Source organism: Copadichromis virginalis, linkage group LG23 (assembly GCF_057382275.1).
Source record: "Copadichromis virginalis isolate Kocher_CV1m ecotype Utaka linkage group LG23, C_Virginalis_male_GT1.1, whole genome shotgun sequence".
Classification (NCBI taxonomy): domain Eukaryota; kingdom Metazoa; phylum Chordata; class Actinopteri; order Cichliformes; family Cichlidae; genus Copadichromis; species Copadichromis virginalis.
Genome location: NC_140639.1, coordinates 39091607 through 39235785, shown reverse-complemented (window position 1 = coordinate 39235785; position 144179 = coordinate 39091607). Strand labels below are relative to the sequence as shown.

Genomic DNA, 144179 nt, shown 5'->3' with positions numbered 1-144179 from the left:
ATGAATCAGTGTGGCATTGATAGAGGATTCGATTTCACAGGTTTAATGTTTTATGTCGCATGTCACTTCCTCATATATAAGGTCACACAGTTTCCTCTCTTCTGAGTGAGCTCTGTCTGGAGCTTTCAAATACAGATCTAAAAGTCACAGGGAAGTAAATGAAAACAGCAGAAAGGAACATTAACTGTATCACGTCTTAACGTGTCTGATTCCTAGAAACCCTTAAGGTCAGCCGGTGGCATCCGTAGCGTTAACTTGAACTTTAACTCCGCACTTGAACCCAAGTAGACAGCTTACAGCTGAGTTAAAAGTGAAGAGCAGAAGCACTGTTAACAGGCTGAACAGGCTCATAGGCTAAGGAGGTGGTGGATAATCAGCTTTATGATAAGGTTTGTGTGAAGCCAGGCGAGCCAATGAGAGTCGAGCTAAGTTGAACTTGTTCGTAGCACTCCCTGATGACAGTCGCTGATCTCTACCTGCACAGCTGTCGAATCTCTTTGGTGACTGTGCTCGTCAGCCTTCCTCGTGTCTAATTGATGAGCTGCTGCTGAGATGTACCCTCGCTGATACCTCTGCTTCTTCTCGCAAAGTGCATCTAAAATTAGTGTTTCTAAGCAAATGGATCAGAGGACACGGCGACAGAGGATATGCTGCACTTCTCCCCTCTGTAATTTTTTTTTTTCATTTTTATTTTTCAAGCTTTTATCTCAGTTGTCACCATAGTGACAGTTAACGCATCATGTGCTTTAAAATTGCTCATTGCTCCAGCGTCTTTGTTTAGCTAATTGTATTGTTGAGAGTTAGATTCTTACCATCTTGCACTTGCACAGCCCTTCTCTTTTGCATTCCAGTTAATTTGGTGACTTATTTGAGTCCCACTGACCAAATTATGCCATTAAAGCAGGGCCTTGGCACATGTCACGTTATCTGAGGGTTTTTAGTTAGGAACGCCTGAGAGGGAAATCATTGAGAGTGAGATGGATACAGAGAATAACAGAAACCACATATAACATAAACCAGATGTCTTCAATCCAGTTCTGGAGTTGTCAAATGTCAGATTACCTCATGGACTTGGACAAACACACATACACACTGGGACAGGGAATGGAAGAAAAACCCTCTGTGTGTGTTTGTGTGTAATATCACATATTGTTCAGAGATGATGCTATTTAAGGGCTCTCAGATGGCCAACACTGTGTGCTGGGAGCTGGCTAATGGTGACCTCAGTGCTGTGAGCTCTTGTGTATCTTATGCAAGTTGGAGTGATCTCATCTGTTTTCTTCCTCTGGTTCTCTGTATTTTTATTATTGTGAGAAAAAATCTAGATCGAATAAATCCTTTTTGGGATTCATTTTCACTACAAAGGGTACAAAAGTGTAACCTTTCTTTTGGCCTGACACACCCACCATTTCCTGCAAGGTTTAGCCAATCAGAAGAAAGCAGGCTTGGTTGGGAGGTATAGTCTTGTATGGGGGCGGAGTTAAAACTGCTGTCTATGAAATAAGGAATATTTTTGAACTGTGAATCATGCAAAGCAACTCTAGTAGAGTCTCTGTATAAAGAAAGGAGGTGAAAATGTACATAATATGCTCACGTTCAAGAAATTTTATTAACATTATACATAATTATGTTATGAATGACCAGAATACTTGATGACAGCTTTAACTGACTTTTTCTGGTTAACTCATGAACTATTTACATATCTAACATACCACTTTTATTTTAAAAGCAAAAGTAAAAATGATAGTATGTTTGTTTTTTAGTTTCTAGCAGTTCTACCATCAGCTCTCTGTTTGTATAGCCATCCCTCACAGGGTTGCTTGTTTCTGTTAGAAATAAGCCAGGTTGTTTCCTAGAAACAGCTTTGTGGGTTGTTCTTGGAATACTCTTTAAAGGAGTTTGTTGTTTTAAGCTCCATGCATGGTTTCCTCTTCCCTGCCTCTGTTTTGTGTACACTAGACTGAGGTGTGGTTTGCTGCTTGGCTTTTCACCTCAAATTGCCGCTTATAGACGTCAATCATGCTTCACATCATCTGATTCAGCATCAAGCTGCATGACAGCTAGGAACTGTGAGGCTTATTTCTACATGAGAATTTCTTTATTTCTTTTCTGGTCAGTAAAGGCCCTGCTGATGCACCTTGACACCATGCTGGGCGGGGTTGTTTCGGCCATGCTTTTCCCAGCTTTAATGTGCAGCAGTAGATGATTTGTGCTGAAAATGATCGTGGTTCTCTGTGAAGCAGGTCATTTTGTCCGACCTAAACATCCCTGGCGTAGCAGAGGTGAATAACTATGAAATTGCTCCTTTTGAGGCAGCACCACCTCTTCTACGTTTGATCATGAAAGGAACTATATTTAGGTCGTCTTTGGAAACTGCTTCTTCCACTTCATTACAGCTAGGAGAGAAGATTTGCCTGGTGGCGTTGGCGCTTGCTGACCAACTGGCTGAATGACAGGCTGCCTCTTTGGCTGTTTGCTTGGTTGGTCTGTTGGGTTGGTTGGCAGACTGACTGGGTGGATGGAATGACAGGAACTTGCACAGAGCGAGTTCCTGTCATTCCACCCATCCATCTTGTGTGCTGCACAAGATGGCCCCGTCACCAAATAGCAAATCACAAGTCACATTTGTTTAGCTTATTCAATACACACAGTCAGCAGACTGTGATTTACAAAAGAGCAGGGAACTCAAAGGAAATAAAGAAGAACGATGAAAAGAACAAGATACATTTCAAACATAGCCCAGATGTTTTCACACAAGTGTGATCCTCCCCATGGGTTTGAGAGCTACAGCTCTCTTATTTTTCATTTTTCTCTTATTTGCTTTCCTCATGTTTTGCTTTGCTTTCATAAGATGTCATTAAGTTGTAACTCTGGTATGTGAAATAGTAAGGGGAATTAGTTTATAGTGACTGCATATTTTAACAAAAGTTATTTTTTTAAAAATAGAAATTTAGCTTCATTGTAAGGGCAAGCGCATCGCTATAGGACATGATGTAATATTAGCATTTGTTCCAGCCTTGAGATTTAAGTACTTTAAAACCAGGACTGATATTTGGTGATTACAAAATCTGATATTCCGATGGGTCTAATGTTTAATAGTTCAGACAGGTCCGGCCTCCATTATTCGTTTATAGAAGGCCAAACCTTACTCTGGCTGTTTGTTGCTCAGCTCCTGCTGTTCTCAGAAACAAGAAGAGGTTTTGATTGTGTCCATCTTTTGTGAGATACTAGAGTGGCTCTCAGGCCTCCCACAGCTTCCCTCAGTTTTCTGCAGAGCAGTAACTTCACATGAATTGCCAAAAAAAGTCTTGTGCATTGTGCTTCAAGATTACTGTAAGAAATAATGTGTTTGGTGTAATTAGTCGGCCCAAGACAAAGAACTGTTATTCCGACTGGTTTGCTGTTGTACCTCTGTAGGAATCGTGGTAATCATTTCCTTATCGGGGGTGGTAACGGAGTCCAAACAGTGAATCTGTTTGTGTGATAATCTCTCTGACTGCTGTTTTGGTGTCTCAGCCCCACTAACTTTCTCTAGGGGCGTCTATCTTTGGGTTCTGACACGTTCTTATGGAAAGCACCCAATTTCTGTCCCGCACTTCGGGTGTGTATGAAAGAAATGTCAAATCTTATCAGCAGAATGACATTTCATAAGATCAGAAGTTGTTTTGTGGTGTATTATCATTACCAACATTACTAATGTTGACATATCACAATCAGGTAGAGCTGGGCGATATAAGATTTTTTCATATCACGATATGTTTTTTTCATTTCAGGCGATAACGATATCTATCACGATATCAGCCAAATAACTATATTTGTAAGATTTAAATGTGCCGTTGCTCACAAGTAAAATGTGAAATAATCAGCAGCTTGTTTTGATTTAAATATTTATTTCCCATAAGTCAACAGGGTAGATGTACTTAAGGAACATGAGACTTTTTCAGATAAATAAAGGCAAATATTGCAAACTACACAAAAGGCAGCCGCTAAAGCGTTTAAGTTTCAAAATAGAACAAACAAAACAGGCTACTAAATTGTCAATTCCACTTAGAAACAAAATATTAATTCTAAAAATAAATCTTAGTTTGTTTTACAGAAGAACAGACAAAACTGACTAACTTTTGTCAATATCAAATAAACTGAGAACTAAAAGGAAATTCTCAATCTCTCCTTGTATAGCTTAGCTTTTCAAACAGTTTTAACAGTTACTTTAGTCTGACAAAAGCCGAATGACGAATTAGCGCTTCCAGTCAGAGACTGAGGCTACGTCCACACGTACACGGGTATTTTTGAAAACGAAGATTTTCCGTTTTCATTTTAAAAAATAATCCCGTCCACACATAAAGGCAGAAATGAAGGGAAACGCTGCTATGAACATGCCAAAGCAGCAGGTGGCGCTAGATTCCTAACCGTGCAGAAATGTTGGCCAATCAGAAGTCTAGAAGCCTCGGTGGGAAAAAGTAAACAAAGCTGGGGCATAGAAGCAGAACCGAGTCGTATGTGTGGAGGGACAGTAACTGTGTGTATATGTAAGCATTTAAACACTGCAGAGAGTAGAATTAACAGTAACAGTATTGTAGAAATTCATTTCACCGAAACAATAACGTGGCGCACAGTGTGACGTCAAAAAATGCGCACACCTTTGACGCTGCGTTTTCTCCGTTTTTCTAGTCCACACGTAAATGCAAAAACGGAGTTTTCAAAAATCTTCGTTTTCAGTGACCAAAAACGCCGCTTACGTGTGGACGAAAGGTGCAAACGGATAGAAAAATCTGCGTTTTCAAAAATACCCGGGTACGTGTGGACGTAGCGCATGCACCAGTTTATTGGATTTCCAGACTTGCTTTCGGCACAATTTACAGTGCACGCTACTCTGTTTTTTGTCAGACTTGAAATAGCCGAAATACCTTCACACTACGGAACTTCTATGGCTCTTCCGTTCGACAATCTCTCCGGCATTGGAACCATCATCTGTTTTCTCTTCGGTCACGCTCGGTTGATTTTTCTAGTCGGCACACTCATTTCCTCCATTACCCGGGCGGTACGGTGGCTGGCTGCTTCCCAAACAAATACACATGTGCGGCTTGGCACTTGTGCTGTACGTAACAAGTCACGTGACGTGACGCTGCGGCTGTGATTGGTTCGGCTCTGCGCTACTTAATTTGGATTGGCTGCTCTTTTTTTTCTTTTTTCTTTTTTAAGAGGACAAGAGCGGCGAGGTCTATCGCGATAGTTAAATTTTTCTATCGAGAAAAAGTTATATCGCGATACATATCGTTATCGTTCTATCGCCCAGCTCTACAATCAGGTATTTCTTCTTTTAAGCTTCTTGAAGGCTGAGTGTCTGTTCTGGCAGTAAATCAAGGCTATCATTGGCTGATGATGAACTTCAACATCGATGGATGTTGAAAATGATATTTATTGTATGTGATTGTGTTGTGCTGTCCTAAACTGTGTGAGTGTTAAATCTGTTCCACTGCAAATGATTGCAGCTACTGCTACTGTACAGCATTGATCGTGTTGTTATTTTTGTGTGTGTGTAGATTACCCAAGTTAAAGTTTGACATTGATGAACCACAGTACTGAGGAGAAGGGACTTTGAGTCAAGTGACTCATCTGTGGCTTTTATTTCAAGTCAGGATTTGACAGGATAGTAAACTGGTTTGGATGCCAGAGTAATCTTGTCAGTTTTTACTTTCTATAGTTTTTCCCAGCACAACATTGCAAGAAAAGAAGCTAAAGGAAATCTGTCAATGAAAAAGGTTTATTCCATGACTGTTATGGTGAAAGTAAGACAAACATTTTGACATGAAAATATGTAGTTTCAATTTCACTTCTACCTGAGTATAGTTACTGTATATCGTTACCAGTTCAGTATTTGTCAGGGAGCGCTCTGGGTTATAATTATTATCTTTATTATAATTACTTTATACTTTATTTTAATACAGCATAACTAAGGGGGGGGACTTGAAGTTGACATCAAGCAATGATGAGCCAATTGACCCACACTAGCATCTTGCTGTGTGTCGAGGTAAAATAGCATTATTTTACTATTTATACATTCATTACTGTGACATGTTTTTACCTATGAGCGCACTTGTTATCAAATGCCACAGTCTTATTGGTCAGATCTGCTTAAGCTGGGCACACACTGCGATTTTTTTTTTTCTCAGTCCTATATTCAGCTCCTGCTCAAACTATACGGTTGAATAGCAGGGGTTAGAAGTTCGTAGGTCACGATGCAGGGTCTCACACTATACAGCCCCATGCTCTGATGCAACCTGAGAGCTCACACTGTGCGTCCACAACATGAAGTGGTATGGATGCACAGTGCAAGAGACAGATTTTATAACACAAAATCTGTCTCTTGCTCTCCCTCTCTGTCTTACACACACACACACACACACACACACACACACACACACACACACACACACACACACACACACACACACCGAAAAGGCTTGCCAAAGTTCTACCAGATGGTCCTCCATCACTTGTGTCCAGATCAAACATTGCACTTCTGTACTACTTTGTCTTTTTCATTTCCATCTTTGTGTTTGCACAAACAGGTTTGATTTTCTTGTGACCATACGATTGCTGATTGTTAACTTTTTTGAGATTTGACTTCTTTGCTGTATTTTAATAAATATTTTCCAGTATTGATATCAAGTTTAAACTCATTACGTCAGCCTGGCATGCACCTCTGAGCTTTTTATCCATTTGCCTTCCATTATTTATATCCTGGCACTAAAGGTCAGGGCGGATGACGACTCTGAATGACGATATCAGAAAAGATGATTATAAGACTGGGAGCCGTGCGGGCCATGCACGTTAATCCTGCAGGGACATTCAAATCAGTGTGGAGGAGATCTCACAGGAGCTCTCTCCTCCAACTGCAGCTTCTGGTTTTTATTCTTCTACTGTTTGCATCACTGCAGCTTCAGCTGGTGCAGCTCTTGCCCTTGTGTGGTTTTTCGTTTTTATGGAGTTAAGACTACAGAGCCGAAGGTGATGCTATCGGATGACCATCATCCCTGACCGCAGGGTAATGGCCAGTCTCCATTTGCAAATTCAAAAGACATCCAGACATAAAGTGCTGAGAGTGTTCTGCACTGGGATGATTGTGTAATTTTATTTCATTTCACACTGCGCAATAGGTCTAATGCAATTCTTGTCACATTGTCTGATGACTCATGTCATGGGCATAAATACTTGTGCAAAACTTCCAGTTTAGTTAAAGTAAAAATCAACCCTTGTGATCTCTTGTTTTATTTGGAGCAGGAGCGAGTACAACTTCATGTTGTGGCAAATTCTTTTAACGCACAGCCTCAAAGCACTTTCAGGTATTTTTCTTATTCGCTGGTCTGTCTTAATCAATTTCAAATGAAACGATGTGATGAGTTCCTACTTTGAAATTACAGACACAAAGACGAAGCTCTCGAGTCGTCAAACAGATGCTGTTGTCTTCGATTTGCAGAAAATAACTTTAAAGTACCTTTGTGGGCCCTCCTTTCCAGTTTGATGTTTACATTGGACTCTACAAAGGTACCTTTGCATAGACCATGGTTCATAATAATCCTAGTTTGTTATCCTGGGCCTTGTTGCAGACACTCAGCTTGAAACAAGCTCACTTTCAGCCATCTTTCTTCTGATTGGCCACCTTTTGTACAGAAAAGGCTTGAACAGCTGGTTACTGGCTTGTTACCACAAGCTTCACTCACAAAGTCACACACATTCTGCAGTCCTGTCTTTGTAATCACCTTAAGACGGGGCAGCTCAAGGGTTCAGCATGTTGCCCAAGGATGCTTTGACATGTAGGCTGGAGGATTCAGTGTTGTATAAATAAAATTGCCATTGCCCCTGTGTCTTCTCCCTCGCCACACCGCCAGCAGGTCGTAGCAGATGTTTGCCCCTCCCCGAGCCTGGTCCTGCTGGATGTTTCTTTCTGTTAAAAGGGAGTTTTTCACACACCCACCTCATTTTGGGCAGGTTTAATGATTGTTAACTACTGTATGTGACAGCAAATAAGGAGAAGCACAAGAGGTGACATTTAACCAAAGCAAAGCCTTTTGAATTTAAACATTGTTTGTTATTGCTTCCTTATTATATGATGCTTGCTGTCCATGGAGCATCACATCTAAACAATTCCTACACTCTTTTGTATCTTTACTGCTTTCTTTCTTGTATCACTTAGCATCCGTTTAAAGTTGTATCGTCACAGTTACCATCGTGTTCTGCAGAATAGCAGTAGCAGAAATTGTTGCATTGCCAGTTATTACAGCCTAAGGATAAGAAGTAGTGGATAAACATCAACAAGATCAAAAATAAAAACAGATTTTGTATTCACGTGTTTGCATTTAAAATTCTTTGTGTGTTGTAAAGACATCTGATAGGTCATTCAGAATGTAGGCAGTCGCACACAATAGCCCTAATGACCTACATAGTACATGTTTATTGTAAGTATTATAATGTAAACTAGTTAGCAGTCAACAGAAGGGGAAATAAAGAAGGTGTTGACAGTGTGATTGGAGCTAGAAAGATAAATGTGTGACACGGTTGTGTGTGGGCCTTGTGTACTCCACACATGCTTCATTTCCCCTCACAATTCAGACCATCAGTGTGAACTGCAGATGTTAATATTTGTGTCTCTATTATATCCACTGTAATAGTGATGTATCCAGTAAAACAAAACAAAAAAACCCCACGCAGACAGATAAAGAATTCTGGAGCTGACTGACTCGACCTTATTGATTTAGTTTCTCTCTCTTTCTCTTTATCCAGACCTCCTAAACGGAGCCCAGGAGAAGTGCGAGCTGCCGCCTTTGGATGGTTTCCCTCACTGCGAGGGCAAGCTCAAGGTGAATCAAACATGCAAACACACATTAAAAACAGGCCTCTCCATCCCACTCTCTGAGCACAGCTTTGAAAAGGAGGTTTGAAACATGTGAAAGACGAGTTACTGAAAGGAGAACTGCCTGCAGAAATTCATAGCGAACAGAAAAGAAAACAAATGACAGTGTAATCTACAAAACATAACCAGCATCTGGCTTATAGCTTTTACATGGACAGTGGACAAAAAGAGTTGATGCAAGGGCGTTAATTAGTTTATTAAATTGCATTAATATTCAAAATATAAAAATAAAAGGTGTAATTTTAGGGCCAATAAAACTCTGAGCTGCAGGTCTGAAGTTTGTTAGGTTGGACATTAATTAACATGCACACCATCATCACGCCTTATTTTCATCAGCACAAAAACTACGTAATCTTTATTAATGTTCCTGTAGTATTTTTTATTATTATTTAAAAGTAGCCTGTGGAGTATTCCTGTGAATACTCTCAGTGTTTCCTGCCAGATCATGGCCTTAAGAGGCACAGGTTACATTCTGCATACCTACCTGTGTGTTAATTTATGGGTGGCCCAGGTATTTGAGGTCAGTTAGTAATGATGCTGTTTTGATTGAAATGGTGATGCACTGAAGAACCATTTATGTAACCCACATGTCACACCGATCGCAACCGATTCCCTCAGCTTCTTTTCAGCACCACACAACATCAGTCATCTCATATATAATGAGCCTTGTAGTTTGTGCTCTACGTTTTTAATCTGTCATATGTTATAAACACGTTGCCGTTAACGAGGTAACGCTTCTGACTCGCTAACAAAAGGAGAGAAAACATACCTCAGAGCCTGTTTCTGTAAATTTGCCTGGATCACAAGATAGACTGGGATAACTGTTACTCAGGTCAACTCAGGTCTGGGAAACACTTTTGTTGCTCTGCATTTTTATTACAGGAAAAATCTGCAATGCAGCTTGAAGCTGGAAACACCCACACAGATTTAAAAGAGCACCACCGGCTCGTATTTCGAATAATTGTGAATGATTAATGAATGTTTTTTTAATAGTTGTTTGCATTAAATTACTCAGTGCATATATGTAGTCGTAATAAGATCTCTTATTACAAAAGTGCAGAGCCCCTAAAGTCCTGAAGGAGGATGCTTTTCATCTGGTGTGAACCTAATTATCTTGCCTGCACAGTCAGTGAAGCTAAAGCCTGATAAGCTGAGTTCTTTGCATTTTTTTGGTGACTGAGTGCAATTAAATCGGTTAATTAGTCAATTATCTGTTGTACACAGGACAGCTAAATATTATTTTCCAAGGCGTCCAACGACTTCAGACACATAACAAGTTTTAGTTTGAACTCAGGATGTTATGCAGTGAAGTTCATCTTTGTCTTAAATCCTTTGCACAAGCTAATTTATATGTTATCTTATATGACGTATATACAGTGTGTTTAGATACCGGGCATAACATTATGACTGACAGGTGACATGAATAACTGATTATCTCTTCATCATAGCACCTGTTCATGGGGGCGATGTATTAGGGAGTGTTAGAAGCACAAACAATGGGCAACTGTAAGCATTTGAGCCAGTTTGACAAGGAGCCAAACTGTGATGGGTAGACGACCAGGTCTCAAAATCTGCAGCTTTTGTGGGGTGTTCCCAGTAAGAAATGGTCAGTATCTATCAAAAGTGGTCCAAGGAAGGAAAAGTTGTGAAAAACTGACAGGGTCATGGTCGGATCAAGCAGACGAGTTACTGTCGCTCAAATTGCTAAAAAAAAAACCCTAACGGCGGTTCTGATAGAAGACAGTCCCTATTATGGAAACGGTAATCCATGATCTTTCAGGGGGATAATGGGCCCTGCCGCAGAGCAAAGATGGTTCATGATGGTTTTAGGAACACAACAATGTGTGAGTAAGCTGTGAGGTGTGTGAAGTCTTTTGGCTCAAACGTCACACAGTTTGACTATTTTTGTTCACTCTTGACTCTGTATGACAACACCAAGAGATGATATCCCTAATATGGTCATCTCAGACACTCAGCCCGACCTGAGCACATTTACCCCCACCCACCTGCTGTTCAGACCTGTTTGCAAGTGGCAACCAATCAGAAGAAAGTTTGTTTAAATGACTTGTTTTAAACAGTGGATGAAATGAGGGGGCTGGACCAAAGTCCATCATAAAGCAAAAAAGGATTATTTCGAAGCAGAACTCATGCATAGCTACTCTAGTACAGTCTGAGATTGAAGAGATGGAGCTGGGAATAAGAAAGTGCTTTCTATCTAGTTAATTCAGTCTGTGATGGCACACTGCTGCCTTCACTTTTAAACAACTAACACATCACTGTTGTTGTGAATGCATACTTCCCAAAACTCCTACATGACACTGCTGTACAGTACCTGCAGGCCGGATGAGCAGATGACAGCCAGGTTTAATTCTGGGGCAGACGGGTACTGGCAGACACAGGTGCATACACCCAAATAAAACACATAACACATGCTGTGTTATGTAAAACAAGACAATGCTTGTCCATTGTCTTGTTTGGTTTTTTGTCTGTGTGTTGGCAAGTCTGTGTCCCTCAAGCTGATGGGGGACTATCATACACACCATCTGCTCAGCCACTCTTAATCTTCCATTTGTACTGTTAGAATTTCCAACTTGGCCTGAGGAAATGTTAAAGCTTTCCTTACACATACACCATCTACACGAGTGCTGCACATGAATTCCTTTTTCCTTTCAGAAAAGGGATCAAAATTCAGTAAACTGGCATTTCACATGAGTAAAACATCTGAAAAATACATTTTCTCCTACTCACAGAACTCTTTTTGGTCATTGTTTAAAGTAACGCAATCTCTATGCATTTGCCTTCCAAACGACTCCGAGCCCATCTGCCAGTTCTCCCAACTAGGAAGCGCTTTGAATAGTCGATTTTCTGTTTGCCAGTGCGCTGCTCCCTTAGGTTACTGCAAATCACCATGCATGACGTATTGGAGCCTACGAGCAGGATAGCTGTCAGTCCACATCTCAGCTCAGCAGCCCTTCCACTTCCACAGAAATGCCAGTGCCACAGAAATCTGCCCCCCGGACATCAAATTAGAAGAAGAGTTTCTCATCGCAGTCCGCATCCAGAGTCTCCATCAATCCCGGCTTTCCACACATTTTATTGAGGACATTCTACATTCTTCCATTTCAGTGAAGAATGACATTTTCACATTGAAGGATTTCCACTCAGTCACACATGAAGGTTGCCACTAGGGCTGCCACAAACGATTATTTTGATAGTCGACTAGTCACCGATTATTTTTGCGATTAGTCGACTAATCAGATCATCATCCATTGGACGTAAAACTTATTGCACCAGCATGCATCTGCTCTTATATAACTATCATTAGCTTACAGCTTTAAGTGTTTAAGGTGCTAACTAAAAATAAAGACAAGTTGATGGTTTATTAAATTTTAATGAAATTTGCAGATTGTTTCGGTGAAGTTTAATAAACTCCTTGCTATCTAAAATATAACAGGACACCGGAGAATATTCTCGAGCATCTCACACTTCTGATAATCAGTTGTCTGCTTGACGTTTATTCAGCTGTGTAAAAACTATAACTTTAATCTCAGCCAAACCGATTTACTCAGGAACAAATAAAATACTAAAAAAAAAAAGCCCAGCATAACATTTTTAAGTTATCTAAGTCACTTATATATGTTTAACCTGAGTAGCGAAAGACGGCGGTGGGTTTGAAGACGATTTGCCGGGAGTCCGGCGTTCTCACGGGCTCTAGTGAGCCTTGCCCCCGGCTAGCTATCGAGCTAGTGGGTGACAGACGTCTCTGAAAAAGTCGGAGCGCTTTTGAAAGTATTCTCGCCTGAAAATATGCTAAACGTTTATTTTGTGACCCAGAAAGAATAATAAAAGTAATATTAAGACTAACTAGCTGCCGCCATTGTTGGAAACTGAGCTGGGCTGCGCTATGAATTCTGGGACACAGCTACTTCTTCGGGGTTTAACGGCACCTGGCATCCTTGTACATGCACTGCTGCCATCTTCTGTTTCAGTCTGTTATTACACTCTTAAATCCTACTACTTATTCCTGCGTCTTTTGTGATCTTACAAAGCTTCAAACGACTCGTCAACTATTAAATCAGTCGTCGACGATTTTGATAGTCGACGTAATCGTGACTAGTCGACTAATCGTGGCAGCCCTAGTTGCCACAAAGTTAGTAAGGCTGCTCTCAAACATATCACCCTCTCATTCAGATACGATCACTGTAGTTTCAGCAGTGGAGGTCTTTTATATACAGTCTGTGGCTCTTACAATATACGTGTGACATTAAAGTTTATGTTGGGTCAGTATGCCCGTCTCACATTTATCTTCTCCTCTTTCTCAGTGGATGAAGGAGATGTGGCGCTCTGACGGCTGCTACGCCAACTACGGCGTGGATGGATCCACCTGCTCCTTCTTCATCTACCTCAGCGAGGTAAATCCTTCTTTTTTGTGTTAATAAATGTAGATAAAAAAGACTGATTGTATTACATCGTCATGATTACTTTTCATGTGGTACAAAATCAACACGGCAAAAGCAGCACTGGTGTATGAGCGCCTGACCAGCATCTTAACAAGCTGGTTACTGTTTACCATTTATATACAGGCTTTGTGTTTATTGATGGCAGATACACCATTGGACCTCAGATACGCCACTGTTCTCTGTATGCTGCTAAGTGTCCGTCTCTGTGTGTCTGCATGTTTTCTCATTAGTTGGCTTTTATATATATCTGTCTCCTTTACTGGTTTCTTTTAATCTGCCTACCTTCAGATGTAAAAAGCAGAAATGAGTAGAAATCACAATGATGTAGAGGTCTCAAAGCTCATGTATCAAATAGGATTTGCTTGGCATTGCATAAAATAAGGAAACGCATAACAGGTTCCCTTAAAAGCAGAGGAACGTTGTGATGAAACATTCTTGTTTTTTGCATATATTCGAAAAATGAAGAGTCTTACATTCTTTTCAGAAACCTGCAGTTGCTTGATCTATTTTCCCGCTGCTTGCATGGTCTCTTTCTGCGGTATATTTTTGGTTTGTGCTTTGGGTTTGTTCTCTTTGGATTCAATAAGTACGATAAGAGCTGCAAAAAACCTCAGACAACCAGTAAAAAATGGATACTGCATACCCAGAGTGGCCTGACAACATTCCTGCAAACTGAGAGTGATCACAAAAGAATGAAGTGCTAAAAATAAGTAGAGGTAAAAGGGGGATTTCATTTTTCATGAGAGCAAATTAGTGTGTTGAGGAGGACGGTGAGGGAGAACGAGGAGATGATTCAGTGGGGAGGGGGGTGATGTGGTAATGTGCGAGGCACTCCTTCAAGGGATGAGTTTGCAGCATATGAAAAGAGATTCAGAATGACTTCACTTCAGTCCCGGCAAATAGGGGGAAAAAGCCACGGTGGAGGGATTATTCATTATTGACGAGTTCCTTCAAGGGACACTTTCAGACCTTCAATTTTTTGCATGATTTATCTTTGCCCCAAACACGGACATGTACTCGTTTTGTAGCGACAGAGCTAATCTTTTCCTTAATTCTAATTAAAGTCTGCCCCCCCCCCCCCCCCCCCCCCCCAAAAAAAAAAAAACCCTAAAAAACCCCCAGCTTTGCTTCACATTAAACTTCCGCTCTGATTTCTCATTTCAAAGATCTTCCGCAGATCACAGCAGCTGATTACGTTTGATCAGCGAGCCTTTCGTTTCTCTTGGACGAGTTTTCCTTAAATTTGTCTCATCAACTAATTCTAAAGTTGGAAATTGAGCTTCAACTAGAGAGCTCTTCCATGTTTGTTTTGTTTTGAGGCGTTATATTTTTGGGAAAAGTAGGATTTCAGATTCAGAGAGGTCAGCAGCCTCTTATGAATTTTGTATATGAGCTGAAAGCGGTCGACTGGTAAAGAAGGCAGAAAGCTGGCTTGGTCGGTATGGGAATAGAAGCGAGATGGACATTAGTGGAATCCATTAGGTTTGAGAGAAACCTCGTCTTTCTATTCATGGAAGCAGGAAGCAAACAGAAATATTTGTCAGAATTTCGCCACAGGGCTGCGTGCTTAGTCCACTGCTCTACTCGCTTTATACACACGACTGCACCCCCGCCCACCAGAGCAACGCCATTGTAAAGTTCGCAGATGACACTACTGTGGTGGGGCTCATATCTGGGGGAGATGAGTCTGCCTACAGAGATGAGGTGGAGCGGCTGTCTTCATGGTGCAAGGATAACAACCTTCTCCTAAACACGAAAAAGACCAAAGAACTCATAATTGACTACAGAAGACACAAGACAGAAATCCAACCACTAATCATCAGCGACGACTGTGTGGAGAGGGTGGCAGACTTCCGCTTCTTGGGAGTCAGCATAGAGGGAAACCTATCCTGGAGTGTGAATACCTCTGAGCTACTGAAAAAGACACAACAGAGACTGTACTTTCTGAGAGTGCTTAGGAAGAACAACATCACACAGAGACTGCTGGTGTCTTTCTACAGAGCCTCCATCGAAAGCATACTAACGTACTGCATAGGCATATGGTACGCTAGCTGCACAGTGGCTCAGAGGAAAGCACTCCAGGGAGTAATCAACGCTGCCCAAAGGACAATCGGCTGCCCTCTCCTCAAACTGAAAGACCTACACAGTTTCCGCTGCCTCAAAAGAGCCCATAACATCATAAAGGACACCTCACACCCTGGACACTCCATGTTCGAACTGCTGCCTTCAGGTAAACGGTATAGAACAACATACACAAGGACTAACAGACTCAAACACAGTTTCTACCCAATTGCAATATCATGTCTCAATGCTACTAAAAGTAGATGACTTTCATTGCCCCTGTTGTCATTTGTGCCCTTGATGTTGGAATGCTTTCAGACATGTTTTGTTGGATGCGCTAACAAATTGATTGAGTGATTGATTGTTTGAGTGATATATCAACTAGGTCGTATGTTGAGTGTCTGTATGGGGCCTTAGGCCTGGATTGCTTGGGTGTATCTACGGTATGAGAATACTGTATTTTATATGTATTTCTATCTTTTATATCCTATCATTATAGTTTTTAAGTATTTAATTATAGTTTTTAAGTATTTATCTTTTGTGATGTTGCACTGACCAGAGACATCTTTCAATTTCATTGTACCTGTGACAATGACAATAAAGAATATTCATTCATTTATAAAGACTCTCTGCTAAGCTAACATCCTTCACTCTTCACCTCTAGTGTTACAGTTCTTCTTAGCTAAGAGGAAAAAAAAATTCAAGCTCAGATCATACACCCTTTACCATGTATAATTCATACGTGTCAAGCGCTGCATTAACCTTGCAAAGGGGCAGCGCATCCGGATGGATGTCAGCGGGAGAAGGTCAGGGTTTAGCTAATGGTGGTGTGTTGCTGATTGACAGTAAACACTCGCAACTTGTACAGAGCCAAATTTTGCCAAGACAAGCAAAATGCACAATTAAACTTCAAAGGAGCTTGCAAAGAAAAGCGTCTGGACTTCTTTAAGTTGCTTGAAGACGTTTCACCTCTCATCCGAGAAGCTTCTTCAGTTCTAAGGTCAAATGGTGGAGAGTCCCAGATATAAACCTAGTGGGAGTGACCCCCCACAGAGGGACAAAAGGACCCCCTGATGATCCTCTAATCGCCTGAGCCAAGGTGGGAAACTGGGCGTGGGTCCCAATCAGCCAGAGTTTCGGGTGTGTTCATTGTGAACCTGGCCCCCCCTTATCATGCGAATTCCTGAGGTCAGATGGCCCAGGATGTGAGTGGGCGTTAAGGCGTCTGGGAAGGGATCTCTCCACCATTTGACCTTAGAATTGAAGAAGCTTCTCGGATGAGAGGTGAAACGTCTTCAAGCAACTTAAAGAAGTCCAGACGCTTTTCTTTGCAAGCTCCTTTGACTACGATGACCTGGATGACTGAGAACCTTCACAGACACAATTAAACTTCACTTCTCCATAAACATCTGTATGTACAAACGGATGAAGAGGAAGGAACTGCACAAGCAATTGCTGAGAAAGAAGAAGTGATTTAAATCAGGCGTACGAACAGGATGGAATATGGAGACTGCAGTCAGAGTGGCAGTTGTTCAGCATCAGGCAAATCCTCAGCTGTGTGGCTGTGTCCCACCTTCACCTACCTACAGACCCGTGTGTTGCTCTAGCGTTAACAGTTGGGTACTTTTCCCTCGTCTATGGAGGGCAGAGACACAGCACGAAAACCAGTCCTCTTCCCCAAACAGCCACAGGGACAACTCCTTGATATGTTGATATATGTTGTGTTTGTATGAAAGTAAATTTACAAAGCTGGAGGAGTTAAAAAGGAGATTGAAGTGGGCCAAAACAACAAACAAATCAATGGTCCATAAGGGTCATATGGGACGCACACGCACCCAAAAAAACAGTCATCCAACAAGTCGTAAATCTACATGATTAAAACACAATTCTAAATTTTAGAATCTTTTCTCATAAGCTTGTGAATTTGTTCTTGGAAAACAGGGATTTTCCTTTTTAAGTTTAAGATTTTTTTCCTTATAAAGTCTTGTTTTTTGTCCTCACAAGTTTGGCCATTAGTCTTTTACATTTATGGGGTTTTTCTTGCTTTTCCCCCCCTTAATTCATTATTTTTATTAATATTTTTAAACCTTCAATGGCCCTCATATATTATCAAGTACCAAACCAAAAAACTAGAACATATCTCCCTAGCTAAAATAAACAGGAAGACATCATTAAAAGTAAACAGCGGCTCACGAACACAGCGTACAGCAAGATGTGGCTGTTTTGGATGAAGAAGACCAAATCCCTGCCCTGAGGTGTTAACATATATATGTCATCAAACAGGAGCCACTCATCTGCGAGCTAGAATTTACCACCCAGATCACACCAGCGTACCTGCATATGAAGCAGTTGTATCTGCTTCATATGTTCAGACAGTTGTTGGCGTAAACACAGAAGCCACACCCACCTGCTGTTTAACCCTTTGTTTATTGAAGGACATGCTGTTTGAATGGGTGTGAATGCACTCTGAACCTTGTGAGACGTGTGGTTTCTAACAGAAAGTCAGACAAAATAATAGTTTCTTGCATTTTTCATTTTCTTTTTGGTCCAGTGCTTTTCTTCTTGTTATTAGTTTGTTTCATGTATGAAATAAATAATTGGTGGGGACGAGGGGGAAGCTTGCTTAAATGGTTGAAGTAAAGTTTAGCACTGGTGTATAATCTGTGAAAATCCAGATGAAAGCAGTAAGTGACACAGGCAGACGGAGAATTAAGGAAAACTACTTTTGTAATGGCAGGAATGGCCATAGCTTAAATGTACAGTGGAATTTTTTTTCCCTGAAGAAGTTGAGCTTGAAGGCCAAAGCTTCTACCTCTAAAAATGGAGGAACAGTAGCACAACCGTCGTGTCGAGAATGTAAAGCAGTAATGATGCTGGAAACATACAGCCAATCCATTAAATGCTTTCTAAGTAAGAGGAGTATTTTAAATTGTCTTGAGTTGCTGTCTAATGCAAAGAGCTGAAGAAAAGTGTTATATAATCACATATATATGAACTTGAGAGGATTAAAAAAAACAAAGCTGTAAACTGAACAGGTGTTTTGGGCTTCTTCCGTAGGTGGAGAACTGGTGTCCTCGTCTGCCCTGGCGAGCCAAGACCCTGAATGAAGAAATGGACCAGAGAGGCCAGGTGAGAGAAAAACAGCACACATCTCCTGTTAACTGTAAACTGAAAACACAATGGACCGTTGAACTACTTCAGCTGCCCTTCGAGATGAACCTTTCAGAGGCTCTCACATCATGAGCTACTGCTCAGACAGGAGAGATAATAGTCTCCCCTCGCTACTAACCCCTCGTGTTGTTATAAAAATAGGCTTGTGTGAGAGTAACCAGTTGCAGTTGCTCACTATTAAAAAAAATCTACTTGGTCGGCCTATATCTATTAGGCACCGTTATGCCGGGGTTGTTCGGGTGTCGCATTACAACACAGATGCCATAGCTGTGGTCCATTTAACTGAATGGATTTCATGGATACTTGTATGCGTGATGGCAAGTTTTATCATTAGGATTAATTTTCCTTACATGTTTAGACCTACTCCATTATGCTTCATTTATAGGATATTTCATATTAAGAAATAAGGGGTTTCTGTATGCAGGTAGAGCAGGTCATCGGTTAAACAGAACGTTGGCAGTTTGATCGCTGGCTGCTCCAGCATGGTTGCCGAAGTACTCTCAGGCAAGTTACTGAACCAATACTGATGATCTGTTCCTTTTAGCTGACCTCATTTTGTCAGATAGGCTCTATTGAAATGAATGGCTAGTAAAATTAAGCACACATGTGGTCAAATGTATAAGTGTGATACATATGCAAAAAACAGGAAATCGGGAAGCAGGCAAATGCTTTTTTTCTCTTCAGCACTGTATATCAGTTGCTTAGCGTTAGCCGCAGAGCAGACAGTAATATAGATTAAAATACTAAGAACTGGTAGTCAGGTGAAAGCAAGTCTCATAACAATAAAAACTGTCCACCAATAGCTAACATTTTAAAATGTTTGCTTTTCAAGCTGCCTTTACAACCAATCAAAGTAAAATCGAGCCAGCGAATGAGCAAACGGGCTGAGCTGAACTGTAAACATACCTCGATAGCTTATGATAGCTTATGCTATCGAGGTATGTTTAGCCTCTAGAAGACGAAAGCCGGAGTGATGGAACCATGGGTCAAATCTGAAATAATGATCTTGCATCTGTGCCAATGCGGTAGCTCAGTCAAATCCCACTTACAGAGCTTGCTTGCTGGCTTGTACAAAGTCTACTGTATCTTCCCCCTCCCCCTGCCTTTTCCTCTGCTTTGGGTGAATCGATATTAAGCGCTCTTCATCCCCCTCTCTGGAAGCATCAACAGCACTGACCCATCAGTAGCGGGGACATGCCATTTGACAGGCTTTGGAGTTTTTAATTCAGGCACAGATTTTAATAGCTTCAATCCGTGCAAGCGATTTCCTGTCGTGATGAGGAATGCTAATGCCTCGCTACAACCTTGTTTCAGCCACCTTAGCAGCTAGTAATGGCACTGTGGTTTCTCCTTAGCACTCTATCTTTCTCCCACTAGTGCCGCCTCACTCACAGCTTCACTTCTTTTCCTAAAAATTATATTCAGGTTTGTTTATATCGCACCTAATTATAACAACAATCACCTGAAGGCACTTTATACTGGAAGGGAAAGACCCTTCAGCGTTCTGGAGAAAACCAGCACTTGGCGACAGTGGGAAGGAAAAACTGGCTTCTAACAGGAAGAAACTTCCTGCAGATCCAGGCTCAGGGAGGGGCAGCCATCTGCTGTAACTGGTTGAGGGTTAAGAGGGAAAAGGGAAAGAAAGACGAGAGCGGAGGGAGATGTGACAAAGCACATTACTCTGCTCAGCGTCATATTCAGATGAGACGGGGTGATATTTGAATGTGTTTACACTATTTCCCTTTCCGTGGCCGTCTGTGACCTCACGTTTATTTCCATCCTTCAGCTTGACTAGCAGTTAGTCAGCAGTCTCACAACAGAGGCAAGATTACTAACATGCAGATAGACGTTTCACAGCATGAGCCGCTTTGCTTCACAACCTTTTTATTAAACATTTAGTTGATGACGATGTCCCGTCTCTTGAAATCTGTGCCCCCAGAAAAAAAGTAGCAGTGATCCTTCTTTGTGCTTTGTATGTCTCTTCTGTGGGAATCATCAAACCCTGCACAGTTAAGCCTTCTTCCTCTTCTCCCTTTAGACATTTGTTTGTAACAGGGAGCACTTGGCGCTCCAAATGTTTCAGCACCTGATGTTCCCGTAACCATAACTACAGTATAGTGCTTTCTCAATTCACTATATGTACTTATAACTCACTGTATAAGATTTTTGTTTCTTTTAAAAAAAAAAAAAATAGGACAAATAGGGCACATTAAAGCCCAGATTCACCAGTCATTCATCCACCCCCCTATTCCGCAGACCAGCTCCGCCTTTCTGTCTCCATCCGTTTAATCCATCTGCCGATCCAAGGAGATACAATGCGAGACTCAGTCACTTTGGATAAACCTTTTAATCGTAGCTACACAGTGCTGGGGTTGAGCTGGGGATCTTGTATTAGTGGAGCTCACTCCAAGAAAACAAGCCTTTGGCAACTTGGAAGGCAATATTGCAAATTCTGAATTACATTAGATAAAATTTTAAAGATTGCTTTGGGATTTTCTTGCAGCAGGAGAACCAAGCAGCCATGAAGAAACACAAGTGAAGCAGATAACAAAGTGAACATAATCACTGTCTTGATGAGAGATTTTAAAGAAGTTGATATTCATGTTTTCTGTGGACCAACACGCGCACGTTATCAGATTACAGTCGCTGTACTTGTGTCCACGTTTCCACACAGGCGGAGATCCGGACCAGTTTCGAGGAGCTTTACCGGATGATGTCACAACGGGAGGAGTTCCGCTGGATGATGCTGAGAATCAAACGGATGGCCGAGCCGTGGGTCAGCGCCATCCGCTCGCTGGCTGCAAAGCAGAACCTGGGCAAGCGGCGGAAGAAGAAGGTGGGCATGACAGATGATGATGTAGTTTGCCGGAGCTTTTGTCCACTCAGGTTTTGTTTTCAGGGACGAAAAGAAGCTGTTTGTTTTTTGTGCTACAGTTGTTTTGTAAAGAGTAACTGCAGGCTCCGACATAAATGTGTCACTTCCTCTCTGCCAGGAAAGGCCCTCTAGACAGCGTTCAGAGTAATGGATGAAAAGCTTTTGTGAGCTCAGTGTCCTGTTTGTGTATTATATGTAGAAGATGGAGGCACAATACCAAAGTATGCAGTGAAACTCCCAAGTTTAGTCAGCTAAAAGGGAAGACTGGTGCTTTTCAGAAAAATATTCTAGCTGAATAAGTGAAATGTTAATATTTATCTACCTAAAAGTCAGCAGGATGCAGCTTTTTTTTTAGCTTTCAACCAGCCAGTTGAAATGAATGCACCACCTTTATGTATACCAATACCGATATACACCCAAACACACTTTGACACACTTGTAGACCGCCTCACTTCTGCTCAGAGAAGAGCTGATGCTGGGAAAGGACTGACACAGATATTCCATTGTGTCCCAAGCTAGAAGCTGCTCCCAGCTCTGAATAACTGCACACTTCCCTTGGCCCTTCTGAATAATTCACATCGTGCTCCCTTGATACCGTGGTGCTGAAGTGAGGCAGCGTCCCCTTCATGTGAAACTCAAGAGTACAAGAAACAAGAAATCTCACGATCTTACCCGGCCGTTGCTTTTTTCCACCCACTTTGTTGAATCTGTTCAGTCTCTAATGAGACAAAGAACAGTTTCTCGTGATAATTTCAGCTTCTGATTTGTTCAGGAATTCACGCTGTCAGCAGTGAAATGTGTGTTGGTCACTTCAAACAAAGCCTTCTATTACTTTCAGCTCCCACTGTGGAACACTATGTTCCCGCTCGGCAGCTGAAAACCATCCTGTGTGTTCATGTTTTACTTAAGTTGTGTGCGTTTTCTCAGCATGTGACACTGCTCACCTGTCAGCATAGGAAAAACTAGAACTGCTTTTACAGCAAAACCTCTTATTATAATGAGCACTGTAAACATTTTGCACTCTTAATAATCTAACCAGTTATTTTAGATAGGAAACCAGTAACGTGTCTTTTATTTGTCCACTCTTCTTGTGGGCTACGGTGGCTCAAAACAGTCAAAACAAGAAAGAAAGAAATGGCTCAGTCACTGCTGTCTAGGGCTGGGCCATATTATACCGTTCACGGTAATACCGGTATAATGTTAGGCAATGATAGGAAAATGAAATATCGCGATAGAATATGAGTAACACGCGCATGCGCAGTGCCTTTGTTTTCATACGCACATGGCCAATTGTTGAGTGAAACAGATGAACCAGAATTGGTTTGTAAAAATGGTGCAACTTCAGTGATGTGGAACTGGTTTGGTGTTTGTCCATCAGATACACGACAAAGCACATTTTTTTGCAGAACATGCAAGCGGCCGTCGTTATTGTCGTATTTGTCGGACTAAGATGCTCTTAAATCTGGGAGTAATCTGGGTCCTAAACTCCGTATGCTTCTGGTCAAACAACACTGCAGCATCACTGAGAGTTAAAAACTTCTTTCATCTTTAATAAAACGATCAGCATTGCTGCTTTACCAGGTGTAACTATGAAGTTTAACTTCCAGGCATCCATGAAAACAAAAGTTATTACATTTAACGGAGTTAGAAGTTAGCAGGAAACTAACGGAAGTTAGCTCGTTAGTTTCGCTAGTTACCTAAGCATGATATTGCATGTTCTGACTGAGAGATTTCTGAAAAAATTCAAACATACAGCTCTGCTATCACTTCCAACATAAATGAAGACAGGAAACTAAACAGCAGTGACGTTTGTAGGGTTACTGAAGTTGGGCTAGCTGGTATATAATGATGTGCTACGTGATCGCTAGCGACACAGCTATGTTAGCATAGCATAAACAGTGAAGCTGGAGGACGAACACTAACACTTTTCCACTTATAAAAGTTAACGTTAAGGTTCCTGATAGTTAGAGACAAATGCAATCGCATGGCAGGATGCTGTAAACGGACCAAACTTCAGTCAAGAGAACAACTGAGATAATCCATCCACAATATGAGGTTAGTCATTAATATACTGCAACAACATGGGAATAGAGCAGCTGCCAGAGAATTCAACATTAATGAATCAATGGCACAGAAGTGGAGGAAGCAAGAAGAATGAGTTTAATAAAGTTTGATTTATCTGACTGCTTTGTTTCGCTTAATGTGCCTTATAATCCCGTGCACCTTATGGTCCGAAAAATGCGTACTGCACACTGCAGTTTAATGTTGCAAAGCACCTCTTTTTAACTTCAGTGGATATTATACATGGTTATGCTCAGGATATGTCAGCCCATTTCTACTGGAAATGTCTTTTGGTTAAACTTTCAGCAAGGAATTTGCATTTGCACTGTTACATTTTTATAAAGCTTTAATGTACATAAAAACCAGCTTCTTGTTTAAGTGAAAATAAATGGAAGGTTGTCTTTTTGCGCTAGTAATGTTGTGGAGTTGTATTTTGTCTCGCATCAATTATATCGTCAGTTATATCGTTATCGCAAATTTTCAAATATATATCGTGATAAGTATTTTTGGCCATATCGCCCTGCTCTACTGCTGTCTTTCATAAACTTTATGATCGCCCTTTTATTCCACATTCACAAACATTAAAAAGTATTCTCATCTTCTAAATGAAAAGCTGCGCTACATTAGTTCCTGCACTTACTTTTTATTTTCCTATTTTCTCCTCCGTCAGATCCTGGTCCATCTTGGTCTGCTGACCAAGGAGTCAGGCTTCAAGATTGCAGAAAATGCTTTCAGTGGGGGCCCACTGGGGGAGCTGGTCCAGTGGAGTGACCTCATAACCACATTGTACCTGCTGGGCCACAACATTCGCATCTCTGCTTCCCTCAATGAGCTCAAAGAGTAAGATTATTATTATTATTAAACTGTCTATTTAAGGTGGACTGATGTTAAGAACACTCGTGTGGAGGATGATCGTTCATAAATAATTGAGTAAAAGGCAGCTATATGGGTATAATTCTCTGTATAGTCAAACCAACACCTTTAACATTAGTATTAATCTTATTTACAAAGTGTAAACTTATTTAAAACTCCTGTAGTAGCTCACATTATGAACTGTCAGCAGTCTGACTAAACAAAGTTGTTTGTCTTTTTCTATTATAATGATGATGATGATGATGATGGTAAGACAAAATTTCCAAACCAAATCACAATCCTTAATCCTGAGTTTGACAGATTCCTTTCTCTGTTGTATACGTGCTTGGCTTTGATCAATGGCCTGCCTAGTAAAATTAAATGCAGTGGCTGCCTGCTGACTAGTTTGACATGTGGATCAATTTGCTGAATCAGAGTTGTTGTTTTTCTTTTTTCTACAGGATCATGCGAAAGGTTATGGGAAACAAATCCAGCTGCCCCACGCAGGGCGATAAAGTGGTAGAGCTTATATACATCGACATCGTGGGTCTGACCCAGTTTAAGAAGACTCTGGGGCCTTCCTGGGTCCACTACCAGTAAGTATATTTGTATTTTACATTTGAAGGCCATTAAACTTCATTTTCTACATCACCTTGTGTTGACTGTCAGGTTTCTACATGAACGTAAACACTGTGGGATTTGGATCCAGGATTTACATCCATATGGCTCGTTCCATCCTTGGCTACAAAGGCCGAAGTGCTTTGCACCACCATGTCGCAAACATGCTTTTTAATCCAGTAAAGCTGGGCCTTTTAACCAACCTCAAGTGGACATTAGAGGAACTGCAGCAGTTTTGGGCACTTCCAAGTTAGAGGTTGCCTTTGGCGTACACCTAGGCAGATTGATAATCTTGGAGGTGCCAGAAGGAAGAAGATTATTTCCTTTTAAAATTTCTTGACTTGCTAAGCTCCAGAAGTTTAGAAGCTGCTAGCTTGCTAGCTTCCTAAGTAGTGTTTTCCAGTAATGCATTATAATTTGTAAAAAAAAAAAAAAAATCATTCCAGAGTATACATATGTGTTATATGTTGTGAATGGTAAGACTATTTCAAACACGACTAGAAATCTTGGAGAAAAACATGTATTACAGTAGAATATTTAGTGTACAAATTTAAAAGCTGCTAGCTTACTACCTTGCTAGCTTGTGTCCTTAAATAATATATTGTGATTTCTAAAAATCATTCATAAGTAGGGATGGGTATCGTTTAGGTTTTATCTGATACCGGTGCCAAACCGGTACTTTTGAAACGGTGCCGGTGCTTAAACAGTGCTCGAACCGGTGCTTAAAGAATGGAGAAGACAAACTTTGTCCAAAAACCTCTTATGTTTTTATTTTTAGCAGTCTCTTTTTTCTGCAAAATGATAACCAAGTTAGCCTTTTCTGTTGATACAACATGAAGGGAGTATCTGCCATCAAACAAGAAGACAGCCGCATGTAACTACAACAGTGTTTGCTAGTTCACCTTACATGCATTAATGTAATAACGTGGTTAGCCTACTCAACGTAAATTACACACGAACAACATTAAACTACTCGCCCAGAAAAGAACGGCTGCTGCTGCCATCATCATCCGTCATCATTTCTGCTACACTGACAGGGCTAGGGGCCAGGACTCTCCTCTTCGGGTTCTTGGGGGATGTTGCTAACTCGGGTCCGATAACAGGCAACCCACCCACAGTAGATGTCTTCGGTGTGAGGTCTTGCAGCAAGCTATCAAATACGGTGCATTTCTCGGCTTTTAAAAAAACGCTATGCGTCAGCAGGTGTTTCTTCAGATTCGAGGAGTTACCTCCTTTGCACAGTATCACTTTAAAGCACTTGTTGCAGGCTGCTGAGTTTGCATCTTTTGCTGTGAAGTACAGCCAGACTTTTGACCACTTCGCCTTGGGCATTTTTAATCTGTAGCTCTGCTCTAAAAGAACGTACATACCTGGGCCCGCTTACTATCCTTGGAAAGGTAAAATGATTGGCTAGAATCCAAAGTGTATGACTTCTCAAGAAAAAAAACACTGAAATAAAGCACCAGAATGTGCGCTGCTTTTCGGTCTGGTTACTACCGTTTATGTCAGAACCGGTGCAATTACGGCACCGAATATCGGTACCGATCCTTCATAAGTAGAGATGTCTGATGTATTACAGTTAAATATTTACTTTCAGAAGTTTAAAAGTTGCTAGCTTGCTAACTTATATTATGATTTCTAACAATCATCCCAAAGTAAGACATAAAACAGCATGCTTGTGTGTTGGCTCAGCGGGCTTAATATTAATGAGAAAATAAAATCGGTCACATTAAACAGCTAGATTTCATGTCATTTACTTTGTTATAGCTATCAGTTAAATATCATGTATAGCTATCGAGGGCTCTCATATCATTTCTCTTTCCTCATGTAAAAATCTGGACACCACTGCTGCCAACTGTGGCTGCCAGCAGCTTCCCTCACGTAGGCACATGTCGCTGGGTCGAGGTTTGTCTGGCACTCGTTGTGACAAAGAGTCTATTTTCTGCTCATACATTGCCACAATTTCCCAAAAGGCCCAAGGAGCTGTTGTTCATGATGTTGTGACCAATTCTATTCTGTCTCCCCAACTGCTCCACTGAGGACTGTAGATTAGGCCTTCCCGGTTTGTTTTGAAAAGAGCCTCCTGTCAGCGCCGACTGACAGGAAAAAAGAAGGAACAATAACTCTGGGGCAGTAATAGCTCTGTCGGTTCCTCCTGCTTGTCACCAGGTTTTGTTTGTGTGAGACTGAACACTTTAACCTGCATCCGCTCACTTTATGCCCTGAGGAAATTGGCTTAGCCTCAGGTATAATTAAGGTCCAGATGATGTTATTGGTGTTAATTCTCCCACCATTATTGAACAGTTATGTCAAAGCGCTTTGTGTCACTGTATACTTCATATGCACTTTTGTGAAAGAAGACCTGGAGTGCAGGCTGAAAAGTTATTTTCCACTAAGTGTAACCTTAGAGTCTGGGAAATAATATCTCTTCCTTTTAAGGCCTGAGAATCCCACAATCCCTTTTATTTTCTTTATATTCATGCAGGGAGGTACCCGATGTACAGAAGAAGCCAGATTTGTTTTGTTTTTTTCATTTAAGACCCCAAATTCTTAAAAGCAATAAACTCTAATAATAACACATATTTTTTTTGTGTGATGGGACAAAGCAAACAAGTCTGTCCAAGCTGTTTGTGATTGCTGTTTTGTTATTCCTGCCATCAGTCTTTATGTTTCATACTACTCTGTAATGAAAATACTCCAAGTTGTTATTTTCTTGGTAAAAACTAGAACAGGTGTTTGCCTATCGTTCAATTTAATTTAATACTTTCATCGCCTTGCTTAATCAGACACGCTTCCAGGGATCTAGTGGTTAACACGTTCGCTCCAGGTCACTGGTTTAGTTCCAGCTAGAGACATGGTTCCTCACTGGGGTTGTGTCACGAAGGGAGTCCAGCTTAAATCTCTGACAAATTAGACATGCAGAGCCACCTGCTGTAGTGAGCCCTGTGGCGAGGGAGCAGCCTGTTTATTCAAGCACAATATCTAATTCAATTTCATTTATAATGCAGCAAAACACAACAATAGTCGCTTCAAGGCACTTTATGTTGTAAGGTAAATACCTTTCAATAATAAAGAAAAAACCGCAGCGATCAGACTACCTGCTGTTAGCAAGCAGCTGGCAACAGTGCGAAGGAAAAACTCCCGTTTAACAGGAAGAAACAGCAGTCATCTGCCACAACTGTTTGGGGTTGAGGTGAAAGACATGGGACAAAAGACTCAAGTCTTGATACAAGTATTTCCTGTTTCTTCCTTTGTTCAATTTATTTTGCCGTTTCTATTGTTTTGACAACTTTTTTTTTGTAGGCAAGTTTGTTTTTTTTGTGACTCATGCTGTTGTTTACCTTCTCTACTGTGTCAGTGCAGAGGTATGACTTGCAAGTCCTTAAATAGAAACATGTAGGTAATAGACGTTGACATTTTTGTCGTGCCATCGTAGCATTGTTCACACACAGCCACTGTCAAGAATTTGTGGTATCTATGGAAACATCTAGTCTTTAAATCGAGACTTAACAGGTTTTTCACATTTACTTCAGTTAACATTTGAAATGTAGACCTTACTGAGTCAAACTAACTCAACTTTGTGTTGAGTGAGACAATAAAGGCTGAGTCTAACAAAATATACCTTACAAGAATTTACCAAGACTGGCTGCAGGTCATAATCTTATCTCAGGACTGGGTTGCTAATGTTATCCTAATCTGATAACACTGTGTAACATCGAGGGACACAATCATAGACTGGGCGACAGCGTTGCATTTTGGTTTTTCTATCCTGATATCATTTGTAATGTTGTGTGTACAGCTTCAACACAGGTAGCTAAATTAAACTAAAATCAAACTAGTTGTCTTTCTTCTTACTAGGTCAGTTTGTAGCTTGTTTAGCATGTCAGAAATGTTATAGCGATTACTTTATGGCCTAATATTTACTGGATACAGTGAACTAAAGGATGAACTGAGCCTATGTTATTATAAAGGAACATTAATGGTTCACAGCCAGTGGGACCCCAAAATAATAACAATTAGTTAAGAGTGTTACAATTTTCACGTTTTTATTAGACAAACCATTAACTCATATCTCTGTTTATCATTCAGCTCTTGTGTTTAGCTTCAGGCATGTGCAGACCTGTAACAGACCGTCAGATAGATCAGCTGAAGACCAAATGTTTCACTGACTGTGTTTGTTGGATGTGTTTGTGTCGCATCTGAGATAACCATGATATGAGAGGAAACTGACATTTACTATAGCGATCATCATAATTTATTTATTTGGCTGGTGTTTATGGGGAAATCGGACTCATACTGTAAAAAACAAAAACAATAATAGCCCAGCTTGAAATAAAGCAGCGAGTATCACCAAGTACATACTTCTTCAGCTAAACAGCCTCATCTCCTGCCACATTATGACGCCCACAACTCACGGGCCACCGTTTTACAGCTCCAGCAGCACTACCCCATCTGTTAAGGGTATATCTACCAGGGACGGATGAGGGTTGTTTTCCTCTGGAGTGACTAGAGATAGCATGTGGGCATGTTGTTGTGCTGCTTTCATTTTAAAGTTTCCTCTTGGCGAATCTGTTTCCAACCTCCTCACTCTCCCAGGGTGTTTCACAGTTCACACAGCCAGCTGCACAGCGTCTGGGTGGGCGGAGAGGCAATCAGTGACTGAATCAAAGTCTGTGTGTGTGTGTGTGTGGTTGTGTGTCTTCCATATATGCACCTGGCTTCTTGTTATCATAGTTATTAATGCTGAGTTTTGTACCATGACCAAAAAGTGAAAGTCACTTAACTTTAGTTACCTCTGAGAAAATCCACCAGAACATAGCAGTCTAAAGAGGAAGGGGGGTTTAGTCAGTGGGGACAAGATTAGCAGCTTGATATTAATTTTTATGTTTTTCAATGATTTTTTTATGCCTAACTAATGAAAAATGAACCCAAATAATAGAGGTGGAAATACCCCACAATGCAATGTTACTATAATTTTTAACATTTTGCATTATTGTTAGTATTGCGGTAACTGCGGTAACACCAGTTTGTTGCCGGGCTAACACAGATACCACTTGCACTCACATTCACACCTATGGGCAATTTAGAAATACCAATTAACCTAACCCCAGTAACTCTGTGTCTTTGGACTGTGTGAGGAAGCTAGAGTACCCAAAGAGAACACACATGGACACGGGGAGAACCGTGCTGCCCTAATATAAAGTTAAGTTCTCAGTTAAGTTGTTTTTTTCCTGCAAAATTGTCTGGCATACCAACACTGTCACTAAATGTGACATAAGTGTTCCTATAAGACAGAGTCAGTCTGCTTTCAATCTGCCGTTGAATTGCGATTAGATGCAACATGTTTCTGATAATATAACAATTAACTGTGATACATCATCAACAATCACATATCTGTTGCTGTCTGCATAGACAGAAATTCACATTTAACTCAGATTCACATGGCTATTACAATTACATCTGGACTGATAGTTACATGTTGGAATTATGTCTGCATTCATAAAAAAACGTCTCTGGAGCGATTGCAGAAAGGTTGTTTCCTTTCAGGCAACCTGTGAAATCGCAATTAAAAGTGGCGAAAGTGTGCAATGCTATCAAGCTCTGGGCAACCATGTAGTCACCACAAGTTACAATCAGTCATAGAATGTGAAAAAATTCAATACAGTCAGCATGTAGCCACCAGTTGTTGTTTTTTTAATGCTTTTGTTTTTGTTTGTTCATTTTTGTTGATACGAGGAAGCTGCTGTCCTATTTTTACTCGCGGGTTGACCCGTTAGCTTTCTCTGAATTAGCAAGTAGCTTTGTCAAGCTGAGTGCCTCCAATATGTTTATGTTTAGCTCTAAAAAAATAAATAAATAAATGACATGGCATTTGCTGAAATGCCAACTCGGGCTTAAAAACCAATGAATAACATCACATTGGCCACATCCATCTTTTCTATACAGTCTGTATCATTGACTCGATTTAGCCTCTGGGACCAATGATCGCTGTTTTGGAAACGTCTGTGTAGCTACCCGATATTGAAATAATGTATACGTGATATCTAAACCAACACTTCTTCTTTCATGTACCAGGCATTGTTTATAATGAGAACACTGAAGCAAATACATTTAAAAGAAGGTAATAAAAGCAGTGAGCCCCCCTCTTTTGCTTTCCACACAGACTGTTTACTTGCATGCAGGTGTAGTCTGCTGAGTCGTGACTCACACTACAACTGGAAACCAGAAAGCTTCTAGGGCCAAAACTGTTTCTTTCCTACAGATTCTCCATATTTATATGCAGATATCTGTTTGTGGAGATTAACTCCGTGCTGTGCATTCACTAAAGGTCAGGAAGTTCTTTACAATTCCCTCCCCTGGTTTTTGGTCTAATTAATCCCACACTGTGACCTTTAAGTCAGCCATGATGTTCCCTCACAGCCACACCTTCAGAACAAACCTCAGTATCATAGTCTGAGGATTTATATTTGTGATTTCATTTTCTTACATGGATGATATGTGTCTCAAGCGCTGACATGACAAAGACTGTTTTTAGCTTTTTAAAGCTCCAAATTTAAATATAGTGTCATTCAAAAGCTAACACAAAAACTTCAGCATTTATTTCTTGAGCTAAACTTGTGTGTTTTTGTTTTGTTTTTCCACAGGTGCATGTTGCGGGTGCTGGATTCATTTGGGACTGAGCCAGAGTTCAACCACGCTCACTATGCCCAGTCCAAGGGCCACAAGACGCCCTGGGGGAAGTGGAACCTCAACCCGCAGCAGTTCAACACCATGTTTCGTAAGTCGGCAGATTTTAAGCACACCCGCTCTCTGCAAAGCCGACTGTTAACGGTCGCTGAGAGGACTAGAAAGCTGTAGCCATTTGATTGAATGCAGGATTTATAAAATAGTTAATGTAATGAAACCCATCATCTCTGAGCCAGCAGGATAATCATGTGCATCTAAGAATGTTAGTGTTTGAGAATAACACTGGTCTTCTTTACACTAAGACATGAAAGATTTCATCACCTCTCCAAGTGACCCACACTGCTGTTTAAATAAAGTCAAGCTGCCGTAGGAGGCCGCTTGCAACATAAATCAGTTTAACTGCTCAGCACTCCTGGCTGTCATCTGTGTCTACAGGTCAGTTAGATGTTGAAGTTTCTGTAAAAAGAAGAGGCATAAAACACGCTCTGAGCATCCAGGACAGTGCGAGTTAATGGAATCTCATCAAGCAGATTAGTAAGTAAGAGGTCAGGCACTCAGCTCTCCATTTTGCTGTGATTATGAATGTAGGATGTAGTGTGTGTGTGTGTGTGTGTGTGTGTGTGTGTGTGTGTGTGTGTGTGTGTGTGTGTGTGCTCCTGCTGTGGGATCACTGTGTAATCAGCCGCATTTATTGAGACGGATGAGCGGCGGCAGGAAAGGGAGCCAGCATCCCCGGAGTACTGACCTTTTCCCCATAGCTAAGAGAAAGTGAAATGTTACCCCTACAAATCCTCCATTTGCGAGGTGAGGCCTGGAGCTATCCAGAATGCCACTGCACCTGAATAGCTTATTGTGCACTGAATAGGGTATGTCTTTCTCATAAAACACTGGAGCCTTTGCACAAAATCCAGTCGAGAGTCGCTGGGTTAGATGATATCGCTGGTGAAACAAGTGCACAGCAGTTGGGCTGAGTGTTAAAACCACAGAATTGCCTCACTTCTAGACATGAGAGACAAGAACAACAACCCCCCCCGCATTGTGCTGCGTTACACCGGCCTTCAGGCTGAAGTCTGCTGTTTGAAACTTTGAACATTTAATATTTTCACATTATGCACACATTGTTTTTGCATATGGAGCTGCTGTTGCTCATCACGTTGTTTTAGCTTTACAGTTAGTGGCGTCGTCAGCTTCACATCGTTTCAGTGAGTTTCTCAGCGTTCCTTTGGGTTATTATTTTTAGTTTATTTCTTTAAACCTTGAATTAAAATGAAGAAAGGTTCTAAAAAGTCTTATAGTTGCCCACATTTTCCTGTTGATATTAATTTCAGTTTTCCTGCATGAAAAGAAAGTAATGTAGGCTTAATACTAACTTGAAAGCCAAAACATTTGTGACCTTATTTTGACTTTTTCATTGTCTTAAAATGCTCTCTAAGAAGTACTGATTTTCACTGCTAAACATAATCTGTAACCATGGTGATTCAGATTAGCTCTTCAGAGTGTGAACACAGCTTCATAGCCCAACAGTCAGAACTCCTCTGAAATGGATTACTCGCATTTCTTGCTGTATCAAACTGTTTTTCCGTGTCACATATTGAAGGGAGATGTAACAGCGGAGTAATTGAGTTCGGCTCGATAATTTATGCTAGATTCGGATTGGTTCATTTATAAGGATAAATCATTGGCTAGGGGGGGATTGGGAGTGTGTGGCCTGTGGTCAATAAGACAAGACCAAATGAACTCATTAATCTATTTCAGAGTTGGGAAAGCAGAGAGAGTTTTCTAGTGTACAAATTGTATTCATATAGGCTGTGTATCCTAACACGAGTCATTAATAATCGGAAGATCTGAAGATTTGACGGAATAATTATGTAGATCCATGCAGCGCAAAAGAGTGACATTTGATTTGATTTCACTTTGTCAGGGAAAACTTGTGAAATTTGTCTCGCATCCCAGGATGTGCACCGTCTCACATAAATAACAAAAACACAACAGCTGCTGTGTTCAGCTAGCCAGGTAGCGGAGCAGCCTGTTATTAGGTGGGCGGGGCTTTGTCGCTCTATTAAAGAATAGAGAAAAAAGATGGAGGATGAAGCAATGAGATGAGCTGCGTTTGCTGTTTGGAAGTCTTTAGGTTTTAAAAAGACAGAGAGATGGGGAGGTTTTTTGTTTTTTCTGAAAGGCCTAACCAGCTCCTCCACAAGTAGCAACAGTGAGCCAAGTGAGGTGGTGATCCAGTGTTACGCAACGCCAACAGGTGTGTCCCCCCATGACGTATTCCCAGCTCTGCAGTGGAAAATGTAGCCAAAAGGAGTGTCATGTTTAAGTGCAGTGAGAGGAAAAAGTGGCAATACAACTTATCTGAATTCATGTTTGCAGGATTAGTGTCTTTCACGTGTAATTTATTCATGGATTCATCAGCTTAGAAATCCACATTTTTGTAAGTTACATAGGCCTGAAGTGACTGCAGATAGATTGAGTATAGCCAGGCTTTAGATCTCTTTTTTTCTGGGCTTAAATCACTTAACATTGCTGACGCTACTGGGGATTTTATTAATTGGTTAAACATTGCAAGGATAAGTAATTTGCATTGTTGAGCACATTTCTTGTTCTTGCTTAACAAAGCAAAAAGAAAGCCTTCAGATGCAGCGAGGTTCATCTATTCCTGTGTTGTGGTGATCCCTCAGATTTGCATTCACTATAATAGGTTCTTATCCACCGTATGTTCATGCCCAGTTTCCTTTGTGTTGCTCTGCTACCGAATGTTTAATCCTTCATGGAAATCATGATTAATACTGGTCAGAGGTCAAATGTAGCAGATGATAGCATTTATCTCTGAACCTCTGCCAACTACGTAATTGACCCTGATGTCTGCTTGGCCGGGAGTGCCCTGAGAGCTTTGATTGATAATGGCGCTGCCACACATGTTGTCTTAAGTATTTCTTTTAATCTATTGTTTGCTCTCTGACTTTCCCTCTCAGCACGCCTACTTTACATGGCATCAAAAGTACAAGAGCATCTGTTTACAACAATGAAACGAGAGCCCTCGGTCAAACCAGCGCACCTGCTTTTCCAGTCAGTCAGTATCAGAAGGGAGGATTATCCGGGGTTAGCTGATTGGCTCATTGGCTAACAACTTGTCAATCACAAGCCGTTAGCTGATGACGTGCAGTTTATCAGTCAAAGCCACTCCTTGCTCATTACATTCATTTTCAAAATACCAAGATGATGAGAGGAAAAACTCTCAGCTTCATAGCTGGACTCCTCTAATCAGCGGTTAGGCCATAGTGGCTGTGCAGTAAATGAATCAAATCGTCCTGTTTATGAGGGGAAGCACATCAGAAAAAAAACATTCAGTGACAAAAGCTGAACTTTTTGTGTCCCGTTACATCTGGTGTAAAACTAACCCAGGATTTCATAAATAGAACATCATACCATCATGGTGGTGGTAGTGTGATTGTCTGGGCCTGCTTAGCTGTTTTACCACCTGGACCACTTACAATGTGTCCGGCCTTCAGTTCACCGTCTGAAAATTTAAGAGCACTTGGGTTACGCAGGACGATGATGTGAAACACACCAGGCATCCACATCTGAATTGCCCAAAAAACACCAAAATGAAGGTTTTAAAGTGGACTAATCAAAGCCTGGACTTGGCACGACCTTTAACAGGCAATTCATGCTAAATTAAAACAATTCTGCAAATAAGATGTGAAAGACTCATCACCAGTTATCATAAAAACACTTGATTGCAGTTTTTGCTACCAAGGGTGGCACAACCAGTTATTAGGGTTAGGGGACAATTACTTTTCCACACAGGGCCAGGTAGATTTGGACAATTTTTTTCCCTAATTAATGAAAAAATCATTTAAAAACAGCATGATTGGAATTACTCAGGTTGTCTTTGTGTAAAATTACAATTTGTTTGGTAAAATAAAACAATAACAAACCAGGAAGAGGGCTAAATACTTTATCACACCACGTCGCTATGTCAAAATAGATTTGGATAGAACAGAATAGAATAGACCTTTATTGTCATTAGACATGTACAACGAAATTTGCATTACTTTGAAATGTTTGTCCCTGACAAGAAAATGTAATTCCTGACAAGTAGAATCCGTGTGCCTGTTTCTGTTTAGCAATGCTCGCAGTGAAGGGGACACTGAGGGTGTTATTTTGATGTAATTCAGCGCCTCACAGTGTGTTCTTACCCTGCTTCATTTGAAACCTTTACAGATGATCATTTAGATTGATTGTAGTGGATTTCTATAATATCAGTGGAGGAGAAGCTTCAGACAATATAGGAATGCTGCCGAGAAACGCAAATATGGCTATTTCGTTCTGTTCTGCCTATACTGTAAGTGGTTGGTAGTTAAAGAACACCTAACTAAGAAGCAGAGATTTACTTTGCAGACCTGCTGTATCAATTTATACTAATGGTTTCCTAATGTTATCCTTCCATTCAATCACACTAAATAGAATATGCTGAGAAAGAAAGGCTGTTAGGGACCCTTTCAGTTTTCCTCACTGAATTCAAAAAGATCCAAACTCTACTCGAGATTTAAAATCTCAAACTTGCAGATGTAGCTTGTTTATTTTCCCCCTTCAGGGCCATTCAGAGATGCTGTAAGACCCTGAAGTCTTTGATGTAGGTTTTTCAAAGCGTCTGAGATTTAAGCGCTGATGTTGCATTTTTGCAGTTCTGTCTGGCCAGCAGAATAAAAGTTTCTTGTTGGGCCAACACTAATCACACAATCCCTAGTTTATAATTTGGGATTACATTTGTCTGATATTTTTTGTGCAGGAGCCATTGTACGATGACGAATAGTCAGAATTTACTGAGATCTTACTGCTTCTTTAGGCAATAAATATCCCAGAAAGATATCTTTCTCCTCAGAGTCCTATATTGACTGCTAATCTAACAGAGTAAGTCTAGGCTTCCTTAGAAAGCAAATTTGCTCCCTCACCTCTGGCGCTCAGAGCAAGTGCTTCTCCGACAGCGCTGTCCTCCCAGGCTGTTTGTTAGCTAATAGCGAATGATGCTGTGGCAAGTTGAGTGACATTTTGAGTAGCAGCCCTTGTGGGACAAGAAGCATCTGTTACCAAGTGCATCAAGAAGGCTGAACACTAATTAATAGCCTGTCCTGTTTACACAGTTTGATGGAAGAGTGTTAGTTCAGTCTCCTCCAAGTTCTCAGGACACCTCCGCCTCTTTGGCATTAGAAAACCACCATAGTCTCTTGTTATCATCTGAGTGGGCATCTTTTTGGATCTGACTATGTAAAAATACATTTGTTACGTTTCGGTGTTGTCAGTGTGTTGTTTTTGGCGTGACTGTTATGTGTTTCCTGTTTTACTTTGAAAGTCTGTGTTATCTTAGTCTTTTCAGTTTACATTTTCCCTGTCTCGTCAGTTCTAATTTGCCCCAGCTGTGTTTCCCTCCTGTGGTCCATTCCCTAATTGCTCCTTCTATGTATTTAAGCCCTGTGTTTCTGTATGTCATGGTCGCGATCCCCCCCCCCGTTGTAAATAGTTTGACGTTTTGTGTTTTGATGTAAATAAATTCGTTTTGAGACACTTTTTGGGATTTTGGTGGAGTGCCTTAGTGTTTTTCTTCGTAGTTTTATTTTCCTTATCTTTGCTTTGCTACGTTGCACCCCGGTTGCCTAGGCCGGGGTGTAACATATGGGGGCTCGTCCGGGATCGCTGGAGGGCCCGGGGGCCGCTTCAGCCGTTCGCCGTTGCTGGAGGGTCCGAGGGAGGGACCGCTTCAGCCTCCGTCTGTCTTCGCTGGAGGGCCCGGGAACCGCTCCAGCCTTCATCAGCTTCGTCCGTCTTCGCTGGAGGGTCCGTTGGAGGGACCGCTTCAGCCTTCGTTTGTCTTCGCTGGAGGGTCCGAGGCACCGCTCCAGCCTTTGTCTGCCTTCGCTGGAGGGTCCGAGGCTCCGCTTCAGCCTTCGTTTGTCTTCGCTGGAGGGTCCGAGGCACCGCTCCAGCCTTCGTTTGTCTTCGCTGGAGGGTCCGAGGACCGCTTCAGCCTCCGTCTGTCTTCGCTGGAGGATCCGAGGGACCGCTCCAGCCTTCATCCGCCTTCGCTGGAGGATCCGAGGGACCGCTCCAGCCTTCTGCAGCTGGTGGGCTGCGTGTCCGTGTGTGCAGCTGGTGGGCTGCGTGTCCGTGTGTGCAGCTGGTGGGCTGCGTGTCCGTGTGTGCAGCTGGTGGGCTGCTCATCCGCCTTCGCTGGAGCGTCCGAGGGACCGCTCCAGCCTTCATCCGCCTCTGCTGGAGGGTCCGGGGGACCGCACCAGCCTTCGTCGTCTGCTGGAGGGTCCGTGGGACCGCTCCAGCCTCCATCAGCTTCGTCTGCCTTCATCCGCCTTCGCTGGGGGGAGGGTCCGTGGGACCGCCCCAGCCTTTGTCGTCGCTGGAGGGTCCGTGGGACCGCTCCAGCCTTCATCCGCCTTCGCTGGAGGGTCCGAGGGACCGCTCCAGCCTTCGTCGTCTGCTGGAGGGTCAGTGGGACCGCTCCAGCCTCCATCAGCTTCGTCTGCCTTCGTCTTCAGCCTTCGTTTGTCTGAATCAAACTTTTCACTTGGGGTTACATGTTTGATTTTTGGGTAGGGGGAACTGTTACGTTTCGGTGTTGTCAGTGTGTTGTTTTTGGCGTGACTGTTATGTGTTTCCTGTTTTACTTTGAAAGTCTGTGTTATCTTAGTCTTTTCAGTTTACATTTTCCCTGTCTCGTCAGTTCTAATTTGCCCCAGCTGTGTTTCCCTCCTGTGGTCCATTCCCTAATTGCTCCTTCTATGTATTTAAGCCCTGTGTTTCTGTATGTCATGGTCGCGATCCCCCCCCCGTTGTAAATAGTTTGACGTTTTGTGTTTTGATGTAAATAAATTCGTTTTGAGACACTTTTTGGGATTTTGGTGGAGTGCCTTAGTGTTTTTCTTCGTAGTTTTATTTTCCTTATCTTTGCTTTGCTACGTTGCACCCCGGTTGCCTAGGCCGGGGTGTAACACATTATATTAAAATACGTATTTAAATATAATGTTAAATATGAGATTTGTCGTCAATCAGCTCTTGGAGTAATTATGAAGACTGACCTCTGCTCCAAGGTTTTCTCCAATCTAGCTTTTACCAAGCTTTGTTATCCTTTCTACACTAACAGCTGTCAATGACTTTAAATATATGTTTCTGCTTTCTCAAAAAATCTTTTACTGTCACGACGGTAACAATGTTTGTAAAGTAGCTCCAAATACAGAGAAGATGTTCAGCAGCCAACAGGACACCAGATCACAGCCCGACTAAATATACTTTCAATTTAATTTAATTTATATTGTGCAAAATCACAACAACAGTCACTCAAGGCCCTTTGTATTGTAGGGTAAAGGCCCTACAATAGGACAAAGAAAACCTTGGGAATCAAGTCAATCCTCTATTAGCAAGCACTTGGTGACAGTGGGAAGGAAAAACTCCATTTTAACAATATGAGGCTCAAGGAGGTCTGCCACGACCAGTTGGGGATAAGGGGAGCGAGTGTATAAACAAACAGAGTGAAAAGACGTGAGTTAAGTGGCAAATCAGTTGAATTAAACACTCCAGGGACATGGATAGTAAGGCACATGTAAATTTAGTCAAAACATTACTGAGGGCAGGAAAAACACAAAGGAGGGAAGTATAAACAGAGAGAGTGAGCAGCTGACTTGCAAAAAAAAGTAGGAAGTAAAGTAAAAGAAGGATTGGAGGGACTATACAGGGTGGGCCATTTATATGGATACACCGTAATAACATGGGAATGGTTGGTGATATTAAAGTCCTGTTTGTGGCACATTAGTATATGTGAGGGGGTAAACTCCTCAAGATGGGTGGTGACCATTTAGAAGTCGGCCATCTTGGATACAACTTTTGTTTTTTCAATAGGAAGAGGGCCATGTGACACATCAAACTTATTGGTAATGTCACAAGAAAAACAATGGTGTGCTTGGTTTCAACGTAACTTTATTCTTTCATGAGTTATTTACACGTTTCTGATCACTTATAAAATGTGTTCAATGTGCTGCCCATTGTGTTGGATTGTCAATGCAACCTTCTTCTCCCACTCTTCACACACTGATAGCAACACCGCAGGAGAAATGCCCGCACAGGCATCCAGCATCCGTAGTTTCAGGTGCTGCACATCTCGTATCTTCACACCATAGACAATTGCCTTCAGATGAGCCCAAAGATAAAAGTCTAAGGGGGTCAGATCGGGAGACCTTGCGAGCCATTCAACTGGCCCACGACAACCAATCCACTTTCCAGGAAACTGTTCATCTAGGAATGCTCGGACCTGGCACCCATAATGTGGCGGTGCACCATCTTGCTGGAAAAACTCAGGGAACGTGCCAGCTTCAGTGCATAAAGAGGGAAACGCATCATCATGTAGCGATTTCAAATATCCAGTGGCCTTGAGGTTTCCATTGATGAAGAATGGACCCACTATCGTTGTACCCCACATACCACACCAAACCATCACTTTTGTTGTTCCAACAGTCTTGGAGGGATCCATCCAATGTGGGTCAGTGTCAGACCAATAGCGGTGGTTTTGTTTGTTAACTTCACCATTCACATAAAAGTTTGCCTCATCACTGAACAAAATCTTCAGCGTGAACTGAGGGTCCTGTTCCAATTTTTGTTTTGCCCATTCTGCAAATTCTGTGCGCCGATCTGGGTCATCCTCGTTGAGATGCTGCAGTAGCTGGAGTTTGTAAGGGTGCCATTTGTGAGTAGCTAATATCCGCCGAAGGGATGTTTGACTAATGCCACTCTCCAATGACATGCGGCGAGTGCTACGCTGTGGGCTCTTGCTGAATGAAGCTAGGACAGCCACTGATGTTTCTTCATTACTGACAGTTTTCTTGCGTCCGCATTTTGGCAAATCCAACACTGAACCAGTTTCACGAAACTTAGCAAGCAGTTTGCTAACTGTAGCATGGGAGATGGGTGGTCTCGTAGGGTGTCTTGCACTGAAATCTGCTGCAATGACCCGGTTACTGCGTTCACCAGATATCAACACAATTTCGATCCGCTCCTCACGTGTTAACCTCTTCGACATGTCAATGGCTGTGAACAAAGAGAAACTTGTAAATAACTCATGACAGAATAAAGTTACATTGAAACCAAGCACACCATTGTTTTTCTTGTGACATTACCAATAAGTTTGATGTGTCACATGGCCCTCTTCTTATTGAAAAAACAAAAGTTGTATCCAAGATGGCCGACTTCTAAATGGCCACCATGGTCACCACCCACCTTCAGGAGTTTACCCCCTCACATATACTAATGTGCCACAAACAGGACTTTAATATCACCAACCATTCCCATGTTATTACGGTGTATCCATATAAATGGCCCACCCTGTATATGGGCTCAAAATGTGGTCATAAATATTTTGTACTTGTAAATCAGGATTTGTATGTGTAAAAAAGATTTGTGTGTGGACTGCAAGTTACTAATGCCAAATTTTGTACGAATTTTGACCCTATTTTTCTTCCTTTCATCTGATTGTTCAATGGTCATGTCAATCACAAATGTAACAATCCAATCAGAGAACAGATGGGTTTGGCTGTCGAGGGGCGCTTTTTTTGAACTGCAGGTCTTTGAAGGGAATAAATGCCCTTTTACATGCCAACCCAGCGTTTTCCTTCATCACCACGAAGGAAAACAGTCTGTGGTCGTCCGAGGTTGGTGGTGTGTCACAGGTCTACGTGTTTAATACAGGGACTTCCACAGGCTTTTCAACAGCACTGCGGACCGCGGGGGGTCTTCATGTCTTCATTACAAAGCTTTCTTTGTTATGAATTAGCATACATGTTTTTATTGAACATTTGAAGAACTAGCAAAAAAAACCCAGAAACTCTTGTAGAGGACATAAAGTCAGAGATAGAAAAGACAAGCAGCAGGTGCATCTAGTACAGGTAGAGCTGCTGCAAAAACCCACAGAGCTCAGCAGCCAGCGCAACAAATTCTGGATCCTTTGCTTTTAGTTAGCATTAGCAGCACATCCTGCGTCCGATGTGAAAGGACTTTTATGCTGCCCACTGTGACTCACAGCCATGGTCCCGGGTCAGCCCTGACTTTGTGTTAAACTAATCCTAAAGTAATAATGGTATTTCTAACCACTGATATAACACAACGTTATCCGTTCAACAACTGCTGAAAGTTACGGGACCTAGCTTCTATCATTTACACAGAGATCCTCCAGCTTCAAACTGTCCACACAGTCCACACACAAATCTTTTTTACACACATACAAATTCTTTTTACACATACAAATCTTTTTTACACACACACAAATTCTTTTTACACATACAAAACTGATTTACAAGTACAAAATATTTATGACCACATTTTGAGCCCATAAATATAGGAGGACATTAAAAAGGAAGGGACTCAGGAAACATAAATGCAAAGGATTAAAGGATTACACCAATAAACAAGGAGCAGTACAATGACCGTAACACAGTAACGATGATCAAAAATATACATTTTATTCTCTGATTCTTTCCCTCCCACAGACGACAGTTAGCTGAGTAAAAGAGATTAAAGGGATAATCCACAGATAATGTTGACTGACTCACAAATGAACACACAAAAAGGTCACAACTGAAGTAACAGGATGTGAAATCCTGAATTTTAAGTCTTTGGGATGTGGCAGTTTCCATCTATTGTCAAATTTCCTTTAAATGTCACAGGGAAGGGCTCTCATGCTTAAAGAGATCGGTGCTTATCAGCAATTTTATGTTGACCTTACACTGTGTATTGTGGGAGTGGCGCTTGACTCCTTCCCACACTGACACCTCGTACAGACGTGGCAATATCTCCACAACAGCTACTCCCACGTTATTGCACTCTCCCACACTCCTCACACAAAGTGAATCACCTGTAATGTTGGGTCAAAGGTTCCTTTGTGTTTTCATGTTAGGAAGTGAAGAGCAATAGTTTTGACTGTAATAGACAGGAATTGAAATCGCATGATAGTGTTCTACCCTCGCCAAGCAGCACTTTGCCCAAAGAATAAGCTGCTTATCTGTGCATCTCCCCAAAGTGAAGAGTTTGACGTGTAACGGGTGAGGCGCGTGTGATGACTGTCCCAAATGAAATATTTCAGCACAGTCATGGAAACTTTGAAATCTGTATTTGCTTTATGTTCAGGCAGACCGTAACAACTGCTGTCTCCTTGCGCCCTTTTCAAGTCATTGCAGAAAAGGATGTGACTGCATATTTTTGCCATCGTTCAGGAGTTGCGTGGACTGTTGCTTTACTCTGCATAGCCATTCCCTTTTCTTTTTTTTGTTTGCCTAAACGTATTAAGCGTGAGCCAATATGTGACCTGCCCGGTGAGATGGCAAAAGCAAACACTGTCTCTTTCTTAAGCGGGATGCTGTACCAATCCACCCATCACCATGACAAAGAACACGTCAGTTTTACTTGTAGAACTGAGAAAAGTCATGCTTTCTGTATTCCTGCCATCACGTGTCAAAAGTCACAATATATTCCTTCATGTTACATAAAGTATTATTAATCCACAGTTTAATTGCAGCGCTTGAACTTGAGTTGTTTAAGTGCTGGCAGGTAGTTGAATTCCTCTCTCAATCTTTCCCTTATTTACTGCCCTGAAGCTCATTCCGTCTCCCCTGACTGACTGACCTCAGTTTGCCTTTGTAGTAATAAGCTTGCGGTAAGAACAAGCTCTGACCGCAGTGGCTCCCCGGAGCTCCAGCTCAAACCACAAATGCACAGCCAACCGCCTCCCCAACACAACCTCGCTCCGTTCGCTTCCAGAGGTGAAGGCACGGGCTGCTTTGTAGTGCTCCGTTATTTCGTTTTAAATGATGTTATTAGGCCATTTAATTCCTGACTGAGCCTTTCCTGTCCGCGCTCCAAACCCTTGTCTTCACACTTGTTTTACAAGGCAGATGCTAGTGAGGTAAAACGCTGCCAGCTTCAGGCTCCGCACTCAACGCTGAGTAGAAGTGGAATGAAAGGAACCAGGATGCAGTGTTCGCTGGTCTCTCTCCCGGCAGAGCTCACCTCTGATCAATTTAAGTGTGTTTTATTTTTAGAGAAATTAAAACATTTATCGTCCTCCTTGTTTGTTTGTTTGTTTGTTTGTTTTTCATATTCAAGCCCTGATGCAGTGACATCATCAGAGTCTTCTAAATAAAATTTATTGTTTAGTTATTGTTAGGTGCACGTGGTCTTTCAGTCAGTCAGTCTCAGGTTTTCAGGACAGTTAACAATGAAGTCTCATGGTTAATGTTGAACGATGCCACGTGGTGTGCTGACAAAGATAGATGTCACATGGCACCAAAAAAGCTTTACACGTAAATGCAAAGCTGACCTTTGTCAGGTACAAATGACACCAATTCTGTAGAATTGCTCACATATTCTTTCCCCCGTTCTGTCGCAGCTCACACCCCAGACAACAGTTTCCTGGGCTTTGTTGTGGAGCAGCACCTCAACGCCAGTGACATCAAGCACATCGATGACGTTAAGAGACAGAATCAGTCACTAGTCTATGGCAAGGTGGACAACTTCTGGAAGGTAACATCATCTTTAAATGCTCTTATATTAAACTTAAATTCATTTATATTGTTACTTATATGTGCCTTTATGTTTTTCTTTGCACATGTTTATGATCTACATTCACTGCTTGCAGTCACTGTGTCTATACACCTCCAGATTCCACCTTTTTAACAGTTACAAATGGGCACAAAGTTAGATATGTATGTCCTCCCTGTGAAGATGACAGGGACAGACTTCACTAAGCATGCCAGAGAAGCCCAATGCACCAAGGATAACCCATTGTCAGCCCTCTGAGAGCTCTGCAGTGAAACTCTTTGAACAACCTTGGGTGAAACTTTCACAGGAAACTTAATAGCAGTCTGGTTTAGGAGCTCAAATTCAGCTTATCACCTCCTTGGTGGAGGTTTTAATATATTCAAATGCATGCTCACTCTGCAGCACAGAGACCAAGGGATTACTGTATCCTAGACAAAAATGGCTTGGAGACTTTGGGGAGATTTGAACATTGTTTGGCTCGACATGGATGGCTGGATTAGTACCCAGGCCTTGATGAGCTTTCAGCTGACACCACGTATGCTTCTGAGTGGGTTGCTCCAGATCCAACTGACTCTATAGATGTCTGAACTCGATGGGATAATAATAGATGCTACAAAGAGAACTGTCCTCGTGTAGGAGGCAGTGTGATAAAGATGTGGAGGATTAAATAATAAGCCCAACCTAACCGATTAATGATCTTACTCTGGAAATAATACTGTTCTTGTGGATTGTTCCACTTGCTTTTATCTAACTTTACTTGCTGCCTTTAAGCTCATTTAAAATATGCGTACTGTTTTTTGTTTTTTTTATTCATACCTTTACTGTGTCTCGGAAAATCTGAGAGAACAGTTCTCAGCAGCTCTTACTGCGTCGGCAGACTTCAGCTTTGGAATAAAACAGAGCGCAGACAGCCTTCACTTGACAGAGAGTGACCCTGTCTGCAAGCATACACTTTGCACTGTGTGCAGAGGATATTGATGGAAAGGATTTTGTTCCTAAGAACAGCAACACGATGTGTCGTTATGCACCACAATGAAAACTGTGATTATTAATTTGAAGTTAATATTTGTGGTGAAATATTAAATCAGCTAAATTAATACTTCTTAGCTACCTAACTCATGGACAAGCTGCTGTCTAGTCCCTAAATTAACTTGCAATAATCAACTAAGTGTTGCATTAGTTAAATATTACTTTAGCTGCTCTAGCAAAGGCAGCATAATATCCCCCAAAGTTATCATCACAAATAGATTACGCACAAAATATAACACCGCAATCCAAATAAAGTACAGTAATCGGTAACTGACAGTCCTCGTTTTCCACACAGTGGTGCTCTAGCAGAGCACGCTGGCCTATTCTTGCTACACAGTCAACTGGTTAGTAATGACATGTTCACGCTGTCATGTTTTCATACGAAGAAACTTGTGTTTGTTTGAATTCGTGCTACATCCGGTGGTAGAATGTGACGTTGTTAGCATGCTCATTTCTGTTAAATGCATCTAGCTAACAATTTTAGCCGTTTGTATTGATGTAATTACCTGTTTGCACTTACAGTTTTAATTACACTTTGAGCTTCATCTTAGCACTGACGTTATCTATCTATCTAGTTATTGTTATCATTATTATTATTATTCCCTACTGGCTTGCTGAGGGTGTTAGTAGCTGACTGGCTTATTATTATGCCAACCACTGAGGTGATTCATCCTCAGAGAGGATAGTGAGAAGAAGTTCAAAAAAAAAGAGCCCTCCTAATGTAAAACATATTCAACACTTACACTTCCAAGCCACTTTATAAGTCTGTAAATCCCGAGGCGTTACAGTTTTTAATCCAGAGGTGTACTGCTGCGGTTGATGGCTTCTTCTGGTGAGTCACTACACACACAGTATTGTGCCATTCAGTCTGGCTTTAAAAGGGCAGACGGGGAAGCCCATCAGCTCCCAGCAAGGGGCATTAGCTGCTAATCAGACTCCCGAGCGCGTTCATTACCTCCTGCTTTTAATTAAAGGGCCGTTTTAGGGCTGACTGATAACGAGTTGACTGGCTTACTGCGTTTCCCTTCCTTGTTCGCTTAAACCGTGCGGTGCTGCCATCTCCTTCTATGTACTCGAGAGGTTTCATTTCAAAATGACGTATCGTCTTTTTAAAGTAGAAAGTGAGACCTGCTGTAAGAAGAGGCATAATGATTTCTGGCGTTAAATTACAATTCCCAATAAGAGCTGTCTACTTTTTGTTATCATTACGATTCCTTTCTTCAGTGTTTCTCATTATTATTATTACCTGTTATGTATGATTTATGAGTTTGAGTCAAATTAAAGGTAAATTCAACCTGTGAAAAACACGATTTTATTTAACTAACAGTGAAATAATTCAGACTGCAACTAAAGGAAAGGGTTTGATGATAAACTGTATATAAAAGATGTACTTCTTGCACTCACTATTTTCTACTTTTTAATTGTTTTTTTATTAAAAAATTATTTTGTTGCAGAATTAATTTGTAGTATAAAACAACCCATCATAATATACTGTTATAGATTACGTTGGCCCACTAAATCACTGGTGGAAAATGTTGCCATAGAAGCATAAGGAGTATAATGATGCTGTTAATGGAGACGGGAAGAGGAAGTGGTGAAATTCTGCTTCTGTTCTCGCATCCCCTTTAACCCATGTCCACACTAGTTCAGAGCTCACACTGCTTTAAAAAGAAAAGCTTCTTATGCGTCATCTGAACAGCAGCGCTTTGTACATTCACGTTTATTTTATTTATTTGTTGCTCTCAGTGAGCGTAAAGCTGATCTCTAGACAAGTCTTATCAAATGTTTTTGTTTTATTGAGCCAAAACAGCAAAGGAGCGTGAAGAAAGTGGACACTGAGGATGAAAATGTGTGGCCCAAACAGGAGCCAGCCTCCTGCACAGGCAGGTTTAATGTGGGGTTTTGGTGGGTAATAGACTTTATGTAAAACAGAGCTGTTTGAAAGTATGGTCACTTTCATCCCACAGGTGTGTGATGGGAAGCAGTGTGTGGAGTAGATCGATCACAGGGACGCACGCTCTCTCTTATATAACGTTTGTGTAGATTATTTGAATGTTATACGTACTTTTGTTTTTCTTTTGTCTTTTTTTTTTTTACATAATTTGAGCTATTTTCCAAAAAATCTTGCAAGATACACGTTATTAAACCTTTCACGTGGGCAAGAGCGATACCCATGTGCCATATTTGTACCTCCAAACGGGAATCTGGTGGGAACACGGGGTACAGAACAAAAAAATGCGGTCTTTCTGAAACCCCGCAGAGATTTAATTAGAAAAAAACACACATGCTGGGAGCTTACAGAGGGGGAGGTGTTCCATGTTCATTACATCCTTCTCCAGAGAGGATGTATACTCAGAGCCTGAACACTGGTGTCAGAAGCGATTCCCTGTGTCATGAAAAATTCATGCGTGATAAGGTCTGTCTGGCTGAAATGTTGCAAATAGAAATAACTGTGAGCTCATTAAGTGCAGACAGTGACCGAGACGGTTACAGCAAAGGTCCCTTAAAAGAAACCAATCATTATATCTCCTCATTTTCTATCTTATGTGTTCTGTTGGACATGTTGGATGTTTATATTAAGCATGGCCAACACGTTAAATAAGAAGGTCAGTTTATATACGCATATACTCCTCTAAATGCTCCATTTCACACTGTATTTTTCTACTCTTGGCTCTACGTGACATTAGTAATATCAAATACAGAAGCCCCATTCACCCACTGTTCAAACCAACTCTTTACATGTTAGAAGAAATTTGTCTCAAAGAGAGGAAAGTGAGCAAAAACGAAAAAGGTGGAGATGAACTGGAAGGGTGGCACCAAGGCATATACATATACAATTATGCTCCTATTAGCTGTTTGCCAGACGACACCCCTGGGCAACAGAAATATGAAGTCTTGTGTAAAACTAAAACATGTCACAGGTTATTTGGGAGCAGTTTAGAGTCGGGGGAGCTGTGAGTGCTGCACCTAGTGTTGACCAGGATTATGAAAACTGCGGTGGAAATGAGTAGATCTCTTTAATAAAAATCTTACTCTAGGGATCGTAGCTGATCGTATGTCTGTTAATCAACATGCATGAAACGTACTAGGTACCAGGATTATCAGCATCTGTATAGCTTTATGGATTTGTTTGATAACACTTAAATGTGTTGTTTTAACACATGAGCGAACTAAACAAGTTCTTTTATATTGCATTGAGTCCTTGGCTCTGTAACAGTGATGAGTAGCAAGCCTCTACTCATTAATAGTAAACTGGCTGTTTTTCATTTGGCTGTGTGTGACCTCTGAAAAGCACACGGTAGCAGGTGGCTCATCTGACCTCGAGGTCGAGCACGGCTGGACGTGAAACGGCGAGGGAGGTCCTGGTTTTTGAGACCTGAAATAAGATGGCTAGACTTCCTTTGAGAGAGCTGTTTCTATAGCAACCCATAGCTGGAGGAGTAGAAATGCAGACCCAAGCAGCTGAGAGTGACCAAATGCCCCCCCCCCTTAATCTTTTCCCATTCATTCACATACACACACACATTATACAATCGAGCTGTGTGTCGGTGGCTCCTGGCAGGTCAATGTTAAGAATGTAATGGCAATACAGTTTCACCAAGGGGCAATGAACAGGCAGTGATGATACCATTAATGTTCAGTAACTCAATATTAATTGTAACTGTAATAATAAAAGTAAAAATGATACATTTAGAAGATTTATAATATATTAAAGAGGAAGGATTCTTCTCTAACGCGTCTAGGTTTAATTAAAAACATCAACGAGTGATTATTGCTTTTACCTTGACTTACAGCAGCAGCGTGCTACATTAGTCGGTTTTCCTATTTCACAGCATTCAGCGTGTACGAGAGCATTTGATGAGACAGAAGGGAACATGGAGAAAGGTGAGAATGAGTGGGCTGTACAGGGAGGAGAGCTGCAGGCCCTTGGCGGCATATCAGAGGACATGGTGAAGAAAGACGAATCGCACCGCGCTGACAGGGAGAGAGACACAAACGCACACACGGAGCTCACACAAGCAGCACAGTCAGAGCACTCTAACCCTTGTAGGCTCATAAGCAGACAGCATTGTGATTCCCCTTCTATGATAATCCAGTTGAGTCGAACATTAAAGCTCAATATGAAGTTTGAGGGAAGAGATGGGCTGGGTTGGAAACATTTTTTATTGCGGTTATTAAATTGACTTCTCCTGTCACAGATGTTTTATTAAATTAGGCTCAAGACATTTCCAGAAGGTGGGAGCTGTTATTGCTTTTCTTTGTTGAATATTCAGTTTGCCATTTGTAGTATTTTGCAACTGGAAAAGCAGGACATCCTGAAAAGAAACAATACTTAGCAGCGAAATTCATGCATTTGGTGCTGAAATGTACAAAAATTCATAAAATTTTGGTACACATGATGAAATACTTTAACTAAGCCTGGGTCTGTATTTCGAAAAAACAAAAACTTAGAAATTACTCAGTTTTCTGATAAACGTTTTTTATACTTTTTATACAGTATATATAATTATATCTTAAATACAGATATAACAGATATAATAGACAACAGTGTTAGTATTAAAATACAAGTATATGATACAGTTCATGCATGAATTAACTTTAGTACCACTGCAATGAATGAAGGCTAGACTACAATTTTATTTATTTTTTTATGAACACATTTTTCCACCTCCGGCCTTCAGGCCCCATGTGTGATACTTATCTACTTATATATTGCAAAGTAAAGACCCTACAATAATATAGAGAAAACCCCAACAATCAGATGACCCTCTACATTAGGCGACAGCGAGAAGGAAAGACGTCCTTTTAACAGGTAGAAACCTCCTACAGGACGAGGGATATGGGACAAGGAAGAATACCCATTTCGGTTCAAAGTAAAAATTTAACCTGACCATCAGCTGGACGTCCTCTGTTGGTAGTGTAGCAAAGAGGCTAATAAAACCAATAAAAACCATGGGTGTGTACCTACAACGCTAGCAGAACTAACACACACACACACTGTGCATACAGTCTTATATTTGAGGAGCACACAGACAATTAGAACGCAGTCTTTAGTAATTCTTAATGTTTGTCTACCCTAGATTGAAATTTGATTTCAATCACTGAAATTGTGAAACAGTGGCAATTGATAATTCAACCAGTGAGAAGAGTTGAACTGTCATCTCTGTGATTTAAAGAGACAAGTGAAGCTGGCAGGGTCATTTGTCATTGTATGTCCTGGTTTTAAAAAAGTAAAGAGGAAACACGCATTGAATATTGACACGCTCTGCTTCCACAAACATTTACAGGAGAGGTGTTTAATTTAGACAGCACAAGGACAGAGCAGGAGAACACACAGAAACCATAAATAAATCAGTAAATTGTAGTAGCTCCATTTGATTAACAAGGAGAAATGTATTACCCAGCACCATATCCATTCTGAATGTGAGTACCTTTCTTAGCCAGGAATTAGCTTAAACTCCTCCCAGTAGCACCTATTTTGTTTCCTGCACATTTTTGTCCTTTAAATGTGTGGAAAAATGGTATTCCCCTGTGCCTTGAGCTACCATATACAAGCCTTTAATAGCACCCATTGAAGCGTGTGACAGATACAGGTGTTTCTATCACAGCAAGGATATTATAGCTGCGGTTTCTCTGTTTCTGTTTGCTTTTTATATGATTATGATTATTAGTCCTCCTCTACAGGACTTGAAATTCAACTCTTTGTCACACACCAGTCCAGGCTGAAACACTTGGATGATTAACGCAGAGCCTATACACACAGCTGGGGTGGCAGTCATGTAGCACCTCCTCTACTGTCTCACAATCAAAAACATGCTCCGTGTGGTGGAACTACCAGATTCCTCCAGTAGATTAGAGACTGCTCTGCCTAATGGGGCATTGCAGGGTATTGAAGTGTAATGACCTTTCCTGACTGCACCCCAAGCATCTCTGGATGCAGATTTATCACCAGCATTCCTGTGGCTATTCCTTCAGCATCTGTCAAGCTAGCTATTGAATTTTCCAGATTGTCCATGAAGGTAGCAGCACCAAATGAGCCAACACACTGGTGATCAAGCCTTCCGATAAAAGTGTTCCAGTATTTATAGTGTGCTTTAATATTTGTCACAGCAATGGTTTAAAAGCATTTAAAGGTTATGAAATCATCACAAGAGAAGCAGTGTTTGCAAGCTTTGCACCTGCCGTTGTTGTTAACCACACATGCATCTACAATAGGAAACAACAGCAGGCCAATTTGAAATACTAATAGAAGCAGAGGGAGCAGCAACGGTGAGCTGTTAAATTAATAACTCATCAGGGGTTTGGTATGTACACTATAAGCTAGAAGTACTCACTGGTCTGCTTTCACACTCATATGAACCTGAGTGACATCATATTCTTAATCTGTAGGGTTTAATATGATGTGGGCCCCGCCCTTTGCAACTGTAAAAGCTTCAATTCTTCAGGGAAGTGTGTTTATAGGAATGCTCCCAGAAGCACATTCGTGAGGTCAGGAAATGACATTGACATTGACATTGGACTCTGTGCAGGCCAGTCAAGTGCTTCCACACCAAACTCTCATCCATGTCTTTGTGGACCTTGCTTTTTGTACTGGTGCACAGTCATGTTGGAACCGGAAGCAGCCATACTCACAGAGCTGGAATGCTGAACCATTAGGAGTTCCTTTCAGTGGAACTAAGGCAGAGAGGTTGCGCAGGTCATCTGCTAATCGGAAGGTTGGTGGTTCAGTTCCTGGTTGCTCCCAGTCTGCATGCCAAATATCCTTTGGGAAGATATTAACCCCAAGTTCTACAAATGTTAGATAAAAAAGCACTCACTTAGAAAAAGCATAGAAAAAAGTGCTTGTGTGAATGGTACCTGGTGACTAAAGTCATTGTGTCGGCCACTACATCTGCTTTACATATCTGTGTATGTGATGTTTTCTTTTGGGATGTGTGAAAGGGAATCATTGAGCCATCAGCAGATGTGATGCTGAGCTTGACTCTGTGTCCTCCCTGAAGTGACTCCATGGTTGATTTTTAAAACATACAGCGACAGAGATAAACCTCTCTGCAGCACCGTGTACACATCACACTTAAACTGCAGCCTTTCTCCAAGGCTCAGTATATCACTGCAGTATGTGTGTTGAATGGGTCTGAGTGTTGTGGAGGGAAATGATTTTTCCCGTCTCTCTGAAGAATGGCTGAAGTGATTTTTTTTTTAACTTCATTTTATTCTTTGCTTTGATTGACAAGCTTGCAGTTTTGGGGCCCCCAGAGTCTCTCAGTTGGAAATAATTTCAGATTGGGGAGGGGGCCGATCTGAGGTGCGTTTGATGTTCGATGTTGAAGGCGGTTTGATGGTCATGTAAGTCGAAGCGCATGCATCTGTCTGCATTCTGATGAGGCTCAAGCTCCCCACACCTCTTCAGGTTACTGCTCGACTCAACAGTCTGCTCTCTTTTCTTTAACTTGAGGCCTGAGAACAAAATCAAGTTTAGGAGGACTGTATACAGTTGTGTACATGTATTTCAATGATTTTCTTTTTTAAACATGTCAGACCCCTGTATGGAGCTCAGTGTTTTACCAGTTGAAATAATCCTTCTTTTTATCCTATACCTGTCTGGAAAAAAAGCAATTTAACTTCTACCTTTAAGAAAACCTCTTCTGATTGGCTGCCTCTTTGTAAATAGGTTTGTAGAGATGTTGCGAGCCAAGAGTAGAAAAAAACCCTGAGCCTGAGCTTTTTGGCTTACAGAGATCACTTGTACTTACACTGGCCTTATTTTTTTATCCATGTTTAATATAAGCCACTGTTCTAACTGTGCATGTGTATGAAAGGAAATAGATAAAAGCATAATAGATTCCCTTTAAACCAAAAATGTGTGTGGGTCTGCTGTTCTCCGATTCTGTGTTGCTCACGCTGTCTGCTTCCATCCCTGGACACTCATCCCTCAGCCCGACAGAAAGCAGCAGCCTCCTCTCCTGTTTCCTCTTTGAGCCAAGGTTTACAAATTCACTCTGATTTACAAGGTCATAAAACGCACCTCCTCCTCCTCCCCCTGCTTCAATCAGCCTCGCCAGCTCAGGCAGTTATTTTATAACTCCCCGAGCACGTGCTCCTGTTCAAGGCCGCCGCAATCGATGTGCTCCCTGGTTTCACGTTGCATATCACACGCGCTCTGAAACCTACACATATACGTACAGTACGGACGGGCGCCCATCACCCTGCTCGCCCAAATGCACGCAGGCTGTCAGAGGGGGAAGACTTTGAGCCTGCTCTAAAGTCATAACTTCTTTGTAATTCACAGCGTGCTGACAGCTGAGATAGGATCATGAATAGAAGTTGACATAACATCATTACAGGAAAGCAAAGCCAAGGAAATCCACGATAAATCAAAAAAAATGTTGATCCACTTTGCAGTCACGCTCCTCTAGCTCGTCGTTGTTTTTGTAATGTTCTTCATGCTCTAGAAGACATCTGGATAGTAAGTACAAAGCTGAGTGTGGCCTGAAGGGCCGCAGCAGTCGACTGCGTATTCATCCTCCGCATACAATCAGGGTTACTGGAGCAGTCCCCATTTATTAAAAAGAAAGAAGCTCACATCCTGCTGCCTTCAGACTTCTTCCTTCTATTGTGTGTGGATTTTTTTTTTTAGTTGCATATTTGCAAATCACTCTTACAGATGACGCAACCTGTCGCACACTTATTTTACAGCACGTATACTCACCCATGCTTCCTGGAATGGCAAACAGCGAAGTAACCGCTGGGACATCACATATCAGTTTGGTGTTTTGAAGCTGAGCATGATGTGACTGTGAAGACCAGGGACAGTGCGCGACTGTAAGCTGACAGCTTGGCGTTAACACTTTAATACTGTAGGCTTGCACTACAGGATTTTTCCTGGTTTTTAACTCTAATGGGGACCATCAGCTACAAAATTTAGACAAACTGAATTGATTATGCACTTATCAAGAACGTGAGAGCCATTGCGTCACCCCCTGCTAGCCGTTAGAAACAATCCACGGTTAAGGCAGTTAGCTTTGGTTTCACAGTTCATACAGACAGTTAAACCATGATTTAGTCACGCAGGAGCTATCACTGTTGCACATTGACTTGCTGAACACACTGTGACACTTGGTGCATTTGAGGGTTTTTTGAATTTTATTGTGTTTTACAGTCTTGCTGTTGTGTAAAAGTTGCAAGAGTCGTTTTTTTATTATAGGGTTTGTTGGTCATAAAAAAAGACGTGACTGCCAACCGACTGCAGTAATATTCAGAGTATTAGTTTATGAACATAACATCAAAAACTCTGCTTTTAAAGTAATCCCAGCTCTTTTAGTCAGTCAGTGCACCATAAACTGATGTAAAAGTAAAAAATATGTTGCATATGTACATAATTAAAATATTGATGTGAATCACCAGACTGCATTAGACGTATTTCGGTTATTGCTTTAAATAAGACAAACTTGTAAAATATCAGAGTTATAGACCAGCAGTTTATTTGCTCGTCTTTTTTTCCTTAGCGTCTTCTGAGCTCCTGCAGCATCGCGTTAGAGTTTCAACGCTGTTCTGCTTTCTCTTCAGATACCTACCAGTAACCTTGATTAGTAAAGACCTTCTCACTCACTCACACTCACACAGGCACGCACACAAATCCTGGCTCAGCCCTCCTGAGTGAGGAGATTACAGGATAGTGATTTCACCTTCTAATTAGGACTTCATCTCACACACACACACACACACACACACACACACACACACACACAGAGGCTGCTTTAGTTACAGCAGGCTGGCTGGAGGCATCTGATAGCCAGGCCTCCAGGGACCCTGACGAGCGACTACCTGAAATTTAACCCCCAAAAGGAAGTACTGTGGGAGACACACACACACACACACACACACACACACACACACACACACACACACACACACACACACACACACACACACAACAGCACAGAGCAGGAACAGATCCTGGAGGTAGAACAGATTCAAAGGCAGGCTCGTGTGTAGGATATCTGATTTATACTTTTAAAGCTCTTGTAAACAATAATGTTCCATTATAGAAGTGTGTGTGTGTGTGTGTGTGTGTGTGTGTGTGTGTGTGTGTGTGTGTGTGTGTGTGTGTGTGTGTGTGTGTGTGTGTGTGTGTGTGTGTGTGTGTACGCACACATACATACTGGTAATTGTGGCTTCACATCACGATGGAGAAGAGTGGCAGCTTTCATCTTACTGCCTCCCTGAAGGGTTCTACCTTAAGAGCGCTCAGCTGCACTGTACCCCGCTCCCACAGGGCTCAGTGCTTAGAAGGCACAGGATACAGTTAAAAACATATTTTGCACTTCAGTTCAGCATTTTATGTTCGAGTGTTGCTGGGTTATACAACAGTTATGTCCTTGTTTTTAAAAGTCGAACACCTGCTGCGGGTTTCTCTGTGGGAGAAACTTAAATATGATAGCCTAAATAAGGAATAATGTGCAGAACCATGTCAAAAGCAAGTCCAGAAAACTTTTGACTGGGAGTTTTTAAAGAGCCCATTTTTCTAATTCACATGTTGCCGTGTCTTCTGTTCATCATTAGCTAACACATGTCCTTTTGAGACCTTTTGCATATCTAAATCTGCAAACAACAATCTGATGTGGCTTAGTGACAGTTGGGAGGAAGAGCTTCCTTTTTAACAGGAAGAGATCTTTAACAAGGCTTAGGGATGATCTACCACGACACCTTTGTGGGCTGCATGTCCCTCTACTTGACATTAGTTTGTAGAGAGGCATGCATCTGATGTCAGCTGGTAGACTTCTATTGCTCTGAATGAACTGAGAAAATTCAGTTCAGTTTTATTAATGTAGCACTGAATCACAGCAACAGTATGCTTTACACTGAAAGGTAAAGAGCCTGCAGTAGTCCAGAGAAAACCCCAACAATCAGACAAGCCCCCCCACCCCCAAACAAGCACTTGGCTACACTGGGAAGGAAAAACTCCCTTTTAACATGAAGAGGCTCCGAAGAGAGGCAGTAACTGATTAAATGCAAAGTAATGTATAAACACAGAGAGTGAAAACCACTTTGAATGCTGTTTATTGTGAGGCGGCACTGCTTCCTGTCATATCCGTCCTCTCTTCAAACCTGTGTGAAATACCTCCAAACCGCAAACTCTTTGTGCTGTCTGTCTGATTCAAAATAACAGGTGTGAAATGTCACCAACCAAACAGTTAAACCTCGTTCCAGTGTGGAGAATCTGCAGTTCAGGCTCGCTTTAACATCTGCAAGTATGGCTGCAAGTTGCTTAACTAATTACCGAAAAAGGAGCTGATATATCTCAACTTGCAGTGCCTAGTATTTGTCTCAAGTTAAAATCAAAAAATTGTCCTACATTTACCACAATGCAATTGGATAGCTGTAGCTGTTTGTCTTTAAAACTCCTTTCCCCCATTGTAAAATTGCTAAAAAGAAGAAAAAAAAAGTAACAACACTGGCAAAAACACAGGGGAACTATGTGTTTGTCTGTTATCAGTAGACGCCCCTTTAAATTAGATTAGATTGTTTTTCTATCCATGTTTCACATTTGACCTGATAATCAGTTTGTCAGCATTCCTGTGCAGTAGAAACAGGCCAGGCATGACTTTAAGTGTAAAAGTAGCAGGATTACTTGGTTTTGGGTCTTCTTCTTTAGGAGCATAACAGATCAGGTAGACTTTACTAACAACAGATACTGTGTGCACCGATGCTCCTTTTACAGTGCTATTTTTAGCTGAGCCCACCACTCAAGCCAGATGGTCTGTCGAGTAGCCTGAACAAAAGTTCACCAGGACACGAAATGAAATACTGATACTGATCCCCTCAAACAGAAATTGCTATTCAAAGAGCTTTTGCAGGAGAGGAGATTTTGTCTCTAAATTATACCAGTTTAACCTAAAAAGGTTGACGTTTGAATGCTGCTTTGAACCTAATTTAAATTGATCTGCTTCATTTCCTCCCCATTTGTTTTTTAGGACAAGAAGAAGTACCTGGACATCATTCACAGCTACATGGAGGTTCACGGCACAGTACACGGCACCAGCACCGTGCACCTCCCGGGCTACGTTAAGAACCACGGCATCCTTAGCGGCCGAGACCTTCAATTCCTCCTGAGAGAAACGAAGGTGAGAGATCCTCACTTTAAATTGTCTAACATGGAAAAATGAGCCTTGAGGGAAATAAAAGTACATGGCTGCAGTTCTTACTAGGTGGCTGTAAAAGCCACAGATCAACTCCCACACTTTGCCACACTGACATTTTTTAAAATAATGAAGAAATTGTAGCGAGGCTTACCTGCAGTATATCGAAGAAACGCTGTATCTTTATTAACTAACCTTGGACTTTTTGATGCGCCGTGACTACAAAATCACCTCTGAATGTTTTTCTTCTTGCTTTATATTTAGTCTGCTTGTCAAAAGAAATTGAAAAAAGAAATATTGAAGCACATATCAGTGCTACAAAAATAAATCTACAGGCAAGTTGGAGTAAATATGTGATTCTTCTGAGACTTATTGGAGGTTTGGGATGAAAAAATGTCTTTATGTGAATAGAGGTCTTCTTCTGAAAGAGCCTTGAGCCAAGTGGCTGTGCTTTCTCTGAGCCTGGCCGGTCACAGAGGTACTTCCCCATTCATACTCCAACCACTCGCACTGACAAAGACAACTACATGGCAATGTGTTGTGTAGAGCAAGCTCTTCAGAGGCAGTGACGTATGAGAGGCAGGTTTCTAGGTTTTTACGAATGTATGCATGGCTGCTAAACATACAACACTTTGTTTTACACCTATTAAAACAAACACTTGTAGGTAAAAATAATAAATAATTCCCAGAAGCTGCAGTCCCCTCTTGTTGTAAAAGCAGTTGCTTTATATCTATAATTAGCTGTCCGCTTTAGTTCTTTCAAGGCTTAAAGTTAAACATTATTAGAGTTATTGCAGCTTTGTGCAGGTTCATCTTTGATATACAATGTATGTTTTAAACTAGACAGTTTTACCACCGGATTGATTTATCTTGGGACACATTCATTACACAAACATACCTGTTGCCCTAGAAGTCTGCTAAAGGTCAGGACACTGCTTCTCACTTGAGCCTAAACCCTGATAGTGTCCATAACTGCCACACAGAACAGAAATACAAGGAGAAGAAGCAGAAATCGATTTCCTGTGAGGTCTGCCATGACCTGTCATGGTTTTGCTAAGACTGCACGGTCATGAGGGGAGGTGTTCTGAACGGTCTGTGGACCCACTTTGAAAACGTATCCAAAAAATTCCCACCGAGCTGCAAACTTCTAAAGAGCTACAGAATGAAAATGACAAGATCCTCACATAGCTGACAACAACATCCGCTGGAGGTGCAAACTGGCACTAATTCAGCTAAGAATCTCTCTGGCTTCAGTCTTCATCCCTTTCAGGAAAAAATGAGGTGAGGGGAGGCTTTGATTTTCTTTAGCCTCTGAAACTAGATACTTTCAGGCAAGGGAGGGACATCAGAGCGAGACGGCCACAGCTCACGATACAGTCAGTTATAGAAAAAAAGATGGATATATATCTAAACCTCTTTGTCCTTAGCAGAGCTGCAGAGTTGCTTTAGCCATAAAACATTAGTGATTCTGTCCTGAGCACCTGAAACCAAGGATCCGGTGATGTTCGAGGCACCGAGGCACAGAAAGACAACGATGCATTCTGCAGTGGAGCGGATCATTAAAGACTGAAGGCAAACAACGCTCCACCAACAGTGCAGTGAATTATGATTTGCTGGAGCGAGAGCTTTATTAGCAAAGTCTGGCAGGTAAACACACAACAGAACCGGGATATAATATAAACCTCCATATCTTCTCATTACATGCGTTCCTGGCTGGAAACCCATCGGGGAACGGCCAATTAAATCGCACAAAACCAGACATTTCTCCGGCATTCTTGTTTAAGAGTTTACAAGCAAAACAAGGGGCGTTATAGGCACTCGTCCTTTCGTCGCTTAAACAACACGTTTACTCTTACCTGCGAGCAGACTGCCTCAGCTAATTGGCCTCGTGAGGTTTAGCTTTAAAAGTGCTCCCGCGTTGAGGCGCTTTTGCGAATATGTTGCCTTGTGACATTTGAAGGAAGGGGGGAGGTTGTTCAAGCTCCAAATTCCCTGAAATAAACTGTGACGTGCTGCGCTCTATCAGGTGAATAGCGTGGATGATCAAACCGCTGACATGTAGCAAAACGTTGCTGCGTCATGTTGCAGACTGACAGAGTCAGAGGTTTTTGATGTTTTTCTCTCTGCCTTCTCACATCCGTCTCACAGGCCTGTCTAACTCAACCTGTTAGATTCTCTTGCTTCTGTTTTTCCACCTTCTGCACACACCATGCTTTCAACAACCAATTTATGCAAAATAAGAAATGGTGTTAGTATGGTAATGGTGTTTGTCTTGCTCCACCGTTAATGCCGCTGTAATCAGCATAAAGGGAAAACTCAAACATCCCATGGCAGGTGCTGGGATTAGAAATATCATGAACAAACAGCCTAATTAACTCGCTGGGTCATTACACTCAGAAGCCACCGTGTTTTTAAGCCCTGCGTGGCAACGGCAGAAATCTGATGTTGTTCCAGCACGTTTTGCATGACAACTTTCACTCCAGATACCTCGTTAGCTTAAATTTACATGCTAGACAAAGGTGCAGATAGCAGCTTCTTCTCCTTTGTATATGATCTTGATCTGGCGTTGAGTTCTGCAAGTTACTAAGAGATTGTGGAAGTTGTAGCACCTGTGAGTGTTCAGGTCTTTTGGCTAATAGCTGCTCACTGTTCCAGGGAAAGACAGTCGAAATAATCAGAAATGCAAAACACCTGCTGCTACTGTGGCTAAGAACTAAGACGCTATTGTTGCATGAGATAATGTTGGAAAGTTCAGGTGATGTCTGACATTTGACAGACACCGTAATGTAAAGAAGAACACATTAAACATCATTTATAGAGCACTTTGGTTTCCACGGACAAATTTCACCTCTTGTATTTTTCTGATTTTGTTTTTTATGCAAATTAACCGATCTGACCACCAACAATACTGAATATACAATGAATATACAGTGATATAAAGATGGTAGAATAATACTGTTTCACCTCAGACACACAGCTAGATGCAGCTTCGAGTCGAATGACTGACCCAATCTCTCTGAATTGATCACCTCGGATGTGATCCTTACTCTGCCAGAAAGAGTTCAAACTGCCCCACAGACGAATATCCTGAAATTCGTACAAAAGCGTGCGAGACAGCATCAACTCCTGAATCAAACTATGAAATTCTCCCTACTGTCGCCGTCTCCTGAGGACCCCAAAGTGCTTTACACACCCAGTCATCTACCCATTCACACACTGGTGGAGGCAAGCTACAGTTGTAGCCACAGCTGCAGACTGACAGAAGCGAGGCTGCCATATCACGCCATCGGCCCTTCTGGCCATCACCAGTAGGCGGTAGGTGAAGTGTCTTGCCCAAGGACACAACGACCGAGACTGTCCGAGCCGGGGCTCGAACCGGCAACCTTCCGATTACAAGGCGAACTCCCAACTCTTCAGCCAGATTAGTGTTTAGAAGCATCAGGACCAGCTCACCATCGCTTGATGTTGACTCCAGTTTAATCATAGTGCATTTTTGGGTGGATTTTGGCAAAACTTTAGTAAAATCGCAACTGTTTCGATGTTATACGACAAATTTGCATCAAAAATCTTCAATGTGCTCAGTGCATAAAGGTGTTAGCCGAAAGCTCAGGCTGATCTAAAGTGTCCGTTAGTCTCCATTTCATCCACTATGTTTCTGTGTGATGTCAAAGAGAGCAGATACTTTAATTCCTGACTAAATTCTAAGAGTAGAACATTTATTTGATCATAAGAGTTTAACTTTTAGTGTGTGAGCGCGTCACATTTATTAGTAAAAAAAAATCCCCTCCCTCCGCCCTCAAACCACATCTGCAAGGTGATACATGATATTTTCATATCTATATAACTTCTTATATGCACAGTCTCACTTTCACTCACCCGTTCAAACTGTTTTTCTGATCATTTTGTCAAGGCTTGCAAAAAACCCTGAGGACGTTTATGCTGCTGCTTCTGAAAGTGTTTAAAACAAACAAGCCAAAAAAAAAAAAAACTGGTAAAGGAAGTGATCTTTGATATTTAATAACTACAGGTAACTTGTACTACAGTAACTGCTGTTCTTCCCTACAACATTTAAGTGCTTTCAGAGACGGCTACTGGTATTTAAAAAAAACTATTCTTGGCCCTCATTAATATTTTTAGTAAAATGCAGCTGACATATATGAAATCCAAGGTTTATTTATTTAAGGAAAATATGCATATGTATACCAATGAAATCCATTAAATTTGACCAGATTCTAGTTGAATCTAAAGTTTTTGAATGTACTTGCGTTTACAGAACATTTACATGTAGTCAGGTTGCTTAAAGGCAAAGTTTTGAGGCTCCAGTGATTACACTACAGGATGGTCACACAACAAAAACACATTTTTCATTAACAGCATACACACAAAAAATACACAATTATTGTAAAAAAAAAAATCAACAGAAATCAATCATATTTTATCCATTCAATATCAATATTTTATCATGAGCGCATAGTTACTGAGCAATCATTTCTATTAAGTAAGAAAGTACTCATGGTAAAATGTGATTGATTTCTGTTGATTATTTTTACAATAATTGTATATTTTGTACAGTTGCTGTTACAGACTCCCGCATTGCCCTCATGCATATTTGACTGTTAGCACTGATGCTACTTTTTTCCTTCAGATGTTCTGCAGATAATCATTAGTTGCATCCCTCGACTTTAACGCTGAGTGATGAGAGCAGAAATGAAATCTTCTCGTGTCGTAGGTGTGTGTCCTTTGCATGAGTAAGGCAGGATGTTTCCTCAGGGGTCCAAATCGATAGCAGCTTTCATGTGGAGAGCTGCATGGTGTTGAAGTCAGCCTGTCCATGACCACGGGACTCCAGAGCCGTTGTAAACTAATGATGAGATTGTGGGTCAGTGCTATAAACTTGTTTTTGTTTTTTAAATCCATTCACATCTAGCTACAATCAATTTGCAAGCGTTAGTCATAAACTCCCACCTGAGTTATTCAGTGTGTTTATCTCAGCTCTTCTCCCCTCTGGGTCCTCTCCCTACAAGTACCAGCTGACTGGTTTGCAGCTTTCAGGAGCCTTTGCATGCATGCGATTAAAGAACGCACGTGCTTTGCTGCCACCTGTTGGCAGAAATATTTCAGTAACACTCACAGCTGAAAGAGCAGAATTCACTCCACAGGTCTGATTATTCATGTGACTACAGGCATACCTCATGACACAGCGCTGCATTGTGCACTTAAAGAAAGCGTGTGTATGTAACACCGACTCAAACACACAGATAAGCCATTGTGTCAGCCAGCTGGCTCCACTCAATAAGCCACTCAGCTGGCACCCGGCCTCCCCTCTCAGTTTCTCGATTGCTGTCTCACTACTCATGCAGGCGAGCTCCACAAATATTTGCTTTCTTTCCACTCAGGAGAAGAAAAGTTGCTTCTAGAACCCTCCACCCGTTTTCACTGTTTACTGAAATAAATGTTTGGGATTCTGGCTAAGCACAAACAGTGGAGACACTATACCGTAGCATAAACACCCAGAAACTTCCAGAGTCCCGGTCGGCCGTCAGGTTTTGTGGAATGTCACAGTTTTACTTTCAGTGCTGAGAAGCCACTCGTTCCTTGTACAGAGCCTTCTTTTTTGTTTAATATGGAAAACTACATGTTTACTACATGGTGGTGGAAAATTGTCAGACGCCACCTTTGAGCAAGCACATGGCGACAGCAGGAAGGAAAACCGCTTTTTTAACAGAAAGAAACCTCCAGCAGAACCAGGCTTAGAGGTTTGAGTAGAAAAATTACGTATTTCTGTGTTAGTAATGGCTAATGTGCTTCCAAACAAGCCGAAGAAACACCTAAAAGACATAAACGTTGATTTAAATGAGTCGTTTCAGAGCTGAAAGGCGGTTCTAAGGTGTCTTTGCCAGTTTCCATGATCGTTTACTATCTGATTTGATTGCTGAGCTATTATGTACCTCCACGCCTAAGATATCAAACTCCTTCAGCCCCGTGGGAGGAGTAAACGTAAAAGTGATGTCTTCATATTATCGGGCTTGTTTTCCCTCCCTTGTTTCATGGCGAAAATGTGCTGCCTCCGTCACAATTTGTGCTGATAACAGGGGAGATTTGTTTCTACAAGGCACTATTGGCGACTCCTCAACACAGCCAGTAAACTTCGGCGCCCCTCTGCCTCCTCCCACCGGCACCTTTAGTTGTGCTTATTTCAGGACCTGCACACTGCTGTTCACACATGCCTCCTCCTTACTGACTTGTGTGTGTTGATATCCAGCCTATGGAGCCTGACAGCCGTGTGTGTTCTCTCCTCTGCAGCTGTTTGTGGGTCTTTCCTTCCCCTACGAGGGTCCCGCCCCCCTGGAGGCCATTGCCAACGGCTGTGCCTTCCTCAACCCCAAGTTCAACCCTTCGAAGAGCAGCAAGAACACAGACTTCTTCAAGGGCAAACCCACCCTGAGAGAGGTGAGAGGAGTGCAGGATTTGTCCCCCGCAGCTCGACCCATAACTTTTAAATCGTTTGATTTTCCTAACCCCCCCCCCCACCCCTCTCATTTCTGCTTTGCTGCCTGCAGCTGACCTCTCAGCACCCATACGCCGAGGTGTACATCGGTCGGCCCCACGTGTGGACGGTGGATATCGAGAATTCTGCCGAAGTAGAGAGGGCCATCCGCTCCATCCTCAGCCAAAAGGTAACCGCGGGCGACTGAAAGAAGCTAAAATTTGGTGCAATTTCACAAATGTTATTGCATATTTGTTTCTACAACAAGGGCAGAAGCCCCTTAGGTGCTGTACAGACACACAAGCTTTCGGCCCTACTGCTGCATAGCTGCAAACATCTTTTAACTAAATGCGCTGCACATTCAGCAAGCTTTAACTGACAGACTTTAATACCTTAAATGAACTTAAATACAAACACAACAAGTCATCTTCAAATTCCCTTTTATGCCCCTTTCATCCTCACTGGGTTTCAGCACTTTTCACCTTCATTTCTTGCCAGTGCCTGGCTCCTGGGTGTTCAGTCAGTAATTGCAGTGAGTCTCTCATCATGAGCTGACAGATCTGACGCGCCTTCTTCTCAACCTGCTTCCTTCTTTATTTTTTCTTTCAGTTACTCTTTTTTTTACCCCCCTTATCAAGTTAAATGTCAGACCTTTTCTCTTTTTTTTTCTCCATCCGAGCCGCTGTCTGAATCTCAGAGGACACAACATTCACCTGATCTGTATTGCAGCGCAGGCACTTCCCAAAGATGTGCTTTTTCCAGCTTCATCCTCTGACACTATTCTTTCAATTTCTTCACTTGTGAAATTCTTGTGCTTTTTTTTTAAGCTGCCAGTCTTCTCTCTTAAGCATCACCACTTTTTCCACAATAGGGAGGGGCGGGGCCATCTGCCGCGACCGGTTGGGGGTTAATGAATAAAGAAGTTAAATGAGCTTCAGTGTACACTTGTTTGTTGTACAGACCTTCTTGCTGCTCTACATAAACATGATTGATTCCAGCAGTGTCACTGTTAGTGAAATGGACCTGTGTTGATGTGTCAAGTGATTGTGACATAAAACCTCCTGTGTCTGGGAGGTCCAGTCTCTTTTTTAGTATTCCTGCTACAATTGCAACATGAGGACAAAAGAGTGCTCTAAGCCACTCAGAGAACAGATTGAAAAGTAAAAGTCAGGACATGGTTACAAAAAGATTTCCAACTGCTGGGATGATTTGTCCAGTTGAGGTTCTTTGGCCTGATGAGACAGAATTTGAGCTTGTTGTCCATTAGACTAGATGCTGTAGCATCTAGTCTAATGGACAACCCCACAAATACACCATCTCCACTGTGAAGCATGGTGGAGGCAGCATCATGCTCTGGGGGTGCTTCTCAGCAGCGAGCCCTGGAAGGCCTGTAAAGGCAGAGAAGGACATGAATGCAGACAAATATGCACCAAAGCAGAGAAATGATACACAGACAACAAGGTGAATGTTCTGGATTGGCCCAGATCTCAGTCTGATCGAGAACTTGTGGCTGGACTTGAAAAGAGTGTGAGTTAGCTTTTTTTTAACTAACATTAATGCCTCCATTCCCTTTGCTGTAGTATTTGGTGTGAAGAGGGAATGAATTTGTTTACTGAATAAAAATGTGGACAGCTGCTTTCATAGATTTCTTATATGATGAGCTGCAGTGAATGAATCTGAAAAATTCAAATCTTCAAATCTTCTTCTTCTAAGTTAAAAAGCAAGTGCGCCTCACATGTCTTAACACGGAGCAAAAAAGAGGGTGTGATTGTGTAAATGGCGTCCTGGCTGGTTAGTCGTTAAGGAAAACCTTGTTGGAGCCGCAGGAGGATTGATGGAGATATCGTGTTCCGTCTCCTGGTCCGGGCCCATGCATATTTAAAACTGGACTCAGGACCTCGTTGTGTTGTTGTACTCCGCCGAGCTGGTCAGAACAATGCCTGTGTTCACTGGACGAGCCCACAGAGCCTCATATGCGCCGTGATCCGTGGCGAGACGCAGCCTACCAGGCTCCGGCTCTCCTCCTGCTCCCCCCCTCCCTTCCCCTCTCCTCATCCTTGCTTCCTCCCAGCAGCCAAAAGCTCAGATGGAGCACGGAGCGACTCAGTTCAGCAACAAAGGCTGCAGTTGTTGGTTGTCCCCCGTTTGAAGTTTCCTTCAGCGGCGCAAAGATCAGACAGGAAGCTAACGCTTCACCGGGAGGAGCTCTCTGAGCGTCATCATATAGAAACACTGTCGAGCACAAGAGTTTACAAGCTCCCTCGCCCTGCACGTGTTTTAACAGTCTGTGTTTTGTGTTATTCAGATTGAGCCCTACCTGCCCTATGAGTTCACCTGCGAGGGGATGCTGCAGAGAGTGAACGCCTTCATCGAGAACCAGGTACTGCCTCTGCAGAGCGCCTCTCCATCTTTTCCACGTGCACACAAGTCAGAATGAAATCATGTCGGGCTTTAATTCATGCCACCCTCAGCTGTGGTTGGCGTCCCCAGGGCCGTATAGATTTTCAAAACCAGCAAGTTCAGCTGCCGCTGATTAAAATTCAAAGATTAAAGCCTGTCGAAATAACTCAACATAAGCATTTACAGCAAGTAGACATCAAAGCAAAATGAAATATGAGAGGAAGCAGAAGCTATAAGAGCGATCAAAACATCCCATGAAATGAACAAAATCTACAATAAAGATGAATTTAATGGAGTTTGACAGGTAGGCCAACACCTTTCTGTCATCTCCCTGATCATTTCCTGTTATCTTCAAATTAAAGGTATAACATGCCAACAAAATGCTTTTATTCAGATTAATTTTGCTCTTATTTTCTGTCATATTGTGTTACAGTGTTGGAAGATCATATTAAAGACGGACATGTTTTTTAAATAATGAGGTCGGCACGTGTACGAAGAATACTACACGTTTCATTTCTGTCAGCTTTTAAGCTCTTGGATCTCTGTAATCTCCGAGCACAGAAGCCCCGCCCACCTCCCGTTTAAACCTCCTGCTTGCATGTGGCAACCAATTATATGAAAGTTAGTTTAAAGAGCGGCAGAGCTAACTTATTTTTACTTTCTTTACATAAAGCATACAGGTATTACAGAGTTACGTTTTTTTTTTCCTTTTCCTTTTTCCTCCTTTTTGCACTCCTGTTGTTTAACATCATGTTGTGTCCTCAGGACTTCTGTCACGGTCAGGTCATGTGGCCTCCCCTCAGCGCCCTGCAAGTGAAGCTGGCAGAGCCCGGGCACTCCTGCAAGCAGGTCTGTCAGGAGGAGCAGCTCATCTGTGAGCCCTCCTTCTTCCAGCACCTTAACAAGGACAAAGACCTGGCCAGGTGGGACACATACTTTGCCTCAATACTAGTGGCCACTAGGTGGCAGCACGACACAGGCTTAAGCTCATGTGAGCATTTATCATTCTCTGATGAGCTGCTGAAACCTGCAGTTATAGTTATGACCACTAGTGGGCTGAGTTTAGTTACAGAAGAAAAATGGATTATCAAGCCTGCAGCTCAAAGACACCAGTGTGTGCATGTGTTTTCTCTTCTTGTCTCTCCTTCACATTAAAAAAAGTGTTTAAAAATAAAATCTAAAGCGGTCCGTCTCTCCGTCAGGTTTGGCATGGACTGTCAAACGGTGGAGTCGAGCGCCGACACCGTTGTGCCCGCATACAGCGAGACTCGCCATCACTGCATCTTCCAGTCGGACCTGCTGCTGTTCAGCTGCGCCGGCGCCCACTCGACACTGCAGCGCATCTGTCCCTGCCGTGACTACATGAAGGGCCAGGTGGCGCTGTGCAAAGACTGCCTATAGCAGCAGCACCCAGGCTGACAGAGGGTCAGGAATCAGATGGGATTGCGGTGATCGGGGAGGGGGCGGTGGTGGGCGGATGTACAGCAGCTTCAAGGAGTGTGCTTGAGGGAGACGCACATTCCCGAGCAGTCATGCAGCTATCAAACACACAAACCAGACTCCTTTGTGACAACAACAGGACAGAAAGAACAATCACAGGACTGAGCTCGCTCTTCATATTTATTGTTTTCCTCCGGTAGCTGGAGGAGGAGCACTCCTGCAGCTGACCGGAGCATCTGCCAACTCTCACCTTCATCAGCAGGTGGCGCTATGAGGCCTGGAAGTGGCGTGGATTTACTTGAATCAACAAAGGGAGTCGTACGAAGTCGCAGCAGATGAGGTGGACTGCACATATCGGTGACCCTCCACCCCTCCACTCCACCCTTCCGTCCATCTCACCCCTGCTCTAATCTGAAACTGTTATTTTTAGGTAGGTTTGCACTGGACCGGCACCGCTGAAGGCCCACATCCCCCAGCATACACACACACACACACACATAGAAATACACACAAACACAGTGGGCTGTAATCAGATTTACACTGTAACCAACCCATTCATCTCTTGACTAGATTGGACAAGTAAAAGTAGAAATCTAGATTTTTATCCTGGCAGTTTCGATCGTTTCCTGACGCATCCTCACCAGACTCCGTGATCTTCATCCCCACCCTTAAAAGAGAGGAAATTCAAGACTGTCGTGTTCGGTTTTCATACATTTAAGTTGCACACGTGTTTTAAAACGTTGTAAAGATGAGGGACTGTGTGTGTCTGTGAGTGTTTCTGCAAAAGGCCAGTAGAGAATTGTAATTTTTTTTTGTTTGTCTGCCTGCTTTAAGCACACCATCCGGCACTAGGCACGCACCAAAATGACATCGCTCGTTCTCTGTGTTGTGACGTCGAGTCGTAGACGATAGCCGTCATCAGTAGCAGCGGTAACACCTTGCAGCAAAAGGCTGGGAAGCCTTACTGTCAACACGTTGTTCCGAAGACTCGTAGAGAAACACAAAATCCTTACTTACAGAGATGTTCGTCCATGTCTTTGTGTAGTAAACTGTTTTTAAAAAAAGACTAAGAAAAAAAAAAAGACAAAACACAGATTCCTTTGCAGCATACTGTACACACCACAGACATGTCAACAAAGAGCTCCGCGGCGGGCGCTACGCCTTGCATCTCCTCCTTTTCTTTGGATAATCGTTAGGATCTTAATTTGCCTGTTTATTTGCTAAAAAAATATAAATAAGGAAAAAAAGATGAGATTTGTATTTCTTGTGGTGAATGGAAAAAATGCACTAAGTTAATCAGAGGTTTAACATGATATTAGTAACACTGTATATTGTTCATATGAGTTTTAAAGGTTTTCTTTTGTATTTATTTTGTATACAGATCTTTATCGCTGTGTTCGGCTGGAAATCTTTTTCTTTTTTTATTTATAGGATGGGTGTCTTTTCTTTTGTTTCCCTTTTTATTGACTTTTATTTATGGAGGGTAATTTAAATGTAATTAAAAAAAGCATATTTGTCTCTAGGTGTATGAATAAAGAGAAGGAGACTTTGTCTTCTGCTGTCCTGCTTTCAGCTGTGATATGAGACCAAAAAAAGCAAGAAAAATAAAATATTGGAGCATTTTTATTTTGCACCAGAATTTGGTCTCAAATGGATTTACGTACCTAAGCCAGGCCTGTGTCTGTCTGGCTGGCTGCTTTGTGATCATTCTAGAAAGTATAGTATAGAAAATATCTTATCAAATGTTTGATTATTTATTCCTTAAAGAGCTTAAATGACACAAAGATTGGTTTAAACTTTCCAGTCTAAACGTAACTCTCATCGCGCTCTCTGTAAGGCAGACAGTAGTGGACAAACATGCTTGTTTTGTGGGGAAATGAGCCTCGTACACTTTGTGCTTTGCTTTCATTTCACTGTTGTTTCTGTTTGCACATGTTTCAGTTCAGCCTGAATGGCGCCTTTTTCTTCTTCTTTTTTCTTACCCTGTTAAGCAGGTCACCGATCTGCCGCCAAGTTAAGTGTTTCAAAAAACATGACGTGCCTTTTTGTGGTTTAACTTCAGTTCTGCTTTTGTTTGACGACTGTTGGTGAGCTATTTGTGGCAGGGTGACGTTACTCTGTTATACATGTTTACTTCTGCAACATCAGAGTCAGGTTGGGTTTTTTTGTTTGTTTTTTGATTTATATTCATTTTAAGAAATTTAAATTGGCTGTCCACATCTTAAGATTGTTTTGATGAAGATATTTGGGAAAGTGATAAAACTGATAGGCTCTTTGTTTTTCAGAACTAAAGTCAAAAAGAAAGAAAGCAGTGTCAGCTCATCATGTTTACCAGTCAAGCTCTGCAGTGGATTCACATGTGTGATAGTAATGCGATTAACCAGTTGAGTAGTCAGTAATAAGAGGAATCAGATGATCACAGCACATGTAGAATAAATGGGATGTCTGATTTTGAATGCCTTAAACTGATTACTCATAGTTGTCTGGTCCTTTCTAAACGTGACCTGCAGCACATGTGATGGATACACAAGTGGCTTCAAGCTTGAAGAAAGAAAAAAAAAAAAAAGAGTGGTTTTTAAACTTTCACGAAAAGCATCTGGTGGTGCTTCAAAACAAATCCCATAAAAAAAACCAAAACCAACAGTGCATTAGTGCAAATCGCTAGTTTCCGCATTGGTTCCTGTTAAAAATGTAAAACTGGAGTCCAGTAATCAGTTTCAGGGGCATACATTTAAAAGGGGGCATACCTACAGTTTGATCAGTGAATTGTGAAACGTCACAGCATGTGCTGTTCTACAATAAATAATGAAGCAATAATCAGCTGCCTCTCCAGTGACTCTGTCATCGAGCAGACGACTCAGTTTGTGTCAAACCACAGCTGGTACTTCTTTACTTCTACTTGAAATGAAAGTCCAAGAGGAGTTAGAGTACATCTGACTGAGTCAAGAAGCAGCTGACCATTATCGAGCCTGCTAGGAAAGACAAGCCAGGAGCCATTTGTCATGCTTGCCCATGGGGGGCCGTGCTTGCCCATGGGGGGCCGTGCTTGCCCATGGGGGGCCGTGCTTGCCCATGGGAAGTTGTTGGGGTTCTCTGTGTTGTAGCACCTTGAGGTCACTGTTGTTGTGATTTGGTTATATAACTGAAACTGAATTGAAGTAACTTTCAGAATAAAAGATTGTCAGCTAATAGATCAGCCTGGATGGTGACATTTTGGGTTTTTTTAGAATTCAAAAAGAAAATCAGGGCTGTAAGTGAAGCCTTGTATTTTAGTAGCACTGAATATGTCAATGTTTAGACCAGTGTGATCACACACATCGTTTAAATCAACCGTGCACCCGTGGTTCTTCATCTTTAATGCACATTTAAACGGCGTCAAAATAGTCTCACTAGTATCTCCAGGACCACATTTCACACTTGATGACAAGTGCACACAAGCACTGAGTGACTCACAGGATGATTACTGGACTGTAGCGCTTAGCAGCCATTCTTAAAACATGAGGACAGAGTAGCAGATGGGACTGAGTCAAACTAAACGGCACATGCATAAGAGAGTTGCTGGAGCAAACTGTTCATTGATGGTTTTGGTCTTTTTATGGAACTTGGTCATGATTTATTTTTTTATTTTTTAAAGGTAGAATATCACCAGCGTTTAAAGCGCGTACATATCCAAGGTGGGAATGCTTGAGTTCGTGCTAAACCAACAGTGATACCCAGCACGATTCCTTTTTCAGCGAATAAGCAAATATTTTGAACCCTTCACAGTCGCTTCTTAATAACCATGACTCTGAGGCCTGCTTAAGTGATTAGCTAAACCCCTTCTGCTGCAGCCAGAGCCTTATTTCTTTTCTGTTAGCTGGGCTTGTTCAGAGCACATCTTTGATCAGATCATAGGATGTTTGGTTTCTGGAGGAATCTGCTCAGAGCGCCAAGCCATCAGCAAAGTTTGGACAGAATAAATCAGCGTATCTCATCTGTTTTGACCTCAGCATTGAATGTCTCCATTGTATGAACTCTGCTACACACACACCAACATGGATGAAGATTTGTTTTGCTCTCAGTTAAAAGTCAGAAACCCCAGGACAGCAGTGAAAAGTGGTAACACAATGGTTTTGTTTTCACTGTTCTTGACGAGTAAGAGGGATACAACTTTATTTTTAAATAAACCTTTTTTCTGTGACAAATGGCTCAGACTCTGGTTTTACATTACAGCTATACAGATTATTTACACGAGCAAAGAAGTGTACAGTCAGCAGGCTGAGGAGCGCCTCAAACTCTGTGTCACAGAGTTTAAGAAAACTGAGCTGATATGAAGTTAAATGTGTCTCTCGGTGTTTACGACATGTCCAAGACAGGAAATTAGTGATTACAAGCTGTTTGTATTTTTGTTGTGATCTTTTCTTAATATTATGGCCTTCCAAAATAATTTTCTGTTATCTGCATGTTTTGTTTCTCACACCGATTTTAGGCACACATGTATCTCCACAAGCTCAGGAACAGAATCGATCCCTTACTTGTATTTAAATAAATAAACCCAAACAGCACAGTCACAGATTTTTCATAAAAACTAGTATCACAGCACAGCATGTACATTCAGTTACGGTCACAGCAGCAAGCACAGACTGAGGAAAATGTGGGAGATATGAAAACTAACAAAGAAAAACCCTGATCAAGTTGCACAAACACCTTGAAAATGAAGGCTTTGGGATAGAGAGGAGCTCTATTGTACAAAGTAAGTCCTTCAATACGACGATGAGGAGGAGGAGGAGGAGGAGGAGGACAGCTAGAAAGTGAAAGCTTCTTTAAATTAAAACCAAAAAGGACTTTGCCTGAAAATGTAGCTGCGACCCTTCTAAATGGCCCAAAACCAAACAGCAGCTTCACATATGAGAGGAAACGCGTTGACTCCTGATAAACAGCGACTCACTTAATGTCCACAATCATCACTGCATTGAATTTCATTAAAATATTTCCCTGTTGGGGCGTCGCCATTGACCCAAAACCGTATGGCAGCCTCTACAGTGTATGTCTGTAGTACTGTGAGCTCTGAGTGCAGGACAGACACTGTTTTCATTTCACCAGCCAGTAGGTAACAAACACATGTGTAAAGGTGGTAACAAGGAGAGCTGCTACAAAGGCCCTAACTGACCCCAGTAACTACTCCCAGTCCTGCTCCTCATTTTCACTGGTGCTGGAGACCTCTTAAACACAGGAAACACGTGAATCCACCGGCTGCTGTCCAAAGTTCAGCACCTCAAACTCACAGAGAGCAGCAACCCGTCAGATCCATTTAGGGTGAATGCAAACAAACAGGGAACAGAAGCTGTTGATCTTCCAGCGTACACGAAACAAAACCCACTTGAGTCTGTGATTAATAGACTAATAATCCAGCTGCTTTTGTGTCAGAGGAGGTGGTTGCACCAACTACGATAACATTAAAGAAGTCTCCAAAGGAAGCACATACAGGAGAATCAGACAGATTATAATTGTTACTTCAATAAATTCATTTTGTAAGTTTATTCTTTCAGCCACGCTCTATTTATGGTTAAGGATAAATATAAAAAGCAGAATACAAATGTAGACTTTGTGTATGTGCTGATTTTAGAATCTTATATAAATCCTTAGAGCTCAATAAAACTGAAAAATCAACAACTAAAGTTCTGTCTACTAATCTACATTAATTACTGACGTCCTTCAGGAAAACACAAAGACTTTAGATGCTCTTTAAAGACTTTTCCATTACTGTCCATGCACTGCAGTCCCAGGGATGCTCCAGGAATGGTGACGCTATTTTCCAGCCAATTGTCAGGGAGTAGTGATTTCATACTTGCAGCTCCAGAGCACGTTAGGTCTGCAGCATTAGTTATCCCAGTAAGAAGTAAACCACCTTCGTAATACAGAAAAGTCAGGTTAACCCTGGAGTTACCTGGATAAACTCAAACCTGAACCAGCTCAACCTCTGATTCTTTTAAAGAACTTCACAGTTTCTAAGATTTGCTCCTCCAGCAGCAGTAACCTCACGTGTCTAAAGGTCTAGTCTGTTTGTAACACGCACATTTGACAAATACTGAGATTCATTGTCCACGTGTACACTGATGTCTGTTTGTGTGTGTTTTTACATACCTGCCCACATTAACGTGCAAAAACACAACTGTGGCCCAAACCAACAGAACTCCTACTTCATGCACAGGTTGGCTCGTCAGAGCGCTGACACGACAATGTTACAAACATAAGAGCAGAGAGCATGCATGAACTGAACCCAGGAGGAAAAATCCAGACAAGTTTGGTTCATGTTCTCTCAGGTTTTCCGATCTTATAATGCTCGACTTTGTGACGTATCTGAAGAATCCATCCAATTACCCCTGACAGTTAAAAACCTGCACACTGCGCTACAATCACCTTCTGATTACATGTTCCTGAAAATCTCTCTGCAGCTTTTGGACCAGCACCTGTTAACAGACAAACTGAAACAGATCACTTCCCTGGCAGAGGTAAGAACTCAGCTCTTGCTGCCCACTCATAAAAACAGCACAGTTTGTGAACAGCTTCTGTCTGGAACTCTTTCATAGTCTTCAGCTCCTAAAACTGCATCAGGGTAAAGAACAAGCTGAGCTTACTGATACCTGTGTACGTGTGGGGCCTTTAGCTTCAGCCATAAATCTGTTTTTGTGTCACTGGTCAGTATGAAAGCTGTATCTGCATTGAGTTCAGTGCCAACAGTGTGGAAGCATTTAGTGTGACGGTCATTTTCTTTGACCTTTACATGCGTCTCATGTGGGGAATTTTGTCTCAGGGTCAGGCTTCAAACACTCAGCTACAGTTGGTGGTCACAAGTTTATGTAGATTTACACAAGTTGGGCTGGTCTCTCGGAGGCATTTCTAAACAACTTCAGACGGCAAGATCATCGGTTCAAAGAATCGTAGTTATTCACGTAGTTATTCAGACGTGTCACCACTTTTCCAAGGTCTGGAAGAAAACCCCAACTCTTACCCTCGGGAAAGAGGAAATTGGTTGAGATGTTAAGGATCACTGAAACAAGAAAGAACCTCCTGGTAAAAAAGTCGACACCTTCAAGCACAAGTGAAATGTGTGACTGCCAACATGGACGAGCCAAATACCTCCTGGAGGAATATTTCATGGTCAGAGAGACACAGATTGAGCTGTTTGGCCACAATGACAAGACGTATGTTTGGAGGAGTAAAGGTGAGGCTTTCAAACCGAAGAACACTGTACCCACCGTCAACCATGGTGGTGGTAACATCATGCTCTCAGGCTGTTTTACTGGGATACACGTGCACTGCACAAAGCGGATAAAATAATAGTGTAAATTCAAATTCTGCGGCTCGAGGTGCAACTTGCACATATTTGATCCTCTGTAGACTTTTGACCCCGCGTGGAGTAAAGAAAATCTGAAATATACTGAAACCTCTGCAGCCTGTTCTTGTTTTTGAATTATTGCACATGTATCCTGAACAATCATTCCACCCTAGTTCAAAATGCCAAATTACCATGACAGACCCATGATGACTGTGTGTAAACTTCTGAGCACAACTGCATATTAGATAACCGTTCTCATGTAATGACCTACATTTTGTAGTCCTTTCTTTTGGTCAGTAGATGGCGAGAGTTAATTGTATAAATGCTTTTCCTGGGAGGCAGCGCAGCCGTTTTGTTTTCCTTCTGTTAGAGTTACAGTGGAAAAGGGTCAGATCCCGACTCTCAGTGCCAAGAAAGATTATTGTTTTGCTCCAGGATTGTAAGCTGGCACTAAAAGGACGTTGCTGCAGCAGTCTGGATAAATATTATAAACGGCCAATCACACGTCACTGAGCCTGTCATGTGTGTGCTTATGTACCTGCTCCTTGTGCCAAATGGACTTTTTATTGATATTTATCTTCTCTCTAGTCATAAAAAGGTAAACACCATTAATACTCCACCGCTACATCAGCTGCATCAATCACTCTGACCTGCTGTGCTGCAAAGCTTTATAGCACAGCTGAGCAAAGGCCTCGTGGAACCATGGGAAAAAACAAGCTGCTCTGTCGTGACGGGGTGATGACATGTAACTGAGGTATTGAACATCCGTAACACTGCAGTCTGAGCTGTGTACAACTTTTGAAAAATTACATTAACCCCCTCCCCCACAGTCTTATCTCTGTTACCTTCTTTAAATATGGATGAAATAAACATGAAAAAGCAGACTGTGCCTTTGACTTCTGAAAAACAGGTGAACATTTCATATGTACATTAAACTGTAAAACATTAAAAATATGCCACTGACGCCATCTTCCACTCCAGCTCTGAATGGGAGAACTGCACAGACAGCGACGCCTTCGCTGGCACCGCGAGGACTGATTGTGATTGTCTGTGGAGGGCCTCTACAGTCCCCATCCTGCCAGTCACTCCCAAACCCGCCCTCTGTGATCCGTCACTCAAAGCGCTCGTAGTTCCTGGTTTGTCGGACGCGGGGGACCATGTCCAGGAGCAGTCTGCGGCACAGAAAAAAAACAGGCAAAGAGATCAACCTCTGATCCACCTAATGATACATCTGAGCATCTCGGCTCAATATTGCACTTAAACATTAAGGTCGCTTTGGGGGATTTGAAAATGGAGATGACAGCAACCTTCAGACCCCTACCAGCCTCGAGATTTCAACCTTTAAAGGTGTCACTATTTTATTTTTTCATCATTCCCGTGTACAAAATATAACTTGCAATGCTTTTATATGAATCCAGTGACAAAACTGCACACACTGAAATTGGTTTTCCACACAGAACTAACACAGTGTAATTACACCAAATCACTTTGTAAGCTTTGGTTTTATGAATACTGACTCCAGATGGAGGTATTCTGACTTCATTGTGCTTTTATTATCTTAAAACACCACAGAGTATTTATTCGGGTAGTTAGTTTATACCATTTCCTCACTAAATGTCCAAACCAATGCTCTGCAAGCTGCTTTGCAACCCACCTCCACCCCAGCTCCTCTATTCATTCTGTGGATATGTTCTGCTGCAATATCAACAATTATCTCATGACACCAAATAAAAGGTACGCCATTTTTTTTTACCAAGTACTAGCCACTTACCTAACTCCATAGGCGAGGATGATCAGACCTATCAGGACACCTATTGTTCCATCCAGGTACCACACCTTGGGCTCGTTCTTGTAGACTTCAGCACTGATCAGGATGGAGAAGCCCATGATCCCCCCCAGCAGTGAGTTGAATCCTGGAAAGAGACGACAAATGTCAGTCAAAGTCGGCTTTGAGGGTTCAGAGGTCAGCTCCCAGAAACCTGCTAGTGTCACTGTGATATTCACCACTGTTTTCACCAAGAACCCAGTAGTGTGACAGATGTTTAAGCTGGCTCCATGCACCTGTAATCTCATCAACTATGAGGCAACTTTAGGAAACCAATTGGAGCTGACAGACATGTCAGAGTGACAAACCCATGATTTTTACGATTGTGATGGCATCACTACGGAAAGCTGAGAAAGTTTACAAGTTCTAAAAAGCTATGATCTCTCTGCACGTGCACACCTACCATCAGTGAGGAGAGCTCGGCTTGTCAGTACTTTGCCGAGCATGAACTTGATTACAGCCAATATGATGCACATCAAACCGCTGACAATGGACACGCTGAACAGGAAATCGTCCTGTGAGAAACAAAAACAACAGACCAAGAGTGGGATTCAATCTCCTTGTTAAAAGTGCAGCATTGGTTCAAAACACTTCAAGACTTGTTTTAGACAGTGATTACTATCAGCTCACAACAGGAAATTTTACCAAACAGCAACTTGTACAGGGTTGAATGTTTTTAGATAAAGTTAGCTGCTAGCATTGCTAGCATTAGCTGATTACTTAGGAGTCCACCATCTGGTCTTCCTAGAGCACATTCTAGGTCAATAAAAATAACAAATAAAAACTACCCACCCACCCACACAGGAGCAACAGGCAAAAGTCTAGCATTGATACTTTATAATGTAAAGGTCACAAAACCAATGGCTATGTCCATCCTTTATATACAGTCTATGGCCTTGACTGCTGAGGTTTCTTTTACTACTCAGTGAGTCAGCTCATGCAGGGTAATATCTGTATTTATAGACACAACCAGTACTTCACTGTGTACCAAACCCTATCTATCAGACTCTTCGTTCAAATTCAAAGACAAGGTCTCTTTTCAATACACCTACAATCACAAGGCAGCACACAGCTCGGGACTGTAGCTGCCTTCTAGCAAACTTAACCTTCCAATCCCTACAGGTTATTCAGAAAAGCAACATTTTAGTACAACGTCACATTTACCAAGCTCACCAACACTGTGAGTCTAATAACAACTACATCAGTAACAAGTTTTTTCACACTGAACTGATGAATCCAGCTGCTCTGCCTCCTTGTCAAAACAGCACAGACACTATCTCTGACAACCCTGACACCCCCACAATCATCACCACCTCCCCTCAGTATCGTTTACCTCCAGTAATGGTCCAACAATATTCTCCACTGCTCCCCGTAGCTCTTATGTAATTGCTCTTCCTGATAAGTCTTTTTTTTATTAGTGTTGGGCCACAGATTCGCTTCCTGCGCTTTATCCGTTTGGTTTTCAACAATTTAAACATGACTTTGTTGTTACATGTTTAAATTGTTAGCTTCTGTGAAGCACTTTGTGATTTTTATCTTGAAAGGTGCTATATAAATAAAATTTTACTTACTTTTACTTACTTACATCTGTTTTGAGGGCCACATCACTAAATGCCTGAGATGTAAATGCACAGAGGACGGCTGGAGGAGGAGAGATGGATTAGAGAAGAGAAAGCGAGCTGCAGAGCACTCAGAGCCTCTGCAGCAACATTAATATTGTACTATGGCCTCGGAGCCATGAAAAGCTACTTTGGCAAGCTCGCGCACATCAAAGAGGAGATGGAAAGAAAACCTCAGCGTGCTGCATAGACCTGAGTCAATGCTGTGACTCAGGTTTGAAACTAAAATTTTAATTGTTTATCTACAAAGCATTGACCATTCTTCAGCAACAGAAATGTATTCAAACCAGACATAGCTCATTTTGGTTCATTAGACATCCTCATAAGGTGAGTTACTTTTAAAAGAAATGCTTCTTAATGTGAACTTTTAACAACAATTCTTAAAGTCTTTCAAAGCAAAAAATAAGCCTGGCTGCAGGCTGTAAAAAAACAAACAAAAAAGGCGCTACACACAGGCTGTAAGTAAACGATGGACATAGCCACTGTGCCTTCAGCCAATTGTTAGCAAAGTCCTGTTGTGAAGCTTTGAACCGAGTGTTTTAACCATCGCCGTCCAGGTGCTTTGAAACGGTGTGGTGGGTGAGGTGCAGACATGACTGCGAAACCTTGTCAGTCACAAGGTAAGCCCACCCTAAAGCAGTGTTAAATTAACTGACCAATTATTTTTTTCTCTCAACAACCTTTTTTTTCTGACAAAAACGAGACGATAATTTAGTAAAAAACAAACAAAACAAAACTAACCCACAAGGACAAAAACTACAAACTATTAAACGTATCCATATTTTTGTCAGTGAATAAAAACTAGATAAAAACGTTCTGGAGAGACGAGATCAGAACTTAGTTGTGTAGAAAGGCGGGAAGAGTTTGGAAGTGATCCAATCACAAGTAATCTTGTGCAGCAAGGTCAGATGTGCACACTTGAACTGCCTCCAGGATACAGTACAACTAGCTCCCGTGCTCCCTTTATCTCATGAAAATTCGACAAAATGTCAAAGTTTGGGAGGAAAAGAGGAGCAAACGACACATGGATACATTTCACATTTGACGTCAAGGAAGAGACACTTCTGACCCTAACCGATGCCCGCCCCTCCCTGAGCCTGGTTCTGCTGGAGGTTTCTTCCTGTTAAAAGGGAGTTTTTCCTTCCCACTGTTGCCAAAGTGCTTGCTCACAGGGGTCATATGATTGTTTTTCTCTGTATGTATTATTGTAGGGTCTACCTTATTGAATTAAAAACCAATTCAATTGGTTTTATATTGTAGTCAGCTACAATATAAAATGTAGCTGATTACATTTTATGTTTTAGTCAACTAAAACTAGACTAAAAAAATGTTTAGATGCCTCAAGTATGACTAAAATGAAATGACATTTTATTTACAAGTCTAGGACTTTTGACTAAAATCAGAAGCTACTTCCATCTTTTATATAGTCTATGACAGTGCATTATATCTATCACTGCAATAAAAAACACACATTTAGGTATAGATGTAGCTAGGGTCAAGAGCTGAGAAGAGTGAATGTACTAACAGAGGCACACACTGTCGATCATTTATTTGGTTATTTTGGAAAGTTTTGTTTCCAGTCAGCTGAAATGAAGGATTGCATGCTGCGACTCACTCTGTTATCACAGGGAATCCCCCAGTGACCTTATAATCAATTTTCCCATGACTGTTGCAGGCTGGCATTTTGACCAATGGCAGAGGGAACCACACACACACACACACACACACACACACACACACACACACACACACACACACACACACACACACACACACACAGAGAGAGAAAAGTCTCTGCCCATAATATGAATGCAGCAGTTGACATTTGCGTGTAACTACTATAGATCTCTGTGCAGAATCTGCCAGCCTGCACCTCTGAGGCTCAATGTCAGCATGTAGCTTGTCATAAAACTACAACTAAATTTGTGTGTGGATTAAAACAAACACGATAGAAAGTGTTAATATTCAGCTGATGAACAATTAGATTTTTATTGGGTGCCAAATCTGACTGCACTGGTTGCTTTTGCTTTTAACTTCGTAACTAAGGCAGTTTGTCTTTGTGCTGTATTTAAACGTCATTCTGTGGCCTTGCAAAGGATTACATAAACCTCAAGAATGTAAGACTCTCTCAGCTGTCAGAGGTCAGAATTAATTTGCAATATGAAAAGCCCTGCTGGGAGTTAAAAGGTTTTCACAGAATCTGTGTCATGCAGAGAACGGTTTGTTTTTGGATGCTAACTGACATTAATTGGGCACAAAGGACCTGCAGAGCAGGAACAGTCAGGTGTCAAACCAAACATCCTCCTCCACACACCTCACACCTCCCACTCTGTCCAACCCTGGCGTACCTGAGCAGCTGCTTTCCTTATTAACATTTTCTAGAGAGGAAGGAAGTGAAAATAAATCTTATTTTTTCAACACTGGCACAAGGTGGGAGGCTGCGAGGCACAAACTTTAGATCTCCAACTGTGATGCACCAGAAGTCAGTCTGGTAGAAACCAAGTGTGCGACAGCAGAGGAGCGGGTCGACTCAGAAAAACACAATCTGTCTGTCTCGGCACTCTCACATTCTGCCTTTGTTTCCACTTTAGTGCTCGCGACAGGCCATTCTCTCCCTCGCCGCAGCCACACATGAATAGAAGGAAAACACAGTTAGGTCAATAAAGCTGTAAAGGGCTTCAAAAACGAATTGGATTTTGAGACTGAGTCAGTTGTGGAGATTATCTGAAAATCTTTCTTTTGCTCAGCAGCTGATCCAACAATGTGATTCGTCTCATTGAAAAGCATCCAGCTCGGTTAGCTTCACATGTGGAACAACAATGTGAGGAGCACACAGAGGAGTTAGTGAGTAAGTAAGCTGGTAAAGATGTCACCATGACAGGCAACCTGCATTTATGTTAACATCATATACACGCGTATACGCTCATTGACCACTATTATTAGGTACACGTGCTATATAACAAATACTGTGGTCATAAAGTTATGGATATGATCAGCAACAGCACTATGCTCAGCTGGTACTAAGAGGCCGAATGTATGCCAAGAAAATCCCCCACAACTCTACACCACCACCAGAAGTCTGAACCATTAATAAAACTCCCATTCAAATGTTGCAGTAGAAATCAAGACACATCAGCTCAGGCAACATTTGGGTCCTACGGTCTGAACTTTAGCCTCAGTTTCCTGTTCTTAGCTGACAGGAGCGGCATGCGGCTCGTCTGCTGCTCGTCCATCTGCTTCAACGTTCCATGTGCTGTGCATTCAGAGATGCTCTTCTTCATACCTTGGTTGTAACAAGAGCTTGCTTTTTCTTCTTTTTTTAGTTACTGTTGCCTTCCTGGCAGCTTAAAGCAGTCTGTCAGCGAGGCCTTTTCACCCAGAGAGCTGCTGCTCACTGGATATTTTCTCTTTTTCGCACTGTTGTCTTTAAACCTTCGCGTGGCTGCGCGGGAAAATCCGAGTAGATCTATCTGGCTCCAACAGCCACCCCACTTTCAAAGTCAACTAAATCACCTTTCATCCCCATTCTCATGCTTAGTTTGATCTTCAGCAGGTCATCTTAACCATGACTACATGTCTAAATGCACTGAGTTGCTGCCAATGTATTATCTAAATAGATATGTGTTAATGAGCACATCAACAAGTGTACCTAATGAAGTGGCTACACAGTGGCTACGGTACATAACAGCATTACACATTTTATTAATTCAGAATTTAAGAGGATGGATTAAACTCGTGTCCATAAGTTTATTCTTAATCTCTTCTACTTTTAATATTTCTTATTTATCTCATACCAGCCACGAGTTACTGCTGCGTCTGAGATCCACCACAGACAAAGCTGAATGAACATGACTTAGGCAGGAAAAATAATAAACAGCAGCTGATGGATGATACTGACTGGCAACTAGGTGAAAACGCTATTTGCAGAAGTGTGAAAGCTTGTGAGTCTTCACACGTGAGGTTTGTGAGCGTCACTATTACACTTGGTTTACTCACACTCTCTCTCTCTCTCACACACACACACACACACACACACTTACAGACAGTAATAACAGGGGGGGGAAAAATCTAATTCTGATTCTGAAATATTTTTGTGAGAATAAAGTAAAGTGACTACCAAAAGTGCACATTTAGAGTCACATTAGTCTTGAATATTTTAACCATAAAAATGATCTCACTTCAGATGCACACAGTGTGGACTGCAGTGAAATATACTTTTTTAACATTCACTATCACCTACCTACATAAATTATTTCATGTTTGCCAAAATACACAAAACTACTTCAGCAGCATTGCACGATTCCTACATTAGAATCTGTCATCACAACATTCGTGTGTAAAAGGTGCTGAAAGGACATAAAAGAGAAAACACACGCATCTCCTCCTCCTTTCTTTAGAACAGGTATTTGTTACATTGTTACCTTGCAATTGCACAGGTGATATAGAGTAACAGGAAAGTAATACATTAATAAAGGTAAGTCTATTTTTAACCTGATCATTGGAAATAAAAGACAATCATAAATCAGAGCTGTAGACTTGGCAACACACGGTGTCCGACTGCATCGTCTACATGACCACACAGCATCTACTGCAACACTGAAGCAAAGAAAATATTTAAAACCAAACGATCTTAATACATTTTTGAGTCCCTAACATTTCATCTTCAATAGCATCTCTGTGTTCATAACACCCTCCTCTTTGTGTCTTGGTCTCATCATCCTGAGCTACCAACCAAAGATGAAAGTATGCCGTCCAATCAGATCCACTACTCAAAGATGGAGTCAGAGTCAGCCATGCTACACACGGCTTCATGCAAATAAACATCCTGCATGTTGTTTGTAAAGATATTATTAGATATGGGAGCAAAGTCAGCTGGCCTTTTCTTAGCTTCTAAATGAAATCCCCGTCTCTGGCTCGCTGTCTGTATTACACCAGGGACAGCAGAGCCCTGGTCCTGGCCAGACACAGGAGCGGTTACTATCTGCCAAAGCTTTAAAAATAACTGCAAATTCCACAGAAAAATCTGATTACACACTAAACCTTTGGCAGCCTGAGTTCAGGGAGATGAACGTGGCTGTGGGTTATACAGCTGCCATGGTGTGCAGTATGTTAGTATGTTTAGGGGGTTTCCCCTGAATGTTAAATGGAGAACATTATGCATCCCATATGGAAGCCGCTTAATCCAAAGCTCTCGTCCATCTTCTGTCTGAATCCAGTTTTGACCCCTGCATCTCAGCCAGAGCCATTTCCTGCCTGCCATGTAGGAAAATCAGCATGTGGTAGTAAACTAATCTACTATTATCCTGTCTCATCCGCTGCTTTTTGTGCAATAAGTGTAACAATTAAAGCATGGTGCTCTGCAGATTTGGTCTCTTTTCACAGTCCGATTATAATCCTCACAAATCTGTCTAAAAGCAAACACAGAACAGTGTGATGGATGAATTCTTACCACTTCTGGTAGCAGTTTGGTGGCCAGATCGTGGATGGCTTTACCCATAATGCATAAGGAGGACAGGATGAAAACCACACCCAGGATAACACAAGCTCTGCAGAGGAAAGGAAAGAAGACACAGGCGATCAGTAACCAACAAACAGAGTGTTTTTAGTTTCTTCATTCTTTCTTTCTGAGCAGATCCTGATGCGACGGCCAACCCAAACAATAAAAGTGGTGCTGCATGGCTGCAGGGCTCGAGCCACGATTTCACAAACAATGAGGTATTAAATTCAAATTTCTCCAGGAGACCTCCAATCGATCATCATCATCATCATCATCATCGTTTATTTGTATAGCACTTTAAGAACACACCCGGCAGACCAAAGTGCTGAACAACACAGATCAAAACAACTACCAAATTAAAAATACCATAAAATCGATGACTCGCTTATAATTTTGACTTGCCAAAAAACCCAGAATCTAACATCTCATCTAAAGAGCTGTAGTCTGAGGACTTTGTGTGTAGTTTGCGTGTTGTTCCTGGGTGCATGTGGGCTCTCCTCTACAGTCAAAGACAGGCAGGGCTCTCTGGGTTGGCCTTGCCTCTAACTCCGTAACAGCTCAGGATTCAGTATGCCTGCAACCCTGAACTGGATAAGTGGGAAATAATGGCTGGACTGATCTCATCTAAAGACATTTTTAGCTGGAGTTTCTGTATATCAGATGGAGAAAAGTGATTTTGCAATTTTACACGGTTCATCCATTCAAGCTTCTCCTCCTCCCTGACTTTGCATGCATTCCAAGTATGAAAACGGTATCCCTGATTAGAGCCATACTACCAAATACTGGTCCTGACTAAAACTAAAGTCCAAGTATAAGTAGTAGATGTTTTTCTGAACATGGAAGCATCAACTTCTATGATAACTGTAGAGTGTTAGATAAAGCTACAGCTTCCTGCTACCCTAAACGATCCTCAATGACAGATAACATTTATTCAGAGTGATCCGGAGGATTCATTTGGAAGCAGCAGATGTCCTTTAAGCACCTTTACCCAATTAACAAAGTCTAGAGGGACACAAAAACCAATCGGAGCATATGTCCTGGTCATGGATGAATACCCAAGTGTATGTGTTCAAATCTGACGGCTGCTCTTGAGCCACACTTAGCATCCTGGGTTTTGACCGGATGAGGTAACCAAGGCAACCCAACATCACTCCGGGAAGTCCACAGCAGGGTGCACGAACACACGTAGACACACACAATGGAGCGCCGTATCCACCACTACAGCCCTCTATCGCTTCCTGTGGTTGGAAAATGACATCATCGCTCCGAGCTGGTGTTTACTCCACAGCAGAACAACCGAACAGCAAAAAGACCAGCAAAGTGTTCGGCTGCATGCAGCTTCTGTTTTAATGCACAGACGTGGATCACTTATTAATATCAACACGCTCACAACAACAGCATCTCTAACCTTGGTGATTTCAATGGAGGTATTTGTGTTTTCACGTGGAAAACAAAAGTCCCCAATTTGTCTTACTTTGACACCTAAAGCTTGTTACCTTGGCAACCACTCGGTACTTGGGCATTGCTGTTCAACCGCACCTTCTCTATCATTCCCAGACAGATCAAAAAACTAAGAAAAAGAACACAGAGGCTCTCGTTGTGCATCAGTAGCCCTCTCACTCAGTCTGCTCAAAGCCGCTGGCTATCTAACAAACAAACACTGCAGCAGGAGGAAGACGCCAGGCTACAGTTAAGGTGTAAATACATGGATCCATATTTTATGCATCTGTACAAGTACTATAGTGGCAAGCAAGTCACAGGTTTAATTCCAGCCAGAGCCACAAATCCCTGTTGGGGTTGTGTCAAGAAGGCCAATCAGTGTACAAAACTCCCAAATCAAACACGCTGTGGTGGCTATGTATAAGACAGCAACAGAAAATAGCTTTATATTTAGATTTTGTTGCTCTCGGATGATTCTCATTTTACTGTTTCAGAGTATGTCTGCAGAAACATGTCTGTGTGTGTGTGTGTGGGTGTGTTTGTGTATAGCTGTCATAGACTGTGTGAGTGTGCGTGTGATCAAGAGGAAGCTGTCTTCTCAGCGAAGCCAATTACTGGCTGAGCAGCTCCTCAACTTTGTCCAGATTCTCCATTTAGCAGTGCTGAAATGACACAATGAAGACCGCTTTCAAGTGGATTTGTGTAGATGTTTTCACATGATGGTTTAGCAAGCTGTCAAATATTTATATTAAAAATACAGTTGGAATTAATCAGACAGGTCTTTAGTCGCACACTTCCTGTTACTCTGATCATTTTATGTTGTCTGTCTGGTAAATTTAGCAGTTCTTTCTGATAAACTCACAAAACCCTCAACCATAAAATTTTTAAATTTTATCTGCAAACAACTTTGGTGAAAATTGAAAATTGTGTGTTGGTGTTTAGCAAACTGTACAGCTTTTTTGGCAGAGAGTCGTCGAGGCGAACAATGTCGCTAGCTAGGAGCTAGTTAGCTTAGCATAAAGGGTACAAATGGACATAGCTAACATAGCTCTTTAAGTTAAAAGTGTATCTAAGAGCTGAAACTCACTCATTACCGCAACATATTTTCATTAACTAATATGCACACACACAAGCAGTTTGTATGGATAGCAAAAACAGCTGTTAGTTAAAGAGCAACACAAAGACAGCTTGGTTGGCTATGATACGCTCAGACTCTGGGGATTAAGGAAGACGCCATTTTTGTTTCCATTTATCATGTAAATGGATGCACACGGGACAAAGCAGAGCTAAGAGACTATTGGAGAACACTTAGATTCATGTCCTAATTTCTTTTCAATTCGCAACACATTTATATCTCCTCCTATGAAGTATTTTTATTTAAATATTTAAATAGATCTTTAAAAAGATGGGTGTGGTCTGAGAACTCACTGACACTACAACTAGAATATATAATTATTAAAGTATAACAATTTTATTATTTATCATTTTATTAGCTTCCTCATGGCTTTCATGTTAAAGCAGATGCTTTGCTGTTGAATCTTTTTCCATGCACTTCAGTGTCTGGTCTCCAGAGGATATGAGCTCATCTGTCGTCTCTAAGGCAATTAGCAACTCCTGTGAGACCGTGACACAACTCCACTGTTAAGTGTGAGTCTGTGTGTACGCGGGGAGTGAAAGTTTCACTTAATCGCCAGTACGGACAAACCTAAAGATTTTACTTGCTTTGCTTTGCTTGCAACCCATCCTATGCTGGATGAACTGGTGCAACACCGTTCAACTATTTCAGAGCAGAAGTAAAGTGATGACTGGCTCGTCTCTCTCTTTCAGTCTCCTGCTGGCTGCCAGCACTCTGACCATTCAACAGGCTCTGAAAGGGCAGCCTCCTCTCACACACTCTATTCTCAGCCAGGTAGAGATAAGATGTGAGGCGCTTGTCTGTGATCGGTCCCACTGGGCTGAGCTTGACGGAGCTGAAGAGGCATGCTGTCTGACACACTTCTCTGCTGGACAGAGCAGACCACACAATCTCTCCCCTCGCTCACACAGGCCATTGTAGACACACTGAAATAAATTTCATCACATTGCTGGACTTCTTTTGTCTTATTGGTCGTATATATGAGACCATACCGAGGCTTCTGCAGTGTAGCTACACCTATGGTAGGGTGACCATATTTTTGATTTCAAAAAAGGGGACACTTAGCCCAGTCATGAAGAACTTGCTTAAAGAAACATATTTAACATATTTAAACGATGCCTTCTCTGTGCGGTTAATGAATGGTGAAACAAAAATGTCATATAGGCTTTTACAAGTCAACAAGTGCAAACAAATAACTTAAAAGCCTCTGGAATTAAATAATGGTACAGAAATAAGGCCTCATCTGCATAAGAAAAATTACCAGTACTGGGTCGGTACGAGGGAAATTTCTTTTGCAGTTCATCTGAAAAGATGCACTTGCGCTTTGGGATCTTTCAAACATCATTAGGTGTGTTGCTGCGCGCTCTGTCCCGTCTGTGAGCGCAGAACAACAACTCACAAAGCAGCAGTTCAGGGATGACGTCACACACATGGGTCCTCTGTCGGAAAACCTGGACATTTTTATCAATCTCGAAAATCACCCCGGACGTCCCGAACGAAATGTGAAAAGTGGACATGTCCGGGGAAAAGAGGACGGTTGGTCACCCTAACCTATAGTATCAATTTGAAAACCGTAGGTGGGTTCCTTGGAGCTATCGCATTCACAGGACCTCTGAGTCAAACTTGAGTGTGACAATACTTCATCAGCCTTTTGATGCCTGAGGGGTAAAGAAAACTATATATAGAAGCAAAGCTGTATTTGGGTTTGAACTTTAATTTTAAGTATACATGAATTCATGTTGTTGCTGTTTATGGGCTGGAAGTACCCGAGCTAAGTATATAAAAATAAGATTAATCATATCTGGTCAAAACAACTTTACTTGTGCAGCCAATCTGATATTTATACAGTGCAGCACTTTACAGTGAATTGCTGGTTATTGCATCAACAGTTGTTCAGACTGAGTATATGAAAATGTTTCTGCTAAGACCTTCTGACTGCTTCAGACCATTCGCTACAAATAAATTTGGTGGTGAAGGAAAAATGTACGAGGAGCAGCCTGGCAGATGATTCCTCGATCACAAACAAATGTTAGCGTTGCTAAGGAGACTGATAAAGCACATGTCAGTAATAAAAACTACTAAAAACTTAATTGATCTAATTTCCTCCAGCAAAAAAAGCATTAAAATCTCAGGCTGGGGAAAGTTTTCTGCCTGGGATATGTATGCTTTCTTTGATGGAGGAAGTTTTCATTTTAAATCAAAGTACCGTGTATGCCACAGACAGTACAAACGATTGATGTCGCTACCGTGATGCCGTCCGTTTGCTCTCTGAAGTTCTGTTTTGATTGTGTTTGGTGATGCGAGGGGGCAGAGACCTAATGCCTTTTTGCAGCAACACCTGTAGCCATATGGTGGCTAAGACACACTGGCTTCATTTTTCTGACCCAGAAGCTACGTCCATGTTTTATACCGTCTGTGGCTTATGCAGAGCATTATAAATAAAGGGGATTTTAGCCCGGGTCAGAGTGGATCGGGGTGAAAGGTGATCATACTTACATGTACTCGCGGTGCGCCGAGTGGACAGCTGCGGCGTTGCTGTATCGCCACAATACAATCACAGATGACAACACATCCAGCGTGGCATCAAACTGCAAAGTGTAAACATTGGTAATTGGGAATTCTATCACTACAATTTCTACTTTTAATGAAGTAGAGTGTTTACTCTGGACTTACGGCAAATCCAAAAGCTGAAGCACTGTGGCGCATCATAGAAACAGCTAAAGAGAAAAGAGAAAAACTTTTACTGCACTGTTCACGTTCATCTTCACATCAGAAATAATCATTTGAGTGCCTGTAGCTGCTGTAAGCACAGAGTCAGTCTGTGATCGTTTCATTTAAAGTAAACAGAGATATCTGATTTTTGCTCCAGTCTATTTAACTGCAGCAATGATTATTATTATAATCATTTCTAGTTTCTGCAGAGAACCTGCTGGATTGAAAAACAAGCACCGTTTTTGACTGGTTAATTTAACATCTGCCTTTTTATTTGGATTAACTAAGCTGTAGAAATGGTCAAAACAAACACTAAACAGCACAGTTATATGCATCCACACACACCTGCAACGGGAGTGAATGAGGAGAGAAGGAAGAAGAGACAAAGGAGAGAAAGATGCACAGAGATAGACAGGAGGATTCCTCTCCTCCCACGTTTATTTTTAGCAAGACTCACAAGGGGCTAGCAGCTCGCCTCAGCCCTGCATGCAGAAACACAGCGCTGTGTGGTATCACTTTCTCTCTTTTCCCCTTTAGCAACACATTCTAGTTGCTGCAAAAACAGCAAAAATCTTTTCTTTCTCCTATCCCTTTTTGCAGTCTGAGCTCCCTTTATTTTCCCCTCCAGCCTCCCAAGCTCCCCTCTCATCCATCTTCACTTTTCCTCTTATTGTTTCATCTACATTCGGTTGTTCTCTCTAGGCTGAAGGCACAATCACCCGCTCGCTTGCAACAGCTCAGACTGAAACGAGAACAGAAACAGATGCTGCATCCACATTCTCCTGCACGCAGTTAAGCAAACATCGCCAACCCTTGAATACAAATGATTGGAAGGGATACTGTTCTGACACAGAGATGCAGAGTATCAGCAGCAGACCTGTTGTCATTCCTTCTTGGTGTGTAACTTTATGCTCACCAAAAAATACTGAACATGGCTCACACATTAAAAGTATGGCCTCCAAACTGCATTATAACTAATGCAGTTTGGCATGTATTTACTGATGATGCCCTCAGCTGAAGCAAATGCTCCCTGACAGGTTATAACCTTACATATGCTTGCCACACTCCCATTTTATGGATTTACTATACATCAAATGACCAGAGCACTTTACAAAAGCAAGCACATCAAAATGATTAAATGCATCTTAGTAATCAAATTAAAATAAATTTAAGCAGTAATAAAAATATAGAAAAAAGAAATCTGCAATCTCCTTTGCAACCCACCTGCAGCCCAGGTCCTCCTTTCATGCTTTCATATCTGTTGCTCACTAGAACTTGGCCTTCCTCACAAATATAAATTAATGCAGATGGAAATATCAATTTTCTTTGGAGTCAAATGGTCCAGACTGAAATTTTAAGCTCCATATTTCCTGCAATAATTGAAGATTTGACGCTTTTAGTTGCTCTTTTTTAGTTTTATTTCACTTAAAGCAGCTGTTTTTACACAAAGGATACTTAAAGGTTGTCTCTCAGTGGCTCCCATTATTTCACCTCTCTATACTTTAATCATTTCATTAGGATGAAAATAAAAAAATAAAGTGTAGCTTTAATTTTGGAAAGCCACATCCAAGCTAGCGGATTTCAGTACAAGCCTCTTTGCAACCCACATCGACGCCGTTTCCTCCATTAATTCTACTTCTAACTTAATCATTGTTAAATCGATGTCTGCTGTGTTCTATGCTGGCTTTGCAAAGCAGGTCCAGAACAGAACCATACCACCAAAAACAAACACAGTCTCTGACTCAGCTAATACAGCATTCGCATGTTTTTAAAACATCCAGGGTGGGGAGATATATTTAAAGTCAGAGCTTGTGGGCCTCATCTCTCCATGTGTCAACAATACACGATCTAGCAAACAGAACCTGGCAGCTGTTGAAAGCTGCTTAAGGTAAATAAAAAGGGAGGGGCACCGAGTATCAGTCATCGGCCAGAATTGACATAACGAGGCAAAAGTAGGAGGTAAACACTCCTTACACGTAAATGACTTGTAGTGACAGAAGTGAGCATGTACAGTGGGGCAAAAAAGTATTTAGTCAGCCACCGATTGTGCAAGTTCCCCCACTTAAAATGATGACAGAGGTCAGTAATTTGCACCAGAGGTACACTTCAACTGTGAGAGACAGAATGTGAAAAAAAAAAATCCATGAATCCACATGGTAGGATTTGTAAAGAATTTATTCGTAAATCAGGGTGGAAAATAATAATAATAATAATAATAATAATGGATTGGATTTATATAGTGCTTTTCAAGGCACCCAAAGCGCTTTACAATGCCACTATTCATTCACTCTCGCATTCATACACTGGTGGAGGCAGCTACGGTTGTAGCCACAGCTGCCCTGGGGCAGACTGACAGAAGCGAGGCTGCCATTTCGCGCCATCGGCCCCTCTGGCCAACACCAGTAGGCAAATAAGTATTTGGTCACCTCAAACATGGAAAATCTCTGGCTCTCACAGACCTGTAACGTCTTCTGTAAGAAGCTTTTCTGTCCCCCACTCGTTACCTGTATGAATGGCACCTGTTTGAACTCATCATCTGTATAAAAGACACCTGTCCACAGCCTCAAACAGTCAGACTCCAAACTCCGCCATGGCCAAGACCAAAGAGCTTTCGAAGGACACCAGGAAAAGTATTGTAGACCTGCACCAGACTGGGAAGAGTGAATCTACAATAGGCAAGCAGCTTGGTGTGAAAAAATCAACTGTGGGAGCAATCATCAGAAAATGGAAGACATACAAGACCACTGATAATCTCCCTCGATCTGGGGCTCCACGCAAGATCTCATCCCGTGGGGTCAAAATGATCATGAGAACGGTGAGCAAAGATCCCAGAACCACACAGGGGGACCTGGTGAATGACCTGCAGAGAGCTGGGACCAAAGTAACAAAGGTCACCATCAGTAACACACTACAACGGCAGGGAATCAAATCCCGCAGTGCCAGACGTGTTCCGCTGCTGAAGCCAGTGCATGTCCAGGCCCGTCTGAAGTTTGCCAGAGAGCACATGGATGATACAGCAGAGGATTGGGAGAATGTCATGTGGTCAGATGAAACCAAAGTAGAACTTTTTGGTATAAACTCAACTCGTCGTGTTTGGAGGAAGAAGAATACTGAGTTGCATCCCAAGAACACCATACCTACTGTGAAGCATGGGGGTGGAAACATCATGCTATGGGGCTGTTTTTCTGCCAAGGGGACAGGACGACTGATCCGTGTTAAGGACAGAATGAATGGGGCCATGTATCGTGAGATTTTGAGCCAAAACCTCCTTCCATCAGTGAGAACTTTGAAGATGAAACGAGGCTGGGTCTTCCAACATGACAATGATCCAAAACACACCGCCCGGGCAACAAAGGAGTGGCTCCGTAAGAAGCATTTGAAAGTCCTGGAGTGGCCTAGCCAGTCTCCAGACCTCAACCCCATAGAAAATCTGTGGCGGGAGTTGAAAGTCCGTGTTGCTCGGCGACAGCCCCAAAACATCACTGCTCTCGAGAAGATCTGCATGGAGGAATGGGCCAAAATACCAGCTACTGTGTGTGCAAACCTGGTAAAGACCTATAGTAAACGTTTGACCTCTGTTATTGCCAACAAAGGTTATGTTACAAAGTATTGAGTTGTATTTTTGTTATTGACCAAATACTTATTTTCCACCCTGATTTACCAATAAATTCTTTACAAATCCTACCATGTGAATTCATGGATTTTTTTTTTCACATTCTGTCTCTCACAGTTGAAGTGTACCTCTGGTGCAAATTACTGACCTCTGTCATCATTTTAGGTGGGGGAACTTGCACAATCGGTGGCTGACTAAATACTTTTTTGCCCCACTGTATGTGAGAGTACAAAAAGATAGAAACAAAGGCAAGGATTACACAGAAGTGCCTTAGTTTAGCTGTCAAATGCATTCCTGCACACTCAAGCTTGATCCAAAACCATTTGCTGCAACATCAAGGGAGCAGATTTGTATCTAGGACTACGAAACAGAGCTGACAGCATCTATTTTTCAAGTTAAATTCTCCAGATAGCTGAAAAGACTTCACGTTCCTTCATCGTGCAGCCTCCTCTCATTCTACCATGTCAGTTTAAAGATTTCTTTTGTGATAATGACCCCACACATCTGACTGTAATATATATCGTCTGCTCCTCTTCCCTTCTCCTCTCTGTCCTCCCTTCCTCTCTTTCTGGCACCTTCATTAGCCGCAGAGAGAACAAGTTGTGTATAAATGAATCTGCTGCGGTTCTGCGGTCGTCAAAGCCGAGCCCAGCGATGACTAATTGGCTCCCAAGAAAGCTGGTTGGGTGTCAGCCGGGACGGACCTGCAAGCACGTCAGGCTATCACACACATACACACACATGTACGCACAGTGCTACTCTACTCTCCCTCTTCCTTACTTCTTGTCACATCTAACAAGACGAGCAGGGGAAGAAAGGATAAAACGCTATCCGAGCTCTTTATGCATATCAATGAAACGCTTCACTGTCAAGTTGTTTTTTCTAGTTGGTGCAGTGATGGCGCTCGTCTGATTGTCCCGTGTGTACCAATGCATAGGCCTTGTCATTAAAGCAGCAGCAAGTGGCTCAGTTACAAGTTTCTTCTTGATAATAAAACATGAGCTAAAAGCAAACCCTGACAAACATGCAGTTCACTTTCAAATAAACTCTCACTTTTGTATTTTATATAATGCGCTAAATCACATCAAAAGAAAGAATTTGCACCGCTGTCATCTGTTACTTCACACTTCATTGGACTTTTTTATTTTGTGTTAGCCGGTTGTGAGCAGTTCTCTTTATGTTAATATTCATCTTCAGTAATGATTTTCAATCCCTGGAGTCCTCATACACACAGTCTCCTCCCAGCAGCTGATGTTGACACGTGTCCACTCGTTGAACTCATGCAGGCTCTAATCTGATGTTCTATTGACTTCTGGCTCTAGCAAATTGAGGGAACTCTTCAGCCAATCCTCACAACACCAGTTCAACCAAACCAATTGATATTTTTTGCCACTGTGAATTTGTAACTACAGCCAGGTGCCAAACTGCTATGAACCCAGTCTAACGTTAACCTTTCCTTCACTCAGTGTAGTAAAGCTTTTAAGCTGAGAACTGTCCCGTGACATTTTCCCCACTGAGATGTTCTTTTCTGTAAACTAAAAAGCCGCACCTGCCTGCCTACAATAAAGGTCACACGCACTTGGTCTTTTCCATGTTTGAGTAATGCTAATGTTTTACAGCATCTATGTTACCCAGAGACTGTTTCATTCTGTCATCATGTAGAGCTCACAGAGAACAGCAGCAGGTGGTGAGGAGTGGACTGACTCCTCGCAGAGCTCTGATAAGTCTGTGAAACACTGTTGGACCTCAGGGTTTGAATCCTAATGAAGCCCTTCGCACTGACGTACAACTACTGTTCTTTTGGGTCTTTTTTAACCTCTTAATGTTTGTAATAATCCGAACTTTCAGACAGAATTTAGTTAAATCTCTTAACCAACTAAACTGTGACTTTGTCTAACCTAATACTAATAATTTAAAGAACCACTTTCTGTCCATTCATCAGTTTTTCACCTGTTCCAGAAACAATTTAACCAATCTGATTGAAACCTGCAGATATATGGCTGGTGACCTGAGTAAGCAACCCTGCTGTTGGGGTTTAGTTGGGGTTTTTCCACGCCTTCTCTCTGTGTGTTTTGTGCATCACAAGTCCTTTAGCCTCTTCCTTTTAACAGTGTTTTCTTTGGTGTGGTTTAGGTATGCTGCCCTATGCAGGAAGCTCCTTTATAAAAACAGATCTTTCCAGGGAATGTAAACATGTGGCCAAACATACAGGTAGTGCAGAATTATTAGGCAAATGAGTATTTTGTCCACATCATCCTCTTCATGCGTGTTGTCTTACTCCAAGCTGTATAGGCTCGAAAGCCTACTACCAATTAAGCATATTAGGTGATGTGCATCTCTGTAATGAGAAGGGGTGTGGTCTAATGACATCAACACCTTATATCAGGTGTGCATAATTATTAGGCAACGTCCTTTCCTTTGGCAAAATGGGTCAAAAGAAGGACTTGACAGGCTCAGAAAAGTCAAAAATAGTGAGATATCTTGCAGAGGGATGCAGCAGTCTCAAAATTGCAAAGCTTCTGAAGCGTGATCATCGAACAATCAAGCGTTTCAATCAAAATAGTCAACAGGGTCGCAAGAAGCGTGTGGAAAAACCAAGGCGCCAAATAACTGCCCATGAACTGAGAAAAGTCAAGCGTGCAGCTGCCAAGATGCCACTTGCCACCAGTTTGGCCATATTTCAGAGCTGCAACATCACTGGAGTGCCCAAAAGCACAAGGTGTGCAATACTCAGAGACATGGCCAAGGTAAGAAAGGCTGAAAGACGACCACCACTGAACAAGACACACAAGCTGAAACGTCAAGACTGGGCCAAGAAATATCTCAAGACTGATTTTTCTAAGGTTTCATGGACTGATGAAATGAGAGTGAGTCTTGATGGGCCAGATGGATGGGCCCGTGGCTGGACTGGTAAAGGGCAGAGAGCTCCAGTCCGACTCAGACGCCGAGCAAGGTGGAGGTGGAGTACTGGTTTGGGCTGGTATCATCAAAGATGAGCTTGTGGGGCCTTTTCGGGTTGAGGATGGAGTCAAGCTCAACTCCCAGTCCTACTGCCAGTTTCTGGAAGACACCTTCTTCAAGCAGTGGTACAGGAAGAAGTCTGCATCCTTCAAGAAAAACATGATTTTCATGCAGGACAATGCTCCATCACACGCGTCCAAGTACTCCACAGCGTGGCTGGCAAGAAAGGGTATAAAAGAAGAACTACTAATGACATGGCCTCCTTGTTCACCTGATCTGAACCCCATTGAGAACCTGTGGTCCATCATCAAATGTGAGATTTACAAGGAGGGAAAACAGTACACCTCTCTGAACAGTGTCTGGGAGGCTGTGGTTGCTGCTGCACACAATGTTGATGGTGAACAGATCAAAACACTGACAGAATCCATGGATGGCAGGCTTTTCAGTGTCCTTGCAAAGAAAGGTGGCTATATTGGTCGCTGATTTGTTTTTGTTTTGTTTTTGAATGTCAGAAATGTATATTTGTGTATGTGGAGATGTTATATTGGTTTCACTGGTAAAAATAAATAATTGGAATGGGTATATATTTGTTTTTTGTTAAGTTGCCTAATAATTATGCACAGTAATAGTCACCTGCACACACAGATATCCCCCTAAAATAGCTAAAACTAAAAACAAACTAAAAACTACTTCCAAAAACATTCAGCTTTGATATTAATGAGTTTTTTGGGTTCATTGAGAACATGGTTGTTGTTCAATAATAAAATTATTCCTCAAAAATACAACTTGCCTAATAATTCTGCACTCCCTGTAAAAGAAGATGGAATTTGCTTATTAACGGTGCAATGCTCACACAGTCTGTGTGCATTAAAATGTTTAAGTGTGCAGTTGAGCTCACTGCTAAGAATATACAGTGATCAGTCACGTTAGCACCAGAGCTTTTTCTTCGGGACCTGGTAAGTTTGGAAACCAGATCAGCGTCTTTGTCTCTTTCAAAACCCTGCTGAGGAAGGTCCCAGGGTTAGACAGATACTTCCTCCTCAATAATGTTTGGCTGGTGGCACGTAACAATGCCAGAACTGCTGGCTTCTCGGCTGAGCATTGGATTTGAATATGAATAACATTTTTGTCTGCCTGTCAGTAGTTTTAATGTGGCTGATTTCAGTGTACTCTGGTTACTTAGTGTTTAATGAGTGGTCACAAAACTGAAGCAGTGGATCGTTACCTAACAGATGTTCTTTACAGTACCGATCAAACAGACTCTGCAGAGCACGAATAAGACCAGAGTGAATCGAATCCATGCTGCTCTACAGATGTGGTAATCAACCGCCAGAGATGGGCAGTAGGGTGTTACTGTAATCCGATTACTTTTTTCAAGTAATGAGTAAAGTAAGGGATTACTATTCCAAAAAAAAGTAATTAGATTACTGTTCCTTTCCCGTAAGCACGCTGCGTTACTAAACCGTGACTTTTGTTTGTGAGAGGGTCTCATGACAATGACGTACGAGAGTGCAATGTCCGTGGCTGCAGCAGACGTGTGCAGATCAACAGTGTGGGAGAGAGTACGACCATGCAGCATTTAAAGCATGGACGTACTGACATTACTGAGCTTGATTCCGTGAAAAGTGACAAAAACAGTAGCGTTCGCTATACACTCAGAAAAAATTGAATTGGGCTGAAAGGTCTGTTGCTTTGTTCAGGTTGTGTATCGTGTTTTCAAAAGTTTTTAAAAGTAACTAAGCAATAAAGTAACTAATTACTTTTGAGAATAAGTAATCAGTAAAATAACAGGATTACTTCCTTGGAGAAGTAATCAGTAATTAGTAACTAATTACTTTTTTCAAGTAACTTGACCAACACTGTCAACCGCTATCTGAAATCACTGATTTAGCGTTTTCATAACTTCACAAATAACAAACGAAACTGTAAAACTCACAACTTAAATTAATCAATTTCAAGTTAAGTGAACGAGAGAGCTCTCTGACCAGTGATATAATTTGTAATTCACCAGCAGGAACCACATCCTCATTTCAGGTTTGATAGCATTTCTAGTAGATAATGGAAGATGGATTGAGAATGAATTGAAGCTGCAGTTTATGGAAGGCCTCAGAGGGGACTGGCGGCGGCTCCTGGGCAGAGCCCCGTGTACTAATGAGAAGTGAATGAACTGAAAAATGGAGGGAGGGTGGGGCACAAAAAAGAGAACAGTTTGTAGAGCCGGAGAGTGGAGTGGGGCGGGGGGTCATATATAGGGGTGTGTATTGAGGTGTGGTTGTGAAATCCAATTTATTATGTTAAACTACAAGACTCATTGTTTTGGAGACTACATCCTTAAATCTGCAATGACTATGCCTCGTTCAGAGAGGAATATATCAAACCCACAGCAACACCAGCATAGTGAAGTCTGCTCACAGACTATATAAAAGACAGACAGAGGCCCCGTGCCATCACCTTTTGATTAAAGAGGCTGTCATGAAGCCCAACAGGAGTCCACTGGCATCTTGATGTTTAGAAAATGCACTTCAAAAAACTTTTATATTCAATTTTATATTTTTTGTGCTTTTAATTATTTTTTCTATCCACCCATCAAGCAGATGACAGAAGAACTTGTGAAGGAATATAATTACTGATTTTAACAGCGTAATGTGTTACATCATTGTGTTACTGAAAAATGTCATGTTGGGAAACTTAGTGTAAAAAGTTAACATGGAATATGTTACTGGTAGACGAGTAGTCTAATGTTTGTTTCTCTTGTGTAAATGCCCAATAAATTGATCACCGGGAACACCCCTACACTCTACTAATGTTAAGTAATTTCATTACATTTTCCATGTATTTTTATCACATGAGTAGAATCTAAAATGTTACATTTATTGGAATCTGATCAAATGAAACGTACTGGTTTACATTCAGTTTATACCGAGCACATTTTCTGAATAAATAAACCTTTGATTTTATGTATTGTGTCATGCTTATTGAGGGTGAAGAATCATTGTTGCAGTGCATACTGCCACAGATAATTAGAGAGGCAAACAAATATTCATACTCCCATCCTCGTACCCAACCACCAAGAATCACCAATTATCCGAACAAGCTTGGACTGCAGGAGGAAGCCGGAGTACCCAGAGGATCATCATCATCATCATCATCATTAAAATTAAAAAATTTAAAGAAAATCAAGATATTTAATGTTACTCTGTAATCTCAAATACCAGCACATCACCAAACCACAGCGTTTTCTTCTGTTTGTGTGTCGTGATTCTCGTTGTCAGATCACTGGTCGCAGGAATCCGTCTGCTACGCCGGCCTCGTTCGTGTCTTCCTGTGCTCATTTCTGCAGCTGATTTGAGGGTGGCGCCATGTTTATTTATGCGTGAGAGCAGGCAATATGAGAAAAGTCCCACAGCAGGACTGCAGAAATGTGACAAACATGTCTAATGAAGACAATACAAGAAAAATATTCAGTGAAGAAAAAGCTTAATGAACACAAGAACCCTGAAAAACAAGGTGAAGGAGGCTGTTATCCTCACCCTCATCAGTATTACAGGAAACTCATATCTCTACATACAAACCAGTGTGGAGGTGATAAGGATCACAGATGCAAAAAGCTTGTTTCTTTACTTAAGTTAAGCACCAAAATGCATTTACTGCAGAGGGGGAGGAGTAAGCTGAACATCAGGTGACAGATCTGTCCAATAAAAAATGTCAATCAAACACTTGAAGCAAACGTCATATTCTGGCACACACAGGCGCAGTCTGTCAAATCTAAACAGCTTTCAATACAGTTTTTCCTATTGAAAGATAAAGTGTCTCACTACTACAACAAATAAGATCCCGGACAAACAAAAAGAGACACAGGAGGAGTTATTTATCCAGCCAGCAGTCTCGTCCTTGACACACTCGGGATAAATGAAAAGAGAAACCCAAAGGTTTAGCACAAAGTGTTGGGTGATTAAATATGTTCTGCCTCAAAAGAAGCAAAACTTCAATAAATGCAGCAAGCGTGAAGGTCGACTTCACAAAGGTGCTGACGGCAAAAATGCTCCACGTTGCTTTTGTAACCGGGAGAAACAAGAGCCGTGGAAGGCTAAAGTTTGAACGAAACAGGATCCTGGCACGAGTTAGCATGCTAAAGTGCTTTTTCTACATGTTGCCTTTGATTTTGAGAACAAATGTTTAATCTGTTGGGTGTCACATTTACCAGCAGGGTGTTGCAGTAATTAGCAATGCTGTCCTTCGACTGACAAACCAAACAGCAAGCTCTCTTTTGACTCATCTTTAGATCTTTCGCACGCACAAGAAATGTGGCATCAAAGGAAAAGACGGGAATGTGTTACTCACTGAACGCAGCAATGGCCAGGATGATGGTGACCACGATGGACGCCCAGGACACCCACAGAGCCTTCTTGCGGTAACTCTGTGCTTCGTGAGGCTTCAGACGCATACTGCTCTCCAGGAGACCTGCAGACAGTGTCGCAGGGCACAGTGACCCACAGTATTCAAACAGGGTTTGGAGTTGCTTTTAAAGTGGAACTTTAATCCATTTCGAAATGTTGTGCCACATATACACTGTTACTCAGTGTAACAGTGTATATACTGTGTTACTGTTACATATTTCCCACGCGTGGGACTAATAAAGGTTATCTTATCTTACAATGACAGCTGCTCGTGTTAGTTTTAAAACAAATGAGGTGTGTGCAAGTAATCACACTGCTCTGAGCGCTCCGTTTCAAACTGATTTTTGTACTCTTGGATGTCACCGAGAGAGAGACTCCTGGGTATAAACTACCTGCGACTCAAAAAAACGCTGCAATTATTCAGAAATAATTTAGTTTAAAGGAAGAATAAACTTTAACGAGAAGGAGCGAAAACGGCTTGTTTGAGACTGACTGAATTAAGGTCCAGTATAAGATTAATCTGGACTATTTTGAATTTAACTCAATGCAAAGCTACACTAGTAGAGTCCAATCATAAAAACATAAAACTGAAAATAAGCATAACAGGACTGTCTATCACAGGGCTAACACTTACACCAATTTACCTAAAGAGAAGAGGATCCAGAGAGGACTCCCACAGACAGGTCCCAGGCAGATGGGGGATTGAACTCAGACCCTTCTTGCTGGGATTCAGCAGTGCTCATGATTGCGCCACCACTTAAATTATATACTGACAAAGCAACTTTTGTTTTTGTCATCATCTTATGAACTTATCTTGTGAACACTTTGACTGTGTGTGTCTGCTGTTTGGTATGAAACAGGTGATGTGCAGTGGAGCTTTTTTCAAGACTGAATCGAAATATGGTGGAAAATCTAATCTGAGCCTGGAGCCTAATAAAGGGAGTTTTTCCTTCCCACTTTCACCAAAGGCGTTCCCAGAGGAGATCACCTGCTTGTTGATTTTCTCTGTATTATTGCAGACAGTATTGTAAACAGCCATGTTAGAGGCTGGAAAAGTAAAGCACCGAGTTGATAGATGCTACAAAGCCTTGCTGATAAACTGATGATGATGATATGAAACTGACTGATAAACTCATGATGATGTGTATCATGTGATCACTGATCAGTGTTCGCAGGCTAATACAATCTATCCATCTAAACAACCAAGTTTGAATTTTGTTTTGTTTTTAAAACAAATATTAGATACATAACCTCAGACATAAAGGGTACAGATAAATACTTACTTGGTGTCCTGCTGGCTGAAAGTGAAAAGGCACTGACCAAAAGATGGCTAACACAGGATCCACCAACCTTAAACAGCTGGATTAATGTAACACTAGAGATTTATAAGATGGAAAAGATTACTTTTTTTAGTGAATTTAGAGTATGAGAAATGTATAAACCCCTGGGGAAAATGGCTCTACTATGCGGGATCTATAAGGCCAGATATCGCTGCTATCCACCATTAGAGTGGCTTAATTTGCAAAGTAACATGTACTAATGCTATTTATGCCCTCATCTGCTACTGATGGTGTTGTTACTCAAATGTCCTCTCTCTGGATGCATACAGTTACAAACTATGTCTATCTGTAAATATGTTTTGTTTTTGTTTCACACTCTTGTGAAGGAAAAAGTTGTTCTTCACTTGAAGTGATGGCACACACCCAGACTTCTATGCTCTCCTGTACAGTGGGGCAAAAAAGTATTTAGTCAGCCACCGATTGTGCAAGTTCCCCCACTTAAAATGATGACAGAGGTCAGTAATTTGCACCAGAGGTACACTTCAACTGTGAGAGACAGAATGTGAAAAAAAAATCCATGAATCCACATGGTAGGATTTGTAAAGAATTTATTGGTAAATCAGGGTGGAAAATAAGTATTTGGTCAATAACAAAAATACAACTCAATACTTTGTAACATAACCTTTGTTGGCAATAACAGAGGTCAAACGTTTACTATAGGTCTTTACCAGGTTTGCACACACAGTAGCTGGTATTTTGGCCCATTCCTCCATGCAGATCTTCTCGAGAGCAGTGATGTTTTGGGGCTGTCGCCGAGCAACACGGACTTTCAACTCCCGCCACAGATTTTCTATGGGGTTGAGGTCTGGAGACTGGCTAGGCCACTCCAGGACTTTCAAATGCTTCTTACGGAGCCACTCCTTTGTTGCCCGGGCGGTGTGTTGTGGATCATTGTCATGTTGGAAGACCCAGCCTCGTTTCATCTTCAAAGTTCTCACTGATGGAAGGAGGTTTTGGCTCAAAATCTCACGATACATGGCCCCATTCATTCTGTCCTTAACACGGATCAGTCGTCCTGTCCCCTTGGCAGAAAAACAGCCCCATAGCATGATGTTTCCACCCCCATGCTTCACAGTAGGTATGGTGTTCTTGGGATGCAACTCAGTATTCTTCTTCCTCCAAACACGACGAGTTGAGTTTATACCAAAAAGTTCTACTTTGGTTTCATCTGACCACATGACATTCTCCCAATCCTCTGCTGTATCATCCATGTGCTCTCTGGCAAACTTCAGACGGGCCTGGACATGCACTGGCTTCAGCAGCGGAACACGTCTGGCACTGTGGGATTTGATTCCCTGCCGTTGTAGTGTGTTACTGATGGTGACCTTTGTTACTTTGGTCCCAGCTCTCTGCAGGTCATTCACCAGGTCCCCCCGTGTGGTTCTGGGATCTTTGCTCACCGTTCTCATGATCATTTTGACCCCACGGGATGAGATCTTGCGTGGAGCCCCAGATCGAGGGAGATTATCAGTGGTCTTGTATGTCTTCCATTTTCTGATGATTGCTCCCACAGTTGATTTTTTCACACCAAGCTGCTTGCCTATTGTAGATTCACTCTTCCCAGTCTGGTGCAGGTCTACAATACTTTTCCTGGTGTCCTTCGAAAGCTCTTTGGTCTTGGCCATGGCGGAGTTTGGAGTCTGACTGTTTGAGGCTGTGGACAGGTGTCTTTTAAACAGATGATGAGTTCAAACAGGTGCCATTCATACAGGTAACGAGTGGGGGACAGAAAAGCTTCTTACAGAAGACGTTACAGGTCTGTGAGAGCCAGAGATTTTCCTTGTTTGAGGTGACCAAATACTTATTTTCCACCCTAATTTACGAATAAATTCTTTACAAATCCTACCATGTGGATTCATGGATTTTTTTTTTTCACATTCTGTCTCTCACAGTTGAAGTGTACCTCTGGTGCAAATTACTGACCTCTGTCATCATTTTAAGTGGGGGAACTTGCACAATCGGTGGCTGACTAAATACTTTTTTGCCCCACTGTATATGAGTCTTAAAATTAAGATACGTGTCAAGTGATGTACATTTTATTTTATGTATAACATAAAAAAACCCTAATATTAAAGGATTCTCCAATAGTTATCATTCCTGGACTGTGTTGTGATCACTGAGGAGGACAGAAGCCTCAACACTGAAAGCCATTCACACAAACCAGCACCTACTCTTTTACTCCCACCAACCACTTGAACACCAACTTGGAGTGAACAGGACAAGACTCAGTTGTACACCTGCACTTAAAAGAGAAAGAATGATCTTTCAAAGATGACAATGTTCGAATTTTATGTTTGAGAGAGGAGTAAAGGAGGCCATCTACATCCGCTGTGACTGAGCAGTGTAGAACAGAGGTGGTGGCTTATGCAGTCTTGAGATTTCTTCCCAGGCATTTCAATCCCCCCCTCACACCTTGCCTCAGTAGCTCACATGATGATGGGGTGATGGTGTCTCACTTAGTTGGCCCCAGTGAGAGTATGGACCCACACCTTTTTAATAACACGCTGACTCACATGACACGTCACATGACCTATAGTAGGTTAAAGAGCTTTGAGATCACTTCCAAAGGGGACAGCTATATCTAGGGGGTGTTACCCGAGGCTCTCCGCTGGTTGTTTTAGAAGTGATGAAGCCTCTATTAATGAGATGCAAAACGTCTTCACAAACCTGGTGAAAGTGAATGTCAGAAAATGCACAGGAAAAGCTACAGTGTGCTGGTTTAAGCTGTGAAACACCTGCTACTGTTTAAATGCTGCCTGTGGTCATCAGCCTTCCCAAAGACAAGCCTCCACTGATTCATTTACAGAATCTGCAGGCACCACTATTTCACGTAAGATGTCTGCACACTCTGTTTGCACATTCTGCACTGCATTACTACGCAGATCTGTGAATAATTTAGCATGCATATTGGTCACCACACAGTCCAGTTATGAAGCAGCCTTTTCCCTCAGAAATCATACATGATTCACGGACAGTGTGGAACATCTGGGGGCAAAATTTAGGGAAATGTTTTGAGCAGGCTACAGTTGAATGAATTAAAGTGTATTTCCAGTGCGTGTACAGTAAAACAAGCACCGGTCTACACGGCATTACGCACGGTGTGTGTCTTGGCCACGGGGCATCCAGAGAAACTTTAAACAAAATTCAAGCCGCCTACCTCTGTCGTCTATGCTGTCATTTATCTTCATCTCTTGGTCCATTTTAAAGCCCTCTGCGTGATTTTCTGTGTTGGGCTGCTGCTGTATAGAGTCCGCCTGCTCGCACCGTCCGTTTACCGCCGTGGGGTCCACAACTACAGCCGGGTCCGGGACAGTGGTGGAGTCTGGCGGTGTGGGCTCTGTCATCTTCTCGGTGGGGGGTCGCGGTTCCATTGAGGCACTCCACAAATGTCTCACCTGGGTGAGAAGCGCAGGCTTGCAAACAGACAGAGACCCAGAGACAGACAAGGAGGGAGACTTCTCACAGGGTGCCGAGCCAGTTGCGCCAAGTTACATACAATCAGGCGAAATCGTACCGGAAATTAGAAGTTGTACATTTCAAAACAAAAGCCTTTTTTGAACCGTATTGGAGAAAAAAAACTTTTTTTTGGTTTAAAAATAGACAGTAACGTTGAATATTTCATATACTCTTTTATTTGATATCAATTAACTATCATCATGCTATTGTTTTAGACTACAGTCTGCTCCACAAATGATTTGCTACTTTTTGAAGCATCCTTTTTTTTATTTCCTGGCTGTGCTTTTCACTATTTCGACAGCATCTCTGAGGGTAATATTGTACTTTTTTTTACTTCACTTTTTTTAATATGATAAGTAGCAGTTGCTAGCTACTGTAGCACTTCAGATTAAAGCATTAAAGCCACTGAACCTACGCTATAACACATTGTTATAAACTGACCTATACTGGGGGGATGAAATGGTTAACGTTAACCTGCCCTCGCCTAGAAGCACTTAAATACTGTTTTTCCTTTTTCCTATACATTGGCTACAATAGGCTGTGTAATAATAATATGTAGCTTTAGCCCCTTAGTTTGCTGACATGATTTAACAAGCCAAGTTTAGGTAGGTAGTTTTAACCGAGCAACAGTAGGTATTTGCTAATTAATTCAGCCTTATAAGTTAGTTCCCAAACAAGAGATGAGATTTATTTCGAAAGTGTTTGCCGGAAGTGGTTTGTGTCAGAGCTGACACACTTGACAGAAAGATGTTGCGCACAGTCTGGACGAGACGTAGGAGACGGAATATTCACATCAGGCTCCGATTCGCGACTTTGTGACAGATAGCCGCACCTGGACTCTAATTACTAGTCTAGTGGAGGTCACGAGACCAGTGCTCGTGCTGCAGCTCAAAAGTGCACTTACCGCCGCGCTCTGCACTGCGCGTTCGCGAGGAAAACATCTGTCCCATGTGGATTCAACGAGCTGACGGATGTGAGCGCGTGCAGATAGTGGTGCCCCTGTCACACACCTGTCACGTACACTACATAGAAAAGAAAATAATAACACAAGCTTGCTTTTCCATATTGTTTTTTTATTTGTAACCGAGAACTGGGAAAAGAATGTGCGTATTTATATATTCATATTCAAAATGATAACGGGAATGCCTCTAATGCGTTCATGCTCAGGAAAAAGCAGAAATATGTAATACAATATGTTTATAGAGCAGTTCCCACCGTGTGAGCTCTTTCGGCCACTCACACGTAAGAAATATTTAGGTATGGGTCAGAAGTAGTCAGTTTAGCCTGTTTGTGTAAGATTGGATTTCACATTTAACTTAAGTAGAAATATAATCATATTCTCGTCAGGGTAATCTGACCACTAAGTACTTGTTTGCCATTGTGAATGTGTGACAATCATGGTGACATTTTTCTTTAGCAACCACTGGCTCTTAAATAAATAGTTATTTTACTTTCATTGAAATTATTTTTCTTTTTGATTAGTTTTGATCTTATCAAGATGTTTGTTTGGTCATACTTTCTTTTATTTTATTGAACTTATTTAACATATAGGCTATTGCGAGTTTAGCACATGTACAACATAAAAGACTTATTATAGTAAAGTTGTTGGACTTTTATTTTGAAAGAAAAAAAGAATCGCTGCAGCATGTTTGGATGAACATTACAGTTTTATCTATTTGTTTTTATTTTTGTTAACTTTTTACTAAAACAAGACTATGCATTCTGTGAGCTAAATGCTATTCCTAACAATATTTGTAAATCTATTAATATTTCCATTTTTATTATATATTTCTCTCAGTCTAATCTGCTTAACTAACATCAACGATATAACCTATTTAAGTTGACAGAAGAGTCAACACGCCTGAGCTTTCAGTTCTATCTCTTGGTCTCTGCTTCCCTTTAGTGGAGGATGTAGAGTAATACAGCTTGTGTTCTACTGAGTGTGATATATATTTATCTATATCTATATATACATATACAGATATAGATATATAGATATATAAAATTTTGGGTCTGCCTGGACTTATATGAAAACCATAGCAGGGTTTCAAAATCCCCAGAGCAGCAGTCAGATCATTTTAGATGGTTTTAATTCAGACAGAGATTTTGCAAATGCTTTAAATATGTTTTATGCTCGTTTTAGTTCTTCTGATTTTAGCGAGGATATTTTGGAACTGAAACAGAAACTGAGAGATACTCAGCACTTTATCATTGAACTCAGTGATGTCCTGATAATATTAGTGGCCGCCTAATTAAATCTTGTCCTGACGAACTCAGTCCTATATTTCAGGTTATTTTTAATAAATCCTTGCAAACACAACATGTGCCCTCTCTTTGGAAAGAAGCAGTCGTGGTTCCTATCCCTAAATCTAGTCGTCCAAAAATTCTAAATGACTTCAGGCCTGTTGCCCTCACTTCAGTTGTAATGAAAGTCTTTGAAAAAATCATCAGAAATGTGATTATGAAAGAGACTGAACATCAGCTGGATCCAATGCAGTTTGCATATAGGCCCAATAGAGGAGTGGAAGACGCACTTTTGACTTTACTAAATCTGATTCTTAAAAATGTAGAGAGTAAAGGAACTTTTGCAAGTCTTCTTTTCATTGATTTGTCTTCAGCTTTTAATACAATACAGCCCCATATTTTAATTAAAAGACTTTTAGAACAGTTTGACATCAGGAAAAACCTGGTGGGCTGGATTTTTGATTTTTTAACTGACAGGTCAAGAGTGAGAATAAATGGGATTCTGTCTGACCCAGTGTTCTCCTCTACAGGTTCTCCTTAAGGGTGCGTCTTGTCGCCCTTATTATTCATTCTCTATACAAATATGTGTCAGAGCAGACATGAAAACAGGGTCATTATTAAATATGCAGATGACTCTGTTACTGTCAGCTTACTGAAAGAGGGTGAAACTAACCACGGTCCAGTCATTGTTGACTTTGTTCAGTGGTGTGAGGAGTCTTATCTCCAGCTGAACATATCTAAAACAAAAGATATGGTGATTGATTTTAGGAAACAACAAAATGGGGACGTAGTCACTTTAATTAAAGGTCAGAAAATAGAGCAAGTACAATCATATAAATATCTTGGGACCATAACCAATGAAAAACTGAACTTTGATCAAAATTGAAAATCAGTTTGTAAAAAGGGTCACCAGCACCTTTATTGCCTTAGGACACTTGCTCATTTCCACACTGACCAAAAAATGTTAACTTTGTTTTATCGTTCTTTTATTGAGTCTGTTTTATCCTTTTGTTTGGTGGCATGGTTTGGTCAGACCTCTGTCACAGAGAAAAACTCTCTAAATCAGATAGTGAGATGGTCCAGTCGTCTGATAGGTGAGCCACAGTCTTGTTTAGCCTCCCTGTACTCTAAGCAGGTACAGAGGATGGCTTTATCAATCCTTAAAAATGGTTCCCATCCTCTAAGGGGTGAATTTCAGCTTCTTCCCTCAGAACGGAGGTTTCTATTTCCCGAGATGCAGGACAAAGCGTTATAAAAATAGCTTTGTCCCCGTTGCTGTCACTGAATTAAATAAGAACTGTTTTTGATTCGAAATATTAAAATGACTATATATGTGCCACAGTGAGGTTTATATCTTTACTAGGTATGTGTGTTTTAAAAGGATGCCAAATGCTGTCATTTGTTAAGCCGCCCTCGCCGTACCTCGGTGGGTCCATCAGGTCCTCCAGAAGCGTGAGCAGTTTGGTGAGTTTCACCATTTGGTCCAGGAGCTGCGCCTGGATGACGGCCGCTTTCAGCGGTACCACCGTCTTTCCCTCGCCCAGTTTGAGGACCTGCTGTCCCGCATTGGTTCAAGCATCGCCCGCTTAGACACCAACAACAGGCGCTCAATCCCTGTCGCCTATCCATCTGCCTGCGGTTAGTAAAAGTGTTTAATACGGTAGTCCTTTATTGATGCCTGTGCTAATGTATGCTAAACTATCGTTTATACACTGCAAACATGGATGTGCTATGCTAACAGTGAATGCTGTCGGTGTTTACTGATAGCAAACTGTGGTATGGAGACGACTGTTTATAATATTTCTAGTGATACTCAAAAGGTCTCATCAAGACCTGATTTAATTCGATTTATGCTGTTATCAGTGTTTGCATTGATAGCATGGCTGTGGTGTCGTATCAGTGTATGCTCTCGGTGTTTGCTGATATCAAACTGTAGCATTAGGACCACTGAGTTAACCTTTGTAGTGATACTCACTCCTTTTTATTTAGACCTGGTTTAATTCTGGTATAGTTGAATATTTGTATATAATCCCTGCAGCTGTCAGACTCTATAACAGGGGTCACCAGCCTTTCTTAAAACTGAGAGTTAGATAAAACTGTGAACAGTTTGGTTCATCTTTAGTTATATGGTTCTATCCAGCACATTCTATCTTGATATGCTGTCTTATCACAGGTTAATTTTTCAAAAATATTAGCAATGATTTATGCAAGGAAAAGGCTACGTACAACTCTTTATTTCTATTAATGTCTTACTTCATTGCTACCTGATTGACATGTTTAGGAATTATGAGTGATTGGCTCACTGTAGTGGTAAAAGTTGCTACCAATCAAATTATGATATGTTAAAGTTAAAACAAAACACAACTGACTGTTTTATATTATATCTAATATATATTATGTAATTATCCTTATAATTACAAAATGTTTTATGTAAGAGTTATGTTTTGTAATTTAAATCTGACATCACAAAAGTATTTTGGAGGTTGAATAATGTATTTTGTAACTGCAGTACACATAATACTAATTTTGAACAATTTTGTCCAGGTTCCTTGCCACCAGGGACTCCTTCAGGACCATCGCGTTCAGTTACAGAGTCGGTGTGTCCACGGTGAGCCAGATCATCCCCCAGGTAGCGACGGCCATCTGGGACTGTCTAGTGGACGACTTCATGGATGTGCCTTCACCTGGAGACTCAAAGAGAAAGTATATACAGTGGTCCCTCATTTATTGCAGTAGGGTTTCTCAGAATAACTAGCCCCTCGCCACACACTTTATACACTTTATTCACTTTATTCATTTATTTTTTTTACACACACACACATGAAGATTAGTCACAGTTCTCACAAGTTGATTCTCACAGTGCAAACCTTTGTAGATTTCAAAACGTAAAAGTATCATTATGCTGTTTTTTCTTCGTCTGCCTGCCACTTTTGTGCGCCTTTTTCCCTCCAGGAGTGATGATGTCATCATCACTCCATAAACCAATGAGATTATCACATGACATTTTTGAACGGGGATATTTCTTTTTAACTGTTTTCAATTTAACATAATATTTAAGTGTTTCTTAGTTTTAGACTAGTTGGTTAGTCTATTTCAATGTTTAAAACCATATCCCAGGGTTTTTACTTCACCATTTATGGAGTTTTAACAAGCAAATAAAAGACAGAGCTTAATTCTGTAAAGATTAGATGAAAAATACTCAAAGGATAAATTCAATTGGTTTATTATTTTGTTACATAAGTTGAAAAAAGTAAAGAAAAAATTAAAACAAGTAAATGAAGGGGGGGGGGGAGAAAACCCCAACAATCCCCTCTGAGCAAGCACTAGGCGACAGTGGGGAGGAAAAACTGCCTTTTAACGGACAGAAGCCTCCAGCAGAACCAGGCTCAGGAGGGGGCAGTCAACTGCTGGGACTGGTTGGGGGGTGAGGGTGAAAAAAAGATTAAGAAGGTAGGGAATATGTGTTAGGAGAGAAAGGGAGAGGGAGGACAGGAGAGGTGAAAATTAAGATGGATCACAGGTGGAGGAGGACGAGGCTAAATCATCTGAATAACCAGCAGAAGCCTCTTTTCTTCGTTTCCAGGTATTTTTCCATGAGCGCTTTTTTCTCCAGGATAAGGGTTCTCAACTGATCGTTTGTTTCTGCATTTTGCTTCTCGAGTTGCTCGCATCTTTGCTCCATTTCTTTTAATCCTGCTTGTTCTTTTCTAGGCTTTTCTTTCGGGTCTTTGTACAGGGAGTGCAGAATTATTAGGCAAGTTGTATTTTTGAGGAATAATTTTATTATTGAACAACAACCATGTTCTCAATGAACCCAAAAAACTCATTAATATCAAAGCTGAATGTTTGTGGAAGTAGTTTTTAGTTTGTTTTTAGTTTTAGCTATTTTAGGGGGATATCTGTGTGTGCAGGTGACTATTACTGTGCATAATTATTAGGCAACTTAACAAAAAACAAATAAATACCCATTTCAATTATTTATTTTTACCAGTGAAACCAATATAACATCTCCACATACACAAATATACATTTCTGACATTCAAAAACAAAACAAAAACAAATCAGCGACCAATATAGCCACCTTTCTTTGCAAGGACACTCAAAAGCCTGCCATCCATGGATTCTGTCAGTGTTTTGATCTGTTCACCATCAACATTGCGTGCAGCAGCAACCACAGCCTCCCAGACACTGTTCAGAGAGGTGTACTGTTTTCCCTCCTTGTAAATCTCACATTGGATGATGGACCACAGGTTCTCAATGGGGTTCAGATCAGGTGAACAAGGTGGCCATGTCATTAGTTTTTCTTCTTTTATACCCTTTCTTGCCAGCCACGCTGTGGAGTACTTGGACGCGTGTGATGGAGCATTGTCCTGCATGAAAATCATGTTTTTCTTGAAGGATGCAGACTTCTTCCTGTACCACTGCTTGAAGAAGGTGTCTTCCAGAAACTGGCAGTAGGACTGGGAGTTGAGCTTGACTCCATCCTGAACCCGAAAAGGCCCCACAAGCTCATCTTTGATGATACCAGCCCAAACCAGTACTCCACCTCCACCTTGCTCGGCGTCTGAGTTGGACTGGAGCTCTCTGCCCTTTACCAATCCAGCCACGGGCCCATCCATCTGGCCCATCAAGACTCACTCTCATTTCATCAGTCCATAAAACCTTAGAAAAACCAGTCTTGAGATATTTCTTGGCCCAGTCTTGACGTTTCAGCTTGTGTGTCTTGTTCAGTGGTGGTCGTCTTTCAGCCTTTCTTACCTTGGCCATGTCTCTGAGTATTGCACACCTTGTGCTTTTGGGCACTCCAGTGATGTTGCAGCTCTGAAATATGGCCAAACTGGTGGCAAGTGGCATCTTGGCAGCTGCACGCTTGACTTTTCTCAGTTCATGGGCAGTTATTTGGCGCCTTGGTTTTTCCACACGCTTCTTGCGACCCTGTTGACTATTTTGAATGAAACGCTTGATTGTTCGATGATCACGCTTCAGAAGCTTTGCAATTTTGAGACTTCTGCATCCCTCTGCAAGATATCTCACTATTTTTGACTTTTCTGAGCCTGTCAAGTCCTTCTTTTGACCCATTTTGCCAAAGGAAAGGACGTTGCCTAATAATTATGCACACCTGATATAAGGTGTTGATGTCATTAGACCACACCCCTTCTCATTACAGCGATGCACATCCCCTAATATGCTTAATTGGTAGTAGGCTTTCGAGCCTATACAGCTTGGAGTAAGACAACATGCATGAAGAGGATGATGTGGACAAAATACTCATTTGCCTAATAATTCTGCACTCCCTGTATATGATAGGGCAACACCCCCACTTGCTCTTAACACTGTACATTACACATTTACATGATATACATATTTACATGATATTCACATATCAACATTTATGTTCCAAACAAAATATGCGTAAATTTATCTATTTCCACTTTACTTACAGACTTAGTCATGATGTCTGCTACCATGTCTTCTGTTGCACAATATTTAACTTGTACTTCCTTCTCAGTTATAGCAGACCTAATAAAATGATACTTGACGTCGATGTGTTTACATCTTTGACGGTTTATAGGATTTTTGGACAATGCAATTGCACCTTGATTGTCTGCAAGAATGGTAACTGGTGAATATTGCCTTTTAATGTCCATGCCATTAAGTAGCTGTGAGAGGTATAAGCTTTCTTGTACTGTGGCGGCCATCGCCATGTACTCTGCCTCGCACGTTGACAAAGCTACTGTAGCTTGCTTCCTGGTTTTCCAGCAGATCACTGGCCCATTTTTGGATAGTACAAAACAATAACCCGTTGTACTTCTCCTGTCACTCAAATCTGTGGCCCAATCTGCATCGCTGTATGCTATAAGATTTAGGTTTCCTTCTGTCCTTTTATAGCACAGCTCTTTGTTTAGTGTCCCCTTAAGGTAACGTAATACATGTTTTGCTGCTGTTCAATGATGCTCTTTTGGCTCAGATAGGGATTGTGACAGTTTGCTCACTATCCAACTCAAATCTGGTCTTGTACATGTCATTAGGTAAATCAAACTGCCCACTAATTCTCTATATTTTCCTGAATCAGCTGATTCACCATGTGCATCAAAGTCATTTTTGAGTTCACAAGGAGTAGAACGTGGCTTACAGTCAGACATTTTGAACCTTTCCAGGATTTTTGTGACGTACCGTGTCTGGTTTAGTCTTATCTCATGGTTCTCTTGTATACAGTCAATACCCAGAAATGTTTGAGCTCACCAAGATCCTTCATTTTAAATTTCTCATTCAACATTTGTTTCACGTTTCTGATAGCGTCTTCACTGTTGGCAGCTATGATTACATCATCAACCCAGATGATAAGAATCACTGTCTCACTCGCTGTCTGTCTGGAATATACACAATGGTCTACAGGATTTTGTTTGTAACCTTTTTCACATAAATGGTCATGTAACATCTTATTCCAGTTCCTGCCAGATTGTTTCAAACCATATAGTGATTTGTTTAGTTTGCAGACCAGTTTTTCACCTGTGTCTGATTTTACTTCAAAACCTTCTGGTTGCTGCATATACACCTCAAAATCGATTGGGGCATGCAAATAAGCAGTCTTCACGTCCATTTGATGGAGTTTAAAGTTGTACCGTACTGCTAATTGCATCAGAGTACGCACTGATGTCATATCTGCAGTCGGCGAAAAGGTTTCTTTGTAATCAATGCCTTGAACTTGGCTATAGCCTTTAGCAACATATCTTGCTTTAAATGTTTTAGTCCGATTCGGGTTCTCTTTTATCACATACACCCATCTCCCTCCCACTGCATTTTTACCTTCTGGCAGCGTGGTTAGAGTAAACGTATTATTGTCTTTCAAGGATCTCATTTCATCTTCCATAGCATCTGACCAACACTTAGAGTTCAATGACTGCATAGCTTCTTCAAATGTCTTTGGTATGTTATACATCACCCTGTAACAGTAATCTACAGTCAGCGATGTTTGGTCGTCTTCTGCAGTTTGGACATAGTCTTTCAGGTAATCTGGCCTTCTCCTGTTTCGTTTAGGATATCGTTCAGACTCTGTTCTGTCACTCTGTTTGTCTGAGTTTTGTGTGTCATTTATGACATTGTCCTGAATGTCACTTTCAGGTTCCAGGATCATACTTTCATTTGATCTCTGGTCATTCCCTGTTTTGTCCATTCTAGCGGGGTACTTCAAGATGTCCCCTGGAGTCAAATCATCATTTCCCTCGTCATCATCCTGAGTGGTCTGGGTTTGGTGCTCAACTACACCTTTAGTGAGGAACTTAACCAACCTATGTTTAAGAACTCGTCCTGTTTTAGGGTAGTAGACTAGATATGACGGACTGTTTTTATCGTAACCCACAAAAACTCCTTCGTCACATCTCGCATCTAACTTCTTTTTGTTGTGTCCGTAACCGTAGCAAACTGATCCAAAAATCCCCATCCTCGACATGTCTGGCTTCTTTCCTGTCAGCATGTAATAAGGGGTTTGCTTTGTGCGTCTGTTGTAACACCTATTACGAATTACTGCGGCAGTCATAACAGCATAAGTCCATAATCTCTTTGGCAGGTTACTTTCGATCAACATACACCGTGCCATTTCAAAAAGTGTTCGCCATTGTCTCTCAGCAGTCCCATTCTGATGAGGTGAATACGGCGCTGATGTCTCATGCTTTATCGTGTTTTTATTTAACAATGTCTGAAACTCTTTAGATGTAAATTCAGTTCCATTGTCTGACCTGATTCTCTTTACTTGCCCATAAGGGGCGACGTCTGCCAAGAATCTTTCAGTTGCTTTTACGGTGTCACTTTTAGCCTTTAAAAAGTACACAAACATTGTGCCTGAGTAATCATCAGTAAATGCTAACGTGTACCTGAACCCGTCTTTAGCTTCTGGTTCTATCGGTCCAGCTAAGTCAGTGTGCACTAGCTCTAATGCTTCTTCTGCTCTTTCGTCAGGCTCTCTATTCCTGGTTTGGATAAATTTCCCTTTTATACACACTTCACAATCTTGGTAATGTTTAGCTTTACCTTTTTATTTTCATACCCTCGGTAATGTTCTCTAGTTTAACCAAGTCTTCATAGTTACAGTGGCCGAGGATTTTGTGCCAAGTTTCTACATCATGACAGCCATTGCATTCGTCGTTGTCAACATAATGATCAGATGTAACACTGTTCAAATAGTATAGGCGTTCATATTCACTTATCTTAAACCTTGTCCCGTTCTTATGGATAAGCTGGTTGCAGCCCTTCTTGAAGGTTACTGAGGCTCCTTTAGCCGTCGCCGCCTGGACCAAGAAGATATCTTGCAGGTAAGAGGGAATGTAAAGGGCTCCCTCCAGTGTCGCCTTCACCTTTCGTCCCTCGCTGTCTTGTAGATAGACCTCCACATCTCCCCTCTTCAGTGCGACCCCACTCGTCCTCGTCCCGTCAGCTAACTCCATGAAGTGTCTTCCAGGTGCGAATGTCTCATCAAAACTTTTGAATCTCTGAATGTCCGTAATAATGTGAGAAGTGGCCCCTGTATCAACCATTAGGCCTCTCTGTTTCAGCCCTTGATTTCCACAGTCTTTAGCTTTGAACGCGAAACTATGATCTTCTGCATCGGTTACGTGTTTAGCAGTAATCTTCTTTCGTCGGCGACAGTCGCTGTCCTTATGCGTTGAGCTTTTGCAGTAACCGCACCACTGCTTCTCTTTTTGTTCTTTCCTTTCGGCCTTTGTGTAACACTCACGTGCTATATGACCCTTTTTTTCACAGTTGTAACATATGATTTCTGCATTGTCTCTCTCTTTCTTCCAGTTATTTGCCTTCATCACATTGTCTTCAGAACATGTGGCCTTTTCGGTGCTCTCGTAGCTTCTTAATTTAGCTTTGAATTCACTAAATGTCATTGCTTTGTCACTGTGGGTTACATGTATGGCAAACGGCTTGAAAGATTCAGGCAACCCTTTTAACACCATTGCAATAAGCAGTCCATCACTTAATGTCTCTTCTGCATTCCTCAGAGCTGTAATGGCAGTCTCAGCCCTTATCATATAGTCTGTGACGCTCTCGCTGGGCGTTTTCTGTAGCGACGTTAGCTCCGTATACAGGCTAATCACACGTTGTTTCCCCTTACCGGCGTAGTGCTCTCTCAGAATTCCCAACGCTTTCCGTCCGTCATCCCTGGCATCTCTCATCACGAGTGAAAGACTTCTATCATCCAATACTTGGATTAGCTCTGCATAAGCTACTTCATTCTTTTCATCCAAGGCTACGTTCACACTGCAGGTCTTAATGCTCAATTCCAATTTTTTTGATCAAATCCGATTTTTTTGTCTGCTCGTTCACACTACAAATAAAATGCGACAGCAAACGCGCTCTAGTGTGAACGCTCAAAGCGGCCCGCATGCACAAAAGAAGACGTCATACACAACGCGCTCTGTTTAGACCCAGAACAAACTATATTGTTTGACTGATGGCCTTAATATAAAGACTTCGGACTTCATGTTTCCCGATTTTTGCTTTAAGTTATTTTGTTATTTACATAATAATGTAGATAACCTAATAATTATCCTCATTGCTGTTTTAGAGGAGCGGTGCTTCAAAGGATAGTTGCAGATTTCTGTCAGAATCTGCAGGTTATGCAGTACAAATAAAATGTTAACTTTTCTCCAACGTTGTCTTCCCAGCAGTTTCACCGGATGGCCAGGAAGCGTTCGCGATGTCTTCTCTGGCGCTGATAATTGGCGTCTGTCTTGTATCAGTGACGTAAAAGACGGATTTAATGCGGCTTGACCGTTCACACAGCAGTCGCTTTCTGAGACATCGGATCGGATTCAGTATGTGGTACTGATCGGATTCAGTACCACATACGAAAGTGACCCAGATCGGATTTGAAAATATCGGATTTGTGCCGTTCACACTGTCACACCATGATCGGATATGGGTCGCATAGGGTCAAAAAAATCTGATTTGATGTGCTTTCGCCTGCAGTGTGAACGTAGCCCAAGTCCTTGTCTTCTTCTTCCGACTCGCCGGGCTCGTCCAAAATGGCGGCCTTTAGCCCAAGTAGCCGCATGTATCCCAGGAACTTTGTTTCCCACAATTCGTAGTTTCTCTCATCTCCGTCGAAGCACAGACGGTTCCACCGGCTTCCCACATCCCTTCTGGGCCCATAACCTGTTGGATGTTCCATTTTCTAGGGCAGAAATACCGTGGTAACTCGCACATCTCATGGAGGAATAAACCACATACACCTTGTTAGAGTTTTACATCAGAGGCACACGCCTTCCTCTGCGCCAACATTTATTGAACACACACTTCCGTATTTATACCTTTCAGATTAAGAGCACATACATATATGATAGGGCAACACTGAAGTTGGATTATCTGGTATATAATGATGTGCTATGTGATTGCTAGCGACACAGCTATGTTAGCATAACATTAGCATAGTGAAGCTGGAGGATGAACGCCAACTTTTTTTCCACTCATTAAAAGTTAACGTGAGGGATTCTGGTGGTCAGGGACAAATGCAATCGCATAGCAAGATGCTATACACGGGCCAAACTTCAGTCAGGAGAACAACTGATTATTACTCATCCACAATACGAGGTTAGTTATTAATATACTGCAACAACATGGGAATAGAACAGTTGCGAGAGAATTCAACATTAATGAATCAATGTTACGGAAATGGAGGAAGCCTAGTTTTTGGCTTTCCCCATATTTCAAAAGTGCTTCATCTCTTTGCTATGACTGTCGCATGCCATAATTTGCAGATGATAATGGTTTTAGCTGCTGCGATGCTTTCACCAAAACAGGCGCAGCTTGATGACATCATCAACATGTGCTAACTACTTTAATGCACAGTGATCATTTTTTGGATGTGTAAACATCCATAACAGTAAAATTGTTAATAAATAAACAAACAAACAAACAGAACTAACCCGCATGCCTGCTTTCATAAGTCTTTTGTACTTTATGTTTGATTTTAATAAAAATCGGCACAAAGGTAAAGCAGTCAAAGGGCACTTGCATTATTATATACACTTATACATATAATACATATAATAGCAGCAATGCCCAAAGTACAGTTGTGACCTGTAGTGGGTAATATTTAATAATATAAATATTTTCGTTTTTATTTTTTAAATCGAGTCCGTACTCCCGTTCTCGCTAGTCTTAATTTAAATGGTTACTGCGAAACTACACAGACAAGCTGTTAGTGTTTCTGGGCTAAATAAAGCAACCTACTGGAGTAATTACATAATTCAGCTTTAGTTTTTGGGTTTGTTTGTTTTTTATTTGTAAACAAAATCGGGTTGGAACACCAGTAACGCATTGTCTACACGGCGTGCGATTTGCACCACCGACCGTCGGGGCGCTATTCACAGAATATATTACCGGTTTCGTGTCGGTTTACGCGTCTTCTCTCTTCCTTCCGGTGCCCCGCTTGCCCCACTCCCTCCCGGTGCTAGACCGTCGGGCTTGGCAGTGGGAGCGTAATGGCGGTCCACCGGGGACCCTCTACGAAATGGCTCTTCACCCGGGAGCAGCTCGAAAATACGCCGTCTCGACGCTGTGGAATAGAAGCAGACAAAGAGCTCGCTTACCGACAGCAGGCTGCCAACTTAATCCAAGAAATTGGCCAGAGACTCAACGTGTATCCTTTCTGAAACGCTGAGTCTTGCCGGACGGCAGGCGGGCTGTCTGTAGTTAGCATTAGCATAGAGTGCGGCTCGAAATGAAATGCTTGTTATATTTTATCCTGTGATTGTGTAAACAGGTGTCCAATGGTTCGGTGTTGTATACATAGGCCTCTCTGATAAGATGAGCCATTTTAACTCCTCTCACAGGACGTTTGTGACCCGCCGGAGGTGATGAGGCCCGCTAGCTAGCTTAGCTATTGTTTGGCTCGTCAGTCTGTTGTTTCTATTGTTAGCTTTTGTCTACTAAAAGCAGAGATACTGATATTAGTCGTATGTGTGTTGTAAACATTTTGCCACTCTATACACGATTCCAGCCCACATTGGAAATGTGGGCTTTGTGTAATTATGAGTGTGTTGACAGGGTTTTAACCCGCGGCCTCACGTTTTGCGATCTCCAAGGCCTTAACTCAGTACTAAGCTTTCTAATCTAATGGCGTTGTTTATTTGCCTGTGAACCATCCATGTGATTTCCTTAACCGTTCACTCAGCTCTCAATTAATTATCAACACTGCTATAGTTTATATGCACAGGTTTTATATGATCCACTCCTTCACCAAATTCAATAGAAATGTAAGTATCGCTGCGTTGTTCGCTGATATCACGATCACCTTTGCCGCAGACTAGCAAAACTGTGTTTTTCCTTTCCTCCCTTGTATAGATAATTTCCCAGACTACGTTGTTCCTGGCAGCTAAAGTTGAGGAGCAGCCCAGGAAGCTGGAGCACGTCATTAAAATAGCCCATGCCTGGATTAACCCACAAGATCCTCCCCTGGACACTAAAAGCAACGTGAGTAAACTGTGACTGCTCTGGAGCTTATGTTTTTCCATACTTTGTAAGTTAATGTTTCACAGACCTTACAGTGTGGTTTTTAGAGGTTACATATGGATTGTACTGATGCTGCGACTAGTAGAAACGTGAAGCCGAGGTTTTTGGTCTATTTGTTTTTCTTTTCGATATGTGTCCTGCTGATCTATTTTATTTCAGATCTCTTATTTAGCTCTGGAAAACTTTAACACATGTTGATCACTAGTTCTGAGGTTTTACGATCCCTCGGTTTATGCCAGTATATAATCTTCTAAACCAACTTTGTGCCATGAGCTGAAAGGAAACAGTCTTAAAGGTTGAGCACCTTTTTCCATGGTCTGATTATCCTATCATTACCTTGTGAGATTGGAAATAACAATACCACTACTAGGAGTGAGCCTGGGTCATTTGGGGGTTATGTGACCGTTAAGGTAGTGCTAGCTATCCTTTATAATGCATACTACGTGGCCCCAAGCACAAAAAACGGTGCTGTTCCTAGAGAAAGGAGAGGCGGAGACATACCTGGAAGTTATCTCACTCCCAGTGTGAAGTGAATGTTTGCTGGAAAGCCTTGCTCACATATGGTTGGTGACTAATTCCAAAGCGTAGGATGACATCAGCTAAATAGACAAAATGGCTCTTAACATTTGTCTTTTGGACCTTTCACCCTTTTTAAATGTATAAAAAAAACTTGCCCGTCCTTCTTCTCTTCATCGGGTTCTAACCATGTTTATACTAGAGCAGGGGTGGGCGAACTTTTTGATTCGTGGGCCACATTGAGTTCTAACATTTGACAAAGGGGCCGGAACAGGAGCAGATAGATGGCATGCTTTGAAAACATCACCTCATTGGGGGGGAAAAATACACATCTTGGGATATGGAGAAAACATGTGCTTTAATTTCCAATGAAAATGAAGAAGAACATTACAATAAAATCTCTGACTTCGAAATGAGTCTTTAAACACTGAAAATCAAATAAATTGAACATTTTATTTTAAAGCACTGAAAGTTCTGTTATCCTTCAGGATATCACATCACTCTCCTCCTGACTCCTTTTTTTTTTTTTTTTTTCCAAAAACGGTAGGAGATGCAGATGTACTTGTCCTGTTCCTTTTATTCAATTTGTTTCCCCGGTGCCAAAAGTCAACAACGACCAGTGCAAGAACGAAACAGTTGCAGCAAGTCAGTCTGTGAAGCGTTATATTTGATCTGCGCACACTGTTCATTTTAACAACGTGCGTATCACGGAGACACACATTTTAATGGGAGCAGTGTTGTTGGTCTCCTTTTTTAGGCAGCGCATCAAAGTCTGGAGTTAGTTTTGTTGTGGCGATTCTCAGGATGGATCTGAGGTGTAGGTCTGTTAACTTGGATCTGTGGCTGGCTTTGTTGATGTTCATGACGCTGAATGTCTGTTCACACACGAAGGTAGAGCCGAACAAAGCCAACATCATCTGCGCTTTTCGTCTTAGATTTGGAAACGCGGCATCATTGAGTGAAGCATAGAAGTCATTTAGTTTCAGAGAGCTGAATTTCTCTTTTAAGGCAGGGTTGGACTGAAGGTCGATGAGTTCGAGCTGAAGCTCCTCTGGAGCTGTTTCAGGGTCTTGTGACAGAGGAAAGGCCAGTGATTGTCAATTTTATCGAAATCCAAAAACCGACGGCAGAATTCTCCGTGCAGTGCATCCAGTGACTCACTGTATTTCTTTACTTTTGCTCCGGCCTCTTTCAGCGTGGCTAGTGTAGGAAAATGAGTGAATGACGTGTTCAAAATCTGCCTGGAGAATAAAGCCAGCTTGGATTTGAAGGCTTTCACGTTTGTGTGCATGTCATGCACAAAGTGCTCCTTCCCCTGCAGTTTCACGTTGAGCTCATTCAAGTGTGAAAATACGTCCGTAGCAAACGCAAAGTCACACATCCAGCTCTTGTTGCTCAGCTCAGGAAATTCCTCAGTCTTCCCCTGCCGCTCCAAAAACACGCCAATCTCCTCTTTGAGCTCCCACACTCGTTGAAACACTTTGCCCAAACTCAACCAGCGGACACGGGAGTGATAAAGCAGGTCCTGGTGATCCGCATCAGTTTCCTCCAAGAATGCAATGAACTGACGGTGCTGAAGTCCCCGTGCGCGTATGAAGTTGACAAGTTTCACCTCAGGATTCACAACATGATTCAGCTGTAACACCGATTTACATAGAGATTCCTGGTGGAGGATGCAGTGGAGAAAAATGACATCCTGGTCAGGGTTTTCATCTTTCACTTTATTCTGGATTCTCCTCAGCAGGCCAACGTTTTTTCCCGTTAAATTCAGAGATCCATCTGTGGTGACGTTAACAAGCTTACTCCGGGGAAGCTTCATCACATCAGAATTGCAGGGGAAATAAAACATTAACAAGGTTAATTTATTAATTTTTTTTCAAGTTTGGCGGGCCGGATCAAAACGTTTGATGGGCCGTAGTTTGCCCATGCCTGTACTAGAGTCTTTCATTGGTTTGGCACAACTGTTCCCCACAACCACATTTATATAAAAGAGGGCAGATGCATAACCATTATTTTTCTTTGCATGTGAAGGCCCACTCTTGTGTGTCAGAAGTGCCAGATGTCGACATGGCTGAGTAGATCGGGATAATAATAATTTAATGTGAAAATGAGCTGGAAAGGCCTTGATTAACAAAGTGATTACTTTGAGCTCTGCTGTCTGGTGAAAAGCAGGCGACACTCATGAGATGTGTACTGGAGTCTGTGTGGATCGCACCATTTGTTAGGTTTGACCTCTGACTGGAGGCAGCGATGGCAGGCAGCAAACTGCAGCTTTTTGTCTGTAAAGTAATCGCAGCTGCAGTTTGATGTCTAGAATAAACGTATCTGTTGTCACAGCTGACTCTGAAGTCAGAGACTGATGTGAGTTAATTACTGAATTTGCTTAATTTAATCAAATGCTTTTCACAGAAGTAGCCTCTGTTACAGTTCGCTGAGTGTCATCATAGATAATGTTGAGTATCAGAGACTGTTAAACGTGAGTTGCATGCTGAATTTTCTTAATTTAATCAAAAGTCTTTCAGTCTTAGTTTGTTGTACAAGAAAGGACAAAGATAATTTGGTTACATCCAAATTTTTTCATGTTTTGCAGCATGGCTGTTTCTTTTCTTTTGTTTTTCCATATTGGCTTTTTTGAAGTTTTAAACTTCCATTTACTTAAAAGAAAATGTAATTGTTAATGATGATTGGGTGGGCTTAATTCAGTCTTGACTGTTAGCACAAGGTGACCGCCACAAGTATACAGAAAAAATTCCACCCATCCAAAACGGAGACGGACACACATCAACCTTTTCAGTTTTTGTATAAACGTGTCTGTGTATGTCAGCGTGTGTGTCCACCAAATTAAACCAATTATATCCAGTAGAGTTCACAAAGAAATGATACTTGGTTATAATTTATACTAAAATTCCTACTGAATTACGAAACTTCTTTACAACAGCATCGATACCAACAGTGCTGTCTTTTGCCTCAGCCTTCGACACACAACTTCACACAGCTCCTCCTCTCACTAACAGCTGAAGTAGTTAACCTTCATAACACTGAAGAAGAGTTCAGGAGGAATTTCAGAGGTCAGGAAAGTTTCCATTTCAACAGCATTAAAGTATTAAACAGTTTTCATAAATGTTAACCTGGAAAGCGCACACGTTAGCATTAGCCATTTACCTTTTAGCAGTTATCTGATAGCCACATTAGCCATCTGTTAGCATTAAAGTAACAGCTGGTAGACTGCAGGTCGTGCTGGAGTACTGAGCCGTGGCAGAGTAGATTACAAACACTGACGGGTCGCTGGCTTTATGAACTAGCAGGCGATCCGTAGCTGAACTGAGTAGAGTTCAGCGTGTGGAGAACTAATCCGAGCAAATAATGAGTGAAATCCAGAGCAGAGCAGGAATCAGATGGGTTTCAGGTCTGATGAGCAGAACTGGGGATGTAAACAGCTGCAGCAGAAATGAATTCTGCGCCATTGCTCCTGTTGTTGCAGCATGGTGTCGACACCTTTCCATGGCATTGAAAATGGTATCGAGTTTGAAATTCGAGTTTTGTGACATCCCTAATGTATAATGCTAACAGGCTTGCTCCATTAACATTCCTGTCCACTGATTGTATTTTTGTTTTGTGTGTGCGCTTATAAAAATGGATTTGTTTGTGGTTGTCGAGGGTCGTTTTTAATTCTTCACGGCTTGATCTGTTTCAGGCATTCCAGCAGCAGGCACAAGAGCTTGTAGCACTGGAAACAATCGTGCTACAAACTCTGGGTGAGTACAGGCTGCGCTGCACAGACTGCACACACTTTCTGCTGTCCTTGGTTTTCCTGGTTTCTACAATAGACCAGTGTAACACCAAGAGGGGGGTTACACACAGAAGAAAATGACTAAAGTATCACACATGCATGCTGACACTTTTTCACATATTCTGATGCAGCGTTTTTCCTCCCGTTCTGTTGAGCAAATGTAAAAAAAACCCCAAAACATTATCTCACTGATGTTCTGCTTCTGTATTTGCACCTCTGCCTGACAATCTTCCTTCCTGGTTGCAGGTTTTGAAATAACAGTTGATCATCCGCACACAGATGTTGTGCGATGTTCCCAGCTAGTGCGAGGTATTACCTTTTTCCTCACCTGTTACTTTTCAAGAACTACTGCTGTGTGTTATCAGCTTTGCTCTAAAACCAGTTTTTTCTCTTGTTTTACAGCAAGCAAGGATTTGGCACAGACTTCCTATTATATGGCTACCAACAGGTTGTTATCCTGTTCCCATTATTGCACTGTAATGGCACACTATAGCTTCCTGCACTGCAGGGTACCCCTTCCTGTGTCCAACGCCCTGTTTGCACTTGGATCCTGGGAACCCCCAATGGGGAAGTACCGACCAGGCTGCTGTGTGCGGTGTATTGTACAAGGGCTCTGTGTTGGCACATAGGGGTTGAATGCACAATGTGGAGTGTAGTGTTGCTGTTTACCTCTCGAAGTTGTTTGGTACCGAGTGCACATGTCTTTAAAAAAAAAAGTCTCAAACGGTAGCCTGAATATAGATTGCCACTAAAGATTCTTAAACTTTTAGAGTTTCTTGGTAAGTACGGTTACTGTTCTTTTTAAATGTTTCTTTTTGATCTTTTTTTAAATCCAGAGGAGCTAACAATGAAACGCCAAACTATACTGCAAACTGAATGCTTTTGTTCTAGAGGACTCCAGAGGGTCACTACGGAGTACTGTGAGGAATATTAGCTAGCTCAACAAAACCTAAATCCCTTCTTCCTTCAGACTCTGTTCGTGCTCACATAACAAGGGGCACTTCATGCGTTACGTGAATCTTTTTCCACACAAGATATTTGTGAGTCTTGTCTTCTCCATTCAGTCTTAATCAGATGAAGGGTTCGCTTTAAACTGGATTTACCTAAGCATTAAAACTGTCCCATACTCTAATTTTGGAGACATGGATGTTGTTTTGGTTTGTACATATCAAAGTGAAAATCATGTTGATTGGGGGAGAAAGTATATTACAAAGGGCATTTAAGCTGATTTCAAACTAAACCTCTGAACGTAAGTCTCCTGGTTTTATGTTACCATGGTGATTTAGCCTGGTAAAAAGACAGCCACTGTTGTGACATAGGAAGCTCGACATAGCAAACGTTTTTTTGTTTTACAGATGAATAATAGACACATCTTTTACTTACTTTCTCCTAAAGTTTTAGACTAAGGCTAATAGAGTTGAAACATATAATAAAGTGCAAATATATATTGTCTGTGGGCTTCAAATGCAACAATAGGCCTCTATTTTTTTAAGCACACACTCTGTATATAAAAGATGGACATTGCTACTGTGACATAACCCATTTCTTTGCAACCCCATATTTAAACGCTTCTGTTAGTTGGGCCTGTGTGTTCTGCTTGGAAGAATATAGACGTCATTGTTCATTTAGCTTCCAGTGATTCAAAGACATTTGATGAATGACTTGTTAAGCTTGTTGGTACTTAGTACTGTTGGTGTGTAGCTAGCTGTGTACACACAGGGGTACATAAACTAGCTTTGACACATTCTTCCAACAAAAACAACGACTTGTAGCTCAGTGTGGACTACTTATTGGCCTGAACTTTTAAGGGAGCGACAGCTGAGGTCACCACGAAAGAGGTGTGAAACATCATCAGGGGAAACGGCATGAAAAGCGCAGACAGTGGGCTTTGCGCTTCTCTGCAGCCGGCTGAAGGACACGTAAGAGCACAAGCAAGAGTGGCCCACAGACTGGTTGTGACATTAAACTGCTGTGACATGATGACTTCAAAGCTGCCCACAGGCTTTGTGGGGCAGTTTGCAGTGTAGTTTGGGTGTTAGGGTGTGGGAGAAATTAACTGTAGAAAACTGAAAGCGTAATCACTTGTCTTGGCTATCAACATCAGTGTTTCTCAGTCTCAGCGTGGCTACATTTGAATCGTCACTAATTTTATACTGTATATAAGCGCTGTGTAAAAATATCAAAACTGAAACTCTTTATTTTTCTTAAGAGATTAAGAAACGCTGTTGTTTTGTAATTTCCATCATTTTTACATTAACACAAAACAAATAATAAAAATCAGTACGTCTATATTTATGTAATCATTTGAGACATTTAGGAACACAATCTAACAGATATAGGTTTTAGACAGGGGAGTCCTGTGAGGTAAGGATATGTGTATGTGATACGAAGATAACTGAATCTGACAGTCACCACTGTTTGTCTGTTAAACAGTAAAATATATAGTAGATCATGCAAGTTGGTGCGCAGATCCGTCAGCTGACAGTCGTCTTTTGCGTTTCTTGTCTCCTGCAGTTTGCACCTCACCACCTTCTGCCTACAGTACAGGCCCACAGTCGTCGCATGTGTCTGCATCCACCTGGCCTGCAAGTGGTCCAAATGGGAGATCCCTGTGTCTACAGATGGCAAACACTGGTGGGAGTATGTGGACCGCACAGTAACGTTACAGCTGCTTAACGGTAAGAGCATATTTTGAGTTGTAGAAATTCACATCCCAGCAAAGTAAAGTCACACAGTTCGTACAAGGAAAGTGTCTTCTCAGCATTTCATAAAGCACAAAAAAGTTACAAACTCTTCTTTCTGATCAAGCATCTTTAAATGTGTTTAAAAAAGCAACATAAACTTCAAACACAATGTGTTCACCTTCCAACAGTGTGGTCTCTCTTCATCCACAGCTGCTGTGTTTTAGACAGATGGTGAATAAGCTGGGTCTCACTTTTAGCCCAGGCTCTCCCAGAGCTTCCAGCAGTAGTATATTACGGCATTGCCAACACTAAATTGGGTGTGACACAAGTGTTTGCTTTGTGTGGGCCACAAAGTTTTAGCACCAGCACATTTCCATGTCTTGTGTATCAGAGGAACTGAGGAATCTGTTTCTGTGCAGACTGTAGATCAGATCACGATAAACACTTTTCTCTTTTTATTGTCAGACTGCTGCACGAGTACGTAACAGTGACCTCACCCACAAAGACTAACACAAATCGGGCTTTGCTTTTCAGTAATTTATTTGTCCTGATTTTACAGCACAGAGGTCATCTGATAAAAATCCCCAAACACACATTAAAATGTTGGCTGTGCTGCGATTTCTGCTTTGTTAACATATAAAATCGCCCCTCAACCAAAGGTCCATTCTGAGCCAGGAAAACCCTGCATATGTACTACTTTCTAGTATGAGGTTTGACTTTATTTCACAGGGAACACTGAGGCTTTATGGAGCTGCAGCTCTATCTGGTGGCAGATGGCTGCATAACATTTAGGACACAACACCAGCACTGGGTATCAATTAAAATGTTTAATTATTAACATTTAGATTAAATGACAAGTACATCTGGTACCCAGGATTGAGAATAGTGACTGTTTTTGTCTAGTAGTCGCACACACCTGTAATTCACCTTTAATCTGAAAATGTGTTGCCCTAGTTCTTCATAGTCTGAAGGCTCCGACTTTAAATTTTAGCAACGTTACCTGTTTCCTTCCTTATCCCTCGTCTAGAACAGAGTTGACACTGGACCATCATCTTACTCGTACTTTAAACGTTTCTTCTAAACAGCGAGCTCTGATCTGAATGGCCACGTTACTGCTGTCCTTAGAATAGTTCATCTGCTTATTCGGTGCATCTAGTGTCGTATGTTCAAACTGCAGTTATACAGTCTTTCACTGCAAATGGTGACACTGGTCGTCTTCCTTCTCTGGGTCCTGGAGTCCATCTGCAAGAGCTCTGTAGAGCCAGCTGATGGTTTTGTTTTGATAATTATAGCGAGTCCCGCTCAGTGGATTTGTCCACCTTGTGTGTTACAATTGAGCCCTTGTTAGAGAGCTGGTAGAGCTGAGGCTGCCTTGTTTGTTTTCAGAGCTCACCCATGAGTTTCTTCAAATCCTGGAGAAGACACCCAGCAAGCTGAAGAGGATACGAAACTGGAGGGTAGGTGAAAAACATCAGACAGCCCAGAACATAGGGCACAGCTGGTACTGTGGAGATTTGTATTGTTCGTATGTCATGCTGAGTTTGCCTTTTCTGTCTGCAGGCGATTCAAGCTGCTAAGAAGCCAAAGACAGATGGTTCAACTGGGGACACTGCCTTCCAGGGAACATCCTTAGAAAGCCTTCCTGGTGTCACCAACTCCTTTTTCCCCTCAGCATCAGACTCTACAGATATGCCCAACCTAAATACCATCACAACCCCGTTCGCCTCATACCAGCCACTAAACGACCAATCAAAGGCTTGCGGGTACGACCAGTTCTCCCAGCCCGCCCACTCAGACTTCACCCTGGTGAAGCCCAAACACAAAGCTGCAGGCGGGACTAGCAGCGAGCTCGCTGTGAACACCGCCGCTTTTTCGCGGCCACAGAAAGTCTTGACTCTGGAAAAGTACAGAGAGAAACACGCGGCCGAGCTGGCCTTGCAGAACGGCGTTAAGGAGGAGCCAAGCACAGATGTCTACACTCCTCCGCCGTTGTCCTCTCACCACCACAAGAAACGTTCTCAGCCGCAGCAGGCCAGCCAGCCGGGTGACAGGAAAGAAAAGCCCAGCTCTAAAAAACCTCGCCTCGCAGCCTCATACGCAGAAAACGGCTCGGCCACTAGCGAGGAGCTCAAAATGCGGATCAAAGTTTCATCGGAGCGCCACGGCAGCTCGGAGCAGGGTGGGGCTCTGCCAGGCAAAGACAAACACAGAGAGCACAGCAGCCACCGCCACTCGAAACACAGCCACTCGCACTCGTACTCCCTCAGTGCAAACAACAGAGGGGCAATAGACAACTCTTCCTTATCTGCCCGTACTCCCGGCAACCACTGCATCGAGGGCAGCTCCTCTGGCTCGTCTCGTAAGAGACCCCACCCTGATGCCGGCAGCCACAATCACCACCATCACCACCACCACCACCACCACCACTCGTCTAAGAGCAGCAGGACCTCCAAAGGAAGCCTGAGCTCGTCTCACTACTCAGACAGCAACCAGAGGATGATGGAGCACCACGGCCATGACGGAACCAACGGCATGCTGACATCTAACGGGCAGCACACTGACTACAAAGACACTTTTGACATGCTGGACTCTTTACTAAGTGCCCAAGGGATGAACTTGTAACCCAGAGAGTCCCCAGTGTTGTCTACAATAAGGTATTACCATGTTTATTAAAATTTTAAAAATGATTTTATTTGTCTTAAGTTATCTGAATTCTGCATCACCCTCAGTCGTGTCTACACACTGATCATTGATGATTCTTGTCAAACTGTCAAATGTCATAGAGCTGTGTACTACTAGCTTGCAGCGCACACTCAAAAATTGGATGTTTTTGAAATGCGGCTGAAAAAAGAGGTTTTTAAATGTTCTCTTAACTTGAGCTGACATCTATTTTTAACACGGATGTTTTTAGTCACAAAAGGGAAGACGCAACGCAACCATTGTGACAGTTTACAGTTCATGTTTTTTTTGTTTGTTTGTTTTTTCTTCCGTTTTTGTATGTTAAGACATTTTGTTTCACTAAAAATCTCAGGTCTTGAATTTTTGATAAAAGAACGAATCTTCCTCTGTTTGGGTTTATTACCTGTATCTGTGGAGATGTATCACCTCGTCGGTTTGCTGACGAAAACAAAAGCAAAACTTTGGCGTCTCTCTTAGGAAACACGGTCTGCATATATTTAAAAGAGCGCATCAACAGTTCTGAACAAATAAAAATGTGAGGGGAACTCCATTTGCCTATCGGGCCGTGCCTGAAGTTTTGTGCAGATTCACTATAGAGCTAAAATGAAGTTTACTTTACATCTGCTGTGAAAGTGCATTTAAGATATAGCGGCTGAAAGCGCAAAAAAAAAAAAGGCCGTGTGATTGTACCTTGTCAATTACTATTCAGTATGATAAATGTTATTAACTACAAGAAAATACAGATCTCTAAAATAAGATTGTGTATATAGGACTGTAGTTCAGAATTAAACTGTTATTGGTTTATTGCATCAGTCCAGACCTCCTTCCATTCAATGTATCATGAGATCTAAAGCAGACTCTGTATTGATGAACATATCCTTGATTTGTGTATTGGGAGCCCAAATAAAGGTGTAAAAGATAACATGCTGAATTATGGAAGTGTTTGACATTTTGTTTGTTACAATGTTGTTACGATGGGACTAAATTTTGTTACTGTGGGACAGTGAGTTATGACCACTCCAAAATGGCATAGCTGCGACAAACCAGTGGCCCAAACTGGAGTACCAGTTCTGAGCAAAAGTTTAAGTATGACCAACTTGAAAATTTTAAGCATGCCAAAGAATACGAGTACACCCTTTTGAGCTATCTGTGTGATGTACTGCACTCCCCAGCCTACATTTATATAGCAGACGCCTCCAAAGAGCCGTGCTCTGCGGGGGAGGCAAGCGGCTACAAGTCTAAGTACGGAAAACTGCTATGTTAGAGTTTGCCACAATGCATTTTCATCAAAACTGATTTGTAGCATGAAAACGGCATACTCTTGCACTCTGAAACACTGGAATAAGCTACGCACATGTTGGAACACAGACTGCAGAGTGCGCTCTGCATGAAAGAGATTCAGCCTCTGATACAAATCGAAATGTAGATCCTACAAGCGGCCTGCACCCACCAACCTCACATCAGTGCAGGAACACTAAACCAAAGCTGCATCCTAACAGTCCAAAAATGCAAAGGAAGCTAAGCTACACGACCTCGAGTCTGCACTCTTTTAAGGTAACCGCTAATCGCAGTCACTAGTTTCAATCATTTCAAATGTGTCGTCTGCACACCCATAATGTGAATGTCCCAGTCCACCGCACACAGAAGGAGCTCTATTGGTTTGAGTACAATGAACTCACTGACATGTTGAAGAAATGTCTTTGAGATGATGTGAGCTCTGTGACATGGCACGTTTTCCTGCTGGAAGCAGCCATCACAAGATGTGTACACTGTAGTTTTAAAGGGATGGACATAAACAATACTCAGGCTGTGGTGTTTAAACAATGTTCAGTTGGTAGCAAGAAGCCATAGTGTGCCAAGAAAATGTCCCCCACACCATTACACCATCAGCCTGACCCATTGATACAAGGCAGGATGACTCCATGCATCGATAATGTTATTGTCCAATGTTGGTGAGTCTGCAAATTCAGTTTGCTGTTCTTAGCTGACAGTAGTGGCACCCACTGTGGTCTTCTGCTGCTGTAAGCCCATCTGCTTAAAGATCTGATGTGTTCTGCACTCAGAGATGCTCTTCTTGACTGTTGCCTTCCTATCAGCTTGAAGCAGAACTGCCCCTTACTGGGTATTTTTCTCTTTTTGTGATGATCCACTGTAAATCTTAGAGATGGTTGTGTGAGAAAACTCCAGCAGCTGAACAGTTTCTCATAGCAGCCTGTCTAACACCAGCCTGATCTATTGTGCATTCTTGATGTTTTTCACTCTCACAAGGCTCCATTCAATTCAATTCAATTTTATTTATATAGCGCCAAATCACAACATAAGTCGCCTCAAGGCGCTTCATAGATACAGAGAAAAACCCAACAATCATATGACCCCCTATGAGCAAGCACTTTGGCAACAGTGGGAAGTAAAAACTCCCTTTTAACAGGAAGAAACCTCCAGCAGAACCAGGCTTAGGGAGGGGCGGGGTAGGGGTGGGTTTTTATAATCGATTCATCGATTAAAATCGATTCTGGCTTGGATAACGTAAAATCGATTCATTAAAATCCTAAATCGATGTTTTAATATAAATTTATTTTGTCCGAAATGCCAGAATCTCTGGTGACATCTCACAAAATTTCAAGAACCACCAAACAGTAAATGAGAGCAGGTACAGGGATTCTGCACATAGACTTAAACACACAGCGGATCAGAATCAGTTAGATGTCGCCTTTCTCACAGTCGGGGCTGAAAGCCGACAGCTCGCTGATCCGGGTCCGCGCTTTGTGTTTACGCCCTTTATGCGCTGATTCTAAAGCTGTTAGTTTGATCTCTCTCCAAACAATATTGACCGAACCAGCAGCAAAAGAAGATCCAAACGCTTCACATAAACATCGTCATGAATTCTTTTACTGTTTTGCTTCCATTGCGATGCGCAGCTCTCTCTCTCTCTCTCTCGAACAGTTTCACTTTCTTCATTATTCGCTTGCTTGTTATGCACAAGTCTACTGTTGCTTACAGCGCTGTCGGCCGCTGTTTTTTTCCCTTTTACATTCTTCCGAAAAGAAAACCTCATTTCTGCTGTTCAATACTGAACAAATTGAAACTTTTTAAAATTATTCAAAATGCAAAATGCTTAGCCATGTCTCTAATAAAACCGCTGTAACGTCAGAGGTAATGTTCATTAATTAATGGTTTTCTTTCGTTTTCGATGTACTGCAGAATATTTTTATAAAATCCCAGGCCAGGAAAATCACCTACATGTTTTTCTGTGTTTTATCTTCAGCTACTTTGACACAAAGGCATCTGCTGTGATGCTCACACCTTGGATAAAGTCTTGCGAGTGTCAGCTTCCTTTTTATAGATACAAAAATATGTAAATGTTCTGATCTGAATTATATTTCTGACTGTCAAAATTTCCCAGATTTAAATCGAATCGAATTGAATCGAATTAAATCGAATCGTGGATCGAATCGATTCGGGACCTTGTGAATCGGAATTGAATCGATTCTAGAAATCAGTGACGATACCCAGCCCTAGGGCGGGGCCATCTGCTGCGACCGGTTGGGGTGAGAGAAGGAAGACAGGATAAAAGACATGCTGTGGAAGAGAGACAGAGGTTAATAACAGATATGATTCAATGCAGAGAGGTCTGTTAATACATAGTGAGCGAGAAAGGTGACTGGAAAGGAAAAACTCAATGCATCATGGGAATCCCCCGGAAGCCTACGTCTATTGCAGCATAACTAAGGGAGGATTCAGGGTCACCTGGTCCAGCCCTAACTATATGCTTTAGCAAAAAGGAAAGTTTTAAGCCTAATCTTAAAAGTAGAGATAGTGTCTGTCTCCTGAATCCAAACTAGAAGCTGGTTCCACAGAAGAGGGGCCTGAAAACTGAAGGCTCTCCCTCCCATTCTACTTTTAAATACTCTAGGAACAACAAGTAGGCCTGCAGAGCGAGAGCGAAGTGCTCTAATAGGGTGATATGGTACTACAAGGTCATTAAGATAAGATGGGGCCTGATTATTTAAGACCTTGTATGTGAGGAGCAGGATTTTGAATTCAATTCTGGATTTAACAGGAAGCCAATGAAGGGAAGCCAAAACAGGAGAAATATGCTCTCTCTTTCTAGTCCCTGTCAGCACTCTTGCTGCAGCATCTTGGATTAGCTGAAGGCTTTTCAGTGAGTTTTTTGGACATCCTGATAATAATGAATTACAGTAGTCCAGCCTGGAAGTAATAAATGCATGAACTAGTTTTTCAGCGTCACTCTGAGACAGGATATTTCTAACTTTAGAGATGTTGCACAAATGGAAGAACACAGTCTTACATATTTGTTTAATATGTGCATTGAAGGACATGTCCTGGTCAAAGATGAGTCCAAGGTTCCTCACAGCGTTACTGGAGGCCAAGGTAATGCCATCCAGAGTAAGAATCTGGTTAGATACCATATTTCTAGGCTTTTCAGGGCCGAGTACAATAACCTCAGTTTTATCTGAATTAAGAAGCAGAAAGTTAGCGGCCATCCAGGTCTTTATGTCTTTAAGACATTCCTGCAGTTTAACTAATTGGTGTGTGTTATCTGGCTTCATGGACAGATAGAGCTGGGTGTCATCTGCATAGCAGTGAAAATGTATGCTATGTCTTCTAATGATACTGCCTAAGGGAAGCATGTATAATGTAAACAGAACTGGTCCTAGCACTGAACCCTGTGGAACTCCATAATTAACCTCAGTGTGTGAAGAGGACTCCCCATTTACTAGGGGTGCAACGATATTCGTATCGATATTGAACCGTTCGATACAGTGCTTTCGGTTCGGTACGCATATGTATCGAACAATACAACATTTGTAATTTATTTTATCAACTTTCCTTCTGACGATGCTGTCTGTGTTGAGCGCTCAGTGAATCTGCGTTCGACTACTCCGCCTAGGCTGCACTGTCGAGCGCAGATCCACTGAGCGCTCAACACAGACAGCATCGTCAGAAGGAAGAGCGCAGGGCAAGCTAGCGAGAGAGAAGTTAAGCTCTCCTTGCAACATGGACCTCCCCCACCCTCATTCAGATCTGGCATTTGGAATTATTTTGGTTTTCATGTGACGTATGACCCTGAAGGTAAGCGAGTCATGGACTAAAGTAAAACAGTATGTTGGATGTGCCATGCAATGCTCAATTACATGGGTGGGAGCTAGTGTGTTAGCGCAGTTAGCTCGTTAACGTGTTGGCCGGCTAGCCCCATGCACGGGGCGATCGGCGGTAGCTCGTTAACGGAGATTTGCCGTGTTGTGGCGTTAAGGTCATTTCAACGAGATTAACCTGAAAGCACTAGTGGGAACACAACGAATATGACTGCACATTTACGCCGACATCATCCTAGTGCAAAGACCAAAACAACAAGCATGCTACTAACTTTAGCCGAGTCATTTAGACAGCTGTTAGCACATGATTCTCCTTATGCTGCTGAGAATATAGCCCAGAAGAAGCGGATAGTATAGCTTTTATTTTGGAAAGAGCCATTTCTCTGTAATAAACTCTCTTTTCCAAAGATGAGTGATTCCTCAATCAGATACAGGGCTTGCAATATCGCTAGCCCAACGTCCCGGGGCTAGCGATTTTTTCAGTCGGGCTACCAAAATCTATCTCTTCCCTGCCCGTCGGGCTATTGTAGGAAGGAAAAATATATGTCAATGCTTTTGCATTCTTGTAGCTGGGTAATTATGTCATTGGCATCGGTGAGCCACTGTCAATATGTGACATATTGAAATCGCGTTTGAATTTGCGCTTGTTTTTTTGCTTTCACTTTGCAATCCTGCGAACTGTGTATAGAGAGCGACAGCACTGTTTGGTGAGTGATGATAATTTGTGCACCAATTCCTCTGACATCGTCTTATCAATCGTTAGCTTACTATGCAAACATGACAAGTGAAATCTCCCGCAGCTTAAACATGTGAGAGGTTGATCGCGCAGAGAATCGCTGAGCTTATGTGAGTGAGTGTGTAAAAGCAGCAGGATATATATTTTAGTTCTGCTGAGCCAAATAAGACAGGTCAGGGTGAAGAAGTGACAGCCAAAGAAAAGCTTACCACAAAACGGAGAAGTTATGACAAATCAGACTATAAGGCAAAAAGAAAGTGCAGCTTTATGGTTTCATGGACAAAATAATTTCTGTGGCTGCAATATGACGAGCTAAATAACCAGGGCTGCACATAAGTGGTCTGCAGGTGCGCATTCGCTGTCAAAATAAAAAACACGCACAAGGGTTAGGGTTAAATTTAAAACTGTACTTTTGAGTTAAAATATATATTTATAATTTTAATAAATGACAAATTAAAAAGGCATGAACATTTTTTTGTATCGAAAAAATATCGAACCGTGACACCAAAGTATCGAACCGAACCGTGAATTTTGTGTATCGTTGCACCCCTACCATTTACATGAACAAATTGGAGTCTATTAGATAGATATGATACAAACCACTGCAGTGCAGTACCTGTAATACCTACAGCATGTTCTAATCGCTCTAATAGGATATTATGGTCGACAGTATCGAATGCTGCACTGAGGTCTAGCAGGACAAGCACAGAGATGAGTCCACTGTCAGAGGCCATAAGAAGATCATTTGTAACCTTCACTAAAGCTGTTTCTGTGCTGTGATGAGCTCTGAAACCTGACTGAAACTCTTCAAATAAACCATTCCTCTGCAGATGATCTGTTAGCTGTTTGACAACTACTCTTTCAAGGATTTTTGATATGAAAGGAAGGTTGGAGATTGGCCTATAATTAGCTAAGACTGCTGGGTCTAGAGATGCTTTTTGAGTAAAGGTTTAACTACAGCCAGCTTGAAGGCCTGTGGTACATAGCCGATCATTAGAGATAGGTTGATCATATTTAAGATCGAAGAATTAATTAATAGCAGGACTTCTTTGAGCAGTTCAAAATGTAGATGTCAGTGTTTTTAAATAAATGATGTTATAAGTGACCAAGAGGTATACCATCATGCATCCATGTCTCAGGTTCAGGCCAGGGAGGGTAAAGTCTATTATCCAATCCTAAGAAGGACCCCAAACCCACAAAAGAAGTTAATTCTGGTGAGGTTCCCATTCCAGCGGCTCCTGCTGCTACTGCTTTAAACAGTGCTGGAACTGCAGAAGAACCAGCGAGTCCAGGAAAAGACTTTGATGTGGTCACACCAGCCTGTGTAAAAGACATCAGGGTCACCACAGTACAAAACACTGCTGTGGCTCTATATTCACCATCTCTTTTTGGCCCTTCTGTTGGACCATTTATCAATATTACAGAGTTTTCCAAAGACCGTCAAACCAAGAGAAAACAAAAAATGACTTCAGAATCAGAAGAATCAGAATCAGAAAGGGGTTTATTGCCAAATGTTGAGCAGGTTTACAACGTTAGGAAATTGCTGCGGTGCTTCAGTGCAAACATGGTGTCATAAATAGCACTTAAATAGACATGAAAAAATAAAAGTAGGGATAAGAATTAAAAGTGCTACGTAGAAAGATATGTGCATGAGCTATACATGAGATATATACATGAGAATAAGAATTAAGAGTGCTACGTTGAAAGATATATACATGAGTGCAGGTGGTGATCAGTGCCAATCATGGAATGATGCAGTGAACACAGCGTAGGGTCATGTGTTAGTAGCGGGAACAGTCATATGGTTATTGTTCATGTGTCCAACAGCAGAGGGGAAGAAACTGTTCTTATGGCGAGAGGTTCTGGTGCGAATGGACCGGAGCCTCCTGCCTGAGGGGAGCAGGTCAAACAGACTGTGTCCAGGGTGAGAAGGGTCAGCTGAGATCCGAGCTGCACGCCACAATGTCCTGGAGGTGTACAGGTCCTGCAAAGATGGGAGTCTGCAGCCAATCACCTTCTCAGCAGAGCGCACAACACGCTGCAGTCTCTGTTTGTCCCTGATAGTGGCTCCAGCGTACCACACGGTGATGGAGGAGGTGAGGATGGACTCGATGATTGCAGTGTAGAACTGCATCATCGTCCGTGTTGGCAGGTTGAATTTCTTCAGCTGCCTCAGGAAGTACATCCTCTGCTGGGCTTTCTTGATGACGGAGGTGATGGTGGGCTCCCACTTCAGGTCCTGGGTGATGGTGGTACCCAGGAAGCGGAATGAGTCCACAGAGGTGATGGGGGTGTCAGTCAGGATGATGGGGGGGAGTGGGGCTGTGTGCTTCCTGAAGTCCACAATAATCTCCACTGTCTTCTGGGCATTCAGCACCAGGTTGTTGTGGCTGCACCAGGACACCAGACGTTCAACCTCCCTCCTGTAGGCAGACTCATCCCCGTCCGAGATGAGTCCAATAACTTCTAAAAATGTCTCAAAACTTATCAGGCTCACAGATACTAATGTATTATATTTAAGAAATAGCTAAATACATTCTAAATAAAAATATCAGTTAAATTTTGATCACAGCAAATACGAGAATATTTAACCTCAAGTACAGACAGCACATTCAGATTGAGCTGTTGTACTAAGTAAAATTACAGAAAAGCAAAACCTAAAGTAACAGTAGTAGTTGTGCAGGGAAGCATCCCGTTCTTTAGGATGACTTCTCATCTTATAGGATTTTAAATCCCTGTTAAACAATCATGGGAGACGGCTTGCTCCTCCATGAGCTCGAATCTGGAGGTTTCTTCCTATTAAAAGCCAATTCTTCCTTCCCATTGTCACCAAGTGCTTGCTCGAGGAGGGCTTTCTAATTGTTGGGGTTTTTCTAACATTGTGGGGTCTTTACCCTATAAAGCACCTTGAGATGATCGTTTCTCTGAATTGGAATTGTAAATGCAAACTGGGATTTGAAATGTCCCAGAGCAATCTGTAGTTTCAGGGTTTCAGGGTTACTAATTGCTGCATTTTGCCTGGACCTAACAAGTGTGCTTACAAACATATTCCGACAAATGTTTGTTTCTGCAAGCCGGACTCAGTTGAAGCTGTGGTGAGGTGGTGTTCTGTTGGATTAAGATCAGGTGATTGTAGTGTCCATTTGAGTGGCGTTGTTGTTGTCATGCTCAAGAACCCAGTTTGAGATGATGCGATGGCACCACAGTGATGACAACTCGTTATTTCAACAAACTGTAAAACCAAAGATGGATGGAGCTCCCGGGTCTGAAAAGTGAAGTTAATCTCTTCCTGGAAGGCCAGCAGGGGGCGACTGTTCTGCTTCACTTGACTCTTTGGCTCTGTAAACACTTTCCTGATCAGTTCATGGCCTCAGTTGCTCCTTTCGAGTCTGTTTGTAGGTAGCCTGGCTCCTATTAGTTTCAGAAAAGGCTGATAACGCTCTACCTCACCAACCTCCTGGATCTGTTTTTATCTTCAGTTTTGTAGGCAGTGCTGAAACACCAGTCTAAGTCTACATTGGAGAGACCAAACAGCCACTTCACAAGTGCATGGCACAACACAGAAGAGCCACCTCCACAGGACAAGACTCAGCTGTCCATCTGCATCTTAAGGATAAAGGACACTCTTTCGAGGATGCCAATGTTCACATTTTGGACAGAGAGGACAGATGGTTTGAAAGAGGAGTGAAAGAAGCCATCTATGTCCACTGTGAGCGACCATCTTTGAACAGAGGCGGGGGTTTACGACACCAACTCTCTGCCATCTATAATCCAGTTTTGAGATCCCTTCCCAGACGCCTTAACGCCCACTCACATCCTGGGCCATCTGACCTCAGGAATTCGCATGATAAGGTGGGGCCAGGTTTCACAATGAACACACCCGAAACTCTGGCTGATTGGGACCCACACCCAGTTTCACACCTTGGCTCAGGCGATTAGAGGATCATCAGGGGGTCCTTTTGTCCCTCTATGGGGGGTTTCTCCCACTAGGTTATACCTGGGACTCTCCACCATTTGACCTTAGAACTGAAGAAGCTTCTCGGATGAGAGGTGAAACGTCTTCAAGTAACTTAAAGAAGTCCAGACGCTTTTCTTTGCAAGCTCCTTTGACCAGTCTAAGTCCACCTTTTTTCCTTTTACCCATCAAAGTGTTTGAAAGAACACCAAACAGCCCTAAAACCTCGTCTGATGTTATTAAATCAACACGAAGCACTCGGGATGGCCTTGACTCACTGTTGAATTACAAAAAATAAATAGTAATGCAGTTTTTTTTAAAGCGTTCAAGCCTTTAATTTTGGCCTCTAAAGCACACATAGCATGGAAAATGAAAAGAACTGCCAAATCATGCAGATGGTTTAATCCCAGCCTCATAACATTGGATTTATTCCCCATTGAATTTAAGCCTTCACTGCATTTGAAGATAAAACAGTCATTTGTCAAATGCCGCCAAAGAAAATTCTCGTCAAAACGGGAGCACATAATGACCGTGTCCTGCTGTCTGTCTGCTTATATGTGGCAGAGTGATTAATTGATTGTTATAGGCTAACAAACAACACTGATTACATTAACTGACCACAGTTTTGTCTTTTAGTACAGGCTCTAACAGAGTGCTGAAGTGATTAGTAGTTGGGCTGCTCAGCTGCTGAATTAGTAATGTTAATGGGAGTAATGAGACACGGAAACGCACGCTGAGTCGGTGCACGAGCAGAGTCGCTCTTTGTGTGTTAATTGTCGTCTTTCTTGCCGTTCCGCTTTTGCTTTTCTTGCACCGGGAACAAACAGAAAAGCCCGCATTTGACAGTGAAACCTGCCATTTTCGGTCCCTTCAAACAAACCTCCAGGGCTCGTTTTGAGGTTTAGCTCCGGCTGCCCTCACAACACAGCTTCAGCGGCTCATTTGTGGGTGGAACATAAATCCAGTTCTTGATAATTAACCAGCACCCTCGGAGCAGACGCAGCGTTTTCACCAAGTATTACCTTCTAATTTTAGCGTGGAAGACAATGGGGAAATTCAGCGGGAGGACGTCAGTGAAAATTCAACCATCTGGACATTCTCGCATACTGGTGGGAGGGTGATGATTTATTTTCAGCAACCTCTCGAGCTGAATAAGAGACGCCTACCGCTTGAAAATCCGCAGAGAGGAAGAGATATGAGAGCGGCTTTTGTGAGCAACAAATCCCTGAATTAAGAGCCATCTGAAAGGAAAACACCATCCAAGCTCTTAATTACAAGTCAAAGAAGAGGAACACACTGTATATAGCTGCCCACGGGCAAAGGTCCCACACATACCTTTTTTTAAATCACTTTGATTGTTTCGGCAGCTCAGAAAGCAGATTAAAAGTTAATGGATGATTAAGGTTTCCCTTTCATCTTATGCTCCTTCATGATCTACCGCTGAAGCGCATGTGGCTAAATAAAGATATCAGGGAGAAAACCATCAGTCATGACAGTCACTTCTTATATGACAGATGTAGAGGTGAACCGTCCCTCTTCACGTTATGAGGCACGCCCGATTCATCGCTGCTGCTTTATTGCTTCTGATCCTCTAGATGGCAATATTACCTTTGGCTTTGAATGCCAGCAGGGGCAGCTCAGCAGCACAAACATATCCAGCGTCGTTTTATTCGATTTTAGAGGAATTACATGTATTCGGGGGGAGAAAAAGCAAACAAGATGCAGTGTTGAATAACCTTGAGAAAAGGACACAGGTTTTCACGGCATAAATCCGAGGAGTATTTCTGCACACTTTCTGATCTTCAGTCCAAAGCAATCACACACACACGCACACAAACACACACATGTGTGAGCTCGTACTGCTACAAACTTTGGACTCGATCCATCTCATTAAAAGATTCAGATAACCGTCGGACGGCGGGGGCTCGGAGACATTCCCGGAAATGCCAAGGCACTTGGTAATTTGAGCGGCGGAGTTGATCAAAAAGGCCTTCGCGCAGCAGCATGTGGTGCACTTATACCCATATGAGTATTAATGCAAATGATGCCCGGGAAATTGTGCAGGAAAGTGGCATGATTATAAGCCATTGAAAGTCCATTGTCATTTCTGTCTGAGAGGTCTCTCTTGAAAAATCAGGAGCTGATGGAAACCCCTCTAAGTACCTGAGATAGAGCCGGAGGGGGAAAATGAGTGGGCCCGGGCTGCCATTATACCATATAGCGCAATTATATCCGGTGATTGGCAGGAGCATAAATTAGCCCCTGTCTTCATAGTGTGGTTTTCTTTGTGTTCCCAACCCTTGCTAAGGTATTTTTTCTTTCACAAAAATATCTGTAGTGCTCTCTTCAGCCAGCTGTTCTCAGTGAAAAACAAGACATTATTTTAGAGTTTTCCTTTGTAATTATTCCCCTTACTACCCTAGTTTATCTCTCAGCCGGATGCAAATGCATCCTCTCGTGGCCTGAACACCAGAGATTTGTGTTTGTGGCGGGAACCGCACAGCACCAGCTGTCCTTTAAAAAGGGAGGCTAAAAGAAGAAAAAAACAGTTGATGTGAAATGTCTTCCTCCCTACTCGTCCCCAATCATCAATAATTCACCCGCTTCGACATTTGAACTAATTATGGTGCACCAATGGCCTATTTGAGCAGGGTCCTGTCAGATGAAAGCTTCTAGGTCCTTCCTGTCAGCAGCGGACGTAGCAGAATGAGGCGACAGCAGTGGAGGCTGAAGCCATTAAAATGAATGGAGAGCTCCTCTAACAATCATACAGCCCTGACACACACACATACACACAGTTACAAGTGTACCTACCACACACACACACACACACACACACACACACACACACACACACACACACACAAATAAAAAAGGGGAAAACTGAATTGCTACCTCATGCAAACACACAATCACACAGACGTGCATAAACATTACGTGCTACAGCAGCTCACACACACACGAACACACAGAGAGTGACGTTCCCGCCACCTGTGTGGGTTGTTTGGCCTCCTCATCCAGACCTCTCTGGTTTTAATTAGCCTGCTGCTGAAGTGTTTTCCTTTTTATATTCTCTGAAGGGCGATGATAACGGCTACAGCCGAGATGGAGGCTCTCCGCTGGTTTGTTTCATTAGGGAGAGCATAATGACCCTGCAATCACAACACCAAGAAAATACCTACCCTAATAAATATTTTCCTCCTAATGGTTCAGTTTATACTCTGTTGTGACTTTGTCATCAGCGCCACAGCAGTGGAAGGAATTAATAATGCTAATGATAATAATCACATGCAATTCCTTGTTTTGTCTTTCATTTGAGTCAAATTGAATTAATCCAATGCTAAAAATGTAACAAGAGTATTAATGCCAAATATCACTGAGGTCTTTGAGTGGAGTGTTACGATGTAAGTTAAAAGGAAAGTTTTAAGTGTATTTTTCCTGAGAAGATCAATTCCACAATTGCAAATCTAGGCTTACTAAATATTTTGATTAGCTTAGGTTAGCTTAGTTTAGCACAGCGTAGCTTGGAAGCAGGGAAAACAGGATGTCCCCGCAAAAAATCACTTATTTGCTTCCCTGAAGTGCAATAATTGACACAGTGTAACTTATTCACGTTATGTAAGACACCATTCACTAGATATTTTCCCCCTTTAGCTTTTACACTAGCCGAAATTATCACTTGACTTATTTTAGCTTAATATTTAGCGCACATGTGGAATCTTCTTTCTGCACAAGACGACGGATTTAAGTACTTCCAAAAATGTTTACTTTTCTTTTAAGAAGGAAACTCAAAAGGAGAACTATAAGGAAACTGAAAGAAGCATCAATGTTGACACCATCTACAGTAATAATGAAACACAAACATATTACAGATTTTTAAAAAAGAGAGAAAGAAGACATGCTACCATAACATAGACTGCATATAAAAGGTGGACCTGCCCGTCTGGGTGGAAGTGCCCTAAATGTGCATACTTTCTCATAACCAGCAGGGGGCAACTTTCTCAAAGTGTGTGATAAAAATGATACTTTTTTCACTTGATTTATAAAAACAACAACAACAACAACAACAACATTTTCCTAAAGTCTTTTTAGACTAAGTATGATTTTTTTTGTTTTCAAATTTTTATTCAGTTACATTCAGTTTTATTTATATAACACCAAAGCACAACAACATTCGCCTGAAAGCACTAAGGTTAGTAAAGACGCTACAATAATACAGAGAAAACCCCAACAGTCAACCCTTGTGAGCAAGTACTTGGTGACTGTGGGAAGGAAAAACTCCTTCTGGCAAAACAGTCTATGTGAGGGTTATATATATATATATATATATATATATATATATATATTAGTGCTGTCAAAATTATCGCGTTAATTGTTAAGATCAACGCGAAATGTTTAATGCATTAAAAAAATTTAACGCTGATTTTGTTTTTTTTTATTAATTTCCTGTAATCTAAGACCTTTAAATTCATGAGCACCTCTGGAGGAGGGGGCAACAGTGTGCTATGCTGGCGTTTGGCCTGACAGAAATGATTAGAAGAAGAAGAAGTGACACCATGCTACTATCTAGCTAACACTAGCTAACACACGCAAGCATGGACGAGGGCGGACTTTTGGGTGGAAAGTTTCTCTTTAAGAAGTTGCCTGATGGCTTGTTGGACAAAACGAGAGTAAGATGCACAATTTGCAACGCTGAATTCAAGTACCACAGAAGCAGTTCATCACTGGCGTATCACCTGAGAGCAAAACACCCAACTGAATCCACCTCTACGGGACCTCGCCAGTCTACGCTTCAGGAGTATGGTGCTTGTGGACGAATAACAAAAAATGTGAG

At 41.8% G+C, this 144179-nt stretch overlaps 4 protein-coding genes across 5 annotated transcripts in view; 2 read left to right on the top strand and 2 right to left on the bottom strand.

Annotated features, from left to right (window-relative positions):
- Positions 1–70372, top strand: part of mgat5 (alpha-1,6-mannosylglycoprotein 6-beta-N-acetylglucosaminyltransferase) — an 87397-nt gene extending 17025 nt beyond the window's left edge. Inside the window, exons 3-16 of the mRNA XM_085449604.1 lie at positions 8785–8861; positions 13237–13326; positions 18493–18564; positions 21281–21442; positions 24213–24382; positions 24856–24990; positions 31657–31790; positions 44145–44278; positions 57301–57450; positions 63769–63915; positions 64026–64142; positions 66258–66332; positions 67118–67275; positions 67555–70372. Coding sequence (XP_085305730.1) covers positions 8785–8861; positions 13237–13326; positions 18493–18564; positions 21281–21442; positions 24213–24382; positions 24856–24990; positions 31657–31790; positions 44145–44278; positions 57301–57450; positions 63769–63915; positions 64026–64142; positions 66258–66332; positions 67118–67275; positions 67555–67753 — 1820 coding nt within the window. The 3' untranslated portion in view covers positions 67754–70372. The remainder of the gene's footprint in view (positions 1–8784; positions 8862–13236; positions 13327–18492; positions 18565–21280; positions 21443–24212; positions 24383–24855; positions 24991–31656; positions 31791–44144; positions 44279–57300; positions 57451–63768; positions 63916–64025; positions 64143–66257; positions 66333–67117; positions 67276–67554) is intronic.
- Positions 70373–71530: 1158 nt separating this feature from the next.
- Positions 71531–105135, bottom strand: LOC146681597 (transmembrane protein 163a). Its single transcript, XM_085449605.1, has 8 exons — positions 104807–105135; positions 100254–100373; positions 89300–89343; positions 89123–89214; positions 84004–84100; positions 77339–77450; positions 76882–77023; positions 71531–76282 (listed from the first exon to the last, which is right to left on the bottom strand). Exons 1-8 carry the CDS (start codon positions 105018–105020, stop codon positions 76222–76224), a joined length of 882 nt encoding a protein of 293 aa, XP_085305731.1. The 5' UTR covers positions 105021–105135; the 3' UTR covers positions 71531–76221.
- Positions 105136–109833: 4698 nt separating this feature from the next.
- On the top strand, positions 109834–130468 carry ccnt2b (cyclin T2b). 2 transcript variants are annotated; one of them, XM_085447393.1, is made up of 10 exons: positions 109894–110052; positions 118812–118996; positions 119531–119612; positions 119701–119829; positions 124079–124139; positions 124421–124483; positions 124577–124622; positions 126689–126852; positions 128245–128315; positions 128419–130468. In XM_085447393.1, exons 2-10 carry the CDS (start codon positions 118839–118841, stop codon positions 129478–129480), a joined length of 1836 nt encoding a protein of 611 aa, XP_085303519.1. In that variant the 5' UTR covers positions 109894–110052; positions 118812–118838; the 3' UTR covers positions 129481–130468. The 2 variants fall into 2 exon arrangements, with proteins under 2 accessions (XP_085303520.1, XP_085303519.1); XM_085447394.1 differs by lacking the exons at positions 118812–118996; positions 119531–119612 and having other exon boundaries at positions 109834–110052.
- LOC146681596 (general transcription factor II-I repeat domain-containing protein 2A-like) lies at positions 121107–122203 on the bottom strand. The gene is made up of 2 exons (XM_085447384.1): positions 121546–122203; positions 121107–121453 (listed from the first exon to the last, which is right to left on the bottom strand). Exons 1-2 carry the CDS (start codon positions 122201–122203, stop codon positions 121107–121109), a joined length of 1005 nt encoding a protein of 334 aa, XP_085303510.1.
- Positions 130469–144179: the final 13711 nt, after the last annotated feature.

Bases quoted from the DNA above. Each gene is read 5' to 3' on its own strand.
- LOC146681597 (XM_085449605.1), bottom strand. From the start codon at position 105,020: ATGGAACCGCGACCCCCCACCGAGAAGATGACAGAGCCCACACCGCCA. The intron at 100,374-104,806 runs GTAGGCGGCTTG...CACTGTCTGCAG, and splicing joins TGACAGCATAGACGACAGAG to GTCTCCTGGAGAGCAGTATG. The intron at 76,283-76,881 runs GTAAGTGGCTAG...TCTGTGCCGCAG, and splicing joins ATCCTCGCCTATGGAGTTAG to ACTGCTCCTGGACATGGTCC.
- ccnt2b (XM_085447393.1), top strand. From the start codon at position 118,839: ATGGCGGTCCACCGGGGACCCTCTACGAAATGGCTCTTCACCCGGGAG. The intron at 118,997-119,530 runs GTATCCTTTCTG...CCGTTCACTCAG, and splicing joins ATTGGCCAGAGACTCAACGT to CTCTCAATTAATTATCAACA. The intron at 124,140-124,420 runs GTGAGTACAGGC...TCCTGGTTGCAG, and splicing joins AATCGTGCTACAAACTCTGG to GTTTTGAAATAACAGTTGAT.
- LOC146681596 (XM_085447384.1), bottom strand. From the start codon at position 122,203: ATGAAGCTTCCCCGGAGTAAGCTTGTTAACGTCACCACAGATGGATCT. The intron at 121,454-121,545 runs GTGAGTCACTGG...CTCTGTCACAAG, and splicing joins AGCAAAAGTAAAGAAATACA to ACCCTGAAACAGCTCCAGAG.